The 144,179-nt window shown below is 49.4% G+C and overlaps 1 long non-coding RNA gene across 1 annotated transcript; it reads left to right on the forward strand.

Annotated features, from left to right (window-relative positions):
- Positions 1-303: 303 nt before the first annotated feature.
- LOC144722061 (uncharacterized) lies at positions 304-64,821 on the forward strand. The gene is made up of 2 exons (XR_013586015.1): positions 304-875; positions 64,570-64,821. It is a non-coding gene; the product is annotated as an uncharacterized LOC144722061 (long non-coding RNA).
- The last annotated feature ends 79,358 nt before the right edge of the window (positions 64,822-144,179 follow it).

Here is a 144,179-nt window from a genome sequence, read left to right on the forward strand (position 1 = left end):
GATGACGACGACGGCGGCGGCGGCGGCCGCTACTATAACGAAGTCAGTGCGGGGGCCGGGAGGTCTCATTCGGGGAAAACCACGCCAGCGGTTCGCGCAGCCTCGCAAGGCAAGGCGCTCTCTTCTCGTCCGATGACCACGAGAGAGAGAGGGGGGGGGGGAGATGCGGTTGTTGGGGAAGAGGGAGGAGGGTAGGAGGGGAGGGGGTGAGCAGTGATGGAGAGAGCAGCAGGGGGAGTGAGGTAGAGGAGGGTGGTGGAGGTGGGGGGAGGGAGATGGGTGGAGAGGGGAACGCGGAGCCTCAGACCACGGGACGTTGACGTTCGCGGCGGCCGGAGCCGTGGTGGGTCCGTCTCGCTCATCCCGATGCGGAGACGGAGGCGCGCTCCAGCTCGCTCCGTCTGCCCTCCGCACCCGCAGTCCGCGCGCGAATTGGCATCGTCCGGAGCTATTTAAAGGGATTCCGCGTTTTTAAGCGAGCGATCAGCTGTCCTCTCGGCAGAACACGCGAGCCGCCAGCCTCACAGTGGGCTGTGCGTGCCTGCGAGCGTGCGTGCGTGCGTTGCGCGCGCGCGCGTGTATGTCTCTGATATATATACATACAGTACACGTGTGTGTATATCAGGCTGTGTCTGAAGAAGGCCCGGAGGCCCCACGTCGCTGCGATCAGCGAAGAAGAGAGCGGGAGAGAGGGAGAGGGAGGGAGAGAGAGAGAGAGAGGACACGGCGCGGTCTATAACTCCATCTTGTGTGTAGTGGATTCATCCGCCGTCCATTTGATTCGTACGGACGAAGCGCGCCTCTGGCCTTTGCAGCTAACCACGCCAGCGCTGCGACGTGTGCCGGACGGAGGAGCCTTCTGCCGCCACACCAAGGTACATCTCTCTCTCTCTCTGCGTGTGCCCGTCTCCCCTTCACGATTATTTGTTGACAATAAATGTGTCTGCGTCGTGTGAGCGCCGCTTCGGAGCAGACCCGATAGCGATATCGTCGCAGACGCACCGCGCGCTACGGACACACACACGCACGCCGCACGCACGCTACGGTCACACACGCACGTAGACGCACACGCACGTAGACGCACACGCACGTAGACGCACACGCACGTAGACGCACACGCACGTAGACGCACACGCACGTAGACGCACACGCACGTAGACGCACACACCCGCACGCGACCCTACTGCCTTGTGTGTATTGCAAGGCATGCGCGTGTGCGCGTTGTTGCATCCTCTGTGTAGCCCCCGCCGCGATCCCGATCTCGGCGATAGGTTGACCCTCGGTTGTCCCGCGTGCCGCGTTGCGCCTGTGTGCCTGTGTGTGTGTGAGTGTGTGTGTGAGTGTGTGTGAGTGTGTGTGTGTGAGTGTGTGTGCCTCTGTGTGTGAGTGTGTGTGAGTGTGTGAGTGTGTGTGTGAGTGTGTGTGTGAGTGTGTGTGTGTGTGAGTGTGTGTGAGTGTGTGTGCCTCTGTGTGTGTGTGTGAGTGTGTGTGAGTGTGTGTGTGTGAGTGTGTGTGTGTGAGTGTGTGTGTGAGTGTGTGTGTGAGTGTGTGTGTGAGTGTGTGTGTGAGTGTGTGTGTGTGCCTCTGTGTGTGTGTGAGTGTGTGTGTGTGAGTGTGTGTGTGAGAGTGTGTGTGTGTGAGTGTGTGTGTGAGTGCGTGTGAGTGTGTGTGTGAGTGTGTGTGTGAGTGTGTGTGTGAGTGTGTGTGTGAGTGTGTGTGAGTGAGTGTGTGTGTGCCTCTGTATGTGTGTGTGAGTGCACGCGAGAGAAGGAAGAGAGAGAGAGGGAGGGAGGGAAGAGCTCTCTCTCCGTGTGAATAACGTCACATCTGCCACCCCCATGCGGGTGGCGGAGAGAGAGGGAGAGAGAGAGTGGCGAGGATTTGTTTTTAATCTGCCGCTGAAATTGTATCAAAGTGCGCTCTCACGATGGGGGCGGGCGGGGGCGGTCAGGGAAAGTGGACAAAGTGAGGAGAGAGGTGGGGGGGACTAGTTGGTGATTAGTGGTGCTGGTGGCAATCGTAATGGGTGAACGTTAATTGGTGCGTTGGCATGATAGCCACACGGGCCCGCGTGTATGTTGAGCAATCACAGGCACATTGACGCAGTCGTACTGCGTCTACGTTGCGATGGGATTTAGCACAAAAAAGCCACTAAATGGCACTTTCCGTGATTGTACCGGCGCCAGCCCTCCCCCTCCACACAACCCTCACACACCTCGCTCCCTCGGCCGAATCCATCACGAGGATAACGCCAATTGGCTACGAGAGCTAACTGTGCTAAGCGTGTGTAAAATGCAAATGAGTTTGTAGAGTAAAGGGAGCACGGAGTGTGATTTAAGGTGAGATGACGATTCAATTAAGTGGCTGTGGCATCGTCAGCAGTAGAAGCAGCAGCAGCATTGTCATTCTCAATGGTAGAGACGGGGTCTATCCACTGCAAGATTAAAGGGCTTCTTCATACGCCATTTCCATCCGTCCACGGTCTCGCGATTCCATCCACAAACCACATCCCCGAATGAACTCAGTTCCCCGCTTCATCCTTTCATGTGTATGTTGGACTTATTTCGCACCGTACGTAGCCAACCGTGCTAATTGTAGGCGCGTACACTTGGTAAACGTACGACGTGGATCTATTGCTACGTGTGTTAGAAGGTAAGACCAACGTAACGTGGGCAGCAACAATAAGATGCGTTGCGACATGGGCTTTTCTACGATGCATGCACACGAACGCCCAAACGTCACGCTTCCACGACAAAGACAAACAACATCGATTCCCCCGTATATAGCCTCAGCAGAATTTTTTGGGGCAAGTGCTGTTTCGCACTTCCGATTAGCACGTACGGTGCGAAAAAGTTCCACATACATAGCGAGCACCTCTCGCAACACACACATAAACTGTGCTGCCTTTTGGACATTTGCTCGACAATTGAACGAAGCGCATATAGACTTTATAAGTCTTCGCTACCCTGCACGCATATGCGTATTGACATCTTTGCAAGCCGGAGGACGCTGTCCACACCGCTCATGGTCCTGAAATGGAAATCGCTTTCACCCCCCCCACCAAACCCCCTCGCTGGCGTAGAGACCGCAAGTCCTCGTGCAACTGTGACAAACCCACCTCGACTTTCTCTCCCTCACTCACATTAAGCAGAGTCTGGTGGGGTAGGTGTGGGTAGGTGGGAGTAGGTGTGGTAGGAAAGATAGGTGGTGTTGGCGGGTAGGTGGGGGTAGGTGTGGTAGGAGGGGTAGGCGAGTGCTCATTGAAAGCTTCAGAATTTACCCAGGCATCACCCGGCGCGCCACGTGCTTGCGATACGCGATCGGGCCCACGTGGTTTAATCTGCGCCTACAAATTGGACGTCGTCAATGGGCGAGAGCGTAACGACTCACGGCGGCCATTTTCTTACTCGAAGCCAAATGCGAGGGAGTGGAGCAGGCTGCCTGCCTCCGACGGTTGCGTCTCCTCTGTTTTGCTGGGACTCGCAACGTCAAACACTGCTGGAGCTGTCCGTGGTAGGGCAATTGGAGGCAATTTACTAAGCGAGGTTTAATAGGACCGTTGTGGTTTATCTATGGGCAATATATGACATATATCGAGGCACATTTACTATTCAAATTGCACCACGCCAGGTGAATTGTCACAGTACACACGTCGAACGTACAGCTAGCTATCTATAACTAGATATAGCTTGCTGTGGGTGGGTTTCAAAGTAAATATCACAACACTCGCACACACAAGAGAAGTGACACCTAAAATTATGCTTTGTTTTACTGTAATACAATTAAATTACGTTACGTATTTAATTTCACATAGCAACTGCATGTTACGATTTTAAATATGATTCGTGGTTAATTATATAATTGTGTGTCAATTACAAAGCGTATTAAGTTGCATGAAACTCAAGAGTGCAACACTTTCAATATGTAAAGTTTGCTTTTTGTTTGTTTGACGTCAATAGCTAATCACGTGTGATTGCACAAATAAGATCTGTGCAAAATGTTGTGACGTGAATTCATGGTTATTAGTTATTTATAAAATGTTATTTTAAAAAATATTTAGCGAAGCGAAGCAACGTTGCACAGTCGGCTCTAATGACATACAATGGGATATATCGCGTGTTAAATGTTTGTAACTACATTTTTCATAAACTACATTTATGCAATATTACATGGTACTATATGCAGCACGCACACTTAAAATATAATAGGCGTATGTGATTTCAAAAACATTTCAAATAAGTTGGATGCAATTCCTGTACGCTCTATACCATTGTATGACAACACGCCTGACATTGCGAAAGTTTAAATTACTTGAATACGCAGTGTAAAATAAAATACTTATTTAGGTATATATATAACAATATAGGGCACATAAACATTTGACTGTGTGGTGTGCAATGACTCGAGGCACAGGTGTCTGTCTGCTGTGCATCAACACAGCCACTTTATGCCGTGCCTGGGTAATGTGAGACTCGATGATTCACGCTTATATACTTCGCCGTCCGGGTTTATACAGCAGTACCTCGAGTGTCGCTGTTACTACTCACGTACTATTACATAAAGCACGCCGTGCAGGTATTACTGCACACACACATATATATATATAAACTACAGGTGACGTACATGTATCGTAGGCGTGTAACGTGCCAACAATGCCTGTGCGTTATGTTTTACAGCCAAGTTAGCAAGATTCCACTTGCTCTATTTTATAATTGTTATAGATCAGCATTATGAGTTAAAAATGATATGCTTTACATATATTGCATAGCGTCTGTTCCCTTCCATCATGTCTTAAATTAAACATTCAGTAGAAAAAATTCAGACGTAAATCAGTATTTCAAACAAGTAGAAAGTTAAACGCAGACTAATTTGTAAACGCGTGTACAATCATTTGCTCAACAAAACATTCAGGATTGCTACGATTAAATAAGCTGCAGACGATACATGCTTCACTGTAGACCGTAAATGAGGTCACACATGCGAACATACGTCTTTGTGTCTCTCTCACACACACACACACACTCCACGTCTACTTGAATATCGCATGCAGACGCGTTACAGCAGACCGGCAATGTTTACACGAGTGTGCGTACGGGTCACAATGCACACCTGCGTAACTCCCGTATTATATATCGAGAGACAGAGGATACGACGCTTGAGGTTTAGTCATGATGCCCTTGCAGATGGGGTTCAGGTGAGTTGATAGGCGCGGCGTGCTTCGTCGGCGTAATTGCGTCCACGCGTTAAAGACTCGGGCCCCCTCCCCTCCCCGGCACGTACAGCCAGCAACGTGACGCTGTGGTGACGAGTGGCCTTACGAGGCAGTATCCACGCGTCACGATGGCCTGGCCGAAGCAATGGGGGGGTGGGGTTGGGTAAACGGTGAACATATTTGTTGTTGTTGTTTAAACCAAGTTGAATAAGCAACGAGTTGAATGCCGCTCTGGGAGTCCGGATTGATCTCGCACCGCGTGCACTTAGAGGGAGGCTTCGAAACAGCTCAACGCGGTCACAACTTGCAGTTCTATACGGCAAATATGGCGGCCATTGTCAACATTCCCATTGACTCGGCCCCCGCTCCTTAAAGTGACTACGAGGGGGCGGGGGGGGGGGCTGCTTCTGATTGCAGCTCGCGCTCACTCACGACGGTCTCTTTTGTGAACACACCTGCCGTGCCTGTTTGTGGTTGGTGTTGGCGCAGTTTCTCAGCGAGGCCATTTGAATTGCCGCCTTGATCACTTGAGTTCGATTTCCGACCACGGCTGACATGGGTGCCGAGTGATTACATCTGAGACGCCACGTACCACACAACTAAGCGACCTTTCAGATTCAACGGCAGAATACCGGGCCTGCTATTTTCACGAACGCCAGTGTGTATGCGTGCGTGCGTGCGTGCGGGGAGTGGTGGCGTTGCTGTTGGCGCGCTGCGACACGAAGACGGCGACCCGAGATCGATCCCCGTGCCTCCACGAGGTCGACTTGGCCTCAAATGAACACCTGGTGCAGTGTGTCAATATCGCCACTGCGGAGACAAAGGCGGTCGAGTGTGGTGGTGGTGATGGTGTTGGCCACCCACCCCCTCGTGCCCGGCCTTCATAGGTTTGCTACTCGCAAATAAGCACTTGCCCCAGCAGTCTGTAAAGGCTGTACGGGGGATCTTTGTCGGGCGTGCGTGCACGTACGGGTGTCGCATATAATTAATAATGCCAGGCCACCTGAGTTCAATTCCAGGCCGCGGCTGTAACATCAGGAGCGAGCGATATTCGAAATCGGGTGCTGTGGGCTCCCCCTCTTCACCCACCGTGAAGTATGGACAAACGACACTGCGCTGTTGATGCCTTCCACCAGAGCGGTTGACCAAAAAGGCTGTAAATGATCAATCATATCGTGCTCTTTGGATTCCTTCGTGTGCGCGGTTTGGAATCTTGAGTGCTTGCGCGGCATTTGAAAAGCTTAAGTGCATCTGGGGTCATTGGAATTGCTGTATTTATATACAGTGGTTCATTTTGTCAGGGCGGGTGCTTTTCATAACGACTAGGTGGTTATGACAGCACGTCTGTATCTTCATTTTATTTCACGATTTAGTTTTTGTCCAGTCCTTTGTCAATCCACTGCTGGATGATGATTTCCAAGCGTCGTGTCACTCGTGTGGGGGTTGTTTGACCATACTTCACCTCACTGGTGAAGTGCAGGGTTGTTGTTGAAGAGTGAGAGGCAATACCCGTTCAGATGGCACTCGCCACCGATATTAGCCGTGACTGAGTGTAGTGTGGAGCTCAGGTCCAGGTAGCCGGGCTCCGAGCGTCGTGGTGGACGCTAACCACTCACTGCACAACCGCTCCACCCATCCTGAACTATGCTACCTGCACACGCCACCGCGTTAGCCGGATTATAAGACGCATGGGGATATAACTCGTGCCCCGAAGTATATGCTTCATGGCAATAAAGTTATTCAAATCTGGTCATATACACACACACACACACACGGCAACCCGATTATTAGACGCACCCCAACTTTTGATTTAAAATATCGGTAGAAAGTGCGTCTTATAATCCGGATTTTAGCCAGTTACAATATGTAGAAATAAAAACAAAGTTAAATGAGAAGGGCGTGTGGACATCTAATAACAATGCTATTGCTTGTGGTCCATTGATACCCATGCATTGTATGCGATATTTCAATATCAGGATGTTCGTATGCATTAAAAGCGTCTACCGAGCATACTAAAGACAAATATCCCCCGTATAGCCTTAACACACTTTTGGGGCAAGTGCAGGGTACACGAAGAGGGTGGGTGGCCAACAACCACGTCCGGCCGCCTTTGTCTCTCCAGTGCTGATGTTGACTCCACACCGCACGAGGTACTCATTTGACACTGAGTCGACCTAGGGGAGGCCCAGGTCCAGTTCAGATAATCGTCACCGGTATTGACTGAGCGGGAGTCGAACTCATGTGGCCGAGTTCGTAGCGCAGCGCACTATCGCCTACACTACCGCTACCCACACTACATTACCGCTCCTAAAGACAAAGATTCCCCGTATAGCCTTAGACTTTTGGGGCAAGTGTTAGTTCGAGCAAATACACACCATCCACGTGCACTGGCACATATAATTTGCAATAGGATGTAGTTGAATAGTTTTAGATATCAGCAAGATACAAATGCAAACCCAAATGGTTGTCAATGTTGCCGTATTAATATGCACGTGGTTATTCAGGCTCCGGGGTGGCATCATTCTTTGCAATCATATACTCACAATACTTAAACGACCCAATAGGCCTCGACTAAACACGTTCCAGGCCTGTGTTCATCGTATGCTTTATCAATCGTATGCCGTCGAAGCCCCCGCTCATTGATTGCAACAACAGAAGCATTGCGACACCACGGCGGAAAGGATGAATTATGAAAATAGAAAAAAACACCCCAATACGAGGCCCGTTCACTAAGTGAGCACGTGGGGCCTGCAACAAAGCGGTACTTTGCAATCAACGCACCGAGGCTGGCGCCACGTCGACTATGTGTGCGGCTGTGACGCACTCGCTCTATACGTGTTGTATATTCTTTTCATGGAGATTTACGCGGATTGGGGTTATTTTAAGCCCATGTTCTCCATGCTCAGGTGCGTGCCTGTGTATGCAGGCCACTCTGTAGGCCTTAAAATGGCGGCGGAGATGTAGAATAATAAAATAAATAATCACCTCCGCACGCACGCTTTTAAGTCGTCGTCCGCGCTTTTGGGAACGTACATTTTTCTTGTTTGGTTACCAATTCTGTCTCTGTTGATTTCAATTATGTAGTGTATCTATCTATCTTTCCATCGGGATGAATCCGTCAGGTGCACTGGGGAGTTATTGGCCCCTGTTTATCTTAACGATGCGTAACCTCGTTCGGGCCGGTGTTTGGATACGCACTTTACCTCAGCAATTTTAACAAACGCTCAGGGTGATTGTTAATTTTATGAACGGGTATGCGTACAGTGTTCACGTAAAGATGTTCTCGTAGGCAATGCACATGTAGTATCCATATACACGCACACGGATATAATTAGGGCAATGAACACGATGTAATAACGAGGTTATGAAGTTGGCCTAAACCTGTGCACTCACCTGAAATATGTATGTACTTAAAAAAAATGATAATTACATATCAGGCTTGCGTTTTTAATGTGAAACCAGCATTAGGCTGGCAAGACTGGTTTAAATCAATAATTACATTTCTATAACGTCTTGTATTTAGGAGCATACTTCATTAATAGGTGTGTGTGTATGTAGTATGTTAAATGGAACAGTTACTAATGGGATCATTGTCTTTGCATGCAATGTGCTAATGATATAAATACCTAGGTACATACACTCGCTCGCTCGCATGATTCACCTAGGCCTTGGAGCGATGACGTCAGCTCATTAGTCAGAGCTGTGAGGTTGTTCATGACCGCGAGAGATGGTGAAGCCTTCATCAAGCAGTACATAGACCATGGCTGCTGATGATCACGACTCGTATGTATCATAGTAAACATCGCGCTGTATGTAGGTGGAGTTTTATATAATCGCATGTGGTAACTCATGCGCGCGTCTCTCCGGTAGTTTCATACCGCGCATATCCAGGCTTCATTTGTTCCCTCAAGAAGAACGCGGCAACCGTCAGGTTATGCGACGGCGACCACTTATTGAGTGAAATCATCACTAACACCCCCCCCACGTCCCCTTCCGCGTATCTCCGCTCTTATCTGATTGCAAAGTCAATTCACGCAGCGCTCTCTTCGTAAGATAGACCAACACAATGAGCCTTGCGCTCTCCGCCGGAGATTAACCGCACTGCCTCGATGTAAAATTCATATCAAGAATAAGAAGATGGGCCATTGCCCGAAACGTCACCTATTATATATACATTCAAATTGTAGGGCAGTGTTATTAAAAAAATGTCTTGAGGTTTGTTTTTGTCGCGCGCTTCAGTGCCAATGGAGCAGTGTCGTTAAATTGTTTGACGTTACAAATGCAGAGTTCGGCTCGGGGTGATCGTTCAAAATCTGCTCGTGTTTCATTCCAGAATAATTACGACTTAAAAAAATAAATATATATAATTTAAGATTAGGCAGGGCGCACTTAGGCTTCGGCACAGACGACGTCTCGAAATAGTCACGCGGGCTACGAGCCAATGGCGTGATCCAAATGTCCCTGCAGGAATATGCACACTCATTGGGCAAGTATAACAATAAATAAAACGCCGCTCAATTAATAATTCACACCAGACGACCGACGTTCAAGCGTTGTTACATATTTTTTTTGCGTTTCATGAAATCACATTTTGTCGTTTGGCGGATGTTTGCATACGGTACGGAATTGCAGGAAATGTATCTCGTACGTATGATGCATCTATTTTCGCGTAATTTCATTATATTTAGGGCTAATTTAGTAAGCGTGGAAACCGTGTATTGAGTCTGCCACATCACACGCGGACGCAGGCGTGCTCCCTCGGCGTCCTCAACGCTGTGTCCCATCCTACGTGCGTCACAGAACGCCAGCGTCTCGCGCATACACAGAGGGAGATATTAATAGTGGATTAGTGGGTTCGTGAGTGCAGTTCAGATCAAAGATCTCAAATTCTCGTCCAACCTCGGACCGCGGATGATTTCCCCGCGGGGAAACCGACAAAGGAGAGGGGGAATCCCTTGCAGACCGCGAAGGCCACACGCGGGAGATTCTCCACGGCACTGGTCCCATGTTGGAGTCCCGTTATGGGCCGGTACTGCGGCCAAGTTCAGAGGCTCATTATTATTGTCATTATCGTCAGTCATGGTTAGTCCACTGCTGGACGAAGGCCTCAATCCCCGGCTATTCTCTGCCAATTCTGCCACGCACTGTACTTCGCAGAAGAGCATCATTTGGTACACGGAGAGCTCTGGATGAAGTGCGCCTTCCAAATGTAAATTATTATCATCACCACCGAACACACAATTTGCTTCACTGCCAAGTATCAAATTCGAGACATCGTCCCGCACCCCCAATGAGGAGTTTGCACGATACTTTGACTCGATTGAGTCCGATGGACGTGAACTTGGGATCTCCCCCGGCCTACGCGAGCGGTTCTCTCCCCACCTCCACCGGTCAACATCGGCCAACCAAGTCGACGTTCGTTTCACCTGCATGGCTTGCACCCTGCCGATGCCCCGCGGTGGAGTGGAAACCGTGGAAGTGGAGCGTTTTGCGTTGTGTCGGCAACGACGGCTCTCGAGACGCAATGGCGTGTCAATTATCGTTCGAACCTTGGGTGGGGGGGGGGGGGTCTAATCGATCCGACACTTGGACGTTCGGATGAAGATCGCAACTTGCGCGCGTTGCGTCTACAATGCAAGTACAACGTCAGGAGACGAAATGAGGAGGTTGCGATGGGTGGCACTTGCAAGCGGTTGCCAAGGGAAGGGCAGGTAACCGAGAAGGGCATTGGAGAGAAGCAACTGCAGAGGTCGGAGGCCCCAAGGGAAAGTCCTGAAGCCAGATGGTGGCAGCGGTGCTGCCGGCCGTGATGAGACTCTCCGTGAGAGTGGACCGTGAAGGACGTTGCGAGTCGTGCACCAACGAAGGCACCTGAAGCCAGAGTTTGCGGGATCTGGCAGAAGGAAGGAAGCGATGGCGAGATAGATCGATATCGCGGTGAGTTTGGGCGCGTGGGTTTTGTTGGTTCGTGGCGGGGCGCGTGTTTGGTCGGTGAAATCATTGCGATGTCTAGGGCCCAGCTGAACCATGGCAATCCTTGGCTTGTATGGGATGTGCGCTGTAGAAAGGCCCGCGAAAACGTATTGTTTGTCTTTTTGAAATGTATTTAAATGTTTTAAATTCATGTTAAGGATACATCAAATCAATTACTCTTGCTTGATTAATATCGGAAATGCCACATTTATCATGGCGAGCATTAGTAATTGATTAAGACAAACACAAATGACTTCCAGAATCGGAATCTTCATTTATACTCGAGGAATCCGATGAGCCGTGAATATCTTTTTTACAGATGTTCCACATTACAGTGATAATTTTAATGATTCAGTGAAGATGGATGTTTTATTTTAAAATAAAATAATAGCGGATATTATATTGAACTAGGAATGCCTTCCTGAGTATCAATACTCGCTCACAGAAAGGCCCTACTTTGGAAAGTATGGCATATCCTTTTTACTCACGTGTTATATGTTGGTGTTTGCGGTGGTGGTGCTGGATTTTTGATGGCGGTGGCTATGACTGTGGTGATGGTGCTGGTGGTATGAGGGTGGTGCTGCTGCTATTGCTGATGGTACTGGTGGTATGGCAGTTGTTATAGTGGTGGCGGTTGTGGAGGTGATGATGCTGGCTTTGAGACGGTGGTGGCTATGATTGTTGTGATGGTGCTGGTAGTATGAGGGTGGTGCTGCTGCTACTGCTGATGGTACTGGTGGTATGGCAGTTGTTATAGTGGTGGTGGTTGTGGATGTGATGATGCTGGCTTTGAGATGGTGGTGGCTATGATTGTTGTGATGGTGCTGGTAGTATGAGGGTGGGGGTGGTGCTGCTGATGGTGCCACTGGGGAGATAAAGGCGGTCGGGCGCGGTGCTGGCCACCCGCCCTCTCGTATGCCGTGCCGGCCTTCATAGGTGCTCGCGAACAGCACTTTCCCCAATAGTCTGTTAAGGCTATACGGGAGATCTTTGTCTTTGGTGATAATTGCGCTGCCGGCGATAATGACAGTGGTCGTGGTGGCGACGCTTGTGCTGATCGGGGCGTTGATAACGATGGTGGTGGTCGTGACAATGGTGTTTATTGTGGTGCTGCTGCTGCTGTTGCTACTGCACGACCAATAAATGGGCTTCCTCTGGGTCGACTCGGCCTTAATTGAGTACCTGATGTAGTACGTGAACATCAGCGGCCGGGCGTGGTGGTGCTGGCCACCCACCCTCTCGTGTGCCATGCCGGCCTTCATAGATGCTCCTCGCTAACAGCACTTGCCCCAACAGTCTGTTGTTGAGGCTACGCGGAGGAGTGGCCAGTAGACCGCACGTCCTTTGGACGTTTCCGTCCGTCCAGCCATCCAGCAAAACTTGAGTTTCTAATACTAATATAGTGTGACGGAGGGTGTTGGAAGTGATCATCTCACAGATTGGCGAAGCGGGGCGTACATACGTGCCGCTCACAGCGGAATATTGTTGCGAAAAAAATAAAAATAAAATACTCCACGCGCTGCGCAAAGTCTCAGCGCGAGGCACGATCGGTGATGAAGGGGGTGGGGGGGGGGAAGAAAGAGGACGAGTAAGGAGGTGGACGAGGAGGATGAGGTGGGAGGGAGGGAGGGGGACGCGAAAGGAACGCCCGTGGCTCCCCGCTGGGAGCGGTGGGAGGCGCGACGGACATCTGCGCAGCGCGCCAACGACGAACGCGTCGCCGAATCGAGGCGCGGTAACGTCGGTGGCATCGTCGTCGCTGGGACATTGTCCGCGATGATGAAGGAGAAGAAGAATCAGAAGAACAAAGCCGCCAGAGATCATTGCCACGGCTCCCGCCTCCTCCTCCTCCTCCTCCCCCCCTCCTCCTCCTCGCGGACAGCGATGCGCGCTCAGCACGACCCCCGCGGGCGCAGAGGGGCTTGCACGACAGCGACGGCTACAGACGGCAACAGTAGCACAACAACAGCACAACAGCAGCACAACAGCAGCACAACAACATCACAACAACAGCACAGCAGCAGCACAACAACAGCACAACAACAGCACAGCAGCAGCACAACAACAGCACAACAACAGCACAACAGCAGGACAACAGCAGCACAACAGCAGCACAACAGCAGCACAACAGCAGCACAACAGCATCACAACAGCATGCATTACACGGCAACAGCAGTGCGGATGCAATGCATTGCAACAACAATACAACAGCAATGCATGACAACAACAATACAACAGCAATGCGTCGCAACAACAATACAACAGCAATACATCGCAACAACAATACAACAGCCATACATTGCAACAACAATACAGCAGCAATACATCGCAACAACAATACAACAGCCATACATTGCAACAACAATACAACAGCAATACATTGCAACAACAATGCAACAGCCATACATCGCAAGAACAATACAACAGCCATACATCGCAACAACAATACAACAGCAATACATCGCAACAACAATACAACAGCAATACATCGCAACAACAATACAACAGCCATACATTGCAACAACAATACAACAGCAATACATCGCAACAACAATACAACAGCAATACATCGCAACAACAATACAACAGCAATACATCGCAACAACAATACAACAGCAATACATCGCAACAACAATACAACAGCAATACATTGCAACAACAATACAACAGCAATACATCGCAACAACAATACAACAGCAATACATCGCAACAACAATACAACAGCAATACATCGCAACAACAATACAACAGCCATACATTGCAACAACAATACAACAGCAATACATTGCAACAACAATACAACAGCCATACATCGCAAGAACAATACAACAGCCATACATCGCAACAACAATACAACAGCAATACATCGCAACAACAATACAACAGCAATACATCGCAACAACAATACAACAGCCATACATTGCAACAACAATACAACAGCAATACATCGCAACAACAATACAACAGCAATACATCGCAACAACAATACAACAGCCATACATCGCAACAACAATACAACAGCAATACATCACAACAACAATACAACAGCCATACATTGCAACAACAATACAGCAGCAATACATCGCAACAACAATACAACAGCCATACATTGCAACAACAATACAGCAGCTATACATCGTAACAACAATTCAACAGCCGTACATCGCAACAACAATACAACAGCTATACATCACAACAACAATACAACAGCTATACATCGCAACAACAATACAACAGCCATACATCGCAACAACAATACAACAGCTATACATCGTAACAACAATACAACAGCTATACATCACAACAACAATACAACAGCCATACATCGTAACAACAATACAACAGCTATACATCGCAACAACAATACAACAGCTATACATCACAACAACAATACAACAGCCATACATCGCAACAACAATGCAACAGCTATACATCGTAACAACAATACAACAGCCGTACATCGCAACAACAATACAACAGCTATACATCACAACAACAATACAACAGCAATACATAGCAACAACAATACAACAGCAATACATCGCAACAATACAACAGCCAATTAGCAACAACAATACAACAGCCATACAACGCAACAACAATACAGCAGCCATACATTGCAACAACAATACAACAGCAATATATCGTAACAACAATACAGCAGCAATACATCGCAACAACAATACAACAGCAATACATCGCAACAACAATACAACAGCAATACATCGCAACAACAATACAACAGCCATACATTGCAACAACAATACAACAGCTATACATCACAACAACAATACAACAGCAATACATAGCAACAACAATACAACAGCAATACATCGCAACAATACAACAGCCATTTAGCAACAACAATACAACAGCCATACATCGCAACAACAATACAGCAGCCATACATTGCAACAACAATACAACAGCAATATATCGTAACAACAATACAGCAGCAATACATCGCAACAACAATACAACAGCAATACATCGCAACAACAATACAACAGCAATACATCGCAACAACAATACAACAGCAATACATCACAACAACAATACAACAGCCATACATTGCAACAACAATACAACAGCAATACATCGCAACAACAATACAACAGCAATACATCGCAACAACAATACAACAGCAATACATCGCAACAACAATACAACAGCAATACATCGCAACAACAATACAACAGCAATACATCGCAACAACAATACAACAACCATACATTGCAACAATAATACAGCAGCCATACATCGCAACGACAATACAATAGCAATGAATGACAACAACAACGCACCAATACATCGCAAGAACAATACAGCAACAGTACATCGCAACAACAATGCAACAACAATGCAATAACAATACATCACAAGAACAATATATCGTAAGTTCGCAACAACAACACAGCAGCGATTCATCGCAACAACAATCAAACTAAAACAAATACTGCAACAGAAATGCGCTCTGCGCGAAATGACCCATTCAGCGAAATATTTCTCCGTTCGTCTCGGATGCTGCTATCATCCCTACACCCACACGCCCGTTAATTCGACAAGGCCACGGCGCATGCACGCAACATGCTGTCTCTTTGGGGATCTGTTGGCTGTCCGATATGTTCCTCTGCACGTTGTCGATACCTGGTCTGCCAATTTGTTTCATGTTGTTGCCCAAAAACCCTGAGATAATATTAAAATCATATACATCAACAAACATATAATTGCACTGTTGCGATATACACAATGTCGCTCATTCATAACACATACAATATGAATACATTCTTTTACGTATGCGCTATTAAGAAGTGAAATTGCCTGAAACGTCGCCTTTTGTATATTTTTTCTGTTCAAGGCCACGGTGTTATTGACACTGCTTGTGTACCACTGCCAACGCAGCATCATCTGCAGCGCCTGCAGCACCACAATTGTTTACTAAAGAATGGCTTCTGATATAAAATTCCCCCAAAAAATATCCTCTGACATCATTGCCAAGAGCAGATCGCTGTTTGCCATTGGCGTCGTAAAAAAAATATACAAATGAGCTGCGATATTTATAGTAACGTGATTATAAATATCATGGGATGTAGATATTGCTTTGTATAACACGCAGCAGTTGATATATTTAGCAGGAGGTACTTATTGTGAGCGTTGTAGTAGGTTGATACGCTTCATTTATGGACTTGAGTAGTATGATCAATGTGACAATATACAGCCATTTGTCAATCCACTGCTGGATGATGGCCCCGCTCTCAATGCCGTGTCCGCCGTGGGGGTTATTTGTGACCACACCTCAGCACGCTGGTCAATGCGAGCTGATAAAGTGGGCGACCAGAATCGGTTTAGATGACAATGGAATTCTAACTCGGGTCGTCAGCTTCACAGCCCCAGTGAGCTAATCACTGCGCCACCGCTCTACGCCATTCCATAAACGCGGTTTGTACGCATCGCTCTGCATATCTTAACCTCGCGCGTCCGCACACATTTGATTCAACAAACAACGCATCCTGTCTCTCAAACGAGTGAGCGACGGCCGCCTCCAGCCAGCAGCGGACATTCCACGTTCATGTGGCGGGCACAGGTGTATGAAGGAAATGATCGCTCACGACTACCCATGAAGGGTTACACGTTGTACCCCCCTCCCCCACGCCTCCCCTCCACGAGGGGATGATAGGATAAGTCGATCCGCGGCCACGAGTTGAACTGGTCACGTGTCTGAGCGCGAGTCAATCAAGCACTCAAACAACGCCCACTTACATTATTTCCAAGAGTATCGTCTTAATTGTCTCCTATAATATTCTATGGTTCTTTCGGTTAAAGTCACGTAGATGATTGCTTGTGTTGCAATCGAAACGTCGTGAGAATTTAATTGTTTTATTTTTATTATTTTATTATTTCCCTTCTACGTGACTTTACCGAATGAACCAAGAATGTGAATCCCTGCAGTCACGAAAGCTTTAATTTGAAAAAATGAATAAGAATACAGTGATTTAAAAATATCACGACGTTTCGATCGCAACACAAGCGGTCGTCATCGCGAGCAGGGAGGTTAGCCTCTGAGTGCAAGCTGTTCTATAAAGGTTCAGAGATGGGCGGGGCAGTTCATGTTCATGTCGGAGAAAGCTCCTACGCCGAGCAGTCGGTCTACCGTCATCTTCCAGTTGTCGTTACAAACCCGGGGGGGCTTCTTCGTGTCAACCGGATTTGTCCGGGGCTGAGCTGCGGAAAATATCCCCCCATCCTCCCATCCACCACCCCACTTGCTCGGTGGAGGGTGGGGGTCTGGGTGGGTTGGTTGGGTGGGTTCCAGATAACATTCCAGTTAGAAATGAAGCCTCATTACAGAGCCATTTGTGCTGAACCCACAGGCGGGCAACTCCCTTCAGGCCTTTTATAAAAGAGAGGAGGGTTCACAATGGATAGATACTCTGTGTATATATATAGCAACGCACATGGGCTGAAATCGTACAGAGTAAAGAATAATGCTCGCGGGGTTATGTAATCGGGGTGATATAAAACTATGCGTTACGACGTCGCATATCCGCACGTCGCATATCCGCCCCCGAATCACAGCCGCACCACACCCAGCACAAATCCGCCCACACCTCAGCCCCAATATGGTCGACGATGCCACCTTGCGCTCGCACAGGGCAGGGTTGAGAGACAGTCCGTCCCTTAGTCAATCCGCTGCTGGACGGAAGGTCTCCCTCCCTCCACGCCGCGTTTGGGTCATGGGGGGTTGTTTTGACCATACTTGACCGCACTTGCTCAGTGCGGGTTACTGAACGTGGTGGGGGTTGGGGCAGCCAGGAGCGGTTCAATAAAATCACTCGCAACCGCTGTGAGCCGCGGATGGGAATCGAACTTACTTCAGAAGCGGCACGTGGCGCAGTGCGCTCGCTAAATCTCCCTGCGACACCGCACCCTCTCGGCTGTTAGGCCATCGCATATAATACAGCAAGTGAAAAATAACATTCCAGCCAATCTCATTCTACGAATGGACGAAAGCCTCAACCACGCCATGTCGATCACGTGGAGGAGGGGGGGGGGCTGTTGTCGTCTTCATACTTCACCACTCTGGTCCATTGTTCTATTTGATATCGGATGTCACGGCGACGTCGTTGACAAGGCCACGTACTGGGGGCACTGCCTAAAACAATGGCCCCCTCGGCGCGCGTGGAGGGGAGGGGGTCACCAAAGAAGAGCTCACCAAGAAATCGGTGGCCCAATTACTGGCGCGGCATTGAATGGCGGCGGACATCTAACGGGCTATCGCATTGTGTTGTGTGGGGTGGGCCGTTTTGGTGAGTGTGTGTGTGTGTCGTGGGCGTGGTGCTGGCCACCCACCCCCTCGTGTGCCCTGCCGGCCTTCATAGGTGATCGCTAACAGCACTTGCCCCAACAGTCTGTTACAGGCTAGACGGGGGATCTTTGTATTTGTATATATGTGGGGAGCGGTAGTGTAGCGGTTAGCGCGTTGCGCTACGAACCTGGCCACCCGGGTTCGATTCCCGCTCACGGCCAACACCGTTGACGATTATCTGAACCGGTCCTGGGCCTCCGCTAGGTCGACTCAGCCTCAAATGAGTACCCGGTGCGGTGTGTAGTAAACATCGCTAACAGTACAGTCTGTTAAGGCAACACTGGGGATCTTTGTCTTGGTGTAGTATATAGCAGCGGTGTGTATATATCGGTGTTCAAAACTGTACAACCACCCGACGGAGCGATTAAATTAACATCCAGCAATGGATTGACCATGGCTGCTGCTGCTGATGATGCTGTACCAGTGGTTCGCGCACTGCGCTTACGAACCTGGCGACCAATTCGGAATTCGACTCCAGGACACGTCGGTTAACATCATCGGTGAGGTGCAGTACGGTTATATTCGAACCTGCCCTGGGGGCCTCCCTTAGGTCGACTCAGCCTTCTAACTAGCACTTCGTGCGCTGTCACGGCCTTAATAGGTGCTCGCTAACAGCAACTTGCCACTAAAAGTCGCCATCATCATCATAGTCGGCCGTGTCCGATCCACTGTGCCGTGAAACCAGTGCATCCGGGTTCGATGCCTGCCCGTGTTACGCAAACAATGGGAATTAACACATTAAAAAACAAAACAATCTAGTCCGTGCCTCCTCTAAGTCGACTCAGCCCAAAATGGTTTTCGTAATCGGTAGCATTTTGTACGGCACGCCCTAATGTGCCGTGTCTCCTGCAAATGGGGGGGCTCGCTAGCAATCTGTAACGCTGCCCTATATTCGCACGATGGGTACAGCCATAAATATATGATTAGGAATTCTGTAGAGGTTTCAAATAGCATTGTTGTGATAGGTATGTTTTGGCAGACGATTTACATAAGGAGAGGGGAAATTACATTTCTGATTAGCCCCTTAATGGTTATAAAATGTCCATCTGGTTAGTACTGCTGTAACAACAACAGTAGCAATGGTGTCTGTCAATATACCTCCTCGCGCCGTGACGGTCATGCGGAGTGGGGAGGGGGGGGTGACCATACTTCACCGCCCTGGTCAGTGACGGCCTTGTGACCCAGGCACTTACACAACGTTGCAGTTTGGTCTTGCACGATGTCGTTCCTACAACACGTGTTGTGAACAATAGGATTCTAAATATACGCTGACGCACAGCGTAAAGACCTGTTACGTATAATAGACAATCCGGCTGTTATCGTAAAATCACACAGTTATCATGTAGCATCGTTATTGTCAGGCCAAGAGAGATACGTATAATATTTGACAATGCGTACAGGAGACCTCTTTGCAATGCGAGGCTTGTATTCAAATGCAACGACAACAACACACGCACCGGTAATTCAGAATCAGGATATGTATTCATGCTCGAGGAATCCGATGAGCTATAAAGCTCTCTTAAACATCTGCCCACTATTAAAGCACCGCGGTCTCGAGGTTCGTGCGTGAAGAGAGCGCTGCTTGGACAACGTCGGACCGATTCACTGATTCAGGTGACATCTGCGTGTCGGCAAGGCAGCGTGGTATACCCAGAGATATCTCACCCGAGATCACGCCCAAGGGCCAATCGGCTGCATGGCCTACGTACAGCGCACGTGTCCTACTTGCTGTACTTCACAGAGCCCGTCACGCATCATCATATCGGTTTAACGCGTAGGCTTTCGCGACCGATATTATTCGTAACGAAGTTTTTTGGGTTTGATCGCGTAAGTATAAATGGAAACAGGTGGATGTAATTACCGGCGAAACGTCGTACTACTCAGATTGCAAACGTTGTGGATTTACTCTCCGACTAATCTCTCTGACTAATCGGCGTTTTGTTTACGTGATACATCCCTTACTAATTGGCTGTCGGGTGGTGGAGGGTTACGACACATGTATACTTGCGCGATCTAACCTAAAAAACCTTTATTATGAACCCTTCGTATGGTAAATGTAATGTTTGTAAACAAAAATAAATACAAGTCCATGTCGAAGAATGCAATTCGGTGCGAAAGCTTTTCTTTAACATTTACCTGGGGAGCGGAGTTTATTTATGCTGAGTGTTCTTGCCAATAACAGATGGTAATCCAGCAGAATAAGCTTTTTTTTCATATTCCACGTCTGACACTGCAGATGAGATCCAGAAGGTGGATACCCCCGTCCAGAGTTTTCTTGTTCAAACAGATGCTGCTGCTACTGCTTGGTAATATTGGTCTGGACAACTACAATGATTATAGGCTGATGGACCAAACCGTGTTCATTTTGGTACGCAGAGACACGGAACGGAGTTCTACTCATCTAGGACATTGCGTGTGTGTGCATCGGTGAAGCGGTGGTGCAGCGGTTAGCGCGCTGTGGTGCAAAGCCGGCGACCCGAGTTCGATTCCGACTCGCGGACAACACCAGTGACGGTTATCTGAACCGGTCCTGGGCCTCCCCCTAGGTCGACTCAGCCTCAAATGAGTACCTGGTGCGATGTGTAAACATCGCCACTGGGGAGACAAAGGCGGTCGTGCCGGCCTTTCTAGGTGCTCGCTAACAGCACTTGCCCCAACAGACTGTTGAGGCTATACGGGGGGGGGGATCTTTGTCTTTGTTTTTGGGTGAATATGATGGGGGATACATTTAAACCCGGGCTCCATTTCCAAGTTCTTATCGTATAAAGTTACCGTTATCATAATACGTACGTCAATGGTATAATTGAAACTGTTCAGAATAATGGAGTGGGTCTTGGGCAGGACGCGTCACGGCCATCGGAGTGGCCAAGTCGCGGAGGAATGCCACGCGTCCGCTAGCCTCTCGTGTCCCGTTGAGGAGACGGAGCGATGTCAATGGGATCATTGTGCAGGCGCTGGGTGGATTGTCGCGTCGCACGATCGTGAGCTGTGGCGGCTTGAGGTTGGACGCCTGAATCCATCCAGCAGTGGATTGACAAAGAGCTTGACGTTTGTTGTAGGGCGCTTTAGCAATGTAAATTATGATTATTAGTTATAAATGTCCTATTTTTCGGTAAAGTCACGTAGAAGGGAAATAATAAAATAATAAAAATAAAACATAATAAAATACAATTCTCACGACGTTTCACGTAGAAGGGAAATAATAAAATAATAAAAATGCAACATAATAAAATACAATTCTCACGACGTTTCGAAACGTCGTGAGAATTGTATTTTATTTCGAAATGTCGTGAGAATTGTATTTTATTATGTTTTATTTTTATTATTTTATTATTTCCCTTCTACGTGACTTTACCGAAAGAACCAAGAAGATCAATCTCTGCAGTCACGAAAGCTTTAAATCGAAATTTGTCCTATTTTTATAAAGTATCTTTTAAACGCATTTCACATTTCGGGTTATACTCTATATATTTGTATGTAACTCTTAAAGCCTAATCCGTAATGTTAAATATATTAAATGTATTTAAATATACTTTAAATAAATATACTACATATACATCCAAAGTCTATATTGAATCTATAAATTACTCTATACATTACCTGCAATTTTACTCGTGTAAGTGTGAGTTTTGGTCAAATATTAACTAAAAAAATGGTAGACTTCACCTGATGTGTAAACCTTCGTCGCGTACATATATACATATACTATTTTATTTTTAGTTTGCCTCGTACAGTAGTTATTCTTTTGCATACAAAAATAGGTTCGTTAACTACAATTGAGTGGTGAAATTGCGGGTATGTAAAATTTATTATTTTATGATGCAAAAAAAAAATCAACCGATAGGCATTTAAAATATATATTTGACTGCACTGTGAAAACCTATTATATTGTTACATTCTGCATACATACTATTATATTATGTGTATACATTATATTACACTTTGCACACACGCGTTCAATATATTGTACTCGTATGTATACATTCGTTATGTGAATGCGAATATCTGACAACTCATGTATAACACAATTATCCTAACCCTCGTTTTTAGAACCACACTCTTATTGAACTAATGCATTTTTGTCTCTCTAAACTGTATTTTTTTTTCAAAGAAACTTAAATTAATATCACATTTGGTATAATTTAAAACACGTACGCATTTGAATTATATTTATTTCGGCCAAGATGATGCCATATATTGTTTTACGAAGTAGAGTGTGTTTTTTGACATTAATGACATGTATGGAATATAAATAACTCGTACAACTTTCACATTTTTAAATTTGCACTGCGTTATTTGCGTAAATACGGTTTCATATATAGTATATCCTGTGAACAATTTATACAATCCATTTTATAATTTACAGTGAAAAGCCGATTAATTATTTAACATTTAATGATAAAGTACGTTACACATGCATAAACATTTCTGACAAATTATATTAATTAATCAATCGCGTTTTGTGTGCGTGTGTTGGTGGCATTGCAGTTTGTATATTTTACTCGTGTACTGTATTTAAATGTTACACGTGGCAATCTTTCTCTAGATTCACGATACATAGTTGTAGAATGATTGTAGAATATACGTGAACGTGTGCTCACACACCCCTTATCTAATAACACGGCTAACTTCAGCCGTGAAGGCTTCAATATAACAACACACGGTATCGCACACACAAAGACAAATACCCTCCGTATAGCCTCAACAGACTGTTGGGGCAAGTACTGTCAGCGAGCACCTATGAAGGCCGGCACGGCACACGAGGGGGTGGGTGGCCAACACCACGCCCGGCCGCCTTTGTCTCCCTAGTGCCGATGTTACACAACGCGCCAGGTACTCATTTGAGGTTGAGTCGACCTAGGGGAGGCCCGGGACTGGTTAAGACAATCGTCACTGGTGTTGGCATGTACTGTACACACGTGTACACGCGCATTTACTCTAAAAAATGTAAGTAACGGCTGCTGAGCAGAGGTCCAAAAGGCCTAAAACGCCAAGCGGCCAGCAACAAATGGCACTTAAAATGTGTAAGGGATTAAGTGTATCGTGCTTGTTGATCTGAGCGCGATACCGTGCGAGGTAACCAAACACACCTAAACACAACGATTCACAACTCGAGTATGAATCGCAACGTTGATCGTGAAAAGCCTATACGTATAAAAATACACACAACACACACGTCAAATATTGACTTCGAAAAAAATAATCAAAAATAACTACAATGCAGTATTTTAATTGAACAATATACATTTACCCGCAATCGTCATTACATTTACACACTTTAAATTAATTAGGAGGGGGTGGATGGGGGCAATTAGTCATAATTGGCCATGGCTTCATTAACACAAATGGACACGATGATTACGCTTTGGTTTTTTCGGTAAAGTCACGTGACTTCACCGAAACCACCACAGAATTTGGATTCCTGCAGTCACGAAAGCTTCAAATCAAGATTGACACGTTGATTGCTTTGCATCAAACGGCAAGCACGCGGCGCCGGCATTGTACACGTGGCATTGTGCACGACGACACGTGGCATTGTGCACAATGCCACGTGTCGTCGTCGTCATCGGCGCTTCGCTTCGGACGGAAACGGCAACGTCCACCTCGCAGCCTGGATTTTGTCCGTCCAGTGCTTTGTAAACCCGGCTGGCCCGCGTGGATTCCTGCCTGGCTGGCGCCGTGGCATGCGCGTTCGCGGTGGTGACGTCACCCGCAACACATAGTTCTGCTGTGACGTCACCCGCGCGTCGCACAAGCGTCGCGGTTGGCGGTTTTGGAGCGCCGTGTTGACGTCACGCTCTCGCGCTATCTTGCTGCAAGAGAGAACAGTTTTGCTTGCTGGCTGGCTGGCTGGAGGCTGCTGGCTGGCTGGAGGTGTGCAGCCCGTACGCCCTTTGGACGTGCGGGCCACTAGTTTTATTAATTATAAAACAAACTCAGCAAGCTCGTCAATAACACTGGCTAACAATGAAAACATAATACGGCTATGTAGGGTACAATAACTGAAATTATGGACGGACGTATTTTGTACTACAGCCTTGCGCTGATCATGATCATCATTTCGACTCGTAATATGCCGCACAGTAAATCGCTCACTCTCTTCAAGAGAAGAGAGAACGACTCGGAGGAGGAATCACGGAGGGGCGCCAACAATTGCCCAAGTTCCCTGGTCCTCTATATATCACGGCATTATCGGCCAATTAATGCCAACCTAAGCTAGGGTTCTGGAAAATCTCGAGTGAGAAATGTAGCCCTGGGCATTACATACAGAGGTACACGGAAGCCGATGTGATTCCCATATAAGGCTTGAGCACACACCATGCAATCAGTATTAACCGTGAAGAGTCAACCGTTGATTATGACATCACAACGGGCAGGATCAAACCACGTGGCTTCTGTATGCTGAGCCTCGATCGATCGATCCCTCGTGCTCAAATCGCCTGTGCTGCTTCACGTCAACTCTAATTCGATCTTCGGCACGGCCTGAACAACCCCACGCGTGTTTGCTGATTTGTTTTTGTATTATTATTTTGTTGAACTATATTCGGCACGCGACGGTGATGCTACACTGGTGCGTAATTGGTGACCTCTCTGGGCTTGCAATCCGGAGGAGGTCGTCGGTGAGGTTCGATCTCCCCCTGCGTGGCCGTAGAAACGATGGGGACCGAGTACAGTACACTGTACATCCATAACCAGTGCCGGATGAAGCTAGTGCGGGGCCTGAAGCATATGTTATAAAGAGGCCCTAAATAAAAAAAAACAGATTAAAACAATTTACCTTGCATTGTAAAGTAATGGAGTTTTTTACTTGCTATATACAGCCAGATAATACGACAAATCGATAACCTTAAACACCCAGTAGTTCATACAAGTTGAAGGCAGTATAGTACTATAGTAATAGAGCAAGTGCAGAATCACTGAACCGGAATTGATAGCTTGAAAGCATTTCGCGCGGGGCCCTTGAAAGTGCGGGGCTCGTAGCACGTGTAGCTACTTTTGCTACGAGGATCCTCTGGCACTGTCCATGACGCCACAGACAGTCCATCGGCGGGTCACACGCTGTTGGCTAAAGCGTGGTGGGTACTTTCGAGTCGTCTGGCTGGTGTGGGAGATGATAGGCCACACACATCCTCAGGAGCGGCTCTGCATAGATCCATGCATACACCACAGTAAGGCGTGCGGTGTGTACGGCACGGGACTTGCACGCACACGTGGAGCCAGCAATTGCAGGGCTGTGCCTTTATCTTTTGGCACGTTTATCGCTTCGTGTCTGTGTGTGTCTAAGGCGCCACGAGTGAACGCATTGCCATGTGCAATATTCCACAATGCAAAGTTTTAGCTCACCTGCTATAACCACAATGCTCCACAATGCCAAGTTTGAACGGTGCATGTAGCACAGCATGCAATACATTCACAGTGCACATAACACAGAATGTGATACATACACAGTGCATGTACCACAGCATGCGATAGATACACAGTGCATGTAGCACAGCATGCAATACATAGCGCATGTAGGTTAGCACGTGATATATACACAGTACACGTGGCACAGCATCCAATACATACAGAGTGCAAATAGCAGACTACAATTCACACACAGTGCATGTAGCACAGCATGCAATACATACAAAGTGCATGTAGCACCTCGTTCAATAGCAGTCAGCGAGAATTACATACACGGTGTGCATACGCTTCATGGACACACGTGTGCATAAAACGCACAACTACAGACACATGCATTTAGTTATTTATTTTAAAACATTCCGGACCAAGTGGGGGGGGGAGGAGAGGGGGTCTCCGTATTTACGGTGGCCCTCTGATAATTACTATTGCTGCTTTGATATGCAAATGCATTTCAATCTGTGAACATAATGGGGCAGTTATCAAGACCATGCAGCTATTTAGCAATTTTTACATTCTGCGGCGTTCCGAGCAATTGCCACTCATACAGAGGCGGCTCGGCAGCCAAGCCCGGCGCCATGAATGGCATCGCACTGGGGCTACGACTACAAAGCACAATGCAGAGATATATTGCGCCGCGGTTTCAAACAACGAGACACCGCTGCTAACGCTCCGAGGCTATCGTTCAACGGGGGTTTAAAAAAAATAACAATTACACGTTGCAACGCGCGTACAGGACGTGCATACACACCGGGGCCATCATTATTTTCTCACCCGATAATTTCCGGAACGCCGCTGAGCTGGCTTGCACGTGGGGATTTGCAGGCGTAAGGCACTGCCACGAGAGTACAACGTGTTTACTATGAATGCATAATCATAAGAATAATCCCACGCTGTATTATCATTGTTGTTGCCACCGATGTTGAAGTGCTGTCTTTGAGGACGTCTGGTGTTTGTTTCCAAGAAGCAATGTCCACCCATGGGCTTGACACAGCACTGCGCACACCACCACCAACACCACCACCACCACCACCACAAACACCACCACCACCGCAAGAATCAGAATATTTCATCTAGAGTGGAGCAATCCGATGAAGTATGAAGCTCCTTTTTCACAGATCGCAAGTAGTTCCTCACCACTGGCCCCCGGTATCAAGAGGACAAAATGAGGGGGGAGAGATGGATGTGGTGAGCAAACAAATACTCCTGGAACAACATTTCCGGCCTGTGCAGGTTAAAATGAAGCCCTGTGTGTATATATATATCTGAAGTGACTTCATCTAGAGTAATGTCTTACATTTTTTATTTTGCAATTTAAAGGATGGTCCCCTATTCAATGTCATATATGTGTATACAAAACATCGACTATCTTCACATTTGATCCGTATTTAATGTTGCCTCGGTTCTGAAGGCACTACTGATGTAAAATACGTTCCACTACTACAGTGCAGTCGTGATCATTCTGCTTTGCCTTTTACCTCTTGCTGCTTTGAAGGGGTTGTAACCTGAAACGTTCGACTGTTGCAAATGTGTGCGTATTTCCGTTGCCGTCAAAAGCAGCGTCAACGATGGCAGAAAGGACATTGCTGCGCCTATAGATCTTCGCTAAATGCCGGCTCGAGTTTAAATGAATGCCTCTCATTTAACGCAGTGAGGGACCCGTCGAGGTAGGGATGGGGGGGGGTATCTCCTGTCAGGAGGCTTTCACAGAAGCAGCTACTTGCTGGTCATTTCTGGAAATGTACCAGCACTTGTTTACGAAATGGAATTTCCCCGCGACACTTGTCCAATAAATGTGCACGATCTGCAGGGGCCCATTTTGGGCGGGACACGTCAGTCGCGGCTGTAGAGGGTCCGTTGTGTCGAGGATAATAGGCGGAGTGGCAGCCGAGGGATGGAACGTATCCGAGAGGAAGGTCGCAAGCTGAGGAGATGGAGCGATGAAATCAGTTCGCGTGCAGGTACCGGGTGGATGTTGGCTTTGCGGGAATCAGGTTAGTTTTCGCACCTCCGATTGGCACGGTTGGTCACGTTACGGTGTCAAGGAAGTCCAACATGCATACGGTTTGGGGGAGGCCTTCAAGCAGCAGTGGATTGATCATGGCTGCATCTGGTGCTGCTGCTGATGATGACGACCCACTTTCGCGTACGAAAATGCTAATTGGTTATTTAAGCTTCGGCACAAAAAATAAAATCGCCGGGTAGCCATGGGGATCGATGTCCTTTATCCAAAGCAGGGTGGGAGCCCGACAGTGCAAGCCGTGGAGACGTGGATAACGGTCGGGGAATAGAACCTTCGATCAAACATTGCTTCGATCGCGAGCGGGCTACGTCATAGGAGCCTGCGCTGAACTCTTAAACACGTGCGTATTACGCATAGAAGCACATCTGCTAGATTTAAAACTCATTTCTTTTTGGAGTGTTTTACGTGCTTAGTTTCTTCTCCTTTCCCCTGCACCTCCGACGAGCATGGTTGACTACGTACGGCGCGAAAGAAGTTCAACGTTCGTGCACGTGCACACTCCGCATTTATTAACACGTAAAAAAAAATGGCGCACGGCGCGAGTGCATGCGAAATTTGCGTTTAATTCCCAGACGCGAAACTCTTGAGCGCGCGCTATGAATCCGTGTGCGAATATCCCTTGGTGGCGTCGGTGGCGGAGAGGGCAGTCGGCGATCGCCTAACCAAGAGGGGCGGCAACGTCGACACCGTCGACGGTCACCCCACTGCAGCCAGCGGGGCGGGTTCCTCGTGCAAAGGCTGCGTTGACCTGTGGGGGGGGGGGGGGGAGGCCCGTCACAGGTTTAGGCCCAAGGTTATCGCGCAGCCCAGCGAGCGAACTCGACCATTACCAAAAAGAATATAGCCGCAGTGTGTGGAAGGCCGCTAGTCACACACTTAACCCCAAAAGAATGCGCGCGCGCGTGTGTATGTACGTGTGTGGAGTTTAACGGAAATCTGTCCCATCTAGCCTCAAGAGAATGCAGTGGAAAGTTCAGTTAGCGAGCTCCTATTAAGGCCGGCACGACGGACTAGGGTTGGTGTGGTTTTCAGGTGTGATTTTCACACTGGATGATGATTGCTTGTGTTGCAATCGAAACGTCGTGAGAATTTTATTGTTTTATTTTTATAAATTTTATTATTTCCCTTATACGTGACTTTACCGAAAGAACCAAGAATAGGTGTATTCTTTGTCTTCATACAAAGACAACAATCTATGAAGGCCGGCACGGCACATGAAGGCGGGTGTGGCCAACACCACGCCCGACCGTGTTTGGCTCCCTCGTGGCGATGTTTACACACCGCACCAGGTATTAATTTTGAGGCAGAGTCTACGTTGGGGAGACCCAGGACCAGTTCAGATAATTGTCACCGGTGTTGGCCGTGAGCGGGAATCGAACTCGAGTCGCCGGATATGTAGGGCAGCGTGCTAACCGCTACACTACTGCTCCCCTATTGTGTTCATGCACGCACACATACAAAACACAAACACGCATGTACACACATTTGCATCCCACTGGGATTTTTGCACACAGCATTGATATACGGTGCTTTTTTCTGGAAGATTTTGCTGGTTTTCCTGTATGTTTCTGTTGCGCGTCCTTGCTTTAAGATGTTCTTTGTTCATGTTATTGTTTGTTGTGGTTGCACCGAGTCAAGAGCCGCATGGGTCACAGGGCTATACCTAATAAATGAAGCTTAAAATGAAACTGAAACATACGCACGCAGTGGGTCCTCTGCACGATGTGCGTGAGCCTCGGGTATTCCTGCCTCCATCGAGCGAAATGGGTTCCCCCGGTTTTCCTTTGCTCGGCATTGTGGGTGGGGGAACAAAATGGCGGACGTCCGTTGACGAGCGCTTTAGGCGTCGGCGTTGCTCGTTTGTGGGACTGCTCGTTTGCATGCGAGCATCACAATATGGGGCGCCAATTAAAACCGAGCGTGCGCACGCGTATATTCCTTTGTTTTTTTTTTACGAACAATGCGTACCCATCTGTTTTATCGGGAGGGGATTCCGCCCGGTCCATACGACGTTGGCAATGCACGCGGGAGGCGGAGCGGGGTTGTTTGCGTCGTCGTTTCGGCTCCCAACTGGCACGGCCTGAGCTCGAATCCCAGCCGACAGGCGACTCGCAGCCTCGGCCCATCAGTCATACGGGCCCCGTTAAAAAACGAGTACCAGTTTGTGACGATTGGGTGACAGACGTCTTATGGGAGAGGGCCTGGCTCGCTGGGATGTGGAATTTTCCGTCACCGGATTGGGGTCGCCAGCCGGTGGTGATGTTCTCCCCGTCGTCGGAAATGGGTATTCATTTTAGGCTGAGTCGACCAGAAGGTAAAGCGGGGGGGGGGGGGGGGCGGCACGACAGGTTCAAATACTAGTTGCCAATTTTGTACGGGTCAGCAATCAAAATCCCAGTCTGCAGGCACCTCTGCCAATCAATTCCTTAGGGATAGATAAAATGAGTACCAATTTGTGACAGTTCCACAGCCATTGTGCAAAGGGGGCGGGGACGGGGAGAGACTGGCCCCCAGCACTTTGCGGGAACGTGGAAATTCTGCCACTCGTTTGGGAGTCACGAAGTGGAAGCGAGCACGTCCTGGCATGCTTCGACCCCTTTTTGACTTTGCGCATTGGCCTGTGCGCGGATGAGAGGCGACCGCTTCTGTAGGGGGATGTCTCCCCCCCCCCTTCCCTCCCCTTTGGTTGTAGAGATGAGAAGATCGCACCGCCACTCCCGTAATCGTGGATGGTGGAGGAGCCCTCCCCAGGATTGTAATCAGAAGCAGTGTGGATTTCTAATTAAACGTCACAATCTGGGCACTGCGGTGTAAAAACCCCGTTGGATTTGCTGCCAAGCGACCACTCCCAATGTGCACACATTCGTAGGTGAAGATTGGAGAGTGGTGTTTTTAGAATGGCTGGGGTGCACATTAAACGGTATCATTCTACATCACTCTCGGCTGGGGGCAGTGGCCGTAGTGTAAAACAACCTGTATTTTCATTTATTTACCAGGCAATGCCCATTTAGCTATATAGTTATTTTTCAGAAGCGACCTGGCCACAAATTTATAGCTCAACAAAATGGGTTATCACGTCGAATTTATAGCAGCATGTTGATTTTAAATGTGGAGGGAAAAACCGGAGGACTCAGAGAAAAGTCCACGCATCCACAAAGAGAGATACACAAACTCCAAATACACAGGGGTCAGGGTTGGGATCAAACCCAAGAGCTCGTGTATACCAGACGAGGCAGGTAACATCTCACCACGATGGTTAGCGCAGGCCGTGCAAAACCTGAAGTTGCCACCCCCCCCTCACCACTATTCACTATCCCTCCACGCTTTATGGCCTGGCGGCTAGGCCTCTCCTTGCCCTAGGCCCCGGTGCAGTTACACCACTTGCACACTCGATAGCTACCCCGCGACTGGCTAAAGAGATCACAAGCGGTGGCACTGTGTGCGTGCACACACTGTGCAGAGGCTGCTGGATTTGGGCTTAGATTTATGGTATTAAATACATTTCTGTCTACACAGTCAAGTTCCAACTGAGTTTAAAAAAAACTTGTTACTGTTGCATTTTTTTGAATGAGCATCCCCGTTTGTGATATACGGCCGATCATTATCCGGATAGATCTTGACTTAAAGCTTTCGTGACTGCAGGAATTCATATTCTTTGGGTCTTTCGGTAAAGTCACGTAGAACTAATCTACGTGACTTTACCGAAAGACCCAAAGAATATTATCCGGATAATTTTCCGTGCTCGCAAGCACCAGGAGAAGATACACACACACGCATGGAGAGGTAAATGTGTAATCGACCGATTGGTTCTGCTGTACACAGACATCCTCTCTATAAAATTACACCGTGCTAGGATATTCCCTTTTTCACGACGTTTGTAAAGCAACTACGCATCGAGCATTTCACCCTCAAGGCAGAGGGTGATGCTGACAAGGGCACAGAGAACAGGGCCTGCATTGTGACCGACACCTCATTGGCGTGGACAGCCAACTCGATTTGACTCGACTAGACGCCCAAACTCCAGTTGAGGGACATCTCCAGCCGGTTAATGAAGTGGCTCAGGTCACCCAAGCGGTACGAAGGTTTCCATCGCTCCACGCGGGTTCAGTCGGTGCGATTTTGCGCTGTGTATGCGGCTCACCCATTTCTACCATTTCTTTGAATTCGCTCGTACCGAAAATGTGGTCGGACGTGGGACAACATTGTGTGTGCGCACGCCTCTTGTCAACAACGCAGTGTTGACCTTTGAACCTACGAGTATTTCCGGGAAAGCCCTGCTTATAAACCAACTGGAGTTGCCCTTCAACTCGAGGGTCTGGGAGGTATCGAGCCAACTCAGGCCATATCGAGTCGACACAACTTGCCTGTGCTGTGGAGGCGAGCGCCATGAGCCTGGACGTGGGAGCTGTGTGCATCTCGGCATGGGGTCCTTGATAAAGCGGCCGAATTTCACACTTTACGTAATCCCACTCTCTCCTTTTACAACTACTAGGTTCGGCTCATGCAAGTAAATTGTTGACATACACGGGTGATATTTTTAGAGTTATCCCCACAGGCACTCACATCGAGTCTCGCACGTGTGAAGAGACTCGATGTGAATTGGCGAGCATCGGCTGACTCTTCCGCTGCAAATGTTGTCCGATTCTACCCAAGGGCAATTGCCTAAGAACATTAGCCTATTGTTTTATGTTCTAAGGAAGTAGCAATGATGAACGCGGTGAGCTTCATTGTAATTTGTCATTATGGATACGGAGCCGCCGACGCAGCCGCTTAATTCTTTGCTTTGCTGACGTGGCCAAATACGTCGTCACAGTCGGGGAAATGACTCGAGGCACTGATTTCTGTGTTCAGGTTGTGAGCGACCATCTCCGAGATGCTGGGTTCAAGCGCAGAGATGGACGATTGACACAATAGCACTCATGGCCCTGTCGAGAAAGTGGTCGGCTGGCTGTGTCACCTTTGGTTTCGGGCGTCAAGGCGGTGATAGATATATTGCCATCAACATCATCATCAGCCATGATTCATCCACTGCTGGGTGAAGGTCTCCGAAAGCCACCGCCGCAACCACCACCACCAAGATCGATGTTTTATTTTTCCTTTGTTTTGTCGCTGTTTCTCTCAACAAGTAGTGCCACGGATCTCCCGTGTAAAATTACAACGATTGTGACTCTTACCAGAGGTGGGACAAAGTCATTGTTATGCAAGTCCAAGTCGAGTCGCAAGTCATCAAATTCATGACTCGAGTCTGACTCAAGTCCAAGTCACATGACTCGAGTCCACATCTCATAGGTGGGACAAAGTCATTGTTATGCAAGTCCAAGTCGAGTCGCAAGTCATCAAATTCATGACTCGAGTCTGACTCGAGTCCAAGTCACATGACTCGAGTCCACATCTCATAGGTGGGACAAAGTCATTGTTATGCAAGTCCAAGTCGAGTCGCAAGTCATCAAATTCATGACTCGAGTCTGACTCGAGTCCAAGTCACATGACTCGAGTCCACATCTCATAGGTGGGACAAAGTCATTGTTATGCAAGTCCAAGTCGAGTCGCAAGTCATCAAATTCATGACTCGAGTCTGACTCGAGTCCAAGTCACATGACTCGAGTCCACACCTCTGACTCTTACTAAAGCTATTTAACATAGCCGGGCAGCTGGCTAAACGGGATCATCCAGAATCAGAATCTTTATTTCGACTGGACGAATCCGATGAGCCGTGAAGTTATTTTTATCCGATGTCCAGTAGGGGCGGGTCAGCAAGCTACAACAAGTTACATCGGTGTAAGAAATAATATCAACTTGAGCTTAAAACTTAAACTTTGCACGACCCTGCTGTAATAATCCACCTAGATTAACAATAATAGCCGCTGTGTAAACCACGGCACCACCACCACTCCATCCCCAAGGTAATAGGTGGCAGATGTTAAATTATAATAGTTAATGCTAATAGTTAATTATTGACAGATTGTTGTTAACATCGTGCTGGATTAAGGCCTACTCATGCTGCGTTGGTCATGGGCGTTGTTTGACCAAACTTCACCACACTGGTCAGTGCACGTTGGTAACCAGGAATATTTCAGACATCACTCACCACTGATTTTAGCCTCGGCTTGATTAGATATTATAATAATTAAATAATCATTATCATAAAAACATGAATCTGTGACTTTTTTAACATTCCAAACCATGCTTACCAACAATTTAGCTACACTGAGAAATAAAAGTACAACTTTGTTGGTAGTCAGCAGTTGTTGTTGTTGTCCTATCGTCAGACTTACTCCTGTCATACAAATGTGGAATTTCCACGTACGGCTGAAGGCCGCCAATGGGAGATGTCTTTGTAACCGTCACACATTTGGCTGAGCAAAGAGACATTGACTCTTGACATTAAAATAAAGGTACAATCTCGTGAAATCACTCGCCGATAGAAATACACGCATAATTTGTACGATACCTCATTAGAAGCGCCTGTAACGCTGCGATCGGGTTAACGAACGCAGGGCGATGACTAAACAGGCTCAGATAATAATATATCTCTGCGCTCAGGACCAACTTTCCACCGTTTGCATCTCCGTTCGAACATTTCCAATGAAACTGAGTGAGAAAATGCGACCGAGCGCTCGGCTCGCAGTGCTACGGTTTGCGGAGTTCAACTGCCGCTCACCGGTCCACTCAGCCCATCGTCTCTTCGGTGGGCTGCTAAAGCGAGAAGCACATTGTGCGAAGTCAAACCACCGTGGTGGTGGTGGTGGTTGTTGGTGTTGTTGTGCGCGTCGACGGGGGCGGACTGGCCCCGTTCCATACCAATGTGGAATTTGCCACCGCTGTCTGACCGGGGGAGAGTCGTGGCGGCTCCTTCGTTGGCTTTAGCCAGCGGGGACATCGGGAGTGGCGCTTCGGGAATTGCGCGACCCCCCCCCTCCCGCGTCCCGAGCGGGGGATCAATCGCCCACAGTGGCGGCCAGATGTTAACTACCTCGCCAGGTATACAGGAGGTCGTGGGTTCGATCCCGACCCTGACGCCTGCTGCTGCTGTATATTTGGAGTTTGCGTGCCTCTCACTCTCCCCGTGGCTGCTCGACATTTCCACGTGATCAGCCAACTTTGTTGAGCTGTCATTTGTGGGCCAGGCCGCCTCTGAAAAAGAACTCCATAGCTCAGTCGGCCTCCCTCAAAGGGCAACCGTTGTTGACGTCTCACAAAGCGGTTCCTATTTGAACCACCTCAGAGGGATCACGGGCTGAGTCGATCCCTGAATGGGAACTGGACTCAAAAAAGCATGCGATTGCGCAACGGCTGCTGAAATCACAGTCACAGCTGGGATGATACGTCGATGAGCTTGATCAGTCGACTGACAATTGTCAGCACACGTGGTGAACAGGGGAGAGACCGTCTCATTCCAACGAACATCGTGTTCGCCGATTACTCGAGTCGCAGAGCCGCTCATTTTCGTACACTGTCATATGATAAGATGCTCCGTGTGTCACCTGTATGGTGAGAGCAAGGGTTGGGGGGGGGGTGCATCTTATAATCCGGCAGGTGTGTGTGTGTGCGCGCCCGCGTGTGTGAGTGAGGAGCGGTCGTGTAGCGGTTAGCGCTACGCTGCGCTACGAACCCGGCGACCCGAGTTCGATTCCCGACCACGGCCACCATCAGTGACGGTCATCTTAATCGGTCCTGGGCCTCCCCTGGGTCGACTCAGCCGTAAACGAGTACCTGGTGCGGTGTGTCAACGTTGCCACTCGGGGCCTTCGTAGGTGGTCGCAAACAGCACTTACCCCAAAAGTCTGTTAAAGCTACACGGGGGATCTTTGTCTTTTGCTGCGTGTGTGTGACTCTATTGACACATTCGGGCGCGTCTTACTTTCCGACGTGCCTTATACTCCTGAGAATACGGTAACTAAATATTCGATTAGCTCAAATCTATTGCGTCCTCAGCAGTGTTAAGGGTCCATAAGCTTCCTTCATTGGCTGCTAGATGGAAGGGCACTTTGGCCGCTGCTTTTATTTCATCTTCCCAATGTAAATGAACGCAGAAGAGAGTTCTCCTCCGAGTGAACACCCGGTCCCACGACACCACGCGAACCAGGCGAGGTCGTTAACATCTCGCCACCGCGACCACCCCAGAGGGATCCCACGAGTGGAGAGACCCCTTCCGCCGGCAGTGGCGCGAGCGGGCAATTGCAGGGCTGCGCCTTCACCTCCACCACTACGATTTTCGTCCATCCCAAAAAAGGCCCTGCGTGCGTGGTGGAAGGCCACGCGTTTCATGGATTTTTACCGCCACGAATGCCCCAAAGTAACCCCCCCCTCCCCATGCTTAGTTTGACCGAAGCTGTGCCACCGCGTACGATTGCAGCTGCGGTCTGTCGATGTGAAAGCGTGGGTTCGTGGGCACCTGCAGGTCGGAGACATCGTCTTGACTGTTGAAGTGGGCACGTGCAGGGCACTGTGGTCTGGACGGACGATCGGGGTGGCAGCCGAACGAGGGAACGCGCCCGAGAAAGCGCGTCCGCCGTGGGAGACGGAGCGATGCTATTGGCTCGTGTGCCTTCAGGGGAGGCCTTCCATCCACCAGTGGATGAATCATGGCTGATACTGACGGCGATGATGATGATGACCGATGATTTCACCATTGTTTGCCTGCTCACGAGCAACAAAGGAGGGGTGATGTGTCGCCGTGCTGCTCGGCACGGGATTGGTTTACGACGGCCGCCAATCAGACGCGTGGCCTCCCCGGACCGCGTGGCTCTTTTGGGATGAATGACAAAGGTAAAGGTGCAGAACTGCAGTTGCTCGCGCACGCCACCGGCATGTGCGACTTGTCAATTGACTGACTGTGGTTGGTCCAGCTTCCACGTCTGGAAATGCCAAGGGGGTAAAGAGAACGAAATGTAGCGGGTTGGTTTAACAGACTGTGCCACGGCCGGCGTACCAGTGCGAGTTGATTGCCTGATTAGGAAGACAGTCAGCACTGCGGCTCCCTTTAAAAAATGCAATAATCTCTAAAGCTACGTAAACAAAGTGTTATTTCAACAGAGGGTAATGTGCTGTTTATTGCTCGATGGAGGCCATCCGAGGCTGTGTTGTCCGTAGGAGTTGTTTGACCATACTTCACCATGCTGGTCAAGGTGGGTGGGGGGGGTACAGGACTGGCTCAGACATGGCTTGCCGGTTTCATCGCGCGGTGTGCTAACCACTGCGCCACCGCTCCAACCCACTCCGGTTGCATTTCACATCAGTAAAGTGTCCGTGTGTGTCTGTCTGTGTGTGTGGTGCTGGGGGTGCGGTAGTGTAGCGGTTAGCGCGCTGTGTTACGAATCTGGCGACCCGAGTTCCTTTCCCGCTCGTGGCCAACACCGGTGACGAGTATCTAAACCGGTCCTGGGCCTCCCCTAGGTCGACTTAGCCTCATATGAGTACCTGGTGCAATGTGTGCGCATCGCCACTAGGGAGACAAAGGCGACCGGGTGTGGTGCTGGCCACCCACACCCTCGTGTGCCATCCTGGCCTTCATAGGTGCTACTCGCAAACAGCTCTTGCCCCCGTGCGCAGACGGGCCGGGGTTTTTTTGGTGGTGGTGGTGGTGGTGGTTGTTGTTTTTGCAAGCCCCGTGGCTGCCGGCCGTGGTGGCATTACATTAAAACAACCACCCCCCTCGCCCAACCCCCCCCTCGCCCAACGCCCTCCACCTACTCACCACGCCGCCATGTTGCCTCTCCGCGTGCTCGCTCCCCCACAATCAAGACGACACCGGCACGAGTGAGAAGGAGGAGGAGGAAGAAGGAGCATGAGGAGGGTCCATTTTGCGGAATGATTTCTGATTACCCAACGAGCAAACAAGCCGAGTCGGGCCTCGTCGGCGGTGGCGGGGAAAGGGGTGAGGGTGGGGGTGGAGGTTCGTTTGGATCACCTTCCCCGAGTCGCCATCTCCAGCTCAGCGATTTAGAATCATCGGCCTCCGTGGCATTGATGCCGGAGGTGTTTCTCCGTTCGAGAAGAGATTGGGGGGGTGGGGCTGGGCAATTTTTCGCGCATTCTTTCATCGTTGAGATTGACGGCAGTTTTGGTCTCAACAACAACCGCTACAACAACAGCGGTTGTTGTTGTTGTTGTGTGGGCTAACGACGTCGCGGAGCTGATTCAAACGAGAGAGATGGATGATAATAACAACGCGTGAGGTAAGGTAGAGAGGGCGGCATCAGCGGCACATTGCGCTGTGAGTCCGGCGGCCCGAGTTCGATTCGTGGCCACGGCTATCGTCAGTAGCGAGCGATGTCCGAACCGATCCCTGGTCCTCCCACGTCACTCAGCTGCCACTTCGACCAACAGGGCGTGGGGGCAGGCCTTCATTCGGAAATGGATTGACAAACAATTGTGATGAATAATTTGTATTATTTGGGGTAAATTAGGCATGCTGACGTGGTCTATCGAGTAGGCAATGCTCGCAGCTATGCCTTATGTTTCACCACCATCATCGCCACCAGCATCATCATCGAACCGCAGCAGCAGCAGCAGAATCTATTGTCACTCCACTGCTGGATCACAACCGCGTACAATGGACGTTCCGAAAATGTACCATCTCAATGATGAACCATTTCAATTATAACGCTCCTTCCAATTAGCACCGCGACAGAGCCCAGTGGCCTTGGGTGCATACCTATGCGGGTAGGGGTGGAATCCCATTTGCGTGCCGCTAATCTGCTTTCCACAACACCAACCAATCAAGGCAGAGCACGACCGTAGGAGATTGCATTAAACTTCATTGCCGTGCGGCATTATTGCCATAAAAGAACAAAAATATATACTTCACAAGATATTTGTGCAATGGGCAACACTTCAAGCAATACCCTTTCTCTATCCTGTCTGCTATGAAGAAGGACCAATGTTCTTTGAAGAAGGACCAATGTTCCTTATTCATAGGGCAGCGTTATTGTATGCATGTATGATGGACTTCTTTTGCACCATACGCAGCCAACCGTTCTCATCGGAGGTGAATTTGCAATTGACAAATGTGTTGACATTCGCAAGACGTATTCGACATCATCGCCAGGACTGAAGCAAGAGATTTTCACGATCTTAAATAAATAAAAATCCGCTCACCATTGGAAATCTAGGTTGAGCAGAGGGGAGCGGGTTGATACTGCACCATCATCATCCCTCCTGGTTGCATAAAATTCCTACCGCTTTGTGGGAAGCCACCATACAGTGCTGGAACTGGTCCCTGGATGTTTGTTTGGGTGGAGGGGTAATGTGGAATGTCCTCCATGCATGGGTCGAAGGTGGTCATGGTGACGAGCGCTTCCTTGCGCTTTATGAAGGAGATACTGTACTCATCATTACTGTCTGCTGTAAGCAAATAAATAAACTCCCACCGATTTTTTTTTTATAAAAAATTTTTTTACTTACTTCCCCGGTTGGAAATTGTACCGCACACATGTATTTTTGAAAGCTGCGTAAAAAAAAAAAATCAAGAATTTAGTGTGAGGTGATCTATATTTTATACCGGGTCTTCTGTGCTCCATTATATATATGTACCGTGAGCTTTATTATTTTAAAACGTGTCCCGTAAGGGTGCTTCACTTGATCTTTTACACAAGAGGAGAGCCTTGCAGCTCGTAACGCGAGTGTGAAATCCAGAGGGTTGCCCTCGACCGCGTTGCTGCTTTCAGCGCGCCAACTGAAAGCGCCTCCGTCCGACACATTCACCGCTGCGAAAGGGATAAAGGGGCAACCCTGCTTGCCGTGATTTGCTCGTGCCACGGCTGAGCGCGGTGTTCTTCATTGCAAGGGCCACTGACTGGCCTTGAGTGCGGCACCTGACGTGCACCCCTCCCCCCCACCGACACAACAGACGTGAAAACACCCCCCCACCCCCAATCATTGTGCTGCTGTCAAACCCCCAATGGTTTCAAATGGTGTGGCGACCCTCACACTGATGATGTCTTATCGGAAAAGTGCCCGCCCTCCCCTCTCCGCCGCCTCTGAAAATTAGTGAAGGACACTGGCTTAGCGTGTCGTCTCTTGCCGACCCCATAACAACAACAATAATAATTCACTTTTGTACGGCGCGTTTCATCCGTAGCATTCACTTAGCAGTGCGGATTAAACTTGGGGGTGGGGGTGCTATTTGATGAGCCACCTTTACTCATCTTGGGAGAGGTGAGAGTATCCACACTTTACCGACCTGCTGCCGATCATCGACTCACTGCGATGTAGCCAGTGACACCGCTGGATGCACACAGGCAGTGGAGGGGGGGGGATTCAATAATTGTTGCGAAGTTGTTTCAACTGCCACGCCCGGAGATTAAACCTGAGACCTCTGGATGGCAAGTCCAGGGCGGCAGTTACAATTAAAATAAATGTTACGATACACAAATGTACTTCCATTGGCTTCGTAATGTAATTTCAGTTTTACTGTAGCCTGTCTGTAACCCTGAGACTAATCCTTAATCTGCACCGATAACAATCACACGAACACTTAACTTTACCGTAGGCATGATTGAATACGGTGCATCGATGCACGCGCAGACACACGCACAATGTGCGAATGTGTCTGTTTAGAATAATTTTGGTTCAATCTTTTACATTGGCGCCGCACGTGGCTTGTGTTGGTGGGATGAGTCTTGTCAATGACATTGGGCGAACACAAGTGGCATTAACTTTACGGGCCAAACCCTGCTGATGGTCAAAACCAGCTGCTGCTGCTGCAAAAAATCTGGTCCGGCAAAGCCATGCGGCCATGAGTTTAAACATTATATTATCGCAGCAATGAAAACACGCACGGCTTGCATATGCGTTCATCACAATTGTGTACATCGTATTACTGCAACGGGTGGTGGGACAGTGGTTAGCGAGCTGCCCTATGACCCCGGTGACACGATTTTAATTTTGAGCCGTGACGAGCACGAGCGATGGGCGATATCTGAACCGGTCCTGGGTTTTAATCTCTTCAGCAAGCCACGCTGACCAGCGCGGTGAAGTATAACCAAACAGCGCCCCCCGTCCCCAAGACCGACACGCCACGGGGAGGCCTTCGTCCAGTAGTGGATTCAGAAACCAGGCCTGCACATGGACTCGCCTCCGATTAGCACGGTTGGCTACGTACGTTGCGAAAGAAAGTTCAGCATGCATAGATGCACCCTATTGTGACTTTGAAACGTATTCTTAGGTTTTTTCGGTAAAGTCACGTAGGTAAAAATTTTAAATTAATAAAAAGTAAAATAAAAATAAAATAAAAATCACGTCACAGCTATTGTGCTGTGACGGTTCCACCTGAAGACGGAGGCTTGTGTTGCCTCCGAGACGTCGTGATTTTTATTTTATTTTTATTTTACTTTTTATTAATTTAAATTTTTTACCTACGTGACTTTACCGAAAAAAACCTAAGAATATGAATCCTTGCAGTCACGAAAGCTTCTAATCTAGGACTTTGAAACGCTTCGTAATCATAGCAATCTCCTAACGGGGACTCGCGTCTGCTTAATCGAGTAACAAGAAATCGCATTTGAATTGTAATTCGATCACAAACCCCCCCCATCCCCATCCCCCCAGCGTAAAAAAAAACTCTTTGAGGCAAAAGTCGTGGGAACGCGCGGCCCGTGTTTAGCCTCAAGCCCGAAACGACGTCGCTCGAGCAACTTGAGGTTGTGCGGGCGGCCCAGCACCGCGTCTGCAACGGTTCTTGGACGCAGCTCACCGCTTGTCTTCACCTCGTCTTCAACTCGTCTTCAACTTGTCTTTACCGCATCTTCAACTCGTCTTCGCCACGTCGTCACCTCGTCTTCACCTCATCTTCGCCGCGTCTTCAATCTTGTCTTCAACTCGTCTTCACCGCTTGTCTTCACCGCGTCTTCACTTCGTCTTCACCGCATCTTCAACTCGTCTTCAACTCGTATTCACCGCGTCTTCACCGACCACTCGCCCACCAAAGTGGTGAGGCATGGCTAAACGAGTTAAACTAAACAATGCTTGTTTAGTTTAACGTAGCGAGCAGCGGGTGTTTGCTGTTTTGCCGAGCAGCCGTCGTTATGATTGCATGTTGAGCTCATTTCGCACCATGCGTAGCCGATCGCTGTCATCGGAGGTGTTGGGAAGGTGGCAGTGACAACCGAGGCATCACGTCCGACAGGCTGCGTCGAGCGGTGCCCAAAGCGGTGCTCAGTGCGCTTGACGACTCTGCACCGGCGCACGAGTTTTAAACCCGCTCTCGAACGTGGCTTCTTCAGCGTGAGATTTGTGAAAAACGGTTTTTTTTTCTTCTTCTTCCAGATGCTCCTTTTTCCTGCTGAGCATTCGTTTCGAAAGATGCCCGGACGTTGATGCGCGACGTTGCAAGCGAACGCGATTGAAGATGCTACTTAGATGCAGACCTTCGCGCGCGGTTTCATTTGAATAATTATTTATAATTTATTCTTTGTTCTACAATTTACAGCCCTTCATCGGCAATGCTCTTTCTCCCCACGCTGTGTCGATCCGTTGAGCTTATTTAACCATACTTCACCACGCTGGTAAGGAGTGGGGAGGGGGGAGAGGAGCCCAGTACCCGTTCAGATATCACCCGCACCGCTGGCTTTAACCGGGTTTTTACTGCGCAGTGCGCTCACTGCAGCGCCACCGCTCCCAACCCATGCCTGACATGGAGGGGAGTTGCACCCTGCCCGTATGTCTGTGTGTGTGTCTGTGTGTGCGTCTGTGTGTGTGTCTGTGTGTGTGTCTCTGTGTGCGTCTGTGTGTGTGTATGTGTGTGTGTCTGTGTGTGTGTCTGTGTGTGCGTCTGTGTGTGTGTCTGTGTGTGTGTCTCTGTGTGCGTCTGTGTGTGTGTATGTGTGTGTGTCTGTGTGTGTGTCTGTGTGTGCGTCTGTGTGTGTCTGTGTGTGCGTCTGTGTGTGCGTCTGTGTGTGTTCTGCCGTATTTAACAATCGGACGTTTGCGTGCGCGCTGTCGTTAGCCCCATTTGCATTTGACTCGCTTGCCAAAGGTCCACCGAAAGTGTATAAAGGCTGAGAGGTTGATAAGCGTCCGTGGTGCAGTGTAACGGAATGCATTAGCCGTGTCCCCCGCGTCTGAAACGCAGCCCCTTTAAACTGCCTCTGCCCTGGGAATTTACACTGAACCCTAACGATGTTAAATCGTAAGCGGAGTCACGGGGTGGGTGGGTGGGTGGGGGGCAATAGACTTTAGCCCCCCCCCCCCCGCGACAAAAAAAATAATCCCATATGAATATGAGGGGGGGGGGGGGTAATGTCGCAGCCCTGCAATTGCTTCGCGCACGCCCCTGCTGTCGGAAGGGCTTCCGCTAGGGTGCGCGCGAGAGTAGCCCCTCTACACGTGGGTACTTGGGCCTGCTGGTCCATGCCGGCCACGGTGTCTTGGAAGGGGTGGAGGTACCCACATTGTACCCCACCACACGCCCCCATCGACGAAGATTCGTAGTGCTGCGTGGACAATAGGCGGGTGGACATTCAGAGACCTGCAAGTCCAGCGTGCTAACTACACCACGGGGTGAAAATGGAGATAGAAGTGAATTGGCTTAATTTTATTAGTGATCTTACTTTGATTGTTTCATAAAAGCATGTTGTATAAGGGAGCAGTAGTGCAGTGGGTAGCGCGCTGCGCTACGAACCCGGCCACCCGAGTTCGATTCCCGCTCACGGCCAACAGCGGTGACGATTATCTGAACCCTGGGCCTCCCCTAGGTCGACACAGCCTCAAATGAGTACCTGGTGCGGTGTGTAGTAATCATCGCCACTGGAGAGACAAAGGCGTCCGGGCAAGGTGCTGGCCACCCACCCCCTCGTGTGCCGTGCCGGCATTCATAGGCGCTCGCTAACAGCACTTGCCCCAACAGTCTGTTAAAGGCTATTCGGGGGATATTTTTCGTTGCATGTATGTCGTACGTATGTTGTTGAACTTCTTTCGCGCCGTACGTAGCCAACCGTGCCAATCGGAGGTGCGGGGGAACGACAACAAACGAATCCGCACCGACCCGCCTGGGGTAGGTGGATCACACGGAGATTAGTGTTTGCGCGGGACAAGCGGCCAGCAGGAACTTGAATGCGACCACGAGGGGGCAGTACAGCAAGTGGGTTCATGACTCCCCTCGAGCGCCGTGGGGCTTTCTCCCGATGCTGGAGGTTTGTCAGGAACTCGGGCCAAACATCACCAACGCACGACCCTCCTGGACGGGCAAAAAGAAAAAAGTGCCTTGAGACTCGCGGAGGCATTCCCCAATAAATAAATAAATAAATCGCGCGATAGGCGACGTTCCGGGCAATGGCCCTTCTTCTTAGCAGAGAATGTAAAGTAGGGGCATTTCCCGAAAGGGTAGCCTATTACGTACGTGTATCATCATCATCATCGTTGTATTCGTCTGCGTTCGTGGCAGCGTTTTGTTCTGCTTGTTTAAGTTTTGCTGTGAGTGCTTGTGCACCGCTGCCGACTCGACGCCACACGTCCACATAAGCATTGAGCCAAGAGCATTTAAATATGACAATTACAATTTACAATGCCTTGTTAAATCCACTGCTGGATGAAGGCACCCCCCACCCCGCCCGCCTCCCTCCCCCGCGTTTGATTATACTTCACCACTCCGGCTCATTGCGGCAGTGGCAACGAGGATATCAATCGCCGCCGATATCAGCCTCGTCCCAGAATGGAACACGTGTCTCCGGTTGGCTTCACCGTAGCGTGGCCCCCCAACCATAGGCTCCACCCCCCGTTCCGCGGTGTGATCCCTCCGCTAATCCACTGGGTACGAAGTGAGCAAGGTGCCGCGGCACCTGCTTGGGTCTTTTTTGCGTTAAAAGTGTTCGGCGTTTGTGCGCGACTGCTGGAATCATTTTCCAGCGAAATGCCCCGTGCGCGGTACTGCGTCTAAGGCGAGTTAAATCTGTGCGCAAGTGTCACGGACTATGGCGCTGCCGTGGGTGCGTGCGTGCGTGCGTGCGAGCGCGCCAGAGAGAACGCGTCTGGATTGTATGTATGTATGTTGAACTTATTTTGCACCGTACGTAGCGTAGCCAACCTTGTGAATCGGAGGTGCGGATTGATATTAATTGGCCAAGCATCCCAAGGTAGGACACTCTTGATAAGGAGTCTTAAGAGACTCCGGGGAGGTTTTACTCATTGAGGTTTAAAGACGAGAGCGTTGAATAGGCACGCATTGCTTGCTACGGCGGCATTGATAATAAAAAATAATCAAGACGGAGCATTGACGCGGAAAATGAGGCAAGCGGCTGAAAAACTTGCGCGGAGAAGCATGGAGATGCGTTTCGCTTGGAATTTCTTTTTGCCAAGAAAAAGTGAGATTTTTTGTTAAACAATCGGCTTCAAATATAACGAAGCATTATACGACACCAGGCGCCATTAATGCAATTGAAACAGAATTGAGCCCAGAACCGGTTCACTGATGCTAGCCGCGGCCGGGAATCCGCCCGGTGTGTTAGCGGAGCACACTGACCGCAGCTCCACCACTCCACCCCATGCTTGTTCTTCTTAAACACCGCGACCAAGCGATGGTGTTAGTTTGAAATCAACGTGACTACGTAATTAAAGGTTTCCATTAGCAAGGTAATCGTCGATGGGGAGCAAAGGGAGTGGGAGGTAATGATTGAGGGGAGGGAGAGGGAACTGACCCATGACATTTCACGTGCCAAGTCAAGTTCCCTTTTAATTTGTGTCCACGTCACTGTCCGAAGACTGGCATTCAGGATAAGCCAGCTGCGGTAGCGAGGTTTGCCTGCGATGTATTTAGCAACGACTCTGCAGGGCGGAAGAGTGAAGCCACCACGATGGTCGACGCATCGTGCTCTCAATCCCATTACACCAAGAGTTCGATTCCTGGCCACGGCTAACAACAGCAGCGGGCGATATCCCAATCAGTCCTGGGCAAACCTCATCACCAGCGTGGTGAAGTATGCTAAAGGTAACGCCCCCCCAACCCCCTTTTCCCGACATCTAGCAAGTCGATTGACGGAGGCCAGCGCAATATCGTGAGTAGATTGGAGGACGGGTGGCATAATGCGGCGCTCGTGCCAGGCTAGGTGTACTTTGAGGCCACAGTAGAAACCTCGGTGTTGTGTGTTATCAAGCAGGGTGCCTGTTAGATGCCTAACCCCACATACACCGGTGGCGCTTTCTCCGCCCGACTCTCTGCTCGTTGTCGCGAACAGATCGCTCTTCCGTCGACCTGCATTTACGCGCGGTACACAAATACCCGAATGGCTGTTGCGGCGATTGCTGTTAGCGAGCGTCTATTAAAGCCAACCGCGGTGCACGAGGGATTGGTTGTGTCGAGCACCACGCACGGCCGCCTTTGTCTCTCTGGTGCTGATGTTATCAGACCACGGCCGGCACTCTTTTGAAGCCGAGCCAACCTGAGGGGGAGTTACAGTTTCCGTGTCAGATGCCACAATGATCACGCTGTAAACACGCACACACATCGGTGGAATAATCAATTTGGTTTGTTGTTGTTGTTGTGATTTTGGTCGTGGCTCCTGGCAGGCAGATATATAACCTAAGACACGGACTAAACCCCCATTGAATTCTCGAAAACTTTATATGTATTTTTGAAGTAAGGTTAACTTAAAACAGAAATAAATATGTAAAATAAAAAAAAAATGTTAGGGGTCAATTAATTGAGCGGGGCGTGAGGGGTCACAAGACATCTGGACCCTCCTGTACAATATCTGAGACGCAGAACGCAAGCGAAGTCGGTGGTGTGGGATTGGTTCGGGTGACCCCCATCCGCCACTAGAGGCGCTACAGATGTTAACTGCCGCTTGATATTGTGCACTGCGAACCAGCAGCATCGGGAGGGAAGGTCTACAGCAGAATGCGGTCGTGTATGATATCTCTATTTGTTGATGCACGTTCCCTATTAATATGAATGAGACGGTTGAACTAAATTAAATTTTACACTATGAGACCTCCTTTACCAGTGGCAAAATATAGTAATAGGGTTTTACCCTTTCAACTGGTACAAAACTGACACCTTTATACAAGGCATCATGTTTTTGAGTTGTACGCCTTTTGGGTCATCTGGTCCAACACCAGACTAGGCTCTAAGAAAAGCTGTCTCGGGTGTGGACCAATCAACTTCAAGGACAGTGCATATCATTATCATCATCAGAGTTGTTTCTTTTTGTTTGCAATTTGACTGCTTGTGTTGTGGTTATTGCAAACATGAGGCCTTGTATAAAGGTGTCAGTTTTGTACCAGTTGAAAGGGTAAAAACCTATTACTAAATTCACTCGTGTTATTGTTCTTTAAGTACCCGATGATAAATGTAGTGCGGGTCACTCGCCAGTCTACGATGGTTGTCCTAACACAGCACGTGTACCCGAACCGACAGCGTGCTTGCGTTGCTTTCTTTCCGTTTCGGTGGCACACTCAACCGCGAGGCGAATTACTCGGTTCACCGATGACGGGGAGCTCGCGGGAGAGGTTTAGCGGGAGCGGTGGTGCATCGGTCGACTCAGCCGCGGTGTTTCTCGGCATGGCTGTTGTCGATCTGTGCATCGACATGTGTGCACATTCTTGATTTGAAGCTTTCGTGCCCGCAGGAATCCAGACTCGTTGTTTTTTTCGCTAGAAAAATAAAATTAAACAAAAAAATAATAAAATCACGACGTTTCGATCGCAACACGCTGGTTCAGCAGTTCGACTGCTGAATTATTTTTCTCCGCCTGAGGACGACCGCTTGTGTTGCGATCGAAAAGTCGTGATTTTATTATTTTTTGTTAGATTTTATTCTTCTACCTACGTGACTTTACCGAAAGAACCAAAGAGTATACATATATATTTTTAACCGTACAAAGACAAACATCGCTACTCGGGAGACAAAGGCGGCCGGGCGTGGTCCTGGCCACCCACCCCGTCGTGTGCCGTTCCGGCCTTCATAGGTGCCACTCGTGAACAGCACTTGCCCCAAACAGTCTGCGAAGGCTACACGGTGGGGGGGTGAATCTTTGTCTTTGTTTCGCGCGAGACTCAAAGCGCGACGCAGAACAATGGGCCGAGTCGTGGCTCCATTGAAGTGAAACTCATTTAGTGGGGGGGGGGATGGATGGGGGGTGACGACACTCCATTGGCCATTGGAAATGTTAGTTTTTGTGTCTTCCTATTCGTGAGCTCAACACGCCACGGTTATTATTAGTAGCGGTATTATTATTATTTGCGCCAGACGTCGGCTCTCTCGCCCTTCCTCGAAAGTAGTTGGGACAGACGTCAGTCAAGTTGGGGCTCCACCCGCGCTAACATTTCGCAGTGTTGGTTGTAGAGCACGATTCTAAATTAAAACGGCCCCTCGGTCAACCCACTGCTGCATGGAGGCCTCCCCACCACAGCGTGTCACGTCACGGGGGCTTCATTGACCATACTTCACCACGGTGGTTAATGTGGTTCGGTGACAGATTGTTGAGGGCTAGGTGAATAGCCCTGGCCGAAACGCAAACGTGGGATATTTGTCTTCGTTAAAAAAAAGAAGTGTTTTCCGAACCTACAGGCTGGGCCTTCCTCTCTCTCGCTCGACCCTGCCTTAAGTATGCACCTGATGTATTTTATCTCCGAGACATCAGCGCTGGGAATACAAAGGCGGCCGGGCGTAGTTTTGGCTACATCCAGCCCCGGCGTCTTGTGTATTACGCTAAGGTCGACTTAGCCTAAAACGTGCTGTGCACAACGTCGGCCAATGCTGAGACGGAGACGAGTGACTGGGAGTGGTTTCCCATCAGCGTGTGCTCAGCGCCGGCCTTTTATTGTAACACAAAGACAAATGCCCTCCCCGACCCCGTATAGCCTCGACCAAGACTGTTTGGGGCAAGTGTTGTTCGCGAGTAGCGACCTATGAAGGCCGGCACTGTGGCACACGAGGGGGTGGGAGGGGGGGCAGCACCACGCCCCGGCCGTCTTTGTCTCCCGAGTGGTAATGTTGAGACACTGCACTCAATTTGAGGTTGGAGTCGACTTAGGGGAGGCCCAGGACCGGTTTAGGATAAATGGTCACTGGTGGTGATCGTGAGCGGGAGTCGAACCTGGGCCCGCCGGGTTCGTAGGGAAGCACGCTATAACCGCTGCACGAGCCGCGCCCCACATTTGATGAGGATGTAGTCGCTCACCGACACCACTCGCCCCAGTAGCACGCGGGTACCCAATTGTCTCCTCTTGCCTCTGGCTCAAGCCATTTGTAAGACCAATGTTATGCTTTCAAAATTAACTGCTTCCCCCCTCCCCCACCGATAGTACCGTGTGTGTGGTTATTTAAGTTTTAACAGGCGAGTTGGGGACGGGGGGGGGTGAGATTCATTTGAACATAAAAAAGAGCTTCATTGCTCATTGGATTCCTCTGGCATGAATAAAGATTCTGATGTTGCGGGTTTAATTTGCCACGGTGTGTGCGTGTATGCAGTCTGCGATCAGGGATGGTGCAATTACCAATGCCTGTTAACGTTACGTAGCCTACACCAGGTGCCGGTGGAGGGTAATGGTGAGCAGCACAACTGGACTTACAATCCAGAGGTCGCCTGTTCGATGCCACCTCCCGGCGAGACAGCGAACACAACGGGGGGGGGGGGGGGCGGTAAAGGGCAACCACACCACGGTCCGAGGTCGCGCGTCGTAGGGGCGGATTCTCCCAGTAGCAGAAGTAGCTACATGTGTAGTAGCTACATGTGTAGTAGCTACATGTGTAGTAGCTACATGTGTAGTAGCTACATGTGTAGTAGCTACATGTGTAGTAGCTACATGTGTAGTAGCTACATGTGTAGTAGCTACATGTGTAGTAGCTACATGTGTAGTAGCTACGGGTCCCGCACGTTAAATGGTCCCGCGCTAAATGCTTTCAAGCTATCAATTCCGGTTCAGTGATTCTGCACTTGCTCTATCACTATAGTACTATACCACCTTCACCTTTTACGAACGACTGGGTGTTTAAGGTTAGCGATTTGTCGCATTATCTGGCTGTGTAGCAAATGAAACATACAATTACTTTACTATGCAAGTAAAAAATGTGTGTTTTAATATTGATGTTTTTTTTAATTTAGGGCCCTTTATAACATATGCTACAGGCCCCGCACTAACTTAATCCGGCATTGGGTGACATATGTGAGTGCTCCCATCTCCCTCAAGACGTTTGATCAGCGCGGCTCTCTGGAGCCTCCGCCTTCCTTGCAGGGGCCGCCTTCCGCCAGCGGTGGTGTGAGCAGGCAATTGCAGGGGCTGCGCCTCTGCGTTCACCGTAACGAATTCTCGGTCACGCGACCTCGACGCGTCGTTAAGCACGTACGGTGGCGTGAAATAAATCAATTAGAAGCACGTCTCCCATTGGCCTGTTCGTCCCCTTGCGGCGTACGCAATGTCCGTATTTATTTCATTCCTGCAGTAAGTTCAAAACAACATTGTAAAATGCACGGCGCGTGTTCGAACACAGTTAGCGAGCGCCTATGAAGGCCTGGCGCGGCACACGAAGGGGTGGGTGGCCAGCACCACGCCCGGCACCCTTTGATGATGTTTACCCACCATGTACTCATTTGAGGCTGAGCCAACCTAGGGGAGGCCCAGGACCGGTTCAGATATTCGGCACCTTATTGGTCGTGCACGGGCAGCGAACTCGGATCGCTGGGGTTCGTCGCGAGGCGCGCCAACAACTACACGACCGCTCACAAAGAAAACGATCCCCCATAAAGCCTCAACAGACTGTTGCGGAAAGTGCTGTTTGTGAGCACCAATTAAGGCGATGCACAAGCGGGTAGTGTGACCATCACCACGCCCGATTGTATTTGCCTCCCAGGCGATGCTGTTTAGGGGCTGAGTCGACCTATGGGAGGCCCAGGCCAAGTTTAGATATCACTCGCCACTGATGTTGGCCATGGCCATGGCAAACAAACATTGGGCCCGTGTGCATCATTTGCAGATGTAAAAAGCTATCATTAATGGGCATCTATTGGCTTTGGGTTGCTGAAATATTCCGTCAAAGCAATGTGCCTATATTTACTGTCGGTTTTGTTCTGAATGATCACACGTCCTGAAACAAAAGTTAAATTAAAAAAAATTTCGACATCAATGCCCTGTGGAGATGTAACGAGTGCTCGTGTAATTTAGAAAAACTCAACGCGTTCGTCGGCAGCACGTGTGCTGTTAGGAAGGGCCACTGTCCCAAATGTGTTTGTTTTTTCCTTCAAACGTTGCGTTTTTGTTGTTGTTGATATTGGTGCCTGTGCACCACTTCTGACACAGTATCGTCAACTCACGTGCGATGTCGAAACCACGTGTCAATAGCTTTCTGGAGTTTAAATGGTCTTGCAGATAACCAACAATAATTATCATTGTAGCCTGATTGATGTGGTATTATTGTTATCGTATCTTGCTATACCGTGCCTTAGTAATGCAAAATACCTATAATGTTGTTTATAACTAGGTCAATATCATCATGTATGCTAGTAGAGTGGGTGCCACGGTGGAGAGATGTTAACTGCCTCGCCTGGTATACAGGAGGTCGTGTGTTCAATCCCGACCCTGACGGTGCCTCTATATTGGAGTTTAAGGTGTTCCTCTCCCTGTGGTCGTGTGGATTTTCCCCCGGCTCCTTCGGGTTTCCCCTCCACATCCAGAATCAGCACTCGTTTAGAGTATGTGGCTGCTGTAAATCTCTAAGTGGTAAGCCACTTCGTTAAGCGATCATTTGTGTCCAGGTCACTTCTGAAAAAAGAGCTTTCCAGCTTATTGGGCCTTGCCTGGTAAAATGAACAAACAAACAGAGTTAATTTTGTTTAGTTTAGATGGCGATTCGCTACTACTCCGTTATTATTCTTAACACGTGGTGACCGAATAATAATGAACGTAGTGGCAGCCGAGGGACGCCCACCGGGGAGACGGAGCGATGAAATCAGTTCCACGCGACCACGGGGATCGTGAGATGTGACGGCTATGGCTCGGGGAGTCCTTTAGCCAGCAGTGGACTGAACGTGGCAGACGACGACGATGTTAATAATGATTGTCGCAGAGACGGGTAACTCGTGAATTTTAAACATGATCGGTAGTATTATAACATATACGAGCACTTAATTTGCTTTCTAAATAATACAAATAATTATGAAGTTATATGAATGTTAATATTTTAAGCAGTGTGCTTTGCGTGGAAGTATTTCATGGGCCTTCCCATGCCGTGCGGGTCGTGGCGGGTTATTTAACCATACTTCACCACGCTGGCCAGTGCGGGTTTCGTGAAGGCGAGTAGCACAAACGCGGGAGCATAGGAGTACGGTACAATAGTGACTTGCAACGCAGCGTCGCACGTCGCCTGTAACCACCTGGCTTGTTGTGGGCAGCACATTACTGGACCACCTCCCATGAGCACGCATGGCTACGTACGGTGCGAAAGAAGTTCAACGTACATACACACACGGGTGGGTGAGCGATTGGTACGGTTGGTTACGTACGATGCGAAAGAAATTCAACGTCCATAAATCGTGGAGCGATGATTTCACCCCCCTACTCGCGGATTTCATTATTAAGTTCCAGGACAAATTTAAAGCTGAGTCGACCGAGAGGGGGGTGCTCAGCACCGGTCAAAGTTATGCGCCACTGTGCTTGACCGTGAGCTGGAATCGAACTCGAGCCGTCGGGTTTGTAGAGCAGTGCACTAAACGCTCCACCACAACTCCCTCTGTGCAGCCGCTCCCCCCCCCCCCCACAGACACGTACAGAGAGACACACGCACTCGTGCAATTACAAGTGTCAGCACGCGTATCAGGTTGTGCATATCCTTCGCCAGTGCTTGGCTCTGCACAATAGGCGTCTGCTTGGAGGGGCTGGCTGGTTGTTGGCTGGTTAGATGGGCTAGCTCGCGAGATGACTTGTGGCCCAGCTGTCTGTACGCCTCACGGGCTTGACTGACTCGATGTCAAGCTGGCTAGCTGGCGTTCTGCCTTGCTAACTGTGTGGCTGCTTGTTTAGATGGTTAGTGGGCCGGCTGGCTACTAGTTGACGAGCTTCTAGATGGCTGGCTAACTGGTTCGATGTCTTGCCAGCTGCATCGCTGGCTTGCTGGTCATCTGACTAGTGATTTAATTTAGTTGTTTTCATTTATTTTAATTCATCGATTGTTTCACCTACGTGACTTTACCGAAAAAAAACAAAGAGGATGAATCCTTGCAGTCAGGAAAGCTTCACATCTAGATAATAAGCTGACGAGCTGTTTGACTATCTGGTTGGCTATTTGGCTGACTGGCAAACTACGTCTTTCAATATGGCTAGCTGACTGCCTGGCTGGCTATCTCTCTGGCGTTGCTGCCTAGCCGGCTGGCTATCCTATTGGCTCGAGGTACGGCTGGCTTTCTGGCTTGCTGGCCGGTTAGCCGGCCGGAGTCCCTCGTGACGACATAATGACTGCACCACAGGCGCCGCGTGGCCGCTGTAGACCTTTACCCTCCTTGTACGAAGCCATGGGACCCCCTGAGAAGGCTCAATGCCAAACAGCCCAATAGGCCTTCGTACCGCCGATCGCGCGACACACAATTGCACAGACTGCCCATACAGACTGCTCATGTGCAGACTATGGATACTGCACAAAAAAGACAAAGATCCCCCGTATAGCCTGTAAGGGCAAGTGCTGTTAGCGAGTACCTATAAAGGCCCGGCACGGTACACGAGGGGGGGTGTGTGGCCAACACCACGCCCGGCCGCCTTTGTCTCCCTAGTGGCGATGTGTACACACCGCACCAGGTATTCATTTGAGGTTGAGTCGACCTTGGGGAGGCCCAGGACCGGTTCAAATAAGCATTAGTGTTGGTGGCCGTGAGTGGGAATCGAACCCGGATGGCCAGGTTCGTAACGCAGCGCGCGAACCGCTGCACCACCGCCCCCCACTACTGCACGCACACACACACACGCATGCAGCCTACATATATATGTTAATATAAACTACATTTGTGTTGTCTGTGCCTGTGCGTTTGTGCCATGTGTGTCTCAGTGTGTAATGTGTGTGGCCAGCTAATATAGGTGCTCGCTAACAGCACTTGCCCCTACAGTCTGTTAAGGCTATGCGGGGGGGATCTTTCTTTGTTTGTGTGTGTACTATTTGTCTTTGTATCTGTGTGTGTCTTACGTGTTGCCTCGGTGTTTAGTGTTGTGCGTGTGCTGTGTGTGTGTATCCGCGTGCTATGTTTGTATTCCTGCGTCTATTCACGTCTCGTTGGCTTGTTGTCTATGTACCAGTCTCTCTGTGTGTGTGTGTTTGTGTGTTCCATGTGCCTTTGCCCTTTGCCAGTTTGTGTATGGGGAGTGGTGGGATGGTCGTTCGCGCAATGCACCACGGACCTGACGACCCCAACTTCGATTCCCGCTCACGACCAATGACAGTGGCGAATATTGTAACCGCTCTTTGGGCCTCCACTAGATCGACTCAGCCTCAAATGAGTACCTTGTGGCGGCGTGTAAACATCGCCACAGGGGAGACAAAGGCGGCCGGGCGTGGAACTGGCCACCCACCCCCTCGTGTGCCCCACATGCCGGTCTTCAGAGGCGCTCCGAACAGCACTTGCTCCAAAATATAAAGGCTATACGGGGATATTTGCTTTTGTTGCCACTTTGATTAAATAGAGCATACGGACACTCCAGACGTGTAGACCACGTCGACTATTCTAGACAAGGCCGTAGCCATGGAGTCAACATTGGGGGGGACCAAATCTTCCAGGGGGTCTGGGGGTCCCCCCCCCTAGAAAAAATAAATCTAAATTGGAAAACTAATTTCCTGCCATTTCCTGCCTAAAATATTAAAAAATCACTACCACATGGGATGGACTTTTTATTGATGTTTACAATGATGTCTATTAGTGTATTCTATTACATTGCTCTGTTGTTTCTTGTTTACCTTTACTTGTTTCATTGTACGTAATGGCAGAGATTAGGCATTAATAAAGTACAACCATAACCGCAATCATATAAACAGAAATCTATTTTATAGCAATATATTGGTGGAGACATTTTGAGCATATTTGAATATTGGGGGGGGGGGGGTGGTGTCCCCCAATATATATTATAAGTACGGCCTTGATTTTAGAGAATATTTTCTTTACAGTATACAAAATGATGGCGAAACTACAGTATACATACACGTACTATAAACATAAGGGATTAACATCTACTTTGGCACACTAGTAATATAACTATCACTAATGCTATACGTGGTGCATGTGTGTGCTATAAATACGTAGGCTATTTGGGGTAAATATACATTGGCTTCTATACGTGCATGGCCATGCTGACCGGAGCTGTGAGCTGCACATGTAGTCTTTTCCCGTAGTATAAATGATACACACACACACATTGCTTATATGCTACACACAAAGGCTGTATGCGCTACATATTTCAGTTCATTCAATGCATAAGAGCTCAGATGTGTAGGGTTATAGAGTAGAGTAGCGATGTATTGAATCAGGGATGAACTATACAGGATATCTATATAATACAGATACATCGAGATGTAGGCTGTATCGTACGGACACCATGATCATCAGCCATGGTCACTGCACTGCTGGATGAGGGCCTCCCGACACAGCGTTAGTCATGGCGGTTGTTAGACCATACTTCACCATTCTGGTCAGGGCGGGTATGACTAAGGTGGAGAGGGGGGGCAGGACTGGTTCAGATATAATTGGCCACTGATGTTAATAACCCTGGCTGGGAGTCAAACTGATCCGGGCTTGTTGATAGGGCATTGCGCTTATCGGCGCATCACCGCGATCAGCGATGGTGACATCAGCTCGCGTGCAGGTGTTGCTGGCTTGGGGGGAGGGCTTCATTCAGCAGTGGACTGATCATGGCCAGCGACGATCATAATTATATGAAAAATAACAATCGGTGTTTAGCCTTTCTGGCAATGAAACGCGAAGTGCTAAGATGCACAAAGACCAAAATGGATACCTGTTTGCAAGGCATCAGGTCTGCGTGAACCACACGGACTCGTGGGGAACATGCAGACAGACATGCTGCGATTGCCAGAAAGAGTCAAAGTATTTTTTATTTTGTATGCTTTGATACTGGCAACAAGGTGCCGTGATGGTGATGATGATGATGCAACACCATTCATTCACATGCTACATGATACCACCCGCGTTGAAGAGTGCAACGTTGACGTGAGTTCTTAAAATAGGGTTTTGTTTGACGATGCCGCTGCTGCCGCTGTTGCTGCTGCGTCTCGTCATGGTGCACAGACAAAAATAGACAACAACCCAACGCGCCCCGTGTGAATAACGACACTGGGCCTGCTATGAATACACAGTCTATGTAAATAACTGGCGACCATTCGGACAATGGCCACGAGGAAGGGCAGTTGCTGAAAACGCCTAAAATGCAACTGCGTTATTTGCGAATGCGTTGAGTTTGTGTTATCTCTTGAAGCCGGAGTGTGTGTGTGTGACTATATATATAGTAACGTACCGATGGCTGTACTCTACTGTACGCTGTTTTGGCAAGAGATGCATTTTCTTTGGCACGGGATTGTGTTTTTTTTCTCTCCCACGGAGTCCCCTAACGTGCCGTGTGATTACATTACGTGACGGAGTAAAGCGTTCCTGTAAAGTCAAATTACGAATTACAGTTGCATTGCGTCATCATTCACAGAGCAGTCCGTCGCAATTTGCCCGGCTTGTGAGCAGGCCGCAGTTTTGTTATTGTTGTAATTAATTGTCAGGGGCAAATGTGACTGTGGTTAGCAAAGACACGCAAATCATTAGTGAATAACACGGTGGCCTTGCGATAATAATAACATGTATAAAAGGCGACGTTTCGGGCAATGGCCTTTCATCGTAGCACGTGGACGAAACGTCGCCTATTATATATTTAGACGCATCTATATTTTATCCGCATGTGTTCCCGTTCCAGGACAGTGCTATTGACGAATGTGTTGAGTGTTTAGTTTTCTGACAGAGCTGCCTGAGTTGTGAAGAGCTCTGCGGGTGAAAGTCTTGCACACTCCGTTACGATGGCACGAGGTAATAAGACAAAGATCCCCCGTGTAGTCTTAACAGACCGTTGGGGCAAGTGCTGTTAGCGAGCACCTTTAAAGGCCGGCACGGCACACGAGGGGGGTGGGTAGCCAACAACCACGTCCGGCCGCCTTTGTCTTCTCAGTGCCGATAGTAACACCCACCGGCAAATATCAACTCGTTTAAGGCTGAGTCGACCTAGGGGAGACTAACACACACAGTCACACAGTCACAAAAACACACACACAGGAGAAAGCAGTAGCGGGTAGGTGGAGGAATGCAGATTTAATTCTCCTCGCGAGGAGAATGGAGGAGGCGGAGGGGGGGTAGAACCGAACGGCATTGGCAAAAAAAAGAAGTCGTGACTGGCGATCTTTTCTCAAGACATCAAGTTCGAAAGGGCAAAGCCATTCAAGGCTCGAGGGGGTGGGGTGGGAGCCTCTCGGGGTAATCCCCTGTCCACGGGCACGCTGGCTGGCAACAGGCGCGAACTCGCATCGCAAATAATAATGATAAGAAGCGGCGGCGGCGGCAGCAGCAGAAGTCCGTCCGCTTCGATCGTTGACAGTTCTCGGAAGCGAAAGCACCTGGGGGGGGGGAGCCGACCTTGCTCTTAGTCTCGCACCCAGACTCAACACTTCACACGTGTCCCACGTGCGCTGCATGTAGATTGTGTGCGTGTGTTTACGCATACACGTGCGTGCGTGTGTGCGTGTGTGATGCACACAGCCAGCTAGATGATCGATAGTTAGAAAGCTAGGCGGATAGCCGGTACAGCGAGCGACACACACGCACACACACACACTCGCTTCTATTACGCACGCGATTATCTCTGTGAGACTTGTACCAAGCGTGAAAGAGGCGTGTTTTTTTGTTGTCGTTTAAATATACAACGGGAAAACAACAACAGCAACAACAACAACAACAAGTTGCTCATTGTCGGCAAGTCGTGGTGACGAACGGAAGAGACACCGAGTCGGACGGAACAGTTGCGCGTGCGAGCGCGCGCGAATGGTAATTCGCTTGGCGCGCACCGCACAACGAGGCCGACTTGCGATGGGGGGGCTTCTCGCATCGATCCGTCGTGGCCCTGCGACCCTAGGGGTGTGGGCTGGGTGGGTGTGGGGAGGTGGACAGGAAGGAGAAGAAGTGGGGGAACGGCGCGTGGATTTTGTAACCATCGACGTCGAGAAGACTCCAGCGACAAGCCCGCCCGCCCGCGCGCACAAGCCGCGCACGGAACTGGATTTTATCTTTGGTTATCTAGCTGTATGAGTGCATTAGTCGTCATAAAGCTAGATAACCGAAAGTAAAAACCCGCTCCCGCTGTCGCCGCCCCACGGAAGACGCCCGCCACGAGAAGGTGAGCAGCGAGACGACACGGGAAGGTGAGCAGCGAGACGACACGGGACGGAGACGCGGCGCGCGTGCCGACGCCGCTGTGGGATGGAGACATCGGCCCGCAGCACGCGGGGAGGACGTGTTACAGTCGCGGAGTGCGCGTGTCGTGAGTGTGTCTGTGTGTGTGTGTTGTGTGTGTCTCTGTGTTGTGTGTGTGTGTGTGTGTCTGTGTGTGCGTGTTGTGTGTGTGTCTGTGTTGTGTGTCTCTGTGTGTGTGTCTCTGTGGTGTGTGTGTGTCTCTGTGTTGTGTGTGTCTCTGTGTTGTGTGTGTGTCTCTGTGTTGTGTGTGTAACTCTGTGTCGTGTGTGTCTCTGTGTGTGCGTGTTGTGTGTGTGTCTCTGTGTGCGTGGTGAGTGTCTTTGTGTTGTCTGTGTGTGTGTGTCTCTGTGTTGTGTGTGTGTGTCTCTGTGTGCGTGTTGTGTGAGTGTGTCTGTGTGTTGTGTGTCTCTGTGTGCGTGTTGTGTCTCTGTGTGTGTGTTGTGTGTCTCTGTGTGCGAGTTATGTGTCTCTGTGTGTTGTGTGTCTCTGTGTGTGTTGTGTGTGTCTCTGTGTGTGTTGTGTGTCTCTGTGTGCATGCTGTGTGTTTCTGTGTGTGTGTTGTGTGTCTGTGTGTGTTGTGTGTCTCTGTGTGTGTGTCTCTGTGTGTGTTGTGTGTCTGTGTTGTGTGTCTCTGTGTGTGTTTTGTGTGTCTCTCTGTGTGTGTTGTGTGTCTCTGTGTGTGCGAGTTGTGTGTCTCTGTGTGTGTTGTGTGTCTCTGTGTGTGTGTGTTGTGTGTTGTGTGTCTCTGTGTGTGTGTTGTGTGTCTCTGTGTGTGTGTGTTGTGTGTTGTGTGTCTCTGTGTGTGTGTTGTGTGTCTCTGTGTGTGTTGTGTGTTGTGTGTCTCTGTGTGTGTGTGTGTTGTGTGTCTCTGTGTGCGTGTTGTGTGTCTCTGTGTGTGTTGTGTGTCTCTGTGTCTGTGTGCGTGTGTCTCTGTGTTGTGTGTGTCTCTGTGTGTGCGTGCTGTGTGTGTCTCTGTGTTGTGTGTGTGTCTCTGTGTTGTGTGTGTGTGTCTCTGTGTGCGTGGTGAGTGTCTTTGTGTGTGTCTCTGTGTTGTGTGTGTGACTCTGTGTCGTGTGTATCTGTGTTGTGTGTTGTGTGTCTCTGTGTGAGTGTTGTGTGTGTGGGTCTTTGTGTTGTGTGTGTGTCTCTGTGTGTGCGTGTTGTGTGTGTGTCTCTGTGTGCGTGGTGAGTGTCTTTGTGTTGTCTGTGTGTGTGTGTCTCTATGTTGTGTGTGTGTGTGTCTCTGTGTGCGTGTTGTGTGAGTGTGTCTGTGTGTTGTGTGTCTCTGTGTGCGTGTTGTGTCTCTGTGTGTGTGTTGTGTGTCTTTGTATGCGAGTTGTGTGTCTCTGTGTGTTGTGTGTCTCTGTGTGTGTTGTGTGTGTCTCTGTGTGTGTGTGTGTCTCTGTGTGCATGCTGTGTGTTTCTGTGTGTGTGTTGTGTGTCTGTGTGTGTGTGTTGTGTTTCTCTGTGTGTGTCTCTGTGTGTGTTGTGTGTCTGTGTTGTGTGTCTCTGTGTGTGTTTTGTGTGTCTCTGTGTGTGTGTTGTGTGTCTCTGTGTGTCTCTGTGTGTGCGAGTTGTGTGTCTCTGTGTGTGTTGTGTGTCTCTGTGTGTGTGTGTTGTGTGTTGTGTGTCTCTGTGTGTGTGTGTTGTGTGTTGTGTGTCTCTGTGTGTGTGTTGTGTGTCTCTCTGTGTGTGTGTTGTGTGTCTCTGTGTGTGTGTTGTGTGTCTCTCTGTGTGTGTTGTGTGTCTCTGTGTGTGTGTTGTGTGTCTCTGTGTGCGTGTTGTGTGTCTCTGTGTGCGTGTTGTGTGTCTCTGTGTGTGTGTTGTGTGTCTGTGTGTGTGTGTTGTGTGTCTCTGTGTGTGTGTTGTGTGTCTCTGTGTGTGTGTTGTGTGTCTCTGTGTGTGTTGTGTGTCTTTGTGTGTGTGTCTCTCTGTGTGTGTTGTGTGTCTGTGTGTGTGTGTTGTGTTTCTCTGTGTGTGTGTTGTGTCTCTGTGTGTGTGTTGTGTTTTTCTGTGTGTGTTGTGTGTCTCTGTGTGTGTGTTGTGTGTCTCTGTATGCGTGTTGTGTGTCTCTGTGTGTGTGTTGTGTTTCTCTGTGTGTGTGTTGTGTGTCTCTCTGTGTGTGTTGTGTGTCTCTGTGTGTGTGTTGTGTGTCTCTGTGTGCGTGTTGTGTGTCTCTGTGTGCGTGTTGTGTGTCTCTGTGTGTGTGTTGTGTGTCTGTGTGTGTGTGTTGTGTGTCTCTGTGTGTGTGTTGTGTGTCTCTGTGTGTGTGTTGTGTGTCTCTGTGTGTGTTGTGTGTCTTTGTGTGTGTGTCTCTCTGTGTGTGTTGTGTGTCTGTGTGTGTGTGTTGTGTTTCTCTGTGTGTGTGTTGTGTCTCTGTGTGTGTGTTGTGTTTTTCTGTGTGTGTTGTGTGTCTCTGTGTGTGTGTTGTGTGTCTCTGTATGCGTGTTGTGTGTCTCTGTGTGTGTGTTGTGTTTCTCTGTGTGTGTGTTGTGTGTCTCTGTATGCGTGTTGTGTCTCTGTGTGCGTGTTGTGTGTCTCTGTGTGCGTGTTGTGTGTCTCTGTGTGTGTGTGTTGTGTTTCTCTGTGTGTGTGTTGTGTGTCTGTGTGTGTGTCTCTGTGTGTGTGTTGTGTGTCTGTGTGTGTGTGTGTGTTGTGTGTCTCTATGTGCGTGTTGTGTGTCTATGTGTGTGTTGTGTGTCTCTGTATGCGTGTTGTGTGTCTCTGTGTGTTGTGTGTCTGTGTGTGTGTCTCTGTGTGTGTGTTGTGTGTCTCTGTGTGTGTGTTGTGTCTCTGTGTGTGTGTTGTGTGTCTCTGTGTGCGTATTGTGTGTCTCTGTGTGCGTGTTGTGTGTATCTGTGTGTCTCTGTGTGCGTGTTGTGTGTGTATCTGTCTGGGTGTGTGTGTTGTGTGTGTCTGTGTGCGTGTTGTGTGTGTCTGTGTGTGCGTGTGTGTGTGTGTGCCACATTTGTTATTCCTCGCCAAGTCCACGCATGTGCACGCTTTGCAGCGTAGGCCTATCTGCAAGTCTGTAGGCACGGTGTGCGTGCGTCTTCGTGAATATCTTGATTTGTGAATCTTTAATAAACGTTCATTTTCTGACGGTGCACAGCTACTAACTTATTCCGTTGCTGCAACTAAACTCTGCAATTGTTGAAGGTGTGCATACTGTTGCCCGGACACGTGCCCTCCGGTTTGGTTTCCACAGAACCCCCAGCTCTTGTTTACGACGACGCACATGCAATGAATGTGTGTACGCATGCATCTCTGCCTGCGTATGCTTTGTACGAGGAAGCGGTGGTGCAGTGGTTTGCGCGTTGCGCTACGAACCAGAATCAGAATCGATTGTATTGGAGGAATCCGATGAGCTAGAAAGTTATTTTTCACAGATGTCTCCGATAGGGGCGGGTCAGAACCTGGCGAACCGAATTCGATTCCCGCTCGTGGCCATCACCAACACCCAGTGACCATTATCTGAACTGGTCGTGAGACTTCTCTAGGTCGACTCAGGCTCAAACGAGTACCTGAAGCGGTGTGTGAACATCGGCGTTGGGGGACACAAAGGCGGCCGACAGTGCTTCTGGCTCACCCCACCCCCTCGTGTGCCGTTCCGGCCTTCATAGGTGCTGCTACTCGCTGAGAGCACTTGCCACAAAAAGTCTGTTGAGACTATACGGGGCATCTTTGTATTCGTAGTATACCGACTATTGTTAGTATGCTTGTTTTGCCGAGGAAAGCCTCGTTGAGTCCCAATACTAATTTACAGGAGGGTCTTGCCAAATGTTTGCAACACGGGAGATTTGGGGGGGGCGGGGGGCGGGGGGTTGATGTTGTGTGATCCCAATTCATGAATTTGTTCCAGCACTGTTTCTGTTTGTGTGTAGAGTGTACTCACAGCTATGCGATGTCAATAGGGGCTGTACCGTCATCAGTATCACCAACTCGTAAATGAAAACTCAACATACGCACGCCTATGGACCTGTGCGGAGTGCACATCAAGTGTACTCCGCTCATCAAGTTCAGTCGCACTGCCTAACGCGACTGATGTTTGGTCGTGAATGTCCACTCATAGCCTACACAGCGGTGCTTTGCTGACACGTGTGTGTGTGTGACGAGTGTGTAGGCCTGCACTGCACGTGTGTCTACATTACGCTCTCTAGAAAGATGGGCGACTTCAGATCATGGCAACGTTGGAGTTTAGATCGTAGCTCAGTTATATGGGTGCCGCTATGGCTAGGATATGTTAACTACCTCGCCTGGTATACAGGAGGTCGTGTGTTCCATCTCGACATTGACGCCTGCTGCTGTATATTTGAAGTTTGCGGTGTCTCTCTCCCCGCGGTCGCGTAGATTTTTCTCCGGGTTCTCCGGTTTTCCCCTCCACATTTAGACACGTGTGTTCAGAGTTTTCGGCTGCTGTAAATTTCCACACGATAAGCCACTTAGTTGAGCTCTCACGTGTGGTCAGGTCGCTTCTGAAAAATAGCCAAATTTCTCAGTGGGGCCTTACCTGGTGAAATGAAATAAAAAGTTTAGTTTCAGTTTATGTGCCTGCTGATATACGTGCAAATACTGCATCGCCAACGAATGCCATATGGGGGTTGTTATCCTACCGGAACATTTCCGGGAGACCTATATGAGGCTATAGCCGCGTGAAACGTGATCCGTTGGTCCCAACTTTGGGCATACGGTTGGACCTGTTGAACCAACGTTGTCCCGACGTTGGCACGCGGTTGAAACCGCTGGGTCAAACATGGCCCAACGCTCCATGCTCACTGGGAGGACACGTGCTGTGTCAGCCAATCGCGTTGCGCTCCCGAGATAGGCCCGAGCCTACTGCAGGAGACCTCATGGCGTGGATGTTTTCAGGGATTCATTTCACACACTCGTGTTTATTTGTCCCCGGAACGCTGCTCAGGCGTAGGGATTAGTGGTGTAAGGCACTACCACGAGAGTACAAAGGTTACCGCCTACCCGTATAATAATAATAAAAAAAAACACTATGATCCTCTATTATTGTACCGTATATTTTAATAATCGTATCAACAGAGTTTATAACGGAAACAGCAGCGTTAATAATAATACAACAAATCACGTGAGAATACTAACACGGACTGTGCCCGCTGTAATTTAGCACGAGGTGTATATTCCACACGAACCGCGCGTTCTCAACACCCAACGCGTGCTGGCCCTTGCTGTCGCGTGCATGCCTCTGTGCGTGTGCGCGCCTTTGAAAAGATCATCGCAATAGCAGAGTATCTGACGTTCCAACGGAAGATTACTCGGGTTATTTTTTTACTAAAGGTATGCGTTGCTGATACTCGTTGGATCGTGTGTTTGCTCATGATGCGCGCGTCATCACGGAACGCTCTTGACGTCACGTTAACGATGACGCTTTGCGTAGCACTTGTGTCGCCAGTCGACGATTTGAAACACGGTGCCGGATGCACGGCGTTTACGCACGCGCCCCACAAACGTCTTGCAACGGTCTGGAATCGCATCAACATCGACTAACCTGCAAGAGTTTCATTGGAATCATTGTCGCCGTGTCTTGAGTGGCACGCAAAGCTCACGAGGCACACACGCATTGCACCCAGTTAATTGGCATAACCAAGATGCACACTCGGGTTTTTGAACCGCTCCGACAATTCACGTCAAATGCTCGCGTCTGCTATCGAAGTCGTCCTATTTTCATTGCAACTTTGAAAGCCCTCATTAGCAGTTGCGTTTGAAGGCTTGCCCCCTCTTTTCTCTCCGCCTGATGAAGACCGCTTATGTTGCCATCGAAACGTCGTGGGTTTTTTGCTTTAATTTTTTATTTATATATTTTTATTTTATTTTAGTTTTAGTTTCTATCTACGTGACTTTACCGAAAGAACCAAGAATATTCATTGCAACCGCTGTTTCTTACCGTATAACCGTTTACGTATTTTCTCAACAATGAATCAACGCGTTGAATGAGTGCATATCTGACATCGCGATTATCTTCCACATTACCATCGTTAACGGTTATAAAAATATATATGAAATGTAAAAGTAACAACACACCTTTAAGCACGCCGGCGTGCGTTTATGAATGCGTGTCGCGCACCCGAGCTCGGAATGTCTTGATTATATTACCACGTGGCAATTGAGCAGTTGTGACATGGGGATGTTTGTGATCTCGCAGGCTGTATCTGAGAGACGGGAGCCCAAGCATGCGGAAAGCAGCGGGCGAGGAGGGAGCGATGCCGAAGCAGCAGCAGCAGCAAACCCTTCCCATCGCCACCCACCCAACCCCATCCCTCATTCCCACCACAGCCACCCACGTATTACCACCTCCCCATCCTTATAACCGCCCCCCCCCCCCCACGCTTAGCCCAAGCTCCCTGCGAGCCAGCCCCCTCTGCATCATCCCGCCTCTACAGCCCGCCTCGCCCAAGAATACGAAGAAGACGAAATCCAGCGCGGCACGCAGGGAATTCTGATGAGAGACGAGGGAGGAGGAGGAGGAGGAGCGCGCTTTGTGCCAAACGTTGCCTCCAACCCTCCGTCCCGCCCACCCACCCAACGCCGCGCCACGCCACGCCGCGCCGCTCCCGTTAGCGAGGAGGAGGAGGAGGAGGCGACACTTGGGGATGGGGAGTCGATGGGGACTGGGGTTGGGGTGGGGGGGTGCTGAAGGAGGTGGGAAGAGGTGGGGGTGGGGAGTTGGGAGATCGTGGGGGAGGTGTTTCAATGACATTCCTGCGAGCCCTACGATTCTTGCGCACAATCATAGTCGGGGCTCTACGCAGAACGGACTTTCAATGGGCAGCTCGGGGCCTGAATTGGGAGCCCAAAGAAAGCGGTGGCTGCCCCCACCCCACCCCACCCCAGCTCTATCCCTCCCCCCTCTCTACCCCCCCCCCCTCCCTCTTCTGTCTCTCCATCCCTTGGCTGGGCTGCTCTATCGCCTCCTCCCCCACCCACCCACCCAGCTCCCGCTTTCTAATTGCGCGCACGGGTGCGCGGGAGGGCCGGTCGGGGTCGGCCCGGCGAGCTGTGAACACTGGAGGCCTCTCTTTCCCACGGCCCTGCGTGTCGCGCGCGCACGTGGACGCACGCGCGCGCGCGCGCGCCTGCGCCTGCCTGCCTGCCGCGGCCCCGCAGCGAGACGCACGCGCGGGGTTTTACAGACAAACGCACGCACGCACGCACGCGCGCAGAGACGCACGCGTGCACACACGTGCACGCGCACAGACAAATATCCCCCCCCCTCCCCCCGTATAGGGGCAAGTGGCTGTTTGCGAGCCACCTTATATGAAGGCCGTGAACGGCACACGAGGGAGGTGGGTGGCCGACACCACGCCCGGCCGCCTTTGTCTCCCCAGTGGCGATGTTTACACACACTGCACCAGGTAATCATTTGAGGCTGAGTCGACCTAGTGGAGGCCCAGGACCGATTCAGAGAATCGTCACTGGTGTTGGCCGTGAGCGGGAGTCGAACTCGCACAGACACACACGTGCACACATCTACGTACATGGGCAATTTCTTAAATTTTAATTCCGATTGTGTAACCAGGAGAGTCCTATGGCTCTTTTTCAGGAGGGTCCTGCCACGTTTTTGTGGTTAAGGGGCCATGATTTATATGTAGATTCCAGTGGAGTAATTGAAATATACATCGGATACAACTGCAAAGATACAGACCCCCCATATAGCCTTAACAGACTGTTGGGGCAAGTGCTGTTAGCGAGCAGCACCTATGAAGGTCGGCACGGCACAAGAGGGGATAGGTATCCAGGACCACGCTCGACCGCCTTTGTCTCCCCAGTGGCGATGTTTACACACCACACCAGGTTCTCATCTGAGTTTAGGGGAGACTTAGGACTGCTAACCGCTACACCACCGCTCTCCACCATACACAGTACACGCCAGGACACACACACCCACCCACGTACATATACTTGAACACGCACCCCTTATGTGCACACATCCATATAGATGATACACACGGATATTTATATGTGGACTTGCACACACTCGTATTCACACGTATACACAACGATCCCCTGCATCGCTTTTAACAGACCGTCGGGACAAGTACTGTTAGCGAGCACCTACAAAGATCAAAACACACAAAGTACGTGAACGTGCACGCACATACGTGAATCCATGAACGCACTTGCACACTCATGCAAAGGCTATGCACGTGGACGTATCGGATGTTAGCATGTACACCTCTACACACGAAGTGGTGTTGCCTATCCACTGTTTGTTCTCTGAGCCGAAACAGCCCGAGACGTTTATTCCTAGAATTATGTTGGCAAAAAGCCAACATCCACGTCGCCGTATACAGCACCATACTGATGTGGTTGCAGGGTATAATCATTGGTGAATTCTCATGGTACAGGCGTGCCTTGTGTACTCTCGTGCCTTACGCCGATAATATCGAACCGGCGTTCGGGAAAACATCGAGTGAGAAAGTCACGTAGAAGGGAACTAATAAAATAATAAAAATGAAACATAATAAAATACAATTCTCACGACGTTTCGGCCACAACGCAAGCAGCCATCCTCAGGTGAAGAACAGGTCTGTCGGAAAGACAGCGACAGACCTGTTCTTCACCTGAGGACGGATGCTTGCGACGGCTGCTTGCGTTGTGGCCGAAACGTCGTGAGAATTGTATTTTATAATGTTTTATTTTTATTATTTTATTATTTCCCTTCTACGTGACTTTACCGAAAGAATCAAGAAGATGAATCACTGCAGTCACGAAAGCTTTAAATCGAGTGAGAATTTCAGCTTTTGATTCGCTTGGCTCGGTGGATTGTTTACATCGCAGCGGGGGGAGGAGGGAGGCCTTCATCCAGCAGTTGATTGGCCGTGAGCCGCTGATGGTGCGATAGCCGGTGCGATATTGAGCATGGGTCAAAGAGACGGAGACTCCGCGCGCGTGAACTTCGGTGTTGGTGAACGTGGAGGCGTCCGGCTTCCTGGACACTTTCCTTCTTGCATTGACCCCCACCCCCCACTCACCGCATTGTTGACGACATCTGTTGAAGCGCATTCAGTGCAGCGACCAGCCAGACTGTCTGCTGTCCCTGGCTACACTCCGCCTCCCAGACCCTCGACCACGTTTTCTCCGTGTCTTTGTGACTCTGGAGGGGGGAGGGGGATGAGTGGTGGTGCAGCGGTTAGCGCGCTGATATACGAACGTGGGCGCCCCGTGTTCGATTCGCGCTCACGGTCAAAAAACCGGTGACGATTGTCTGAACCGGTCCTGGGCCTCTTCTAGGTCGACTCAGCCTCAAATTAGGATCTGGTGCAGTGTGTGTAAATACGGCCACTAGGGAGACGAAGGCGGCCGGGCGTGGTGCTGGCCTACATGAGTGCTCGCAAACAGCACTTGTCCCAAAAGTCCGTTAAGGCTATACGGCGGCGGGTCTTTGTCTTGTTTTATATAAACTTTCACGCACGCACACACACATACACATAACACCCCCTCGCCATTCATTCCACTCAGTGTTATAAAAGCCAATAATTGCGTTAGCCCAACTGTCGTGCCTCGCGGTATGCTGCGCGTGTTAAGCGTGTAGCGAATCGCTAAATAGTCACGATTTTCAAGTCCCGATTTGAGATTCTATTCTCCATTTATCTGAGTTTAGGGCTTACCCTCAGTGACCTGCCCTCCTCGACCTCATCCACCGAGGGCGAGATCTTCCTCCTCGTCGTCACGTCGACGTCGCCTCTTCCGCTCACACGTGCTCGTCTTAGCTCACCTTATCTTCCCTTCATCACGCGCCTCCAACAATTCGTCTCAAACCTCATCTTCATGAACTCACCCTGAAACTTATTTTATTTGCCACGTAACTCCCACTGAGCTCGTGTGGCTCTCTTTTTTCAGAGGTGATCTGGCTTTGCTCGTCATAGTGGCGTCATCGTCATCATCATCATCATCATCGCACGTTGGGGATTTATTAGAAGCAGCCAAATAATCTAAACGCGTGATATTGGTTGTGAATTTGGTGGAGGGCACAACCGGAAAAACCCGAAGAAAAATACACGCGACCACCAGGGGGGAGAGAGAGAGAGAAAGAGACACGCGAACTCCAAATACACAACAGGCATCTCCAGGGTCCGGGATCTAATCCAGGCCACCTGCATTCCATCTCCACCGCTTTTCCGACCACGATCTTCCACAGTTACTCATCCCATACCTGTCATCATTTCGGTCGTCTTGTCTGTCGCTTATAGTTTGTCAACTCACGCGTCTATACAGGCAGCATTTGCGTGAAATTTGTAAAATAACAAAAATGCAAATACATCTTCGACGCGTTGGTTAGATGCACGTGGCCTGAGCATAAACATCGGTGGAAATTGAATCCGTGTTTATATCAAAGCGATTAATAAAAGTTATTTTTTCTTAAATACAATGCTTACCATGTAATGTGAGAGCTGACCAACTTCTTGAGTTCGGAACAATTCTTCTTGTCTGCGCTATTGACCCTGAGCCAGCGATGGAAATCCCACATTCCTATGGGTAAGGCCTGTCTATCCATGGAACAACCACCAAATCTGGTCTTTGTTGGATGATGGTGAGGATGGTGGTGGTGCTAATGATGGTGGTGGTGAGGATTACGATGATGGTGATTGTGATAATGGTGGAAATGATGGTCGTGTTGGTGACTATAGTGGTGATGATAATGGTAGCGAGGATGATGATGATGGCGATGATGGTGGTGTTGGTGATGATGGTGACGAACCCCGGACCAAGATGTGACCTCGCAACATTCCAATTGCGAATTTAGGCCACGTATACAACTTCTGAGAGCAAGACGGTGATAATAGCGGTAAAAGAGAGACAAGGGGTTGACCGATATATGATGAGTGGATGCTTGTAGCGAGTCAGTAAGTGTGGAATCATCTATCAGCTGGATAGCTCCAGCTGGATTCTATCTATGAGAGCCAGACGTGCGTTTATTAGAATTCTATCCCGAAAACAGATAAATGTCTTCATTGTATCAGATAAAGCGCCCATTGAGATGCACGTCTCTATTTCAAAGCAGACCTGGATGAATATAAAATACAAGCACGGAGGCAACATAACAAATGAGAAAACAAAACACGTGAAAAAAGACCTCACTTTAAATTAACCCGATTAAACACCCAGTGAAAAGTACGTTCCGGTACAAATCGAAAATCCAAACATTTGCTGATTGTTTTTTTTTGCTTTGTTTTCAAACATTAACCTCAACTCGATCAGCAGATTTAGCGACAGCACGCGTAGAGAACACGGCTTGCAGAGACTTTGGGCGATTGTCCCCAGCGCAATGAGGCGTCATCATTAAGCGAATTTGTGGGCAAATCTCGCATCATATTTTCGGGCTGGTGCCGTACAACGGATCTTTATAGATCACAAAATATCTCCATTGGACCGAGTGTAACTGACAAATTGAGCTAAAACGATATTTACAACATGAAATCTATATTCCCAACGATCGCTGAAGAGTTAACAAAATGCACTTCTGGAATAAATAACATAATTGGCCTGAATTTTTTAAAATAAAAATAATGAATAACATAATTGGCCTGAAAAAAAAATGCTGAGCATTCCTTGAATCTCATTGGTTTACTCGTCAGGACACGTGACAACACGTCGGCGCCAACTAACAATTACAAATATGAAGGCGCAGCCCCTGCAAGTGCCTGCTCACGCTACTGCTGGTGGAAGAGCCTCGACTATAGGAAGTATTAGAGGGCTCTTCTGGAGGGTATTTGGCCTACTCTTCTACGCTGGACAGACGCGTGGTCTACTCTTCCATGCTGGGTAGACGTCTCGGAAGAGATGGCAGTCACCACATTTTACCCCACCATAAGCTACCAGCCACTATACTTCACTGTGGCTTACCCATATTTACTGTTACTGGATGGACAGAGGACGTGGGTATTCAAAGACACTTGAATACAAATGGAGATCAAATGAAATCGGCGACTTCTGGATAACAAATCCGCCAGCAAACATCGACGCGCCACAACAAATAAAGATCTCCCGTATAGCCTCTATGTGACTGGTGGGGCAAGTGCTGTTAGCGAGCGCCTATGAAGGCCGGAACGGCTCACGATCGGCCACCACACACCGCATCAATAACCACAAAGCTCACCACAACAAGTACAAACAATCGCCCTCCCCCGGTGTCTCTCCATCCTCTTACTCCCTCTCTCTCTCGACACACTCCCCCCACCCCCATCTCCGCGGGACGCCTGCATTGTTTGGGCCGTGTAATCCAAGACCTACGGAGGAGAGAAGAAGCAGCAGGAGTAGCGGCGGCGGCGGCGAAGACACGCGATTGACTTTAACTGGGGGTTGTAAATGACGCTTCGGAATGAACTCACGCGGGGGAGGGAAGTTCCACTCCGAGCGAGGCAGAGAAAGGGACGGACACGCACGACTACAACCCACCACTCCCACCCCACTACTCGTGTTTGTTCGGGGTTGTTTTTATTGCCGTCTTTAGAGGGGCCCCCTCACTTTAACCGTCGTAAAATAAAACTTAACAACGTCAGTGTCGCACCTCCTCCAAATTAGCGTGCGTGCGTGCGGTCCGCTGCAGTTGTGTGATAATTCCACGTTATTATGGCAAGGGCAAGTAGATCCCATCGTTGTTTATTAGATTATTGTGGATTAAAAACGTGACAATATTTTCAAAGTCGAAATTACGTTTGGGTTCAAGTGGATGTTGAGTGTTTATGATCTATAGTGGCCGCACTAAGTCAATTGTGCACATTCCCTCTTATTGTGCCGGGGCCAGTCTTTCCGTTGCACGAATCGCTGTTCACAGTTCGTGTTTAATAGACGTCATATCGATCTCTAATGCACCACTGATGCACCACTGATGCACCACTGATGCACCACTGATGAACCGCTGATGCACCACTGATGCACCACTGATGCACCACTGATGAACCACTGATGCACCACTGATGCACCACTGATGAACCACTGATGCACCACTGATGAACCACTGATGCACCACTGATGCACCACTGATGCACCACTGATGAACCACTGATGCACCACTGATGCACCACTGATGCACCGCTATGTACAGAAGTCCGAGTGACTTCCTGCACAATTGGGTGTGGAGTGCCATCTGTATCGGCGTCCCTGAGTCATTTGTGGCAATTCTTCATTCATATGGCGGGGTCAGTTTGACCATTGCACTAAGTTCACATTCTACAAAATTGTATATATTCATTGTATCGACCCAAAAGATAAGATGGGTCGAGTCGAACCCCGACCTGGACTTGAACTTGCACTTTTAAGTCGCGCGTTCTAACCACAGCGTTACCCGGCATCATATCATTATTGGATTCTTTTATATTATTTTATATTTTATTTATGATCCAACCATGCTGCCGCGATTGTCGTGGTTAGCACATTGGGCCTGCAATGCAGAGGTCGCCGGATTGATCTCCAGGCGCCATACATTTCCAGATGATAGCCCAACGAAGTGGCTTATCATGTGGAAATCTATAGCAGCCAAATCATCTGAACGCATTCTAAAATGTGGAAGGAAAAACCCGGAGGACCCGAAGAAAAATCCCCGCGACCGCCAGAAGATCATGCAAACTCCTGTACACCAGGCGAGGTAGTTAGCATCTCGCCACCGCGGCATTTTAAATTGTCACGATCACCACCAGCCCCGCCAACGCCACTGTCTGCCTCTCGGCCTTCCCTCGGGTTCCCGACCTTTGGGAGGCCACTCCAATGCCCATCTCGGTCCCCTGCCCTCCCCTCCCTCCTCCCTGCACGCGTGTCCCACCCATCACAAGAACCTCCTCTTCCTGACAATATCTAACAACGCGATTCTATTCCGAATCTCCTTGTTGTCTAGCCCTATCCTGCCATGCGAGTCTTTGCACGCGCATTCAAAGGCCGGCAGGATTTTATTTTTCTTCCACACAGTATATACATATATAACACATATCAAGGTGTCTTCGCTGAAGCAGACACGCACGTGTTTAATGAAACGTTGTTTTATGATAATCAAGGGATGACATTACGGACCGTTCACGTGTTTTTTTTTTGTCAGCGTAGAATATTGTCTTTGAAAGACGCATGGCACCATCACCACCATCATCATCACCACCATCATCATCATCACCATCATCACCACCAGCTACGATCAATCCACTGCGTGGGTGGAGACGACCTCAAACAGCTCACAGCCCTCACTCACGGTCCGCCTCAACACCAGCCAGTCGATTCCATCGCTCCATCTCCACGCGCCCGTTCGCACCCTTCCTGTCGCGTCCCCCTACTTTGCCTGCCACTCCGTACTTCGTCTCGACCAACCGAGACGTCGCCATCATCGTCGTCGTCTTCCCCTTTCTCGTCATGACGTCTCCTGCCCATGCCCACCGATGTATTTTTCTTCCTGCACGGGCAATGCGATCTATTTCACTTGAGTTTGTTATCTCATCCACGTGCCCCTTGCTTCTGTGCTGCCAATGTACACGGACAGACGGGGGAGCGTGGTTTGTTACTGCACACGGAGCGCTGTGTGCACGCGCGTGTATTGTATTGCATCGTGCACGCGCGTGGGAGTGCATTACGAACGTATTGACGTAATGTTATGTAATCGCTCGCCTACAATCCCACCCACCCGGGTTCAACTCCTAGACATGATGGAATGCACGAGCGTGGTTGCTACTTGAACCTCGATGAACTCTGCCTAAAATGAGGGATGTGCCCGCGTAATGTGTAAACCGCATTACTGGGGGACACAACGGGTGACCGGATGTGGATCTGACCACGTGATCGATTCGCCTTGGTAGAAACTCACTCAGCACTTTAACAGACGATCTATTTTTTATTTACATGAGGATATATTTATTTGATGGAGCGATATAGATAGTGGAATCTGTATGTCAAGGTTGACCTAACTCCAGTCCGTGCGAACCAACACGCTCCGTCTTTCCGCGTTTACCAATTGACGCCCCCGTTCAAATACACATCAACTGGTTCCACACTTCACGCGCCCGATGATTGTTCAAAACGCGTCCCACGTGACGCGCTACGCAATTGACGCTGTCCACGTCACGTGGCCAACACGTGTACACGCGCACACACGTGCGAACACGGAGGTCTCTATCTTCATGTGAATCGGCTCTATTAACCCAGATCGTGTTAATTGCTGAGCGCGTCACGTGGGACGTATTTGACACTCAATGGGCGCTTGCAGCGTAGAATAAGTTGTTTTTTTAATTGGAGTGGGGGGTAAATTGGTAAACGCACAAAGACGGAGGCGCGGTAGGTCAAGAGGACTGGAGTTTGCGAAACCATGCAGCTGTATGCACTAATGTGTATATTATGTATGTACCGTATATTGCAATGCGTTGTTGTATGTACACTGCTACAGAAGGATTCAAATGTCATATTCAACTTGCTTATAATTGAAATAGAACAGTTCATTCCGAGGATGGATTATTCGCTGTGCGTATTGTTACCTGCGGTACAACCCATGTCCATGCTTTAGTGGCAATGTCCACACGTGTACATGTCGTCATGACGATACGCGGGCATACGGAGTCACGGGTCAGCTTTTCAACGTTTGAATGCGAATTCGTGATCTCATGCCGGACTGCGCTACAATAAACGCTTCATACCCCCAGGGGCTTACATTCTCTCTCGATATTTTCCGGAACGCTTGGAGTGTGGATCGTCGGCGTAAGGCACTACCACTCAGAGTACACAGTACAAATGTATTCACTTATTGGAACTCATATTTCTACACACCATCGCCACAGGATCGAGACCACCACCTACCTCGTCTCGATACCGCCAGAGCATCGAGACGAAGATCGCAATAGAACAATGCTAAAGGTTATTCCGTAAAAATACATCAGACTCCACGTGTGTGTGTTTTATGCCTCCCAATATGAATTACCTCTAGCATTTGCTCAAAGGCAAATTCGTGAAGTTCCACAACGGGGCTGTGGACATGAAAAGAAAATGTGTTCCCATATTCACACGATAACATTATCGGGATGTCCGAGACATCATTGCAGAAGGAAACTATTAAAAAAGAAGTGATGTTTGCCGTGCATTGCACAATCCAATGACGGAGACTCGGCCTCGCAGCCCTTAGGGAGGCAACGGTGCGTGAGATGCCAACGGCGGTCGACCTCTCAACGACACTCACGCCCGCCGTGGGAACGTGGAATTTCCACTGCTCACTCCAGCAATGAAGAGGAGAACCGCCCAGCGCTCGTTCCGTTGCATCGAGAATTGTGGATGATTTGAGAGCTTTACGTCGGGTTAAACGAGTGCGTACTCTGCGTGCATCATGCATGCAATGCACGTACTTGGTAATGGTGACAAGCACACACACACACACGAGTATACGTATCATCAGCAAACGCAGAACTGCCAATAACAATCACGCTACCAATTAAACATTCGCGTGCACACAAAGTCAGCGGTGCTTGTGGGCATCTGTCGCGCGATGCGTGAATATCGGTGACTTTGAAGGCGACTTCGGCTCGCTCGCTCGCTCTCGATCGGCTGCAGCGTCACACTCCGCGGCGTGCGAACTCCTCGGTTCGCCGATGAGTTCGGCTTGAGCCTGTCTCTGTGCCGTGCGAGTGGAACCAGCCCCCACTCCACCCCCCCCCGATAAGCAGGGTTGGCTGGGCACGGCGAGAAAGACGTTCAACGCGCACGCAGCAGTGGCGAGTTTTAAGGGCTCACGTTTCAAAACGGTACATCTGTGCAATCGTCTCGTCCCTTCCATAACATCATTTTCATTCACGTCAGGCGATCAATCACGACCGTGGATGCCGATTTAGTGGTATCAACTTGTACGAGTATGCGCCACTAAGGGTTTCACCGACGGTGTGGTTACACACAGGACCTTAAAAGGCTCCAAAACGCCGCAACAAACAGCACCGGCGAAGCTACGAGTCATCCGACAAGATACGAGTACGGCGACGACGTGTCCACGCATGTTGTTTGAACGCGGCATTATCGGAGTGAGGATATTTGCACTTGCACGCGTGACCGCGCGTGCGTGTTTGATGTCACCTGGCCACGTGCGCACACGCAGTAACCTCCCCCCCATCCCAATTAAGTAACCCTGACAGGATGTCTCGTGGCCGCGAAAGCTTCGTTTGATTGCCGTCCACCGCCTATCGGTGGCACCCGTCAGATTCATCAGACGCGAAGCAGCGACCTGCAGCTGAGTTCCTACCCCAAGCCAAACCACCACCACCCCCCCCTCCTCTCTCCAACCAATTAAAATCGAGCAATTAGCGCGTCCTAAAGCGTGACCGCACGTGAAGACAACACACTATAGACACACACACACACACGGATGTGTGTGTGTGTGTGTTTTGCTTGTGTTCCTCCTTATATCAACAATTGCCCAGATATGGTCATTCGCGGATCGGTACAAGATGCTGTGTGTCGCCGTCTGTACACAACGATTACGTGCGTGCATTTTGCTATCGCGGTGGCTGAGCACGGAGGCCCCAAATGCACAAAAGCCCAAAGGCGGGCAGCCACCAACAGCACACAATTAAAGTCGTCATCGGCGAGAGTCCATATCGAGATAGATTTCACGCATATAATAACAACAACAAAGATCCATCAGCACTTTGCTGTTCGAATTTTTTCGACCCAAAACACAAAAAAGTACGAGCGGTCGCAGTTTTAATCAGCGAAGACATACTGAAGGGCTGTCTAAATGACGTTGGTAGCAGATTTATATACGCCTCTAATTAGTGTTTAATTTTGCCCACGGCTGTAGGGATTGCAGTCTTTTGACACGGCAGAGCGAGAGGGTCGTGTTGAGGACTTAAGATGGGTCCCCCCCCCCCCATTTCATTATAACCCTTTCCCTACCCCCCACGCCTTCTTCACGCGTACGGCATATCGTGGCGCGGCGGGTGATTACCGCCGGGTAGTTGGGAGTACGTTTGGCTTTGGCCCCGATCGCAAATGGTACGAATGGTGCGCGGGGGTTGTGAATGGGTTAAAGCGCGCCCGTGCGTGCTCGCTGCCGCACTGAACACAGCTGATTTCTGCGATGTAATTACAACGCGTTTACAGCACGAACTTCACCCAGTGTGCGTGTCTCGGTGTGCGCGCGCGCGTGTGTGTGTACGTGTCTGTGTGTGTACGTGTGTCTGTGCGTTAGTACGTGTCTGTGTGTGTACGTGTCTGTGTGTGTACGTGTGTCTGTGCGTTAGTACGTGTCTGTGTGTATGTACGTGTGTCTGTGTGTGTACGTGTGTCTGTGCGTTAGTACGTGTCTGTGTGTGTGTGCGTTAGTAGGTGTCTCTATGTGTGTACGTGTGTCTGTGCGTTAGTACGTGTCTGTGTGTGTACGTGTGTCTGTGCGTTAGTACGTGTCTGTGTGTGTACATGTGTCTGTGTGTACGTGTGTCTGTGCGTTAGTACATGTCTGCGTACGTACGTGTGTCTGTTGGTTAGTACGTGTCTGTGTGTGTGTACGTGTCTGCGTGTGAACGTGTGTCTGTGCGTTAGTACGTGTCTGTGTGTGTGTACATGTGTCTGTGTGTACGTGTGTCTGTGCGTTAGTACATGTCTGCGTACGTACGTGTGTCTGTTGGTTATTACGTGTCTGTGTGTGTGTACGTGTCTGCGTGTGAACGTGTGTCTGTGCGTTAGTACGTGTCTGTGTGTGTGTACGTGTGTCTGTGCGTTAGTACGTGTCTGTGTGTGTGTGTACTGGTGTCTGTCTTTGTACGTGTCTCTGTGGGTATGTATGTAGGTGTGTCTGTGTGTATGTGTGTCTATCTGTGTGTAGGTGTCTGTGTGTGTCTACGTGTGTCTGTCTCTGTACGTGTCTCTGTGTGTATGTAGGTGTGTCTGTGTGTAGGTGTGTGTGTGTACGCGTGTCTGTCTCTGTACGTGTCTCTCTGTGTATGTATGTAGGTGTGTCTGTGGGTGGGAGCGGCAGTGTAGACTTTAGCGCGCTGCGCTATGAATATGGTTACCTGAGTTCGATTCCCGCTCACGGCCAACACCGGTGACGATTATCTGAACCTGTATTGGGCTTCCCCTAGGTCGACTCAGCCTCAAATGAGTTCCCGGTGCGGTGTGTAGTAAACATCGCCACTAGGGAGACAAAGGCGGTCGGGCGTGGTGTTGGCCACCCACCCCCTCGTGTGCCGTGCCTGCCTTCATAGGTGCTCGCTAACAGCACTTGCCCTACCAGTCTGTTCAGGCTATACGGGGGATCTTTTTGTTGTTGTCTGTGTGAACGGTGTATCTATCTGTGTGTAGATGTGTCTGCGTGTGTGTAGGTGTGTCTCTGTGTGTACGTGTGTATGTGTGCCTGTGTGTACGCGTGTCTGAATGTATGTGTGTCTGTGTGTGTATATGTGTGCCTGTGTGTGTGTACGCTTGTCTGTACGTATGTAGGTGTGTCTGTGTGTGTGTGCGCGCGTGTCTCTGTACGTGCGTCTCTGTGTGGTTAGCGCGCTGCGAACCCGATGAACGCGAGTTCCATTCCCGCTCACGGCCACCAACACCGGTGACGATTATCTGAACCGGTCCTACGCCTCCCCAGGTCGACTCAGCGTCAGATGAGTCACGATACCCGCTGCTGTGTGTCAACATCGCCACTCAGGAGACAAAGGCGGCCGGGCGTGGTGCTGGCCACGTTCATCATACTTTGCCTGCCGGCTTTAATGGGTGCTCGCTAACGGCACTTGCTCTTACAGTCTATAGGGCCCATGATTGTGGTTATTCTCAAGGTGGCTTTTGTGTGTGTTTATGTATATAGATAACGCCATTTTCAGTATTCGAATCATGTAAACCTCGCATACATGTTTCACGTACGTTAACGCGTTTCACTTCGATCCAACGTCTCAAATAGGCAACGTGGCATGCTACTTCAAGGCCGATGTATAACAAGTACACGTGTGCACACTACCTGCAGGCGATTATGTTTAGATAGATATCATACACCTATATAGGTGTGTTTAAAATTCGTTTTGTTTCTCTCAAAATTGTAGATTACCGGCAACCGCATTGAAACAAAACAATAAACTAGGTGGGAAAGAAACCCCATTACGAAATGCAGAAACGTGTGGTTAATGAAGGTCACCGGATATCATCACCTCTGTCACCGAGAAAGCAAAGAGCTGCCGTGGTCGTCATTGGCGAGCCCACTGCACTCGCAGTCCACATCGCACCGGTTCGATTCCGTCACCCGGCTCCGTGGTTTGTTTAATTTGGGCCCCAGTAAAAAAAAACAAAGACAAAGACCCCCCGTATAGCCTTAACATAGTGTAGGGGCAAGTGTTGATAGCGAGCATCTATGAAGGCCGGAACGGTACACGAGGGGGTGGGTGGCCAACACCACGCCCGACCGCCTTTGTCTCCCCAGTGGCGATGTTTACACACCGCACCAGGTACTCATTTGAGGCCGAGTCGACCCAGGGGAGGCCCATGACTGGTTCAGATAATTGTTACTGATGTTGGCCGTGAGCGGGAATCGAACTCGGGTCGCCGGGTTCGTAGCGCAGCGCGCTCACCGCTACACCACCGCTCCCCAGTTTCTCAACCACCACCACCAACCCCCAGTCTCTCTCCGTCTTCCCAGCGTGCGGTGGGTCAAAGTGTGGGTACGCCTGGAGGAGTAAGCCAACGATTCTCTCGAGAGATTCCTCTGGCTCACGCGAGCGATGTGAAGGGGTTGTTTACCTTTTTGAGTGAGGGTCAAATGTGTCACGGGCGGTGACCTGGGCGTTCCTCGCTTTGACAACCGCTAATTATCGATCACCAAAAACGGTCACCGGTTCAACAATCGTAAACCGATACGTTCAACTAATTGATTTCGGTGATGCTGCTGCGTTGGCAGTGGTGCACAAGCACAAACAACAGCAGCAGCACACTCAACACATTCGTCAATAACAACACAGTGGCCTCAAATAGGAAGAATATAACAGACGACGTTTTGGGCAATGGTCCTTCACAGCACATAAAAAGGCCAGAGTGATGGAGCAATGCTAAACTTATTTGTGCTTCATAGTTGTATATTACATTACTGTATAGGCCGACTATATAATGCAGTGCATTATATATACACACACACTCACGACGCGGCACGGACGTGAACTATAATTTCAAATGTATGCATGGCGAATCAAATTACATTTGACACCACGGATCCGCGCGTGCAAATCGCATTGTCTTTGTGCGGGGTCGGTAGCGACAAATTAGCAAAACGGCATTTTAAAATTGCGGGTGGTATTGCATCACGATCATGATCGTCGTCGTCTTCATCATCATCATCATCATCACGATCTCACGGGACAAAAAGCCCGTAGATAGTCCACGGCACATTTGTGGGGAATGAATGGCTGGCCAAAAAAAAGGATAACCACACGCACAATCACGGGCCGTATGCAAAATAGGGACACTGTACATATAGCGTGGTCATTTTCGCAATATATATACCCTCGTCTGTGCGTGGGGGTGGAGGTGCGGTGGGAGGAGCGGTGGGGCAGCGGTTTGCTCACTGCGCCATGAACCCTGTGACCCGAGCTCCATTCAAGGCCACGGCTAACATCAGCGGTGAGTCGTAATTATTGACCAGCGCGCGTTGACCCGGCGTGGTGAAGTATGGCCAAACGATCCGCATGGCGGACAACCTGCGACGTGGCGGTGAATCCATATTCTAGCACGAGTTGTAGATGATTATCGCCTTATGATGTACACACATCTCTTTGCACGTATGCATGCAACTATTGATGAATGCAGGTATGTACTGTATGTCAACGCGTGTACGTATGCATTTTCCGAACATGCACGTGCATAATTATATATTTACAAGTGTATATTCAAGCTGGATATAGATTTACCGATATGATCAAATATATTAACCTCCTGGACGCACCTGTATACATGCAATTGTGTGTAGGCGTGAAGGTATGACGCTATCGTAAGCTACTACTTCATGTACGTGTGTGTATACACACTGTGTGTGCAGTAGGCATGGATGTACTATATATATACACATTGACATGGACCTTGATGAGAGCGTGTGTGTGTGCACGTGTGTATGGGAACGTTTGCATGCAAGTTGCACAAAGACAAAGACCCCAGCCCCCCCATTGTATAGCATTAACAGACTGTAGGGGCAAGTGCTGTTAGCGAGCACCTATAAAGGCCGGCACGGCACAAGAGGGGGTGGATGGCCAACACCACAGCCGGCCGCCTTTGTCTCCCTCGTGGCGATGTGTACACACCGCACCAGGTACTCATTTGAGACTGAGTCGACCTAGGGGAGGCGCAGGACCGGTTCATATAATCGTCACTGGGTGTTGGCCGTGAGAGGGAATCTAACATGGGTCGCCAAGTTCGTAGCGCAGCGCGCTAACCGCTCTACACTACCGCTTCCCACAAGTGCGCGCACACACACGCGCGTACACACACATATACTGCGCATATATACAACTCAGACCGGCACAAACGTGGCGATGTAACGGCGCTAAAAGGGAGCGCTTCTCCGCCCCCCCCCCCCCCTAAAATTTATAACGGCGCTTAAATTCGGCAAAAAAAATCCCGGAGACACAAAGCTCCCCTTTTACGCACTGTCTAAGCATAGGTCGCACTCACGAGATTCAATGCAATGGAACCATTGCAAATAGGCGTCTGAATTAATTCCATCTGGAGGGAGTGTGGGGTGTGTGTGTGGGGGGGGGGGATGCCCCCCCCCCCATCCACTCCGTTCTCCCGTACCCCAACCCCTAGAGCAGCCTCCAACCTCGCCACATCTTTCAGCTCCCGAAACCATGAAGCCAACATCTCAAGCTGCCAAAAGAAAGGCTGGTGGCGTCCACACAGCCAACCCCCTTGTCGAAGTGGCCGGGACAATGGCGAGTCATTATACAGTCGTCTGGGAGAGAATTTGGACAGACAATGGGCGCTTGCGCACCACTATTGTGTCCTCGCTTAATTCCATTGAAGTCCACGTCCAGAATCATGAATGGACATCTTTGTGCCGGTCCCTGCCCGGGTTTACGGGCTCGCTTCGAGAGCTTATCGGAGCCTCTAGGCTAACGAATTGCTTTTTTTTTTTATATATGCAGAAGGAAGAGAGAGAGAGGAGAGCGATTCGCGGAATAAATCCATAAGCGTACACATACTTCCGTGCACTTTCCCTGGCGTAGGTTTGCATTTCACTGCCCAAAAAACAAAAAAACCAGAAACGGACGGACGGAGAGAAGAGCGCTTTACACTCCAGCCGTGATGTCCTATGTAGGCCTGCGCAAGCGAAGAAGACCGTGTGTAGTCACACCACGGGGAGACAAAGGCGGTCTGGCGTGGGGTACTGGCCACACACACCCTCGTGCGCCGTGCCGGCATCCATAGGCGCTTGCCCCAACAGTCTGTTGAGGCTCGACACGGTGGTGTGTGTTGTTTGTCGACACACACCAAAGGAGCGGTGAGGTAGTGGTTAGCGCACTGCGGCGCTACAAACCCGACGAGCCGAGTTCGTTTCGCGGCCACGGCCAACATCAATGGCGATTCATCTGAACCGTGTCTGGGCGTCCCCCTCGAGGTCGACTCAGTCTTCAGCGAGTACGTAGCGCTGTGCTGTGTGTGTGAAGCAAACATCAGCGCTGGAGAGACAAAGGTGGCCTGGGTGGCCACATCACCACAACCCCTACCCCCCCCCGTGCTAACAGCACTTGCCCCAAGAGCCTAAGCAGGCTATATGGGTGGTGCAAGGGGTGGGGGGGGGGTCTGTGTCTTTTATACACGCGTGTGTGCGTGTGTGTGTGACACAGACAGACAGACGCGGGCAGAGGCGATGGGAGAGAAGCGAGACTTAAATTACGTGTCTTGCATATTAAGCGCGTGCATTGATTACATGACGCGCGCCTGCATTGTGTTTGGCCGCACTGGCGTCCCGACTGCCGTCTGTTGTTGTTGCTGCTGCTGTTTGGTTGTTGTTGTTGTTGTTGACAGGTGGAAAACGCAGATTTTTTTTGTTATTCCATGCGGATTAGAGTGTAGAACAGCGTCTTATAACATGGACACAACAAAGACAAAGATTCCTCACCGGATCGCCTGAACTGACTGATGCAAGTACTGGCGACCGACTTACATGGGTCTGTACATGCGTTATCAACACCACTCCCAGCCGCCTTTGTCTCTCCCCTTCCCCCTCGCCCTCCCATGTGCCAATGTTTATTAAACATTTTTAGCACACCGCACACCAGGTACTCATTTAAGGCTGAGCCCACCTAGAGGTGGCCCATGGTGAGTTCGGATATCACTCGCCACTGATGCTAAGCCGGATCCGGGAATTTCGAAACTCAGATGGCAGATTAGTTCGTGGCGCAGTGCGCAAACCACTGCACCACCGTTCCTCCACCCCCCCCAACGCACATTTTATTATATAAAGGAACAATCGAGTGTGCATTATATTGGTGTATTTAACACACACACACAATGCATGCGTACGTGTATACTATCCACACACCTATTTCAGCACTGCGATGTATATGTACGTAGTGTTGTTGTATACAACAAATACATAAAGATTCCCCTGTATAGCCTCAACAGACTGTAGGGGCAAATGCTGTTAGCGAGTAGCACCTAGGCAGGCTGGCACGGCACACGAGGGGGTGGGTGGCCAACACCACGCCCGGCCGCCTTTGTTTCCCTGGTAGCGATGTTTACACACCGCACCAGGTACTCATTTGAGGCTGAGTCGACCTAGGGAAGTACAAAGACAAAGACACACAGTCACACACGGAGACATACACACACGCACACTTTTACCAGCATATACACGTGTATGAAGACATAAATACACAAAAACAAACACACACTAAAACGCGTACATATACACATTACACACAGAGGCAGATTTTTTTTTTATATTGAAAATAAATATGCACAACACAAATACGCATGTGCACAGCCAAGCAGACAATCATAGACAAAACACACGACACACCCTTATACATAGACATTCACACGTAAACAAGCATAACCGTACGTAGGTAGCGACACATTCATAAACACACGTGACCAGAAACACACACGCACATACTCACGCACATAATAACAACAACACATGCATAAAATAAATCCGCAATAGACACAAATACACAAGACAAATATCCCCGTGTGGACATGCACTGCTGTGGGGGTGGGACAAAGTGCTGTTAGCCACAACCCTTTTTAATGCTGAAACGCGACACACGAGGGGGTGGGTGACCAGCACCACGCCCGGCCGCCTTTGTCTCCCCCAGCGCTGTACAGGTTCAGGTATGGTGCGCCACTGATGTTAGCCGTGGATTTAACTCAAGCGGTGCGCTACCCACTTGCGCCACTGCCATACAACGACAAAGATCGCCCGTATAGCCTTCAACACGCTGTTGAGGCAAGTGGTGTTAGCGAGCACCTATTTGAAGTTCTGGAACAGGGTGGGCGGCCAACATTACGACCGACCGCCTTTGTCTCCCCAGCGCTGATGTTTACACACACACAGCACCAAGTGCAATGTTCATTTGAGGCTGAGTCGACCTCGGGGAGGCCCAGGGCCAATTCTGATATTTGTCACCGGTGTTGGAGTCGAGCTTGGGTCCGTCGGATTCGTAACGCGGCGCTAGACTGCCGCTTCTCACAGGGGACAACCTGCATACACGCAGAGGCACACCTTTTTGTTAATCCACTGCTGGATGAGCACATAGGCGGATAGTAGCACGCATCGTGTGCACACGCACGCACGAGCAACAGACACACGTACACACTCGCGCTCACATCGCCATCCACATGAACGCCATCGCAGAACGGACAGACAACACGCACACACAGAACACAACGATCCCACGTATAACCTACGGACGCTATTGGGGCAAGTGCTGTTAGCGAGCGCCTATGGACAAAACACACACAGCCGCAGAAGACAGTGACACGGGCGCACACGTGAATTCACACGTGAATTCAAGCATGAATTCACACACAGACAAGACAAAGACCCACCCCTCCCCGTCTCGCCTTAACAGACTGTTAGCGAACACCTATATAGGCCAGACTGGCACACGAGGGGGTAAGTGGCCAGCAAACCACGCTCAGGTGCCTTTGTCTCCCCAGTGCTAGCGACGTTTACACATCGTACCAGTTACTCATTTGAGGCTGAGTCGACCTAGGGGACGCCCAGGGTCGGCTCGGAAAATCTTCACTCGCGTTGACCGCGAGCGGAGGAGTCGAACCCGGGTCGTCTGATTCGTAGCGCAGCGTGCTAACCGCTACGCTACCGCTCCCCCCACACGCACATAGACACACACACACCTCGACACACACACACAACGACACACACATACACACACATGAGAGAGAGAGACGCAAGCCCACACATGAATGCACTCACACACATCGACACACAACAACACACACACACAACGACACACACACACCTCGGCACACACACACCTCGACACACACACACATAGACACACATGAGAGTGTGACACAGGCCCACACATGAATGCACTCACGCACACACATCGACACACAACGACACGCACAACGACACACACACAACGACACACACATCTCGACACACACACATAGACACAGACACACATGAGAGTGTGACACAGGCCCACACATGAATGCATTCACACACACACATCGACACTCGACACACACACACATATAGACACACACACCTCGACACAACAACAACCGCCATTCGCCACTAAGTGGCGGTGACGTCACCACGACGCTTGTGCCAGGCCAAGTGCACCTTGAGGCCACGTGAAGTGTCGAACGCCCGCTGGCAGGAGGTTACGGGGCAGACCCAGCAGGTGCCACGGGTCGACTGACCGAGATGACCGAGATGACTGGCTGATGCACCACCTTTGCCCCCTACTGTACCAACTTGCTGTGCTTTAGCCACCCGGCGCTCCGCTCGTTGTTGTGAGCGTCGCTCCTCCGCCCTCCGTTGTTGTTGGAGGGCGACTGCCTCCAACTGCCCAGTAGCGTCCTTCACGAGCCTCCTCCACTGAGGCCGATCTTGACACCGCTGGTACCAGTCATCGGCAAGTCCACTCAGCTCCACGTCCTCCTGTACCATATCACTCCATCTCCTCTCTAGCCCGTGCCGCGCCCGTTTAGCCCCCTCGATCCGGCCGAACAAAAGCTGTTTAGGCATGCGTTGGCTGGGCATGCAGGCTACATGACCCAGCCAACGCAGCCTTGCCTGCCGGAGGAACTCACCGATGGGACTTTGCCCAGATCGACACACACACATATACACACACACACACATGAGAGTGTGACACAGGCCCACACATGAATGCACTCACACACACACACATCGACACACAACGACACGCACCTCGACACACACACACAACGACACACACACCTCGACACACACACACACACAACGACACACACACACATAGACACACAACGGCACACACACACAACGACACACTCACAACGACACACACACCTCGACACACACACACATAGACACACACACACATGAGAGTGTGACACAGGCCCACACATGAATGCACTCACACACACACATCGACACACAACGACACACACACCTCGACACACACACACACAACGACACACAGACACACATGAGAGTGTGACATAGGCCCACACATGAATGCACTCACACACACACATCGACACACAACGACACACACATAGACACACACACCTCGACACACACACACATAGATACACACAGACACACATGAGAGTGTGACACAGGCCCACACATGAATGCACTCACACACACACACATCGACACACAACGACACACACATAGACACACACACCTCGACACACACACACATAGATACACACAGACACACATGAGAGTGTGACACAGGCCCACACATGAATGCACTCACACACACACACATCGACACACAACGACACACACATAGACACACACACCTCGACACACACACACATAGATACACACAGACACACATGAGAGTGTGACACAGGCCCACACATGAATGCACTCACACACACACATCGACACACAACGACACACACATAGACACACACACCTCGACACACACACACATAGATACACACAGACACACATGAGAGTGTGACACAGGCCCACACATGAATGCATACATGAGGTGTGCGCTGGGAAGAAGGGGCCTCCTCGTGACGCCATGGGAACGCGGCTCGGCGTGTCGCGGGCGGCTGCCCGGGCCATCGAGGCCTCATTAGCCCTAATGTATTCGGACCGCGCACCGTAACGCATGCAAATGCATGCAAGCCTCTTCTTATACTGCCCCCGTGTGTATACGCGCGCGTGTGTGTGTGTGTGTGTACGCGCGCGTGTGTGTACGCGCGTGTGTGCGTGTGTACGCGTGTGTGTGTGTGTGCGCGTGTGTGTGTGTACGCGCGTGTGTGTGTGCGCGCGTGTGTGTATACGCGCGTGTGTGTGTACGCGCATGTGTGTGTGTGTACGCGCGCGTGTGTGTGCGAGCGTGTGTGTACGCGTGTGTGTGTACGCGCGTGTGTGTGTACGCGCGTGTGTGTACGCGCGCGTGTGTGTGTGTACGCGCGCGTGTGTGTGTGTACGCGCGCGTGTGTGTGTGTACGCGCGCGTGTGTGTGTGTACGCGCGCGTGTGTGTGTGTAGACGTGTGTGTATAGACGTGTGTATGTGTATAGGCGTGTGTGTGTGTACACGCGCGTGTGTGCACGTGTATAGTGCGGCGGTGAGAGCGCTGCGCTACGAACCCAGCGACCCAAGTTCGATTCCCGCTCACGGCAAACACCGGAGACGATTATCCGAAACGGTCCTGGGCCTCGCCTAGGTGGACTCAGCCTCAAATGAGGACCCGGTGAGGTGTGTATAAACATCGCCACTGGGGAGACAAAGGTGGCCGGGCGTGGTGTTGGCCACACACCCCCTTCGTGTGCCGTGCCGGCCTTCATAGGTGCTCGTTAACAGCACTTGCCCCACCAGTCTGTTCAGGCTATAGGGGAATCTTCGTCTTTGTGTAGGTGCTCGCGAACAGCACTTGCCCCAAAAGTATGTTGAGGCTATAGGAGGTATCTTTGTCTTCGTAGGCATGCACGTGCGTCTGTGTGGGTGTTGGCCACCCACCCCGTCGTGTGCCGTAGTTACCTTAATAGGCGCTCTCTAACAGCACTTTCTCCAATAATCTACGCAGGGGAAACCTTTGTCTTTGTACATGCGTGCGTGAGCGCGACCAGTGCTCTACTTGTACTATGCAGGCCGTGCCCCACAAACCCCCGGCCACCCGGGTTTGATTCCCGTAAATTGCTCGACCTAAGCGACAATCGGTATCTGAACTTGACCCGGGCCACTCCGAGGTCAACTATAGCCAACGGGCGTTGATCAACATCAGTTTGTTGGAAAACACAGGGCGGCCGAGGTCTACGCGGTTCTAGACACACCACCAAGCCCACCCAACGTGCACCGGGCTGGCGTTAATAGGTGCTCGCTAATAACAGCTTGGCCACTGCTTTAATGCAGCTATTCGGAGGATGTGTATCTGTGTGTGTGTGTGGTGGTGAATGGGTCACCAGGCAGGGCAATTTAGTTTCCATCTATTTAAGAAATGCGCATCACCATTAGTAATAGAGCTCTGAACCGGAGCTCCCTAAGGTCGACTTAGCCGAAGATTAGCAGTGCCAAAAATTAGTGATGTGTTAACGTCTTCGTTGGAGAAACAAAGGCGGTTGAGGCGCGCGCGCGTGTGTGTGTGTGCGCAATGTGTATGTGTTGAGGCTGAGTCGACCTAGGCGAGGCTCAGAACCGGTTAAGATAGTCGTCACTGGTGTTCACCCTGAGCGAATTCGATTTCCGCTCACGGGAAACACCGGTGACGATTATCTGAAGCGGTCCTGGGCCTCCCCTAGGTCGACTCGGCCTAAAATGAGTACCTGCTGCGGTGTGTAGTAAACATCGCCACTCGCGACTCAAAGGCGGCTGGCCGTGGTGCTGGCCACCCACCCCCTCGTGTGTCGTGCCGGTCTTCATAGGTGCTCGCTAACAGCACTTGTCCCTACAGTCTGTTAAGGCTAGATGAGGATTTTTACCTTTTGTGTGCAGTGCTGGCTAGGACACGTGCAGTGTGTCACGCTCTCACCTTTATAGTGGCGGCGTATGTTTTGTCTTTGTAGCATAATAATCGTATATAAATAAGATACATTCCTAAAGCTATGGATAACATATTTGCGTCTGACATATAAACAAAATGAAGGCCTCCCCAAGACGCCTCCGTGGTTGCCACCTCTCACGATCCTGGGATGTAATTATTAGTGATCCGGCGTGGAAGAGTAGGCCAAATACCTTCCAGAGCGGCTCCAGTGGAGGTCCTTATGTTAGCAGGGGTGTGAGTGAGCAATTTCAGGGCTGCACCTTCACACTCCGTTTTTTTACAATAAAAAAGTAAAACAAAACAATTACAGGCGGACACAATAACAACAATTATAACAAGAAAAAATCCATCAATAAAAAAAACCCAAATAATGATAACTCCAGCAGAAAAAATCGGAAGAAAAAAATCCACCAAAAAATATCATCATCAAAAAATTATGAAACCAAAACCAATCAAAATCATTTGTGGTAAAACAGAATCTAAATAAACCCCCATGAAAATAAAACAAATTTAAATCCAGATGGTAAAAAGTACCGTACACAAAAAACACACACACGAGTGAGTAAATGCATTGCACAACTAAACGATCTACAATATAGATATGTATAATAGCAGATATAACTAACTGATCGGTGATACAAAACGTGACATACTTCGGACAGCGCTTGGAAAACAACAACAACAGTAAACAAGAAAGAAATAAATCACACGGGGGGGGGGGGGGGGGGGCGTAGTGTCCTCGACACGGGCAGTGAACTCAATATCAGTGGTCAAAGTTAAATAGCGATCATCGTGCCGCCGATGCGGTGCTCATCACGCAATGATGCCATTGTGAAGCCGACTGCTTCCCCCGAAGTTTGACACCTACCAACCCACCTGTACCCACAATCAACACAGCAAAATGCATTGTTGTCCGGATTATAAGACGCACCGCAGAGTGAAAATACACCCGCAAACGTGTGCCCCTGTGTTAATACAATTATACAAATCTGGTCACACGCACGCACCGGCTTATTTAAACGGACCCCCATATGTTGCTTTAAAGCACAGCGGAAAAAGTGCGTCTTATAATCCGAAGAGTACGGCATTATTAATCCTTGACATTAGTTTCGTCTGAACGAGTACGCACCATCGCAGGCGTGTGATCAACGATTTGCACGATTTGCTGAGTTGACTATTTTAACATATACACATACATCCGTGTATGTGTCTAAAACAACGAGATGTGCAGTTCTCCATGTGCGAGTTTAAATGATACCTTCAAATTTCAAATGTTAACAAGTAATACCACGTCAAGGCGTCTCCCTCTCTCGAAATGAGCGTGGAGTGGTGCTCATCTCACTATAGTGCCCTGAGCCCGGCCAGTGGTATGAATTCCACATTCCTATGACGGGGGCCACAATTCTTGATACAACAAGCGCCATTGTCTTTCCACACGTGGCTTTCGTTTTTGTTGTTATCGACCCCTTCAAAAGGTGAAGTTGTTATTTGCTTATTAAAACGAAACAAAAGTACACATTTTTGCTCTCAGTGATCGCCAGCTGGAGTTTGGCGGATCACTGAACGATTACCAGGAACTACGACGTGGCCTTTAGAAAGCAGGACAGAGAGGAGGTTTTCACCCAGAAACCTCTGCGAAAACGTGTCCGATTGCTTCGGCTTCCCCCCCCCTCCCCATGTGCTCTCGACCGACAACAAGGAAGAGTCCTTGATATTCGTGGCTTCCCTGGTTAAATAGAGCTATATTAGTATTATCATCATTGCGAGAGGGTGAGATTGATGGGATTAACGGGATTAACCACTGGAATAAATGACGTCATTCAGAGGTAATTGGTGCTTTCAGCACATTGCATTGGACTGTAAGGACCCTTAATTATGCAAGGCTTGAAGTAAGTTCACAGTTACTGCCCACAGGCATTGTCGAGTCGATGTGTGTGCTGGCACGTATGTTCTATTCTATGTTCGTATGTCTTCGTATTAATTCATGAATTGACTAATAGTTGTATGCATGTACGCAACGTCTTTAGATGTGCAGCAACACGCGTGTGTACAGACAGTACGTGCGCTGTGAAAGCGAGGGTTAGTGGATCACAAACATGTTGTGAAACTCCCTTCCCGTGGCGCCGAGGCTTCGAACCTTGGCTTGCCAGGAGAGGGCGGTAGAGCAAATGTGGACCCCATCTGTTCCATCTGTATGGGATCAAGTATTGCCCTCTCGCATGCGTAGGGTTTTCTCCGGGTGCTCCGATTTCCTCCTACATCTATCAATGCTTACTAATTGGCCGATAACACCTTACTATGTAGAGGACCGCAGAGCTTCGGGGACAATTCGCAAGCTGCCTCATTGCCTGATCGCTTTCTGCCTTTACTTGTCATCTGTGGTTTCTGGAGCCTCTCTTCGAGAGCGAGTGACTACTCTGTGGTGCATTACTGAATGTTATTATTATTGTTATGGATATACTGTGTGCATGTATATGTGTTCACGAAATGTCAATGTGGAGTTTCAACCAATGGCTCAGGACCACCAGTGGACATTTGTGTCCCCCCATTGCTCGTTTCAGATATGGGGGCTTGACTCTTGGCTATGAATATGTGTAAATTATAGCCTCAATGGCAACACATTGACAGTCGCTCGGAGGTCAGTGGTGAGCTGGCACAATGAGACCATTGGTTGAAAATTGTGGCAGCTGCCCATGATGATCTTAGCCTGGTCAACAATGATCGCAAATTATAAAAAAAAACAAATCCCATCCTACTAAATTAGATTGTGCACTTGATTTGGCAAAACCCATCTCTGAGAATTAAACATATTGCTTGGAATGTGGCGCAATAAACATGTATCTCTGTAGTAGGGCAGGTGGGAAAGTGCTGCCACCTATTGTGGATAAGAGGTCACTTGAAGTGACCTCATGAGCAGTTATGTGATATCTCCTTCCACGGACAGTTGTCTAACATTGCATGAAGCACTGCTTTGCGAGAACACCCGACAGGTTCCATGTCTCATGCCGTGACGCCGAAAGCACACTCGAGATAAAATTAGGGGAAAAGGACAAAAATAAAAAAAATGTGTCGAGTCTCTCTCCCAAAGCCATGACAATAGCCAGCCTATCAATGGGATGCTCACGATTGCATAGCAGCATTATTATTATTAGATTGCCAAGAAACGCCAAAAGGGCCTATTAGCCGAAGCATACACAAACGGAATGGTGCAGTTCAGTACAAATGCGGGACACGCACGTGGCTAAAAATAGACGGCCAAATTAAAACCCAATTCCATTTTCATTCGCTCAATCAGTCACGCATGGCTAAAAAAAAATCATCGTTTCGCACTGCGTGCCCGTCGATCGTGTGAATCGGCGTGCATTTAAACGCAAAGGGTCGTTGAGGGGGCTATTCCGCAGTCAATGTGTCCAGTGTTCTTCACTGGGGACAAGCATCATTAGCGCACTGTGGACCACTCGTCTACACGCAGGGGCCCGAGCAAATGTTTGCCCTGAGTGGAGTAAACAGTTTGCTGTGGCTCCGTTGTGCAGCGTCCGAGCCGGACAATGGGCCACATTGTCTGCTAGATTCTCATTAAGAGGACTGGCGGAGTGCGTGGGGGGGTGGAGGGTCACTGCGGCAGGAGCGAGCTTGGGGGGTTGGCGGGGAGTTGGGGTGGTGGGGGAGACGGAGTGGGCAGGGTGGGGGAGGGGGGATGAGGAGGAGGAGGCAGACAGGGAAATGAGGTCAGATAGATGGGGCCACCTTCAAGTTCATGTGGTGATCTTGCCTTGCAGAGTCCCACCACATTAAGGGAGCCGTCACCCCAAAGCCATTGATTTAGCTACCCAGGAAAGCAGCTCCACTGAATCTCAAGCCTGACTGCTGATGAGAACCAGAAGGTCAAAACTGGTCCAGAGTTTGATTGCTGAAACAAGTGTTGCTTGATAATATTGCACCGGAAAGCCAAGAGGCTGATGGACTGAACATCTAATGTTATTTATATGCCGAGACGCAAAATTGAGTTTTGGTTATATTTGAATCACACTCTTCATTTTTAGATGGAATGGCCAGGGGCTGGCAGTATAGCAAGCAGGGTTCGGAACCCATCTGTGTGGATCTTTGAGTGATGCCCTCTTGTTACGCATGGGTGGATTTTTTTTCCGGGTACTCTGGTTTGACCCCACATGCAAAACAATTAAATAAAAATGTGTAAAGTGGCCGGATGGCTCATAGGTCAGTCACGCAGGCCTGCCACTGTTGAGATCCTGGGTTTAATTCCAGGTTTCAACTGCGTATTGTGATTAAGCTGGGTCCTCGAATGTCGTTAGTTGATGATCTCAGCCCAGTCATCAATGACTGCACAAAAAAAGGTATTATATTAAATTGGAGTTGTACCGCTTTTCCCAGGCGCACCTGGTTTTCTCCCTCGTGCCAAACTAGCGGGGGAATTGGTCAGACATTCCAGTGCAGGACTCTCCCGAGAAAAATTATCGAGCCTCAACTGAAGATTACCCGTTCTTAGGCAAATACATCACTATTTTCAATATTTTCAGAATCGCAGTGATGGAAATTGCACGTGAGATACATTCCATAATTGAAAGCCTGCATCATCATCATCACCATCACCACCACCACCACAAAGGCATCCCCACACCGTTAGCTTCTGTCACGGCCCCGCGATGCCACCATCCAACTCGCTCCTGCACACCAGCTGACCGCATCGATCCGTCTACGTGGTGGCCGTCCTATCGGATGGCTTTCTCAACTTTGTCTGCCATTCCACCACACAGCCATGTCCATCTGTAAACACTCCTTCGAGCTATGTGGCATTGTTAAAGTATTGGTCACATTTAACTATGTGTTTAATGCTTGATCCGCGAATGTGCAGGAGCCAGATTCATCATGGCATTGTGGGATAATGCTTTTTTTTGCGTGTGTTTAGATGGGTTTGAACACGCACGACTAGTACATTACACCGAACGAGTGAGATCGATCAGGGGACGATCTCATCATGAGATGATCTCAGCGATAGAGCGAGCGGCTCGCAATCGGAAGGTTGTGAGTTCGCAATCCTGGTTGGAGGTCGATACAATAGAAACTAACGACTTCGTAGTTGGTGCCCGATGGAGGAACGCGCCACCGCCGGAGGAAATGTACGTTTAGTCGAAACTTTTTTGCACCGTACGCAGCCAACCGTGCAAATCGGAGGTGCGGAAATGTGGAATTTCCACTACGAGGTCAGTGCTGTAAACACCCTTCATATGAGCAAGAAATCACGCTGACCAACGTTACGTTTGGCAAGTGGGATTGGTGTAACACAAAGGCAGGGAAGTCCGCGTGACCACACGCCGCTCCGGTCAATGATATTATGTGCGTCAATGTACTCCGTTTCACCTTGACGTGAACCCCAGGCTCTGCCCCAACAATGGGGGTTGCGTGCCGCCGCGCGTTCTTTGCTCGGGGGACTTTGCGGGAGGGTAACAAAAAATAAAAGAAGTGCTGCGCTGAGAACGGCGCATCACGTGGCGCGAAATGTGGGACAAGTACACGCGGCGAGGGCGTTTTTGCGTGCAAGGAAGACGGCGCGCGATGACGGTTCGTTAGATCTGACATCGTCGCATGCATGGAATGTTGCACAATTACGTGGGGTGCCTGAGGTCGTTTTAAAAAATATATAAAATTTAAAGGGCAAAGGTGCATGCCTGCAATTGCTTGCTCACCGTCACTTGCCGGAAGAAAACGAAAGGGCCTCCACTAGAGGGAGCTGTAGATAGCCCCTCTGGAAGGTAAAGCGTACGTTGGTCTACTCTTCCACGCTGCCCAGGTGTTCTTGTACTCGACCTGCCGATCGACTGACTCTGCCGTATTAATTGAAAGTGCGGGTTGGACTCAGTCACTCGGCACTTAAGTAACTTGCTTGCTGGGTCAGCTGCCGTGCCGGGAGATAGAACTTGTAACCACTGTGGGTTTGCGCAAGCCCAGTGCGATAATCATTTCACCATGGATGCTCACGATTCAGGTGTTCATTCAGCAAGCACCCAAGGCGATGTTCAGGTAATCAATCCCACGGGTGCTTCCTGAATTCCTCATTTAGCCCCAAAACTCCCTGAATTTCTTTTGGAGCGCATGAGGCCAAGGCAGTCGTGAAGCACGTGCGAGCATTTTTTTTTCATTTGTCCCAAAAGAGCCGCGCGTTTGTGGCTGTGCGCGTGGCCTTCAATCCAGCACGGTGGACGCGGAGGTTGGTGGATCACAGATGTGTTCTCGCGGACGTCGAGGCGTGATTCCCTGACTTGCCCAGGGAGAATGCAGCGCACAAACAACGCCGGATTCACCTGCTTCGTCTGCATGGGGATAGAGTGTTTCCCCCTTGCACGCGTGAGTTTTCTCCGGTTTCTCCGAGGTTTCTTCCAGATGCAGACGTACATTACATTGGCCGATAAACACCTTCACATACAGAGGACCGCAGAGCATCGGGCAATTTATGTCGTGGGCTCACCGCTCGTCTGTGGTTCCTCCTCGCGCCTTTGAGTCGTTTCCTGTCTCGACGAGAGCGACGAGCGAACGACGCGCGGCGGTGGCGACGGCGTTACAAGTTGACAGAATAATTATAAGAAATGATATCAATGCAAAAAAAAGTTGTTAAAGTAATAATGTGCTTCTTTTCGATGGGTGTATGAATGGTGTCATAATAATAAAAAAAAGTACAGCCCTTTGTAAATCTATTGCTGGATTAAAGCCTGATCAACGACGGTCGCTTTGTCATACTTCGCTACGCTCGTCAATGTGGGATGGTGAAGGTGGGGCCCAGGACTAGTTGAGATATCACTCGCCGCTGATGTTAGCCGTGGCCAGGAGTCACACTCAAGTCTCCACTGCATAGCCCAGTGTGCTCACCACTGCACCACCGCGCCACTTTGATAACAACGGGAGAGATGATGGAGTAACAACACCAACAGCACACTCGAAGGGATGAACGCCGATGGTCAAGACCAGCGATGGAGTGGCAGTCAAAGGAGTGAGCAGGCGCCTGAGTGGGATACCCCGCTGTGTCGGTGGAGCCATGGAATCTGCTCGTGTGCAGAAGCTTCTTTTAACAATACTCTTTGGTTCTTTCGGCAAAGTCACGTCGTGGTTGCATCGCATGACCGTGGCACAGGTTGGCAGCTTGGTGAGGCACTGATCCAGGAGTGGATAGATCATAGATGATGATGATGTCTTTGTTATGGCTGGGGTTAGTTCCTTCATGGGACACCCACAAAGTCGAGTGTCTCGCTGCTCAAGCGAGCACGCGGTTGTCACGTACAACTGGCAGCCTTGAGCCAAGGGTGGAAATTTCATATTCCTATGGCCGGTCGCCAGTCTCTAGATTTGACGACCGCTGCTGCTGTAACGCACTCATTGCATCTTCGCTGCAGGGATGATAGAGCTGAATGAAGCAGCTTCCAGCGAGGATTTGAAATTGTAAACCTCACCGATTCTATGCCCGGCTATCGAGCCACAGCGCCAGTCATCCGCATGTTCAATTGTTTGGACTCAACACATTAGTCAATGACACTGACATTAAAATGAACATATAAGTGACGTTCCAGGCAATGACCCTTTTTCATAGCACATGGATGATCCGTGTAATGATCTATTGATATATGTACAATGAAAAAGGACCATTGCCCGAAACGTCGAGTATACCCACCCTCCCCTAGCCCCCAACTCCACTTTGAAGTCAATGCTATTGACAAATGCGTTGACTATTTTTTGTGTGTGAAATGTCTTTGTTTATTTGCTTTTCACGAATTAAAACAACAACAACAACAACAAAACTCAATGCGTTCACAATCGTCAAGACATCGTCACACGCGATGCTTTTTGTTTGTTGTTTGTTCGGACGTCCTTCGCCGCCCGTGGACTCCGCGGATTGCCGTGGCCATCGATAGCCACCGTGACGGTCTTTGTTTCGGATGGCCCGGCCCAACCCCGGACCCCTCTACGCGCGCGCCGCACAATGAAATGGAACACCCCGAATTACACCACCCACCCACCCAACAAACCCCCCCCCGCCTCTCTGTGTAATGGGGCAGGAGTGGGCTATTTAATTAAGAGCATTCCATTATTCTGCCAGGAGAGGGGTGGGGGGTGGATGGAGGTGACAATAAGCGGCCAGCCACGCGGAATAAGGTGAGATACAAGAGTGCGTGTGTGGGGGGAGGGGGGTCGCAAGGTATTTCGAGTAACTCGCAAAAAATTGCGCGCATTTTTCTGTGTGTGTGTGTGTGTGCGCGTCAAATACCTTCCCCTCTTCAAAAACGAAAAATCAATAGTGGACGTTTTGAACGCACTCAGACCTTTCCTCACTCTCCATTTGGATTCGCTCGGTCTTAATTCGGCGCACCTGGTTTGTACGCGGAGTGACAAGACCGGTCGCTTCTGCACTTCGAGCGGGCGGATGTGAGAGAGCGAGAGAGCGAGCGAGCGCGAGAGAGAGAGCAAGCAAGAGAGGGGGAGTGCATTAAAGGCACAATGGTGAACCAGTTGCATTCACTGCCTCTTAAGGAAAGGACAATTGCATTTTGCTGAAGGAGACATGGTGCCAGACACGTAAGGGTATTAGTAATGACAAAGGCGTAACCATGCTGTGTACGGTTAAGACTTGAGAGGGGAGGGGAGGGGGGAGTGGTGGCACAGTGATTAGCGCACTGCAAGAGCAATATGAACCAGGCGAACGTGAGTTTGATTTCGGACCGCGGCTCACACCGGTCCAGGAGCCTTCTGACCGGCGTGGTGAAGTATGGTCAAATTGCAACCGCACACGACGTAGAGTGGAGGGGCGGCGGGAGGAGCCTTCATCCAGAAGTTGTTTTTTACAAAGCGTGGTGCATTATCGTTATAATTAACAATGTAAGAAACGAATGCCTTTCTGAGTGGCGCTGCAGGCAAAATGATAGACTCACGATTAGAAGGATGCACTTTGGGTGTTGACTCCATTCACTATTGCTCCGGTCGTCAGTACAAAGCGGACTCCGTGTTGTCCTTTCTGAATCAACTGCTAGATGAAGGTCCACACTTTCCCATTGGTCACGGGGCTGCTTAAACCATACTTCACCATACTCTTAGGTTTTTTCGGTAAAGTCACGCAGGGGAAAATAAATAATTAATACTGATTAATAATATACATAATAGTAATCACGTCGTGATTAATATTATTTTATTTCTATAGTAGATTTTTCTTTATTTATTTTTACCTACGTGACATTACAAAAAAAACCTAAGAGTATGAATCCTTGCAGTCACGAAAGCTTAAAATCTAGAATCATACTTCACCACTCTGATCAGTGTGGGTTGGTGAATGGAAAGGCCCCGGGATCGGTTCACGTGTCCCTCGCCACTCGTGTTAGCCAGGGCCTGGGACTCGAGCTCAGGTTGGCGGGTTAATCGCGCAATGTGCTTCACCACTGTGCCACGGCTGCTACATCGCTTTTGGCCGCCACTGTGCAGTGGTCATTGCACCGCGCCACGAGCCCGGTGACGCCAGTTCGATTGCGGCTCATGACCAACATCAGTGACGAATATCTGAACTGGTCCCCCACCACCACCGAGGTCAACGCACCTGTACTGGGGAGACAGATACGGCCGGGCGTGGTGCTGGCCACACAACTCCCTCGTGTGCAATAGGCACCCGGCTCACGGCCACCTGCTCCATGTACCCTGCAACCTGTGCCAGATATTCGGGGGACCTTTGTCTTTGCGGAGAATAGAAATACATAAAAATCTGAACAATACGTATCCTTCTTTTAAGCATGCCTCTTCACATAAACAAAGACCTATTTTTTATCTTCACATAAACCCATCGGCCCCACTGCCTTCTGGGAGTGCCATAATATCAAAAGCATTGGGTCAGTACAAAGCAAAACTCTGGAGCCGGTTTTGACAAACAGTGTCTCTCATCAGCAAAGTCAGCCTCGCCTGAATCAATGCTTGCTTGTGAGCTGCCAGTTGTTATAGGCAATGACCACCTCTGTAAGACATCTGTGTACGGATGTATAGAATGTATAACAAGGTCAAGAGCCCACGTGTGAAGTTTGACCCCCACTCCCCACCCACCCCCTCGTCCAGAACTCCGAGGACTGCCACGCTTGCTGCCCATGCACAGTCGTGAACTGAATGACCTCGGTGTTGCCCAGAACGAGGCTTTAAACCGAAGGCGTGGCGACGCTGTCACCCCCCTCTGACCTTGTGGAATCGCCCGAGCGCAATTGAAAAGGACCTAGCCTGAGCAGAGGGCACCCAGGCCGGGTATAATTGGGCAATACCATTAGCACCGCGTGGAGGAGGGGTGGGCGGGGTGGTCCGAGAGCGGAGGAGGTTTGGCCGCACCCTCTGACCCTGCGTGGACCTCAGCCGGCTAATGAAGAGTGGGGGAGTTAGGGAACTCCCTCGACTGCTGCTGCTGCACTCTATTGTGTCAACACGCACAAAAGACAAAGATCGCCCGTATAGTCTTTAACAGACTATTGGGGGCAAGTGCTGCTAGCGAGCACCGATGGAGACCGGCACGGCACACGAGAGGGTGTGTTGACAGCACCGCGCCCGCCCGCCTTTGTCTCCCGAGTGGCGATGTTTTTTTTTTACACATTTGAGGCTGAGTTAACCTAGGGGAGGCCCAGGACCGGCTCAGATAATCGTCACTGGTGTTGATGGCCGTGATCGGGAATCGAGCTCGGGTCCGCCGGGTTCGTAGCGTAGCGCAGTGCCAACCGCTCCCACACACCAACACAAAGCCTTGAGCAGATTTACGGGGCAATCGCTGCTCGCCAGCGCCTGTTAATGTTGTAACAGTGCACGAGGTAGGTTAAAGACACCGGTATTTAAACTGTTTATAGAAGTCGACTTGGCAAAGACACGTCAATGATGGCCGATGGTCAAGATTTGGTGGGGATTTAAACTTCTTTTGCACCGTACGTAGCCAACCATGCTTACCGGAGGTTCCAAGGAATGCGACTTGCCAAGACATGACGTCTTGCAAGGAGACTGAGCGATTAAATCAGCTCGTGTACGGGTGCTCTGCGGATTGGTGCATTTATCCAGTAGTAGATTGATCATAGTTGGTGGTGATAACGGTGTTTGTGTGTGTGTTTGCGCGAGTATGCACTCGAACGTGTGTGTACGTTGCACATAGACACATCGCAGATTATATACTCAAGCAATGCATGTGATTGACGTATCATCAAAGCCTAATAAATAGAATTGAATACAACGGGCTGACGGCTTAGCCATCTGACACGTCTCACTCTTCAAAGTCTCGGCATTAATGTCGACAAAAGGGCCAAACTTCTCAATAACGCGCACAGAAAGCTGCCTGTTATCAGTGAAGTCGCCTACCTAATAAAGTAGTCATATAAATGACTTGGTAAGTATAAAGAAACAATCCATAGAGTATTTAACCATGCACATTAGCTGCTGGCTCGAGCTGAGCAAAGTATATGCTATTAAATACCATCATCATCATTATCAGCCATGATTAATCCACTGCTGGGTGAAGGCATGCCCAATCTATCGCCAACTCTCACGGCGCTGCAGAGTAATCATTCACGGAGCACCGACACACGAGCCGAGTGAATAATACTTATCGTTACACTAATTAAGATATAGATTTGGACTGTTTTGTTGGTGTGTTGTCACACGGTAGATGCTGTGTACTTGCATCAGATATCTGTCCAGGTGGCAGGCGAAAGCGAAGTCACATTTGCTTTTGGGACTTGAGCAACTACGGCGTCGATGGAGGGCTCATGCCAACAACAGAAGGTGGTAGGTTACCCAGCAGCATTTGTCGAATATTGTGACAAAGGCGGCCGGGCGCCTTCATAGGTGCTGCTCGCTAGCAGCATTTGCCCCAACAGTCTGTTCAGGCTCCACGGTGGGTCGGGTGGGAGGATATTTGTATTTGTCTAGGAAACAAGGGGTGGATAGGAAGGCAAGAGTAAGAAGAGGCAGAGAGAGGGAAGAAGAGAAAGAGAGGCAAGAGAACATAAAATAAAGGAGCGACGGGTGTGAGTGTACGTCGAGGCGAACGGATCCAATCGGGGACGAATCAACAACTAGAGACCAGTGGTGGTAACTCTACATTCTACATTGAAATCAAGATTCAACTCTACATTCTCATGGCGGAGGAAGCCAGTGGTGGTAATTCTACATTCTCATGGCGAGGGAGCGAGTGCATCTACGGTACGACTCGCGTCCCCGGTTGGCTTTCCTCTCATTCCACCACCGACGGAAGGAAGCCGACGACATGTCGAGCTATCTCTCCGAGCGAACTTGACCTGCCGACCTTCCAACCACTCGTCAAGCCAGTCACCGGGTCATTTGACATTTGACCTCGGAGTGCGGCGGGGAGGTGTAGAGGCGCTGGGTGGGGCGGGAGGGGGTTAAGGGAATTGCATAATATTCCTGATGCTCTCAAGTGAAATCTCCCCGTAGTTCAACACGCACGTATATTGCAAACTAAAGGGACACACCCGCTTGAGAAATTTGATGCAACTGGCCACTGCATGTAAGTCGCCTCTGAACTATGAGCTATTCTTTCTTTATTTTACCAGGCAAGACCCATTGATTTACGCGATCTAACCAAAACACCTCTATTGTGGAAAACCCATTGAGCTATATAGATATTTTTCAGAAGCGGCCTGTATTTCACGAATCATAACTCAACGAAGTGGCCTATAGTGTGGAAATGTATTGCAGCCAAGTAGTCTAAACTCGTGATATTGATTCTCAATGTGGTAGGGAAAAACCGGAGGACCCGGAGAAAAACCCATGCGACCACGGGGTCGGGATAGAACCCACGGATTCCTGCCTACCAGGCGAGGCAGTTATCAGCCCTCTGTGTGTTCATGAGCCACCTCCACGGTGTGTACCGGCCGGCCGGCCGGCCAGAGAAACGGTGCGGTTGGGACAGCTGGCACGGGCGGGGGGAGCGGGGGCGGTGGGAGCGGGGGGCGGGGCCAGCGGGGGGTGGCATTGGATTGAGTTGGCACAGACGCCGGCCTGCCTACGCCTGCAGTGGGCTGGCACAGATGTTGTCATGTCGCCAGCCCTTAGCGATCAAGGGTGATTACCAGAGGTGTGGACTCGAGTCATGTGACTTGGACTCGAGTCAGACTCGAGTCATGAATTTGATGACTTGCGACTCGACTTGGACTTGCATAACAATGACTTTGTCCCACCTATGAGATGTGGACTCGAGTCATGTGACTTGGACTCGAGTCAGACTCGAGTCATGAATTTGATGACTTGCGACTCGACTTGGACTTGCATAACAATGACTTTGTCCCACCTCTGGTGATTACTGATTAAGGTGGCGTGTGTAAATGGTGTGTGTGTGTGTCCATGAGCACGTAGGGGTGTGTGTGTCCATGCGCACGTAAGTGTGTGTGTAGCGGAGGGGGGGTATTGTAATGGTTAGCTCGCTGTGCTACGAAATCGGCGACCTGAGTTCGATTCCCGCTCACGGCCATCAACACCAGTGACGATTATCATTTGAGGCCGGTTCAGCCTCAAATGAGTACGTAGCATGGTGTGTAAGCATCGTCGCTGGGGAGACAAAGGCGGCCCGGCGTGATGTTGACCAATCACCCACTCGTGTGCCGTGCCGGCCTTGCATAGGTGCTCTCTGACAGCACTTGCCCTAACAGTCTGTTAAATGCTATACGGGGGGTCTTTGTCTTTGTGGGAGGGGGTGTAATCGTGGTGGTTTGTGCCCGAGTTCCATTCATGGGCATGGCTCGTCCAAGTGAACTTTAAAATGTATTTGTTTAATTATAGTTGAGAAGTCAAACTGCAAGCGTGACTTGGGTCAAGAAAATGACAAAAGTAATTAACTAAAAATAATGTACAGCAACAAAGTAAATATAAATCAGCTCACTACCGCATTGCACGCGGAATCTAAAATACTGCACAAACATAAATCCATATTAAATAAAATGAAAACGTTTCTGCAACAAAAGTTGGCTTGGACAAATTACTTTTAAAACCCTCTACAGTACAAACAACATCAACGCTGATGATTTGAACCGGTCCTGCGCCTCCATTAGGTTGACTCAGCCTCAAACGAGTAGCTGGCAGGGTTTGTAAACATTAGCCCTGGACAAAAGCGGTTGGACGTGGTGTTAGCCACAGCAAGCCTTCATGCGCCGTATCGGCATTCATATGTGCTCGCTAACACCACTTGTCCCAACAGTCTGTGCAGGCCACAGCAGGCGACCGTTGTCTTTGTATTTGACGTGGAGAGTGGCGGTTAAGGTGGCCCACGTGCTCCATCGCAAAACCAGCGACCCGAGATCACACAATCTACATGGGTCAACATTTGGAGCTGTCCAAGACCTTCTTTAGGTTGACTCGGCCTGAAATAAATGCCCAGTGCAGTGTGTAAACATAAGCGGTGGGTGGAAGAAAGGCAGCCAGGCATCCCCGTGATTACGGCACCACGCGCTTGTTCCACATCGGCCTTTATAGCCACTCGCGAACAGCACTTGCAACTGTGATCCATTAGGGTTAAACGAGGGGGTTCTTTGTATGAATTATGGCACTGTATGTTATGGGTAAAATGTCATAATGGTTTTGATTACTGCACTACAATACCATCTGCCGGCGTGTTATTCCTGCCCGTTTGCAATACCTTTGGCAAATGGAATATTAACCTGTGCAGGGCCTCTCTCAAGTCAACTCAGACTGAAATGGGCGGCACATTGAGTGGTGTGAGCTCATCAGCAGTGGGCAGATAAAGGGCAGCCCGGTGTGGCACCGACTCCACCATCTGTGCCAGTGTCAGATAGTATTTTGGTCCAATAGAATTCAGACTCCGGGTTCAGACTTCTATACCGTATAGATAAATTGAACCCAGCCTACTGCGGTGGTCTAATCCCCAGAGAAATGTGGGTCAGTCTGCGTTACTCAAAGCTGTAATTATTTTGAGAGCTAGTCTGTTATAGTCGTATGCCTTCAAACAGACAAACGGCAAATTGAGCAAAGTAAGAAACCTTGGGCAGACACCCTAGCCCTCTCTAGTATTCTGACGGGGCGGTGCGGGAGGTGGGAGTTCGAAAACTACGCGGTCAAAATCGCACCTCACTTTAATAGGTGCTTGTGTCTTAACCGTGTCTGAACTGTCTAACGAGGGTGTCCTCTAAGATTGGGGAAGAGATTGCGTGAGGACGAATGTGTGTGCGGCCCACCCCCGTGTGTGTATGTGTGATGACACATACGCATGTATGTGTATGTACGTGCGATCAGTGGGCAGCGGTAGTGTAGCCGCTAGCGCAGCGGAAACTACGGACCCGGGGACCCGAGTTCGATTCCCGCTCATGGCCGACACCAGTGACGAGCATATGTTCGTGGGCCTCCCCTAGGTCGACTCAGCCTCAAATTGGTACCTGGTGCGGTGTGTAATCATGGCCACTGGGGAAACAAAGGCGGCCGGGCGTGGTGCTGGCCACCCACCCCCTCGTGTGCCGTGTCGGTCTTCAAAGGTGCCCGCTAACAGCACTTGCCCCAACAGTCCGTGAAGGCTATACGGGGGATGTTTGTCTTTTGTGTGATCACGCATGTGCATATGCATATTAAAGCCTCTGTGGAGGAGGCTTTGAAATGACGCTAGCAGCACTGGCCAGCTGCCAGCGACGCTCAACCACGGCCGGCATGAGCGTTGGGGGAGGCTTCAGGCGTGTTGAGTGGGGCGCGTGGGGGGGGGGGAGAGTCGTGGTGGTGGGGCTCCGCTAGGTCGACTCAGCCTCAAATGAGTACCTGGTGCGGTGTGTAAACATCGTCACTGGGGAGACAAAGGCTGTCGGGCGTGGTACTGGCCATAACTACCCCCGTGTGCCGTTCCAGCATGTATGGGATCTCGGTAACAACACTTGCCCTAACAGTCTGTTAAAGGCTATACGGGGGATATTTGTCGTTGGTGTTGCTTATGAGGAGCGGCGTCGCAGTGGTTAGCGCAATGCGCTATGATCCCGGCGACCCGAATTCGATTCCCGCTCACGACCAACAACAGGGGGAATTATCTGAATTTGTCCCGAGCCTCTCCTCGGTCGATTCCGCTTCAAATGAGTGCTTGGTTCTGTGTGTAAACATCGCCATTGGGGAGACAAAGGCGGTCCGGCGTAGTGCTGGCCACCCTCTCCCTCGTGTGCCGTTCCGGCCTTCATAGGTGCTACTCGCTAGCACTACTTTCCCCAAAAGTATGTTAAAGGCTACACGGGGGATCTTTGTCTTTGGTGGTGCTTGTGGTGGGGTATTGGTGGGACGAGTGTCAGTTCCTCCAACGACGCTTTGCTCCGTATTCTTCCCGATTGTGGGCATGCGGTGCTTGCAGCCTGACACAGCACGCTGTGCTGACATCATCCCTCGTGTGCCGTGCCGGCCTCCACGGGCGCTCGCTAACAGCACTTGCCCCAACAGTCTGTTAAGGCTATCCGGGGGATCTTTGTCTTTGCGTGTCTGACGAGCGGTGGCACAGCGGTTGGCGTACTGCGCTTTCACCATCCCTGCCACCCAGGTTGCAATTGGAATGTGATCCTTGAATTCGTGGGCCACCTATTGTCAACTAAACCTAGCATGAGTAACCCTGTGCTCTGTGGCAACATCAACAGAAGTTTGGCTCTAACCCCACGTGTTGTCGTCAGTAGCCTTCACTGAGCAGATGCTTGCTGACACTACCCACTCGAAGTATGTACGTCTGAATGTAGTCGTCCTGCGTTGTGTTTTCACAGTTGCACCATAAAGCTCTCCGATATGTTTTCGGGTCGCAGCGTGTTGTTCGGCACGATGTCCGACGTTTCGCTCCACCTGCTTTTAGATTGGTATTTGTATTGCTTATCAGAGTCTAAATAAAAGCACCCGCACTTAAATGAACATTGGGTGGTGCTCATCTCCATCGGTGGCCCTGCGACGGGGGATCTGTCTCTCCATAAGAGAACCACCGTTGATTGCATTTGGTGGTGCAATGGCCTAGTGGTTAGCGTGCATAAGCCGAGTGTAAACATGGTAAACATTTGGCAACTGAATTATCCTGTCTTCTCGCTGTTGGGACGGTACACCATCTTCGGGGACGGAGACCCATGCGTTAATTGACAAGGGGAGGTCAGTGTGTGCACATGAATGTTTTCCCCAATTGTGAAAATCACCAGCGGGTAGTCCCGTCTGTTCGCATTTTTTTTTTTTACAAAATCAAATTAACTAATACATAAACATGCTGGCAATGTAAACCGTGCCAGCTGCCTAAACAAATATTTGTGTCATTGTACTTTGTGAAAGCCAATCTTGTATGTACAAGATTAGGGTTATCTTTCTGTTTATCTGCGGGCCATGTAAAGGCAGAATTGCATTGCTGTTAAGCCTGATCGTATGGTCCGAGCATAAAAAAAGCATCGTCCCTTCCATCAACTCGTGCAGAATTTGTTGGAGACTGATGCCCAGGCAGCTTGCGGTGATCATTCGCCCATGAGCTTTCGCTAATTATTACGCAGGCAACCGTGTGATCGCTCAGCACGTGAACACTGGGAGAATTCCTAGCATGAATTATGTCTTATTTGATTAAATATGCCGTGTATGTTAATAGAAAGCTGCAAAATACCGTATTTCTATTTGTAAGGAAGTCAAAATTGTCGCCATAATAAATATATGTATGTTGTTGAACTTCTTCCGCATCGTAAGTAGCCAGCCGTGCTAATCGGATGTGAGGAATCTTAGCGTGGGGCAGTACTTGTCTCCACTGTTGGTCCTTTACAAGTGGTGGAAATTCCACGTTCCTATGCCATGGGCCGCGGGTGAATCAGTGGCGCAGTGCTTAACACACTATGTTATGCACCAGCTGATCTGAACTCGATTCCCAGTCATGCATATTATCAGGCTTAAATTTAATATGACCAGCAAATAACCTACACGACCAACATGGCATAGAGAGGCCTTCATCAAGCAAATGTTTTTTTCAGTAGTGTATTATTACTACGTTAGTTCTAATAATAATTTGAGTATTTAAAAAACAATGCATGGTTGCATTTCACTACATACGAATGCAAGATAAATGTTTCGATGACGATTACAGTTTATGAGCACGTTCACCGAAAGATGGAGCGATCAGCTGGTGAGCAGCAGCCCGCGACGGATGGCGACGACTTGGGGGACCATCCAGCAGTGGATAAGACCATGGCCTGCGACGATGACGGTGATGATGTCGACGATGCTGATGAGGATGAATTCAATTGTGGTGGCGAATGAGTGGGACAATAGACACGAGTGGGGAAAACGGGAGTGAACGGAAGTCGGCGTGACCAGCAGAGCTTCCACGCATCAACCACGGTTGAAAGTCACCCAGTCAGTTTCAACCGACATTAAACATGACGCAGCGGTGAGTTCATTTGTTGAATAAAAAACCCATCAAACTAATTGAACATCATGCAGCAATCTAGTTTATAAAACAATATTACAGCAATGTTCTTATTCATCATCATTGATTTGCATAACGTAGACAGGTCAAGAACTATAGATTTTATTATTTATTTAGCATTGGAACGGTGTCAAATTCCAATGCCTAATAGCATTATTCATCGTTTCGGTGTATCTCCACGTGGGGTGGAGTTGTACTATGTCATGAACCTGGTGCCCTGAATTAAATTCCCGGCTACGGCTAACATTAATGGCAAGTGATAACTTAATTTGTCCCCGCACCTCCGATTAGCACGGTTGGCTACATACGGTGCGAAAGAAGTTCAACGTACATACACACAGCAAGTACGAGCAAACAACCCCTATAACCGAACCGGTGTGGGGAGGCCTTCATCCAACAGTGGAATGACAAAGGCCTGTAATAAAAACAAATATACAGTATATGCAACATTTTATTTTCAATTACACAGCGTAAAACTAAACCCACGCAATGCATACGTAAAAGTGTGCGTGTGTAACGTTTTTAACTTGAGACAGTTATGAGGCATTGCAATTTCAGGACGATAGCTGCGGCGTGCAGTCGATGAATTCAAATCGATCGTTTAAAAACGAGCCCAGTCGCGATGCGCCACCGACGAAGAGCGACGGGGAGGCGGCCGCCTGTCCCTGTCCCGCCTCGTTTGACGATGCCCCCGCAAAAAAAAGAAAAAAACGTACGAGCCATCACGACAACATTTCCAGAAATGGCACACGACATGGTCAGAAGGTCAGATTGCGCCCTTCCCCAGCCCCGTTCCCAACCAACACCAACCCCCTCTCCGCCTCCCCCCCACAAAAATAGAAAGACCTGTCATGTGTGCGCACGATTGCTCGCTCGTTCGCTCGCCCGCCCGCTTTCTTATACCTGCGATCTATTGAGAACCCCCTTAAACAATTTGGGCATTATTATTATTATTATTTTTAAAAACGGGACAGACTTGCACTGTCACGGGATTGCTTTAAAGGTCTTATGTCAATCAGCCACGCTCTGGCCAGCCCAACGCTGGGCCCGTATGGGTATGAGGTCCTTACGCGTGGCGGATTGAAACACGGATAATTGGCATGTGGTGCTCCACCTTACAGATTATAGAGCGTACATCCTGTAGATCGCTGCATATAATCATCCGCGAGGGAGACCTGTCTTCTCTCGTTTTGACAATGCATTATTTACACATGCAGCCTATGTAGATGGGCAGACGAACAGAGGGATGGACTTGACACACAGCCACACACCAATAGATAGACGGTTGGTTTTCAGTAAACAACATAGATGGACAGATAGCTGGACAGTCACACATCTGTGTGCGTATATATACGTAGTATTTAAGATAGGTAGATGGGTATACAGATATATAAATGCACAGACAAGCAGGTACATATCCAGACATACACACGGTTAAATCTAAGAGAAAGATCCCCTCGACAGACTGTTGGGACAAGTCCTGTTAGCGAGAAACATTGAAGGCCGACACAGTACACGAGGGGGGCGAGTGGCCAGCACCAAGCACGACCGCCTTTGTCTCCCTAGTGGCAATGTTTATCTTTAAAATATATATGGTTAAATATATATATGCAGAAGCAAAGGTAGACACAGCCAAGTGTAGAGAGAGATAGGCACATAGATGTCGAGATTTACAGAGAGGCCGTTCCATGTGAAATTAAACCCAGGGCGTTAACTCAGATTTTTTTTTACGAATCTGTCTCTACTTCTTGAGCTGCTTGGGGCTCGAAGCTTTTGCTGAGTCGCAGGCTTTTGCCAAGCGCCACCACCGCATGCACTGCTGTTATCGGGGCAGCATTGGAACAAACCTCCAATTAGCACGGTTGGCTACGTGCGGTGGGAAAGAAGTTCCACGTACAGACAGACATCGGTACATACGGAAGAAAAAACGCATTGGGTGGGGGGGGGGGTAGTGCGGTGCAAGATGCGCGTCGCTCGTTCAGAGCGAGCGAGTGCGCGGGGTCTAAGCGAAGGAAGCGTTCCCCTTCTCAGCCGCATTTGCATGCAGGAGTGGTGGCGATGGTTGGTGGTGCCCAGTTCCAGGAAAATCCAGGGCCAAACTTGGCTGGGTCAAAGCGCCCCCCCCACCCCCCCCCCCCTTGTGTCTCGGCCATTCATAAGCGCCCCCGTGTCTCCAGGAATGGGGGCATTACGGGCCTGAGAAAGTGGCAGCAGCGGCGGTGGTGGTTGAAGTGACAGAGAGAGAGACATGAGCGGAATGGGAGATTGAGGCATAATTAAAGAAATAAATATAACAAAAAATAGGGAGACAGAAAGAGATTGAGAAGGGGGGGGGGGGGGGGCTGGTGAGGGGGGGGGGGCGAGTGATTGAGAGAGAGGAAGAGTGAATGGTGGTGAAGAGAAAGATTGTGTTGGGAGTTAAGGGGAGTATGTGAGGCACTGTGCTTGTGTTCGTGAGCGAACAACAACTAAAAGCCTCAATGCTGAATACGTTTATTCATCCTATTCATACTGAATTCTTAAAGTGTACACAGTGTTCCGTATCTGGACACTGGGCAGTTTTTGTACATATTCGCAAGGTCCATGTGCATGCACACATCATACGCAGTCTGCGTCCACAGTACGTTTGTATGCATTTCGTTTCACTGTAGTGCAGCAATACAAAGAATAGTAATAGTGTAATGCCATGTCTATCGATGAAAGTGTCACTTTGCCTCGAAACTATTTTCCAAACGAGTCTTGTGTATAATCTTTGGGCATGTTTTTTTTTCAGTCTTGCAGAGAAAAACCATAAGTATGGAAGAAGAATGTGCACTTTTAGGTAAGTAAAATACTTGCTGGACTGCGTTATGCTGCCCATCTCACCGACATACAGGTAGGTGGGTGTCCCGTGCACAATGGTGATCTCTGCTTGATCCACCAACCCTTCCTTCAAATCGTCTGAATTCAGTTGGGGACAGCAACGATCACTGGTGTTTACAATGAGCGTTCACACTCTAATAAGCCATATTTTTTTCTTGGATTATAAATTGGTAGGACAAATAAAAGACAATGAATACGACTGATGCAAAAAAAGTTAAGAAATCTTTAAAATGGTATGTTTTGCATTTAAGACCAGGACAAATACTTACACCTCATTATTATAATTATATTGGTATGGAGTGGTGGCACAGTGGTTCATCCACTTGCGAGTTTGATTCCAGGCCAGAGCTGACATCAGTGGTGAGTGATGTCCGAACAAATCCTGGGTACCACCATTTACCAGCATGCAATGACCAGCGGGGTGAAGTATGGTCAAACAACACCCATGATCGAGAGGCGTGTCGTCGGAGGCCTTCAAAAGTGGCTTGATAATGTACTGTAGATTATAATTTATATTTTTGTGTTTGGGGTGAATGAGACTAAAGAAAGAACATCTTTTTTTAAAATGTGTCAAAGTATTATAATTAATTTTGCGTGGAATAGGAAAACCATTTTTACGTGCGTCACCACTAAATGTACACGCCGTATGATTATGTACATGTGTGCAGATCATTTTGTATGCTTGTGAAATTTTGGCCATAATCATCATCATCACCACCACCAGTCATCACATAGTCTGCCCGCTCCTGGATGAAGCCCTCCCCCAGTCCATCGCCACCTTTCCATGGCTTGGGATGCGACAATCCGACCAGCTCCTGCACGCGAGCTGATTCCATCGCTCCGTCTCCCGCGGTGGACGGACTCTGGTGGCATGTTCCCCTACTCAGGCTGCGACTGTCATGAGTTTTGACCTCGGCAAACGAAAGCCAGTGGCGCAGCACGGATGTCTACATCCGCTCCTGTGCTCGTGTTTATTTACTTATTTACCAATGCACCCGACGGTACACAACGTTAACGTTCAAACACATCGGCGGAGCCCCCCCTACCCCCCCCCCCCCCCATATTAATTGTCCGGCCCTCGCATTGCGCGGTTCGTTTAAAATGTTGATAATGTTCTATAATGTTTTATAATGTTTATAATGGCCGCGTCGCATCGGTTCCCCATCTCGTTGCCATGGCGACCGCGAGGCAAGAGGCGGCCATGTCGCCATGTCTGTGACATTGCCCTGGCACCGCGTGTGTCTGCTGCTCCTGCTGCTGTTCGCTCTCTGCTGTTGTTGCTGCTGCTACTGCTCCTGCTGCTGTTCGCTCTCTGTTGTTGTTGCTGCTGCTACTGCTGCTCGCTCTCTGCTGTTGCTGCTGCTCACTCTCTGTTGTTGTTGCTGCTGCTACTGCTCCTGCTGCTGCTGCTCGCTCTCTGCTGTTGTTGCTGCTGCTACTGCTGCTGTTGCTGCTGCTCGCTCTCTGCTGTTGTTGCTGCTCGCTCTCTGTTGTTGTTGCTGCTGCTACTGCTGCTCGCTCTCTGCTGTTGCTGCTGCTCACTCTCTGTTGTTGTTGCTGCTGCTACTGCTCCTGCTGCTGCTGCTCGCTCTCTGCTGTTGTTGCTGCTGCTACTGCTGCTGTTGCTGCTGCTCGCTCTCTGCTGTTGTTGCTGCTCGCTCTCTGTTGTTGTTGCTGCTGCTACTGCTCCTGCTGCTGCTGCTCGCTCTCTGTTGTTGTTGCTGCCGCTACTGCTGCTGTTGCTGCTGCTCGCTCTCTGCTGTTGTTGCTGCTGCTACTGCTCCTGCTGCTGCTGCTCGCTCTCTGTTGTTGTTGCTGCTCGCTCTCTGCTGTTGTTGCTGCTGCTACTGCTCCTGCTGCTGCTGCTCGCTCTCTGCTGTTGTTGCTGCTGCTACTGCTGCTGTTGCTGCTGCTCGCTCTCTGCTGTTGTTGCTGCTCGCTCTCTGTTGTTGTTGCTGCTGCTACTGCTCCTGCTGCTGCTGCTCGCTCTCTGTTGTTGTTGCTGCCGCTACTGCTGCTGTTGCTGCTGCTCGCTCTCTGTTGTTGTTGCTGCTCGCTCTCTGTTGTTGTTGCTGCTGCTACTGCTCCTGCTGCTGCTGCTCGCTCTCTGCTGTTGTTGCTGCTGCTACTGCTGCTGTTGCTGCTGCTCGCTCTCTGCTGTTGTTGCTGCTCGCTCTCTGTTGTTGTTGCTGCTGCTACTGCTCCTGCTGCTGCTGCTCGCTCTCTGTTGTTGTTGCTGCCGCTACTGCTGCTGTTGCTGCTGCTCGCTCTCTGCTGTTGTTGCTGCTGCTACTGCTCCTGCTGCTGCTGCTCGCTCTCTGTTGTTGTTGCTGCTCGCTCTCTGCTGTTGTTGCTGCTGCTACTGCTCCTGCTGCTGCTGCTCGCTCTCTGCTGTTGTTGCTGCTGCTACTGCTGCTGTTGACCCAAAGCGGGGGTTGTAGCGATTCACCCGGCCGGCACAGCCACACTCGCTATTCATTAAGCGCGTCGCCCGCCATCAGCTGTGTCCCAAACAACAACAACAACAATGTAGCATCACTGTACCAGTCGGATTATGTTTCACGTTGCGCCAACTCACAGTGGAACCAGCGTGATAAAAAATATATTGTCGGACAATAACAATCTCGCCCCCATCCCAGCCCCCCCCCCGATCACCAAACATTGCATGGCGTGGGGAGGTCGTCATCCAGCAGTGGAATTGGCAAAGGGCTGACAATTGTACATTTTTGTTGGCATTTTAGTGACCCCCCTTATTATAACCCCCTTTAGAACATTTGGTATGTCTTTACGAACCTCCGGGCTCACTATTGGGAGGTTGCACGTTCAAATCTTTATCCTGCATCGAATCCGAACCATTATGATTCAATGGTTGGTCAAATTAGTACCACTTTCTACCACTTGTTGAGGAAGCCAACACTTTTCCTATCCTGGCCTCTGAATTGTAAATGTGACAGATACACTTTTGTATTTTATAATGTTTTATTTTTTCTTATTTTCTTATTTTCCTTCTACGTGACTTTACCGAAAGAACCAAGAAGAGATACACTTTAAGTTTGTTCATGCATTATTTCCATATCTGTCAACCCCTTATCAGTGCCACCTTATTACAGACCAATTCAGTCCGTATTGGTCACCCCGTGCCCCCTTATCAATCTCAACGTTCATCCTACAAAGTCCCATCACAAGGGAGAAACACAAATCGACAAAAAAGCACAATTGGGAACTCTTGCACCACCATCGCTCGTGTAAGAGAATGATCCTGAGAGATTGTGTATGTATGTTCAACTTCTTTCGCACCGTATGTCTCCAACCATGCTGATCGGAGGTGCGGCGGAAGGACAACAACACTAAATACAAAAGGCGGTTTGCGATGTCGTAGGATGACGTCTGAAATCCCTCGTGTAGACATCTCTGTCCACACGAAGGTCACACCTTTCATATACCCTACAAAAGAAAAAAAATAATTGACTTCTCAGCAGCTGGGAGATAAAGAATTGTACACGTTTAACAACATTTTACCTCACATTAGTGACCAAGCTGAAACTATCAGCCCTCTACACTGGAGAGCCTGTATTAATCACAGGTGGCCAAAACCCAGATTTGAACCGATGATCTCAGTAGCACTGGCTCAGTGACTCGATCTGGCCCAATATTCGCCCCATGAGCCACCCAGCCTCTTTTCATACATGTAATTGTGTACGTGGTCTTTAATCTCTAATTATATCTCAATTGTATTTTATCATTGCATCGAGCAACGGATATGTATTGTGTTATGAAATAAACTACATACAACAGAGAGCTAGACATCGCTGTGCGGCAAAGCTCTGAATAAACATCACAAAACGACTTTCAGTATCCATTTTTTGTTACTTATTTGCCTCAAAGATATTTGATATCTGTCTACAAATTATAATATAATTTGTACAAAATAATAATGCAGAAGAGGTAGCCGGTAGGCTCTGAGGTCAGAGCGCTGAGTTGGCACCGGGAAGATGTCTACATTTGCACCGGGGTTCTCTCAAGCGTAGTCTATTGATGTCCTCAGCCTGGTCACCAATGACTACAGGGAAAAAAAAAACAGCTAATCACATTAAATTGAGTTCTGCACTTACATTTGGACAAATTCCAGCTCTAAGAATTGAAAAATCAGTTTGGCTGCCATGTGACAAGACATTACTGGGTGGGAACGTGCTGCCCTCTACTGTGTAGACCAGAGGGCATTTGAAGGGATCTCATTTAGCTCTGATATCCACTTCAGTGGGCCGTTCGCCAAAAACACACGAGGGAATGGACACTACATCTCACGACACCAATAGCACAATCGGCATACAATTGTGTAAAAATAACAAATGTTTCGTGTACAAAAAAAAGACCTCTCAGCATACAATAATGATAATTTCCACATTCAACCATGTAAGGTTACTGAATATTGGTTTGCGTGCGTGTGTGTAGGTATACAAAATGGGTGGAATTTTTTGCAAAGGTTTGAAAAGCAACACTGTAACTCATTGCAACACAAGGACTCATCGTACTACGAGGAAGTCTTGTGCGAGCTTGATAACAACAACAAAAATCCCCAACATGTTGGGGCTGTTTTTCATCGTGTTATTGTTGATGACCAAAAGACCCACACGACAGCATAATTGTTTCAGAGCTCTTCGAAAAAGCAGATATTGCCCAATTTGTGAAAACATTGTTCCGTAAGTCACGGTGACAAATAAAACGCTTGCTTTTTTTGCATGCAATGTTGTAATTGTACACCCTAACCTCCGTTTTCTCTCGGGAACTCCACCAAAACACGTTTCTCAGTGTTATTTTCAAAAAACGTCTTTTTCGGCAAAACTCAAATGATCTCATTTATTATTTACGCGCCTTTGCGGCTCATGTAAACTTTTGTACCAATGCGTGGACATTGATGCAAATTTAAAAGCAGATTGTTTTAACCCCCCCATCCCCATATTGGTTAGAAAATGAACCTTGCACACCTTAACAAGCTCTTGTTTATGGAGAAAATCTTACCCAGACATGTCGATCTTACTTGCAGGTGTACGTGTCCTCTGTTGTGGCTGTTATGGGTTCAGTTAAAAAAGAAAAGCGGGTTTTGAAAATATTACCATGGCAAACTCATTTTGGGTAAGGATTAACACGGCCCTTCGTCCACCTGAGGTCAATAAAATGTCTACCACCTTGCAGGAAGTCGGTAGTTGGTGGCCATATTTAAATATCGACCCCTTACATATGAATGCGGAATTTCCACCACAGGCCCGGGCGTTCAGTAGAGATGAGCGCTTCCAAATGCACATTTAAGTTCGGATATCGTTGGGTGTGACGTTATACTACACCCAGCGATGGTGTCACCCAAAACCAGTCGCGTAACTCGTGTAACTAGTGTAACGATCGTAACTAGCATGGGGGCAGGGGGTGCCTTGGCCCGCCCTGGTGGCCAAGGCTATGAGTTGGGGCCCACCTTGACAACCGCCATGAGACATGTTTTCAACAACAGTGTTAAAGAACAAAAACTTCATGTAATGATGTGATTAGGCAAGAATAGCTATGATATATAATAGCCTCGGTGCGACCGTGCGAGACAAATACAATATCGGGACCCCACGTGACCGTTTGCCGCACACCCTTAGCTGATAATGTTCTTACCACACCATTGCCTACAACACACTGCTTGATGAACGTAAGGGGAAGCCACCCCAACTCTCCGTCCCTAGTTTTTTCTCAAGAACCCCGGGACGGAATGCAGTGTGTAGGGATTTGAACACAGAGGGAATGGGGTCAGATGGAGGGAGCTTGAGCCATGGACCTGCCCTGAGGAAGAACACTTCAGAGAGAGAGAGAGTATTGGATAACCCATTTAAAAACATCAACAATGGCAGTGTGTGTCATTTAACCCATCAGTCCATTCATCTATCCAGTCCATCCTTTTTATTTGATAAACATAAAAATGAGTACCACTTTTTTTTGCACCGACAGTGGTTGCCTTATGGATAAACTGGACCCTGTCATATGAATGTGGATATCCCCCACCCCCCCCAATAATAACTCAGTTCCGCCAATTAACAAGAGTACTGACCAATGCTCAAACATTTCTCACTGTTTAGATTATGTGAAGGGAGCACCAGCATGGCTATTCACCTGAAATCAGTTGTCGTAGACGTGCATGATCCCTGTTTAACTTTTGTCTTTCCCTGTCTGGACCCCAGTGTGAAGAGGTTAAGTTATTTCCTTGAGTCCGCACCCTCCTGCTCCTATCATATCCCTGCGTCTGCTGCGGATTATATAAAAGTTAATGTGAATGTATTGGTATTCAGTGCAATTCACTACTCAGCTGCACTAATGGCCTCTGCAGGTTGTCACCGCCTGCTGCAAATATTTCCGTAGGTGAGCATTAATCCACACGTTAGTGCAGATATTTGTTATACTGAAGGAGGAAACGCACATTGTGTGCGTGCTTGTGCATACGCACGTGTGCATGTTTGTGGTAACGTCACCGCCACTTAGTGGCGAATGGCGGTTGTTGTTGTTGTTGTTGTTTTGGATGTGGGGAGCGGTGGTATAGTGCTTCGCACACCCCGCGTTGCGTTCCCAGTTTCTCCTAGTTAGATTTCCAACCACGTCTTGTATTAGTCTCGAGTGACATCAGAATCGGTCTTGGTCTCCCCAAGGTCGAGTACCTAATACGGTGTGTAAACATCTTGCACTGGGGAGACAAAGGCAGCAGGGCACGGTGCTGGTCACACCGCCCCTCCGTGTGCTTTGACAGGCATCATAGCTGCTCGCGAACATCGCGTACCCCAGCAGTCGGTTAAAGGCTGTTGTGGGTCTTTTTTATTTGCAGTTGGTACGCATCTGTGCAATGTGTAATGACGTGTTCTCGGCTCGTTGCAAAGATTATTGGTTCAAATCCAGCGGCCACCCTGGTTATTATTGCCGGTGTACTAACCGCTTCGCAGTCGGTATTGCTTATCCCGTGACAACATTCCCAAGAGTAGGCGTCACGGTCCGGAATTTCCAAATTCGAGAAATCACCCGTAAATGACTAATTTAGGATTAGTTTGCTTAGGAATCATCACACAACGACTGTAAGCATGGCAGGGCCGTCGTGAAACAAAGACATGCGACTCGGTAAAGCTTTCCTGGGTAAACAAGCATAATAATAATATAAAAGCATCAGTGTGCACATAACCGTGCCCTTCTCAAACACATCGCATTGAAAGGAAAGACATCAGCACACTTCACGTTATATACAATTAGTTACATGCTGAATTGGAAAAGAAAAATATACTGCTTTCTTCCGACACCTTTTATTCCTCGCTCGCCCCAGCGTTCGGGGATGGGTGTTGCAAAGCAGCAAGCCCCCCTGCTGTAGTCTGGCATTCGCATTTAGCACACTCGTGTGCTTTCATCAAGTGTCCCGAGATTACGGCAAAAAAAGCATCACATGCACCCACATTGAAGCAGTTGCAATGCCGTGGATGTGCCGAGACGGGCTTCAACAACGTCCACGTTTTGTTTTCATCGTACAAACTGGGGTCGCAAGCGCAGGACTAATGCAATCTCTTTGGGTTTCTGCTTTGATTGTAATACGCAGCCTTGTTTTGGAGTTTTGTGATGGTAGGGGCCAATTTCAATCCACTGGCTATAAGGGGAAACTTATTCCGCAGTTTGCTGTGCGCAGGCCATGGAGAGGTAATCTTTTTGGATGGACGGCGTTTCTCAAAGGATAATGCCCAAGGGACTGCAACAAACAACCAAGGTAAGATTACTGCTGGTACATGGAAAAGCACTAAAATGATTTTGTTGTTGTTCTTATGGTATGTTAAAATGCATGCTGTTTGATTGTCTTGTATATATAGAGTTCATATGAATAATAGTTATGGCTCTTAGTCAATGCACTGATGAATTACAGGCTACGTCATGTGATTGATTGACTATACTTCACCATGCTGGTCAGTGCAGATTAGTGAACATTGGGGGGAGGGAGGGCAGAACCACTTCAAAAAGTCATTCACTGCAGATTTCACTTGTGGTTGGGAATCAATCTCAGGTCGCCGGGTGCAGGGTGCATTATGCTCTAAGCACTGCACCACCACTCCCCCCCCTTGTCTAGCATCATCATCAGCCCTGATCTATTTGTCACACTACAAAAATGGACACGGTCAATCATACCTTTTTGTGGGTTTCAAAAATACGTGTATGTACACGGGTGGCTAATATAGATTCTGGCCAGTAGGTGGCTAGCGCGGCTATTGAGTAATTTTGCCACATGGCTGATGGAGGCCTGATGCAGATCTGCTTACTGGCGTACATGGATTTACGTTTGGGTTGCGTTCTTGAAAATGTATACCCCAACGACGCGCGGTATAACCCAACGACGCGCGGTATAACCCAACGACACACGGTATAACCCAACGACATGCGGTATAACCCAATGATGCGTGGTATAACCCAACGACACACGGTATAACCCAACGACATGCGGTATAACCCAACGACACGCGGTATAACCCAACGACACGCGGTATAACCCAATGACACACGGTATAACCCAACGACGCGCGGTATAACCCAACGACACGCGGTATAACCCAACGACACGCGGTATAACCCAACGACACGCGGTATAACCCAACGACACGCGGTATAACCCAACGACATGCGGTATAACCCAACGACGCGCGGTATAACCCAACGACATGCGGTATAACCCAACGACGTGCGGTTTAACCCAACGACATGCGGTATAACCCAACGACACACGGTATAACCCAACGACACACGGTATAACCCAACGACACGCGGTATAACCCAATGACGCGCGGTGTAACCCAACGACACACGGTATAACCCAACGACGCGCGGCATAACCCAACGACATGCGGTATAACCCAACGACGTGCGGTTTAACCCAACGACATGCGGTATAACCCAACGACACACGGTATAACCCAACGACATGCGGTATAACCCAACGACACGCGGTATAACCCAATGACGCGCGGTATAACCCAACGACACACGGTATAACCCAACGACATGCGGTATAACCCAACGACGCGCGGTATAACCCAACGACATGCGGTATAACCCAACGACGTGCGGTTTAATCCAACGACATGCGGTATAACCCAACGACACACGGTATAACCCAACGACATGCGGTATAACCCAACGACGTGCGGTATAACCCAACGACACACGGTATAACCCAACGACGTGCGCTATAACCCAACGACGTGCGGTTTAACCCAACGACATGCGGTATAACCCTACGACACACGGTATAACCCAACGATGCATGGTATAACCCAACGACATGCGGTATAACCCAAGGACACGCGGTATAACCCAACGACACGCGGTATAACCCAACGACGTGCGATATAACCCAACGATGCGCGGTATAACCCAACGACATGCGGTATAACCCAACGACGCGCGGTATAACCCAACGACGCGCGGTATAACCCAACAACATGCGGTATAACTCAACGACGCGCGGTATAACCCAACGACGCGCGGTATAACCCAACGACGCGCGGTATAACCCAACGACGCGCGGTATAACCCAACGACACGCGGTATAACCCAACGACATGCGGTATAACCCAACGATGCTGTTATAACCCAACGACACGCGGTATAACCCAACGATGCTGTTATAACCCAACGACACGCGGTATAACCCAACGACGCACGCTATAACCCAACGACACATGGGAGAGCTTATGAGAATCGAGCTAGTTAATTTACTAAATATTATGAATTAGTAGGTGCAAATGGCTTTGTTGCAATATCTGAAGTTAGTCAATCTCATGTATTTTGATACAAACGTTTTATTACTCTAAGTGTCGACACAATCTTCTGAAAGTCTTTCGTCAGCCACCCATTATAGTTGTCTAATACACTTTCAATGGGCATTTGCGTTGAAAGGTGACTGCATTGGTAATCATAGAAGCTTGCAAACAGGTACACAGTTTATTGTTGTTAAATTAATGTTCTTTCATTTGTTGCTGAAACATTTTTCTTGTGCACGTTTGACTTTACAATTTTGCAATCATACAACTATGGCTTGCTGATGATTTGCTTCAAGAATTCAGCTTGTAATCTGTCGTCCCAAATAAATGTTACCGGCAAAAATACGTCTTGAAGAAACATCGTCGATAAAATATGTTTTACTTAAAATAATTATTAAGATCATCAGTACACTTATGCTCCATGTTTCTATGCAAAAGAAGACGTATTGTACTCCGTTAATGCATTTATTATAACGGTTTCTACAAAACGTTCACACAAAGGGGCCCATGCCTTTGAATTTGATCGCTATTTGAGTTCGAAATGTGTTTAAGAATAACTGACACCTTCACAGTGGTAACGACAGGCCAGTAGATCTCTCCAACACCACACACGTTCCTTCTATGAATCTTGTCTCCCTTGTAAAAAAAAAAGTTTCACTTAAAACGACACTAATCCAATTTATCGATTCGACAGTTAGGTGTAAGCGTGATTTTAGAATGTGTCACGTGCCGCGCTTTGCTAATTCATCTCAGTTGGAGCTTTACTGCAAGCACATGTCGATTCACGTGCACACCCTCATCTGAACCATTTAACAGAATTATAATTCCGAAATAACTTTGAAGCAATCATAATTTTTTTGGTGAAGAATAGTATAATGTTGATGGGCTGGGTGAATTTACACTCCAGCGAAATGTGTGCATTGTTTGTTTCATGCCTTAGACGTGCCTGGGGATCGTTGATAATACTTGTCCATCTTCTTGGTTCTTTCGGTAAAGTCACGTAGAATGGAAATAAAAAATAATAAAAATAAAACATAATAAAATACAATTCTCACGACGTTTCGGCCACAACGCAAGCAGCCGTCCTCAGGTGAAGAACAGGTCTGTCGAGAAGACAGAGTCTGACAGACCTGTTCTTCACCTGAGGACGGCTGCTTGCGTTGTGGCCGAAACGTCGTGAGAATTATTTTATTATGTTTTATTTTTATTATTTTATTATTTCCATTCTACGTGATTTTACCGAAATAAACAAGAAGATGAATCCCTGCAGTCACGAAAGCTTTAAATCGAAAAATACTTGTCCACTTTACTTGTTTATTCTGAAGGCAACCATGGGAAAATATCACTCAGATTGTTGGCCAAGCATTCAACTTTGTAGCGATTTGCAATAACATCGGTGCAACTAGCTTATCAGTTTCAATTTACAGATAATAGATTAAAGATGATGTGATAGATTGTTGTATTAATTACGGCGCTATTAGAGATGATTGTGATTTCTTGTGCGGCTTTGCGATCGTATAATGCCATGTAATAATGTAAGAACAAATGTCGTTTCAGGGCCTACTGTTAAACAAAGCAGTCAGGGAGGATGCAGAGTGAATGTGTGTAAGGTCATATCATTTTAAGGACATTTATGACAAATATTATTAAGACAATCAACAAAATAAATTGGTGGACATCCCATCTGGAGATGCAAACGAGCAGCCAAAATTATTTTAATTGGGTGACTTCTGCGTTAAAGCAATGTGCACCACCAAATTGAACCTGTCACATTAATTAGAAAAGACGAGAGGGTAAGAAGAATGTTTCGCGACACAGGAAGCAAATGATGGCTGTCAGTTGTGGGAAGCGACTGTGTTTGCGCAAAAATGTCGTTGGGCAAAAACTGCTAAACAAGCAAAAAAAACTAATTCAACATTTTTTTTTTTTTACCAGGTAATGCCCAACTGAGTTATACAGCTCTTTTTCAGAAGCGACCTTGGTCACAAATAATAGCGCAACGAAGTGGCTTATCACGTGGAAATCTATAACAGCCAAATACTTCAAACGCACGTTGATTCTAAATGTGGATGGAAAGGCGGGAGGACCCGGAGAAAAATCCACGCGACCACGGGGAGAACATGCAAACTCAAAATATACAGCAGCCGTCAGGGTCGGGATCAAACACACTACCTCCTGGATAGTTAACATCTCGCCACCATTGCACATAAACTATGGGCTTAACCTAGTATTCGTATTACGGGATAAAAAGCCACATTCATTAATTGTCTACTTGCTTGTTTGAGCAATAATAATAATAATAATCATAGCAACAATCACTAACATCATTATTAGGCACAATCAATCCACTGCTAGATGAAGGCCTCTCCAAGTCACCAACATCTGTCAAAATCCCATCTCACAACAATGAATCCAGCACCTGGACATGAACTGGTTTATTAAAATAAAACCATGAGAAAAATTAGAATTCGCATGAATGAATTATGAGCATTAATTTACATATTTAGCTCGGGCAACGTTATTCCCATCTGATATGCGTGCGTTATATTTTCTGTACGTGAAAATGATGCCTCTGCAATGTCTGCATTATTTGCATGCACACGTGCAATGTGTTGTGTACGTATGAAATTTGTATTATACTTGTATGTGCGAAGCACGCATGCATCTGTGCATAGCTCATGTAACGTTTGCATGAAAGTAAAATGTTGTCTCTATATCGTAACCTTGTAACACGGTACGGACATATGCTGTTGACGATACACGTCTGTAAAGTCTGGGAAGTGTGCCACATTTTCGTGTTGCACATTTCGTCATAATCGTATACAGTGCTTTGCATATCGGCATATTGATTAGACATTTTAGTTTGTACATTCAGCAGTGATTAGAAAAAGCCACAAGAAAAATGTTCAGTTCTTCGTAATTTCATTTATCCCTTGTACTGCATACATAAGCCAACATACTTTACAAACATACCAGGGGGTTGGTCAGTTCAGCAAATTTACTAAATTGCATTTAATCAATACCTTCTAAAAAAAAATATAGGGAGCTTGTAAATGATCTCTCAATTTAACACGTAGACTTTCACGACCAATACGATTCACAATTGTTTGTTTTTTTAGGTCAGATCGCGTCAATAAAATGTGACCTGAAAATAAAAATCAATTACGATATCCAAATGATCTCTAGCTGGTGCTGAGTGCAATATCTCTGTGTGATTTATAGAGATTGGCATGGTCAAACAAGTATGGTGAAGCAATCCCCGCGACTGAATAGTATGTGGATGCCTCCATTCAGCAGTGGATTGACAATGGGCAGTAAATTATTACGATAATACATTTTCCATGAACACATTTAAAGCAGATTTGAGTTATTTGCTTAAACTGGGCATTGCACCCAAAAAACATAAATTCATACAGTCATGGCTATTACGATTCTGAATCCATCATCTGAAGTGTGTTTTGGTTGTTTCGCTGCAGTCTGGATCAATGATTAAAATCCTTCGTTATTATATACTGTGTCCCCTATCAGAAATTGTACACACACACACAAACAGCATACATTTGATGAACCCCCATATAGAAATGCAGCACAATGCTACATCTTCACCACCGTCGGGACCAAGGTAGAGGTGGCTACGTCAAGGTCGGATATATGTAAATCTATGGAAAGCGTTCATACTGAACTGGGTGGGGGAGGGGGGGTTAATTGGTCATGGAGGATATGTCACGGCCAGATATCTGTGACGATCACAAATGCAATCGGGAGGTATCAAGTTCATATCATGGTCTGTAATCAACTCAGTATCATGACTTCGGGGTTTGAAAAATGAGAACCACTCAATAATTGCAAAGATTGGCTCTCACCAGAGCAATGTGGAACTTCCACTACCGGATCAGGGCTGCAAATTGATCTGAACGCCCCCCCCCCCGCCTCTCCATGGCGAGCTGAGCAGGGAGGCTGTGAATGGACTTGCCGCATATTAAAAGAGTTTTGTGTCCGAAATCACCGGGGAGCATTTTCCCTCGAGCTAAAAACGAGGTGAACGCCCTTCCAATGCCTATTTGACCAAGAGATCACTCGGTCTATATATTGGCATGTGTGTGTGTATATACATATTGCTAGCGCGCTGCGCTACGAACCTGGCGACCCGAGTTCGATTCCCGCTCACGGCCACCAACATCAGTGCCGATTATCTGAACAAGTTCTGGGCCTCCCCTAGAACGAGTCGGCCTTAAATGAGTACCTGGCGTGCGTTATAAACACCAGCATTGGGGAAACAAAGGCTGCCGGGCGTGGTGATGGTCACCCATCACCTCGTGTGCCGTGTCGGCCTTCATTAGGTGCTGCTCGCGAACAGCACTTGCCTCAAAAGTATGTTAATACTGTACGGGGCATCTTTGTCTTTGTACGTTTGCACGTGGATTGCCATCTCTCGCCATGCTGCGATGTATCTTGACAATGCCGACACATCCATCTGTCTGGTCAAAAGAGAAAGTCACATTCTTCAATAACACCGCCCTGAAGAGGCCACATTTCGGGCAACGAACCTTCACAAGAAGGACCATTGCCCGAAATGTCGCCCGTTATATTAGATATATGTAGGTCATCGTTATTGGTTAACCTTCTCTGTTAATTTGTACTTGCTTTAGAATTTAGATCGAAGGTTTACGCACCAACTGCCGACGCAGAATGGCCATTTTAAGTCCACGAGTTTTGGTGGTGCAATGATCACGATCGCTGCGGTGGCGCTGGGGGCACGAGGAGAGTGAAGAGGAAGAAGAAGAGAGTCCCGCGCCGTCTTCGCCGCGCGAGAAGAGAGAGAGACGGGGGAGAGCGGCAGAGAGAGAGAGGGGGGGGGGGGGAGAGCGGCAGAGAGAAAGAGGGGGGGGAGCGGCAGAGAGAGGGAGAGCGGCAGAGAGGGGGGGGAGAGCGACAGAGAGAGGGGGGGGAGAGCGACAGAGAGAGGGGGGGGGGGTGAGCGACAGAGAGAGAGAGGGGGGAGAGCAACAGAGAGAGGGAGAGCGGCAGAGAGAGAGGGAGAGAGCGGCAGAGGGAGAGGGGGGAGAGCGACAGAGAGAGGGGGGAGCGGCAGAGAGAGAGAGGGGGGAGAGCGACAGAGAGAGAGGGGAGAGCGACAGAGAGAGAGGGGGAGAGCGACAGAGAGAGAGGGGGAGAGCGACAGAGAGAGAGGGGGGGAGCGACAGAGGGAGAGGGGGGAGAGCGACAGAGAGAGGGGGGGGGGGAGAGAGCGGCAAAGAGAGAGAGGGGAGGGGGGGAGAGCGACAGAGGGAGAGGGGGTGCCAGAGAAAGAGGGGGGGGGCGAGAGGGGGGAGCGGCAGAGAGGGGGGGGGGGGGAGCGGCAGAGAGAGAGGGGGGGGCACAGAGAGAGAGAGAGAGCGCGCCGGGGTCTGAACGGTAACGGCGCGCGATCCCCTTTCCCCCATTCATCGCAGGGGTCGGTGGGAGCGACCGGTTCACAGGCTCCGGCCCCTTTGTGATGCTAACCGCTGCCAGCGACAACTGGAGCGAGAGAGATTTACAATTACGTGCAAAACATCGGTAAATAATTTTCCTATTGTCTCTGCGGGACTGTAGTGGCCGTGCCACAAGAAAAGACGGTTCACCCCCCCCCCTCCCCCAGCTAGCGAGACACACGGAGGGAGAGAGAGAGACACACGCAACCCAGACACACGCACGCGCGTAACAGACAGACACAGACGCACCGCAGACAGGCAGACTGAGACGTAGCTACGGGTTGATGAATTCCGTTACGTTTGTGGAATAGAAGCGACGTTATTGTTGGCGGAGGGTGAGGGGGGGCGAGGGGGGGGGGTCACTTTTCTTTTGGATGGGGGGAGAGACATAAGAACATATATATGCAAAAGTATGTGTCTGTGTGGTGGGAGGGGGGGGGCAGTCTACGCAATTAATGGTGAATGCGTGTCCTGTAATGAATTACTGCTGAGGCTCTTAGAGCAGCGTTGTGTGTACGTGCGTGCGTGACATGGCAAGAGTTGGGGAGCGGTGGTGCGGCGGTTAGCGCTGCGCTGCGAACCCGGCGTGCCGAGTTCGATTCCCGCTCACGGCCACCAACGCCGGTGACGAACTATCCGAACCGGTCCTGGGCTCCAACCTAATCCGACTCAGCCTCGGATGAGTAGCTGGTGCGGTGTGTGAACATCGGCAGTAGGGAAACAAAGGCGGCCGGGCGTGGTGCTGGCCACTCACCCCCCTCGTTTGCCGAAGTGCTCGCTAACATCACCAAAACTCTGTTTGGTCTATATACGGGGGATCTTTGTATTTTGACATTGAATCAGCTCAGGCTGCCTGGCTCTGGCTGCTGAGATTACGGCCGGATTTTGCAGGACACTACCCATCTGAGTGATATTATATATACACAGATGTGTATCATCATCAGAATCAGCAGCAGCAACATCATTGTCATGAGCAATCCACTGCTGGATGAAGGTCTCTGCAAGCTATCCGTACGCCATCTCGCACGAACCCGAGATCCGACAATCTAGCCGACAGAATCGCTCCATCTCCGAGACCCCCCGCGATCTCTTTCGGACGTGACCTGTCCCCCCCCCCCCCCGGCTTGCCACTCCGTTCACCACTCTTCAATGATTTGAAACACGATACCAAATGCACTCATCGTCCGTCAATCCGCAGCTGGATCCACAGCAATCCGCGGTTGTTGTTTAACTCCATCGCCGCAGCTTGGCGGATAGGGTGCCAGGTCGGGACGTGTTGAAATATCCACGGCGGGTGAATAACCACCCGCTGATATGGACTGGCCTCGTTTTACACAGCGCACGGGCAGTTGTTACAGACCTCGCCCGCCGCCTGCACTCGCGAAGACTAGTACTCTTCGGTTCTTTCGGTAAAGTCACGTAGGTAGAAATAAAATAGAATAAAACAAATCACGAATCATTTCATTTCTACCTACGTGACTTTAGCGAAAGAACCAAAGGAGTATGGATTCATCTTCGTGGTTCTTTCGGTAAAATCACGTAGAAGGGAAATAATAAAATAATAATAAAATATGTATTTTATTTTATTTCCCTTCTACGTGACTTTACCGAAAGAACCAAGAAGATGAATCCCTGCAGTCACGAAAGCTTTAAATAGAAATTTGAGTATGGATTCCTGCAGTCACGAAAGCTTCAAATCAAGATCGGGAAGACTCGTCACGCATTCCACCGTGCGCGTGGATAGATCCGTGCGCCGGAGTAGATCAGGCGAGCCCGCTGTGCCTTGATCGTATGAATGTTAGGGGCGCCCACTTGCACACTCCAGATGTTAACTTCACGTGTGTCATTGCATGTAGCGTGTGCACAATTGTGTTTTGTGTGTACGTCAAGAGCAATCAGCTTCGGTAGGCAAAGCGCGCAACCATGCAGATGGCGGGTGCAGGTTCGTGTGTTTAACACGCGCATGTTATATGCACGCGAATGTAATTAAACGACGGTACTCATCATATGTGTAGTTTTGCCATGCGTCTACAGTGTGTGTGTGTATTGGGGAGGGGGGAGCGGTGGTGCTAGTGGTTAGCGCGCTGAGCTACGAACCTGGGGACCCGGGTTCGATTGCCGCTCACGGCCAAGACCAGGTGACGATTATCTAAACCGGTTCTGTGCCTCCCCCCCCATAGGTCGACTCAGCCTCAAATAAATACCTGGTGCGACGTGTAAACATCACCGCTAGGGAGACAAAGTCGGCCCGTGCAAAGAGCTGGCCCTCCTGTGACGTGGCGGCCTTTGTAGGTGCGACTCGACAAACGGCGTTTGCCCCGAAAGTATGTTGTTTGTGTAATAAACGACTGGACCACGATGTCTGGCTCAGTGTCCTTTATTATTCGGTTCGTGCTGTACACCCACACGGCTGTCTTTACTCTGTAGCTTCTCCACGGTGCTGACTCCAATGTCGGCCCGATCCACAACAGCAGCTCCGCTGCTGTTTCTCTCACACAGCCCCCCTTGGCTGTACTCGCTGCTGCTCTCCTCCCTCCGCAGCTCTCACAGCTTCTTGCTCTCTCTCTCTCTCTCCGCAGCTCCTCCTGGCAGCCACACCGCTGCCTCTAACAAGCAGCCCCCTCTCTCTCTCTCTCCGCAGCTCCTCCTGGCAGCCACACCGCTGCCTCTAACACGCAGCCCTCCTGGCTGTCTCCTCCCCAGCTGCACACCACTCCGCAGCTTCCTCTTATCTTCGGGGTTGGCTCCCGATGGCCGTCGGCGCCCCCCCCTCTCCACACTTGCCCGCGTGGCCTCACTCTTTTCCGCTCACACCCCGACTGACTTCCCCTTCCGGTTTACCCGCTTAAGGCCCCCGAACCTTCCCCCCACGTCACATGACTCCACCCCCCGTGACGTCACCTCCGGAAGGTCGCTTACGCCCGCATTACACCACCCTCCCCCGTAGAAAAATCCCAGCCGACCTCGGCTGACCAATAGCAAATCGTAATGCGGCGAACCGAGCTTCCCCCCCTAAAGGACACTAAGCATATAATGTAACAGCAAGAACAACAACAACGCAATTCACATCAACGAACGTACAAAAGCATGCAATAAATACAACTGTAAGAAAAAAATAACAAGACAGCAACAATCAACGAAACGTAAGCGATTTGGAACGTGTGCGGGTCGCCGGCCCGTCCCGGACGGTCGGCGGCCCACTCGCAGAACGGGAACGCGATGAAAGTCGAGGAATGACAGGGGGTAATCCCCCTGTCGCAGCTGGAAGTCCACCGACGTCCCGTGTCCCTAAAGAGTTAGTCTTGGGCTTGTCCTGTGACCGTGCCCGCAGCTGGGTCGGAAGAGCTGCAGGGCTCGAAGGTCCCGCAGACCTGGCAGGCGTCCTCCGAGCAGGGCCCCTCGTCCCCCGCAATGTCACGGCCGGCCTGTTTCGGAGGATCTTTAGCCGACTTGACCGGTGCCGAGGCCTCCTGCTGCGGCGGAGCCGGGAAGCGGGCCCAGCAGTCTCTGGCGTAGTGGCCCCTACGCCCGCAGCGGAAACATTCGGCCTCGTTGCGCCGAAGCGCAGGCCTCGCCTCCTGACGGCCCCGTTCTGGTAGCACCGCGCGCGGTCTCGGCCCGCCGCGTCCCGTCCATGGAGCGGAGGCGGCCGTCAGTTGTTGAGGGCCCCGGTCATCCGGAACATAGACGGCCTGCGCAGGGTTCCACCCCAGCGCCTCCCCTTCTTTGACGGGCCCCCCCGTCCACGCCGTCACTTGTTTCCAGCGACGGAGGTTGAATTGCGCATCGAGACACTTAGCAGCCATCCGGGAAGTTAGCTTCTCATGCCCACACACAGGCATGGGGATCCCTAGATCCCGAGACAGCTCCAACATTTTCCCTAATATGAGAGGCTCAAGCAGGTCCTGTGGCGTCTCAGGATAAGCTGCCATGGCCAGCTCCAGCACCGCACCCCTGAACGCCACGGGCGACTCCTCTGGTGCTCGTTGTCGTTGAGCGAATCGCCGATGCGCATCATCTGGTGGCTCATAAGCATCGGCCATTTCTTGAAAAACACCACATAAAGTTGCCTTCTTATCGGTCGCTATGGAACGGAAGAATCGGACAGATTCGTCGTCCAGGAGAGTCGGCAACACCTCCAAAGCCTCCGCATCGGTCCATCTTGCTGTGCGTACCGCCGCCAAGAAGCGGCAGGCGAACGCGCTCCAGTCCCCACCGACGGAAAATTCTTTAACCGTTGTAAGGTGGCGACTCCGACTCCTCTTCCCGCCGTCTTCCAATGGTGGTGGTTGTGATGGCAAATTCAAAATGGCGTCGGCCCGCGGCGTGGCCAAGATGGCGGTTTGGCGCCACGGAGCGCGCAAAATGGCGGCCTCTTGCCGCGTGGGCAATGGCGGCGGCAGGACAGGCAACGTGGCGGCCCGCGGAGCACCACTTGCATCCTCCATCGTCCCTGGCGCGACGAGATGGCATAGATGCGCCAGGACGTCCTTAAGTGCCTCCAGTTGTACCGCCATCGCTTGCCATCGTTGATCCGCGTCTGATGATGTCGACGGACCCGCCACCGCGCCAACATCCTCCACTCCCGTTCCCGTGGTCGCCTCAGCCGGGCTCTCCTCCACCACCCCAACAGGATCCGTGGTTGGGGGGAGTTCGTCGTCGTCGGACGAAGAAGCCGATGCAGGCGCCGGATTAACTTTCTTCCTCACTTGTTTCGACATGCCGTTGCACTTCTGACACCAGTGTAATAAACGACTGGACCACGATGTCTGGCTCAGTGTCCTTTATTATTCGGTTCGTGCTGTACACCCACACGGCTGTCTTTACTCTGTAGCTTCTCCACGGTGCTGACTCCAATGTCGGCCCGATCCACAACAGCAGCTCCGCTGCTGTTTCTCTCACACAGCCCCCCTTGGCTGTACTCGCTGCTGCTCTCCTCCCTCCGCAGCTCTCACAGCTTCTTGCTCTCTCTCTCTCTCTCCGCAGCTCCTCCTGGCAGCCACACCGCTGCCTCTAACAAGCAGCCCCCTCTCTCTCTCTCTCCGCAGCTCCTCCTGGCAGCCACACCGCTGCCTCTAACACGCAGCCCTCCTGGCTGTCTCCTCCCCAGCTGCACACCACTCCGCAGCTTCCTCTTATCTTCGGGGTTGGCTCCCGATGGCCGTCGGCGCCCCCCCCTCTCCACACTTGCCCGCGTGGCCTCACTCTTTTCCGCTCACACCCCGACTGACTTCCCCTTCCGGTTTACCCGCTTAAGGCCCCCGAACCTTCCCCCCACGTCACATGACTCCACCCCCCGTGACGTCACCTCCGGAAGGTCGCTTACGCCCGCATTACATTTGTATCAAACGCGGATCGCCCTTGCTGTTTCATGTTTCTTACCGAGTTTGCTTATTTAATCCCCCTGGTTAAACAACGGGTTGCAAACAGCGTTAAGTCCATGGGACCTTTTTTGTGTGCCAGTATCAACATGATGCCAACCAAGAATAGGCTTTGTAGCAATAACACAATCTTAATTTGGGAGCTTTCGTGACTGCAGGAATTATTGCAACACAAGCAATCATCTTGCTTGTGTTGCAATCGAAACGTCGTAATGTGTTGTTTTATTTTGATTTATTATTTTATTTTTAGACGTGACTTAACCGAAAAGAACCAAAGAGCAATAACACAGGTTCTTGATGCTCGAACACCAAACAGACACCCATTGCAAGGCATCAAGTCCGCATTGACCACACGCCCTTGTGGTACAGAATATGCAAACCAAACCTGCACTCATAATACATGCACTGAAAATGTATTTCGTCCAATGACAATTAGTAAACCCACCGTCGTCTGCGTTCCTTCGACGGAGGGAACGGCACAACAACACGGACTCTCTCTGTCTCACTCTCTCTCTCTCTGTCGAAGCCTTCTCGTCGTGGCCGGCAGAAGACCTCCACATTCATGTCCGGAGCATATTGGCAGCTGCAATAGTCGAATATAATCATCTCCATCCCTCCGTCGATCGCCACTGCTCGATATTAAAAGCATCCCTCGCCGTGTCCGTCGGTCGTGAGAGTTGTTGTTCGACCATACTTCACCACTTTGGTCGTAACGGGTTGGTGGACGGGACAGAGGAGGAGCAGTGGGCGAAAAAAAAGCAGCCAGGCACCGCGATTGTAGAAGTCCCTCGCCTCGGTCCATTCGAGAATCGGAGTCTGTTACGCGATTTAAATCGCGTCTTTAAACCCAACAGTTTTAACAACGGGCTTTTCTCCTTAACTTGAGATTCACGCAAAGCTTTTGGTGCCCTGTGCGAAGTACGCGATAGAAAATGGAGTTTATGATTCTGATTGCTCATTATGCTCAAATAATATTTTTAACAGAATGTGCGGGGCTGTAAGCGAGCACCTATGAAGGCCGGCACAACATGCACACACTGGCACACACAAATACACACTTGGGATATAAAGATCGTAATCGCAGATACCACTGTTCCCTGTCCACTGAACACAACGTTGATTTCACGATCACTCGACACACGTTCGTTGTTAACACGGCGTGGCCTTTAAGGGAAACGTCCATAATTAGGCGACGTTTCGAGCAATGAGCCTTCTTCACAAATAGCCATTTCTCGAAACGTTGCGAAATTAAATATTTTTTTTAAAATCTGCAAAGTGTTTTTGACTAACGGTGTTGAGTTATCGCAATGTTTGTGCTTTTGCGCCATTGGCCAATTGGAGCCGCATTACCAAAGAACGTGCATGCCTGAAGATGCATCACTCATGTAATTGGTGACATGGGTGCGTCTTTGATAAGCCTGGGATCTCGGATAGCAATTCTATCTTCTCACTAATGAGCACTAAGACGGGTTTAAAAGGACCCTCTACGCAATTGCCGTCCATAACGCATCCGGCATCTTAAGATCGTTTCTAGAAAGCGCGATCGAGAATTTCTCCTGCAAAAACCGCCTTTAAGTGCGCAACGAAAACGTTTCACGTGTTCTTTTTTTTTCTTCGTCCGAAACGCAGAAGTACTGTATCTTAAATAATGCACGCTCTTTTTTTTACACGAATCCAACTCGGAGCTTCCTATTAATTAGTTGAGCATTGCTGCAAAGAATTTCCGTGTTACCGTATTCTCCGTATTATAAGAAGCTCTGGAAAGTAAACCCTCGCGCTCTCCCCACCTTTACCAAACTTGTGTCACGATGTCAATAATCGGATCAATTATGTGCGCTATAAAACAAAGACAAAAATCCCCCGTATAGCCTTTGACTGTTGGGGCAAGTGCTGTTAGCGAGTAGCACCTATGGAGGCATGCAGGGCACACGATGGGTGGCCAGTAACCACGCCTGGCCGCCTTTGTCTCCCAAGTGGCGATGTTTACACCCCACATCATGCCGAACCGGTTCAGATAATCGTCACCTGCTGTTGGCCGTGATCGGAAATCGAACTCGTGCCGCCGGCTTCATAGCGGAGCGCGCTAACTGCTACACTACTGCTGCCCAAGACAAAGATCCCCCGAATAGCCTTAACAGACTGTAGGGGCAAGTGCTGTTAGCGAGCACCTATGAAGGCCGGAACGGTACACGAGGGGGTGGGTGGCCAACACCACGCCCGATCGCCTTTGTCTCCCCAGTGGCGATGTTTTACACATCGCACCAGGTACTCATTTGAGGCTGAGTCGACCTAGGGGAGGCCCATGACCGGTTAAGATAATCGCCACTGGTGTTGGCCGTGAGCGGGAATTGAACCCGGGGCGCGGGGTTCATAGCACAGCGCGCTAACCGCTACACTACCGCTTCCCACACACACGCACACAAAGCTACCCTTTGCCTTTAAAATGTAGAGAAACCCTGAATCGTGTTGTCGTGAGAATACCATACATTCAACGCACCTACAACACACAAAGCATTCCGCATTGTCCACGACCGATGTCCAAAGTCGCGTGTACATGCGTTACCCATATACGCAAGGTCACGCCACAATGGCCTATGCAAATTAGTGCGCCCGCGATTGCCAGACGCGGTTATTGGCCACGCGTTAATTGCAGAATGGCCTTCACACATCTGACAATGAGACGAGGTCTGGGGGATCACAGTAGACTAACACAGTCGGGAATGCGTTCCTGAAAGGTGCAAGGACACATATCTAAACGACGTAAAATCAAAGTGATGTGGTGGTGGGAGGGTGGTGGTGGTGGAGGCGAAGGCTGAGATGCGACTGATACGAGAAAGGACGGATGATGCTGTCAGGGACGTAAGTTTGGGGTCGAGGCGACGCATATCAGGGTAGTGGTGTGGACGAAGTGACGACGTATTTGCCAAACGACGTAAATCTGGGTATGACTGTAACACGGTGCAATGTTAACACGACATGTGATCACTGTCTGCGCATACGTGTGTGAGTCTTTGTGTGCGTGAGTTCGCATTGTTATCTGATATTTTATTTGCATATTGATTGTCTTTGCATTGTACGTGTGCAAAGGTGTCTTTTGTGTGTATATATGTGTGTACGTGTGTGAGCTTTTGTCGATGTGTGTGCGTGTATGTGTGAAATATTAGACTGTGTTGTCGATGTCTAGGGAATTATGGTTACGTTTAATATCTTTAACGCTTTTGAAGCTTTAATATAAATACTTGTTTTGATTGCAATGCGATACAAACGTGTCCACTTGCTCACATTTTATCTTGCGTTTCACAATTGATTCAATCCTCATCCGTCATGGATTGATTGATAATAATGATGTTCACTTCACGGAAACAGTATTGACCATCCGTTGGATGGACAGACACCGACCTCCGGCCATAGGACCGTGGAATTTCCACCGCTCGTTCAGGTTCGCCAATGGACGTGGCTCACAGCGACGCCTCATTTCGAAAATGCAGACACGTTGACGAAACGAAGGTGGCGTCTCACTCAGTGGACAATCACAGGGTGACGATCATGATCACGGACTTGATGTGAGACACGGGGTTGCGGGTGGGGAAGAAAAATCCACCGTTGTACTAAACTCTCTATGCTTCCATCTCACTCTCCAGCGTGGGGAAGCCCTCTTACAAACGGTGGATTACAAACAGGGTCGGGCATAATATATGAGCTTACCAATTAACGCCAGCTATTTGTCTCGCAACGTGTGAGTAGAAATATGTTTAACCAAGTGGGCTTTCGTCACCAACATTATTCGTGGTTACGTTTTCTTGGGGTCGGATCACATTTGCATTTATGCGATCTAACCTAAAACAACTTCATCATGAACGTGTCGTGTTGTTCATCAGCCAATGTATTGACTTCACAGACCAATATTATTAAGCGAAATGTGTTGAAGCAAGCTCGCGATGAGTTTGTGTTTATTTTGAAATTGCCAATCACATCTGGTAATCCGGCAGCATTTGTTTTAACGAGGCAGAGCCCCACTCTGCTGATGAGAGCCAGGAGGTCGATCCCGGTCCAACGTTTACTTATTTAAAACAAATGCCACTGGTTAGTACTGGTCTTGAAAGCCAATAGGGTGATGGGCGAACCAATTGTATGCATTTATTTACATTTGTGGAGAAGGGACTGGACTTTTGCTTTTATTTGATTTTACTTATACACGTATATATAATTTAAAAAAATCATGTTTGCAATTGTCCGCATTTCCTCCGTGAGAGAAGTTGGTCGAGACTTGGGATTCGAGACGGGGAATAGATATTGGCACGCTGCACAGTGGGGGCCACGTGTAACTGTGTGTTCACGCGTGCCTCGTGCACCCACGCACAGCTCATAAACCCATCATTAATGCGACGTTAAATCATTGGCCGCCTTTGTACCCGGGTCTATATGCTTCTGCCTATTACCAAATCACACGGAATGAAACCGATCCCGTCAGATCTCAACAAGCTAAGCAGGAATGTATTTAAGAATTTGAATTATTCATACTGGAGGAATCCGATGAGCTATAAAGCTCCCCACCCCCACCACCCACAGATGTCTGGTAGATGTATTCCTGATCGTGATCGGATAGGCGACCACCATGCGTACACAACCGGATTCTAGATTTGAAGCTTTCGTGACTGCAAGGATTCATATTCTTAGGTTTTTTCGGTAAAGTCACGTAGGTAAAACATTAAAATTAATCAAAGTAAAATAAAATAAAATCACGTTTCGGAGGCAACTTGATACAGCTGTCGTGGCTGTGACGGTTCCACCTGAAGACGGAAGCTTGTGTTGCCTCCGAAACGTCGTGATTTTATTTTATTTTACTTTTAATGTTTTACCTACGTGACTTTACCGAAAAAACCTAAGAATACACAACCGGAGTTTTGTAGGCTAGTACGGGGCTGAGTCGTCGGCAGAGGATAGTGCAGCAATGATCCAATGTTGTACAACACTTAGATGCGGCCACGTCTGGACAGCTCCTCGCATTCACCAGCCCCAACTCTACCCAGCGCCGTGTCGCAATCAAATGCCCAGTGCCGGCAAGGCGTGGCAAAATCCTCATTCAGCAGTGGATTCACGATAGGGGCGTGTATCTACATGTGCTCTGCATGTGTCTTTCTTTGTATACGTGAAGAGTGTGCAGTTTATATATATACGTATCTATGTGTGAGTGTGTATACAGCAAGATATGTGTTACAGTTTACAACAGGTAGCTTAACTGTTCCCGCAAATATCGAGTTACATTCTTGGTCACGATTCACGACCCACGTGGCAATTGGTAAGTGCACCGTTCCTGAGTCTAATCTAGGTCGACTCGGCCATGAATAGCTCTACCTCCCACTCGCGTGCAATGTCGACCTTGGTTGATACGAATCGGTGTTCTCTCGTTGGACTGCATAATGACTGTCATCATTGACATCGCATTTGTCAATCCACTGCTGGATGAAGGCCTCGCCCTGGCCGTGGCCGCGAATCGAACTCGGGTGGCTGGGGTTGATAGGCTCAGTGTGCTCGCAACTGAGCCCCCACTCCACCATCCGCCGATGTATATTACCACGCGGATGGATTGATAATCCCTCTTTGAGCGGATGCGCTGTAACAAACTTACACGGATTACATGCGCGGCACCGAATTAGGAATGCTGGCTGCCGATACGTGGCACCAGAGATACTGGCGAATACGCCTGCAGCGGACAGGTGTACACGTGCGTGTTCACGAGAGGAATACGGTACGTGACCTGACGATGATTGACATGACGGTGACACACGCGCACGAGGGGCTCGATATTGGCACTGTAGAAAACATGAGTGGTGGCTGCGGCGGGGGTGGGGGGAGATTCGTTCGCTCACTGTGACAACCATCAAGCCGGCGATCTGAGTTTGAGTCCCGGCCACGGTGAACATCACGAACAAGTCCACATAGTATCGTGAACCGCTGTGGTTTGGATTTTGGCCAAGCCATCGAACTGCGTCGCGCGCTTTCACATCGGCTTCCGCGCCCGTCTGGAACGCTCTTCCCTTCCGACATTAAGAAGCCATCATTGCACGGGAATGAAATAACAATGGCAAGTAATATCTGAATAGGTCTCGGCACTGCCCTCAACCAACTCGCACTGACCAGGATGGTGAAGTATGGTCAGACAGCTTCCCTAACAGTCACGGGGTGCGGGGAAGGCTTTCCTCCAGTAGGGGATTGACAAAGGGCTTGGGATGATTAGGTTTTGCTTCGTAAATACGCGAGATTGGCATTGGGTAATATACCGTACCGTAAAACAGTCACACTGCGCGCTCGACATTGGGTAAACGATTCGATTCCCGTTTCCGCCTTGCAATTTATACGGCATTCACCCGATTATGAGACGCGCTTTTACCTCCCCGCCCTCCCCTCCCCTCCCTCCCTCCCGCCCTCCCCTCCCTCCCCACCTCCCTCCCCTCCCCTTTCCACCTCCCTCCCCTCTCCTCCCCTCCGTCCCCTCCCCTCGCTCCTCTCCCTCCCCTCCCTCCCGCCCTCCCTCATTCCCCCTTCCTCCCCACCACCCTCCTCACCTTCCTCCCTTCCCTCCCCTCCCTCCCTCCCTCCCCACCTCCTTCCCCACCTCCCTCCCCTCCCTACCTCCCCTCCAACCCCTCCCTCCCTCTCTCCCCCTCCTTCCCCACCTCCCTCCCCTCCCTACCTCCCCTCCCACCCCTCCCTCCCTCTCCCCCTCCTTCCCCACCTCCCTCCTCACCTCCCTCCCCACCTCTCTCCCCTCCCCTCAATACCTCCCTCCTCACCTCCCTCCCTCCCCTCAATACCTCCCTCCTCACCTCCCTCCCTCCCCTCCCTTCCCACCTCCCTCCCCTCCCCTTAATACCTCCCCTCCCTCCCCTCCACTCCCAACATCCCCTCCACATCTCCCCAGTAATTTAAGGCCAATTGTTGGGGCGAGCCTTACTTTCCGGAGCGTCTTACAACCCAGAACGATACGGTGAGTATGATTCATGCAAAGCGAACAATTCGTTCCACGTCAAATTGTCCCCCCCCCGTGTTCAAACGAACGACGCCGGGGTTTAATTGGCGGTCCAGAGCCACGCATTGCAAATTCCACATTCCTATGGCGGCAATGATGTCAAGTCTGGTCTGAGGACAGCTCCTGGTGACGTCCAACAGAGTCGTGTGCGCCTCTGAGGTTGAGCGACGTGAACGCATTTGGCCAATGCGCGGGGGGGCATATCGCGATACCAGTCTTCGTTGTGTATGGTTATTTAGTAAGCTTGTGATAACACTGTGTCATTCACCTGTATTCGCGATTCGAAGACACGACTCAAGTACCGGATTTCCATCTCAGTTGGGACCAACAAGATACATATTAGGTCTGGGCTTACGGTATCACTGTTTTTAATTAATACTGTGGCACTGATATCCTGCACAAATACGCTGAAGGCAAAGACAAAGATCCCCCGTGTAGCCTTAACACACTTTTGGGGCAAGTCACTGTTAGCGATCACCTATGAAGGCCGGCAATGGACGCGAGGGTGTGGGCGGCAAACACCACGCCCGGCCGCCTTTGTCTCCCCCAGTGGTGATGTTTACGCACTGCACCAGCTACCCATTCGAGGCTGAGTCTACACGATAGACACACACACACAGACATTCGTCAATCACATTGCCCTAACAGAATAAAAACAAATACATCCAATAGGCGACGTTTCGGGCAACGGCCCTTCTTCATATAACGCGGACGATTGCACAAGAGGTGATGCATCTCACGTGTTGGTTGAATAAAGGTCTGCGCAATCTCTCTCCCCCCCCACCCACCACCACCACCAGCAGCAGCAGCGTGTGCATGCGTGCAGTAGTAACCGCGCGCTCTCTGCACCGGTACACGGGTTAGCACCGCGATCCACAACGAGCGCGTAACCTCAACCACCCCGCTCCCCCTCCCCCCCACCCCCCAAATCCTCGCACACCACACGGCACATCTACGTACACCGTCGCGTGATGAAATAAATGACATGGAATTTAATTAATGCGACAACGTACACGAAACGGATCATACCGGAGACAATTAGAGGCTCTGTAAATTCTGGAAGGCACAAGCTGCTGCTGCTGCTCCTTCAGCGAATTCGACAGAAACTAGAAGGTTAATTACACGTAATATTAACATGTTGTTTTTTTTTGCCAATAAGAGTAATACAAATATCGACGTTTCGGGCGACTGACCTTCTGCGATGTTTCATATTCCGTGAAATGTCAATATGATTCTTGCATTACAATTACATTGAAACCCCCTGTATGTTAATGCATTTATTATTATGTATACGTATGTGCTTATAATTGTTAGAGTTTGCATTGGGGTTTTTATATACATAACAAGCCCTGCAGTGAATTACATGGATGTGAATTTAGGTAAATTCATACATGTTTAATCAAATGTATGGTACATATATTTATGAGTACTATAAATTTTACGTTGGTAGTGGTGCATACATTGCCCAAATAAAACTCACATTTGGAACTCACGGATATTTATAATACGTGACGTTTCGGGCAATGACCCTGTGCAAGAGACGTGATGCAACCAAGTTTTTGTTGATTTAAATACAAATTCCCTCCCTGCGTATATGTATAAAATGTATATTCAGTCTTGAATATACTTCACTGCTCGAAGCTAATCAATACTGCCGAAAATATATATTATAATGGTGATGCGGTATATACTACAGATGTATTGCTATTGTGTGGTGCATACACTGACAATAATGAGCGGCTTTGCCCTCACCACAACCTACACTGACCAGCGTGGTGAAGTATGGTCAAACAACCCCCACGACCAACACGATGCGTGGGGAGCCCTTTATCCAGCAATGGATTGACCAAGGACTGTACACCAAGTGTTGACTATACAGTATACAGTATATATAAACTCTCGTACAGCGGATTATTACATAGAAGTTCGTTTATATAAAAATAGAGGCAGTATTTGCATATTCAATATCTATATGAAATAAACAATTCGATTCGCATACCGTGTCAACCCATACGGTTTAGCCGTATTCTTGAACAGGGACATTGACTTCACAGGTCCATACGGCGCATAGCCGTTTCAATGCGGCCAAACAGAAAAACAAATTTTGTTTGTTCGCGTTTCTTCCTTGAGACGGGACTTTTCAGGATGAAAGTTGAGATTTTAAGGGCACGGCGTGACCAACACATGGGTCCGAAATGGTCCGTAAAAAGCTAGGCACCGATAAGGGGTTAACAGGTATGTATTCGACAAATAAACGAATCTCAATGCGTTCATGTTTTGTGTAGATATTAATCTCTGCTGCTATGCATATTAACTAGAGGGGGAGGGGCCTGTCCACTAGGAGCGATCACTTTGACGAGTCGATCAACCGTCGCAATTCGGGGGTCTCGATTAAATCCACAAATCCAGTCGTTCCATCTCCCACTTTTCTTCACCTTTGCATTGTTTGCTGGTGTTCGGTCTTTGTCTCTCTTTGTCAAGGTGTCGTCAATTCCTTGGCCCGATGACGACGACGATGATGCGCGTACGATTAACGCATTCATTTGATAAACGTGAATGGTAAAAAAAAAAACGTGGATTATGCATTGCGAGCCTTAAATAATTATCGACATCAGTTTAGCCATTAATGGATAGGAATCGGCACGCCGCCGACATGGGACGGTGTCTCACGTGACAACGTGCGAAATGTTGTTCACAATGATGAACAATTCACACACGAAGAAAACAATCCACATCTATGTTGTACTTAATATATAATGATTAATATCATTCATCGTGGATAAAATAACCATTCTAATGGGTTATAGACTGTTGTAATGCTAGGCCATTTCAACAGACACTGAAAAAGAAAACGGATACAACTGGCGACGTTTCGGGCAATAGCCATTCTTCACAGCACGGGCATCTTTCGCTTCATCGCAGCGTGAAGGCCCATCGTACCCCGTGACGTTACATGTTGTTCCTGTCGAGGGCGGTGGTCATTGCCGAATGTGTCGAGTTGTTGTCTTACTTGTGTCCATGCACCTCGCCCCTATTCCGCCAACTTCTGTGCACACAGGCAGCGCACACGCAATGCCCCGTCCACAAATACGAAGTTAACATCACAGCGCCAGACGGCTCCGCTCACTCCTGACGCGGTGATGATCTGGGCTTAACAATCCAAATGTGAAATTGTAGTCGATGCGCTGCGTCTACATCAACCGTACACAAGAAGTACACACGCGTAGCACAGCGATCCGCATCTCTGGGTCAATTCACTGCTGGATGGAGAGCTCCCTCCCACGCCTTTTGGGCACGGGGGTTGTTTGACCATACTTCACCGCGCTGGTCAAGCATATACGCATAGATTAGACGGTGGGTTTGGCTCAGGACCGGTCCAGATATCGATGGCTGATACTCGCCGTGGCCTGGAATCAAACTGAGGTCGCCAGGGCGAACATGGTCCAGGTGTGAAGCTATCGTCGCGTTTGAACAATGTCGTGAATCTCACGAGTAAAAACGGGGACCATATTGGAGTGTAGCACGTAGACTACAAGTGTAGTCACATTCATGCAGTAAAAAAGCACCCGCTAACTATGGCCAGTGCGATACTTCATGTCGATAGTAAGCACCTACTCGATGTTAAACATAGCCAGCAGATAAATAAGATATAGCAAACAGGTAAATTATAAACCTTGTAACGGTTACGTATATAAATGTATCCACGTTTGCCTGCACGTGTATATATATGTGTGTTTGTATGCGTGCGAGTGTGCAGATATACGGGTGTGTCTTTGTCTTATTATGTCTTTGTTTATTTTGTGTATATGTCTATTTGTGTTTCTGTGTATTTGTGTGCGCACATCTATTTGCGTGCTCCGTATACGTGCTTGTGTGGAGGTCTTTGCGCCCGTGTATATATATATGTGAATGTCTTTGTGCATATATGCATTTGAGTGTGTGTATATGTGTGTATTTATGTGTGCGCACGCGTGCGTGAGCCTAAGAGTGCGAGTATGTGTGAGTATATATCTTTGTGTGCATATCTATGTGTATTTATTTAGAAACGTATTTACGCCTCTGTGTGACTGTGTTACCATATATATACATATATGTGTGTCTTTGCATATGTGTATATGTATGTGGGAGGGGAGTGGTAGTGTAGCGGTTAGCGCGCTGCGCTACGAACTTGTCGACCCGAGTTCGATTCCCGCTCACGGCCAACATCGGTGACGATTATCTGAACCGGTCCTGGGCCTCCCCTAGGTCGACTCAGCCTCAAATGAGTACCTGGTAGGGTGCGGAAACATCGCTACTCGGGAGACAAAGGCGACCGGGCGTGGTGTTGGCCACCCACCCCCTCGTGTGCCGTTGCCGGCCTTCATGGGTGCTCGCTAACAGCACTTGCCCCAACAGTCTGTTACAGGCTATACGGGGGATCTTTGTTTCTACACGTGCGTGTGTACATGAAGCCCACGTGTTCACATATGTACGCACGTGTGTTCACACATCTCTATGCGCCTGTACATTAAACGGGCTTCCCCCATCGACAGACACATACATAGACCACAGGTATCGACTTCGACAGACTGTTGTGGCAAGTGCTGTTCGCGATGCGCATATAAAAGGCCAACAGGGCGCACGATGGGGGTGATGTGGCCAGCACGACGCCCGGACACCGTTGTCTCTGCCCAGTGCTGATGCTTCACTCATCGGCACCACGTGCTCATTTGAGGCTGAGTCGCCCTAGGGGAGGCCCAGGATCGCCGGCTTCGCAGCGCAGAGGTCTGACCAACTGCGACCACCGCTCCCCACCAACACACGCAATCAAACAACACAGATAAAGATCCCCCTCCACTCCCCCCCGTATGACCTTTAACAGACAGGACAAGTGCCGTTACACACGGAGACACACGCGCACACACACGGAGACACACGGAGACCCTCCTGCGCATCACATGGGGACTAGGCCATGACAAACAAATGAATGATGCCCATTTTGTCACCGAAGGTAATGCCCTGACGGACACAATAAGGGGTTGGACAGAATAAATGGACAAATAGGCAGAGCCATTATCAGTTCATGTGGCGGCTCCACCCAGCATGTCAAGCACTTGACCCCCAGTGTTTCACAAAGGTCAGGGGCCGACCTGCAACTTCACCACGAGTTAAGTTTCTACACACACACACCCCGTACGTAGATGGCACGCACAGACACACGAACTCACACATACCTACGTAGACACGTAGACAAAGACAAAGAGCCCCCCCTCCCCCCCGATATAGTCTGCACAGGCTGTTGAGGGCAAGTGCTGTTAGCGAGCACCTATTAAGGTCGAAACGGTGCCCGCAATGCTGGTGTTTATAACCCACACAAGTTACTCATTTAAGGCCGACTCGCTCGAGGGGAGGCCCAGTACTTGTTCAGATAATCGCCATTGGTGTTGGCCGTGAGCTAGAATCGAGATCGGGTCGGCAGTTTCGTAGTCCAGTGGGATAATCACTGCACCACCGCTCCCTACCACACGCAGACGCAAAGACTCGTACACACATTTACATATAGACATGCAAGCATGGACACATACACAAACGCAAATACATACCCGCAAGATAATGGCACACAAAGACAACGATCCCCCGTGTTGCCTTAACAGACTGTTGTGGCAAGTGCTGTTAGAGAGCACCTATCAAAGATGGCACGGTGCAGGAGGGGGAGGCCAAAACCACGCCTGGCCGCCTTTGTATTCCGTGTTGCGATGTTTACACACCGTATCAGGCACTCATTTGAGGTATTCTTTTGGTACTTTACCGAAAGAACCAAAGAATAATTCCTGCAGTCACGAAAGCTCCAAAATTAAGACTCATTTGAGGCTTAGTCGATCTAGGGGAGGCCCAGAACCCGTTCAGATAATCGTCACTGGTGTTGGCCGTGAGCGGTGATCGAACCTCGGTTTGGCGAGTTCGTAGCGCAGTGCTCTAACCACTGCGCCACCGCTCCCACGGAATTTTACGTGTGTGCGATTACACATCGTGTGAGATGCTGCTGCTGTTGTTTGTTGTTGTTAGCAGTGTGTGGGATCTACCAAATTTCAGATTTGTTGCCTTAATTCAGAACACAGGCGACCCACATTTGCCGGGCCACGTGACCAGCTAGAACTCCTCTGGACGATGATTGACCATGTGACGACATTAATGGATTTTTACATAATTCATTAGCGGAATTAAAAATGTATATCGGGGGGTGGGTGGGGGGCTGATGGAACCTCGCCTGAAAATGGTTCAGTATGGTTAAATAATGGTAATAATAGGAGTAATATATATATTTTAAAGTCACATTTTATACGACGACTGCTTTACCATTACAATTTCGCATTGTGCGAATGTGTAATATAGCAAAGCAGGAGCATCGCAGACTGTTATAAATACGGCAAGCTAATTAAGATGCTTGTTAAGTGCATAACACTGTACATTTAAAGGTAGCTTGGGTTTGCCGCATAGACCGTCGTGCATGATTTGCTATGGAAATATGAGAGAGCGGTGGCGCAGCGGTTAGCACACTGCGTGCCCGTATCTCTCTGTGTTTTCTTGCCCCGACAGCCTTTGCAGGCTAAACGGGGATCTTTATCTGTTTTTAAGTGTGTGGTATATACTGTATGCGTGTGTTTGTGCGTCTGTCAA

This window comes from Lampetra planeri, chromosome 13 (assembly GCF_965212315.1).
Source record: "Lampetra planeri chromosome 13, kcLamPlan1.2.h2, whole genome shotgun sequence".
NCBI lineage: Eukaryota > Metazoa > Chordata > Hyperoartia > Petromyzontiformes > Petromyzontidae > Lampetra > Lampetra planeri.